The sequence below is a fragment of the Populus trichocarpa genome, chromosome 10 (assembly GCF_000002775.5).
Source record: "Populus trichocarpa isolate Nisqually-1 chromosome 10, P.trichocarpa_v4.1, whole genome shotgun sequence".
NCBI classification, from domain to species: Eukaryota; Viridiplantae; Streptophyta; class Magnoliopsida; order Malpighiales; family Salicaceae; genus Populus; species Populus trichocarpa.
The window spans coordinates 18,489,768-18,626,633 of NC_037294.2; the positions used below are offsets into that span (position 1 = coordinate 18,489,768).

The 136,866-nt window shown below is 35.3% G+C and overlaps 19 protein-coding genes across 33 annotated transcripts in view; 8 read left to right on the top strand and 11 right to left on the bottom strand.

Annotated features, from left to right (window-relative positions):
• Positions 1–758: 758 nt before the first annotated feature.
• Positions 759–4,846, top strand: LOC7490326 (uncharacterized). Its single transcript, XM_006378596.3, has 6 exons — positions 759–1,336; positions 2,568–2,696; positions 2,787–2,907; positions 3,027–3,108; positions 4,145–4,298; positions 4,390–4,846. Exons 1-6 carry the CDS (start codon positions 1,070–1,072, stop codon positions 4,519–4,521), a joined length of 885 nt encoding a protein of 294 aa, XP_006378658.1. The 5' UTR covers positions 759–1,069; the 3' UTR covers positions 4,522–4,846.
• A 5,084-nt stretch (positions 4,847–9,930) lies between these two features.
• LOC7490327 (putative serine/threonine-protein kinase-like protein CCR3) lies at positions 9,931–12,863 on the top strand. The gene has a single exon (XM_002315122.4). It carries the CDS (start codon positions 10,162–10,164, stop codon positions 12,595–12,597), a length of 2,436 nt encoding a protein of 811 aa, XP_002315158.2. The 5' UTR covers positions 9,931–10,161; the 3' UTR covers positions 12,598–12,863.
• A 2,386-nt stretch (positions 12,864–15,249) lies between these two features.
• On the bottom strand, positions 15,250–22,422 carry LOC7490328 (NF-X1-type zinc finger protein NFXL2). Of its 2 annotated transcripts, none has more exons than XM_024610913.2 (13): positions 21,032–22,422; positions 20,693–20,806; positions 20,558–20,613; positions 20,204–20,270; positions 19,681–19,773; positions 19,321–19,406; positions 19,056–19,218; positions 18,783–18,959; positions 18,388–18,578; positions 16,675–16,756; positions 16,340–16,546; positions 15,891–15,974; positions 15,250–15,814 (listed from the first exon to the last, which is right to left on the bottom strand). In XM_024610913.2, the coding sequence occupies exons 1-13, from the start codon at positions 22,214–22,216 to the stop codon at positions 15,653–15,655; spliced, it is 2,667 nt and encodes an 888-aa protein (XP_024466681.1). In that variant the 5' UTR covers positions 22,217–22,422; the 3' UTR covers positions 15,250–15,652. The 2 variants fall into 2 exon arrangements, with proteins under 2 accessions (XP_024466681.1, XP_002316211.1); XM_002316175.4 differs by having other exon boundaries at positions 15,891–15,980; positions 21,032–22,414.
• Positions 22,423–22,837: 415 nt separating this feature from the next.
• On the bottom strand, positions 22,838–27,140 carry LOC7474434 (phosphoinositide phospholipase C 2). Of its 2 annotated transcripts, none has more exons than XM_024610914.2 (9): positions 26,707–27,140; positions 25,910–26,106; positions 25,398–25,533; positions 25,086–25,322; positions 24,777–25,012; positions 24,404–24,521; positions 23,922–24,074; positions 23,700–23,786; positions 22,838–23,380 (listed from the first exon to the last, which is right to left on the bottom strand). In XM_024610914.2, exons 1-9 carry the CDS (start codon positions 27,013–27,015, stop codon positions 23,087–23,089), a joined length of 1,767 nt encoding a protein of 588 aa, XP_024466682.1. In that variant the 5' UTR covers positions 27,016–27,140; the 3' UTR covers positions 22,838–23,086. The 2 variants fall into 2 exon arrangements, with proteins under 2 accessions (XP_024466682.1, XP_002316212.1); XM_002316176.4 differs by having other exon boundaries at positions 24,777–25,009; positions 26,707–27,139.
• Positions 27,141–32,313: 5,173 nt separating this feature from the next.
• Positions 32,314–37,295, bottom strand: LOC7474435 (phosphoinositide phospholipase C 6). The gene is made up of 9 exons (XM_024610188.2): positions 36,694–37,295; positions 35,689–35,885; positions 34,956–35,091; positions 34,615–34,860; positions 34,317–34,537; positions 34,091–34,208; positions 33,649–33,801; positions 33,483–33,569; positions 32,314–33,013 (listed from the first exon to the last, which is right to left on the bottom strand). Exons 1-9 carry the CDS (start codon positions 37,084–37,086, stop codon positions 32,720–32,722), a joined length of 1,845 nt encoding a protein of 614 aa, XP_024465956.1. The 5' UTR covers positions 37,087–37,295; the 3' UTR covers positions 32,314–32,719.
• Positions 37,296–38,304: 1,009 nt separating this feature from the next.
• Positions 38,305–40,685, top strand: LOC7474436 (peptidyl-prolyl cis-trans isomerase CYP19-4). The gene is made up of 8 exons (XM_002315123.4): positions 38,305–38,483; positions 38,626–38,688; positions 38,768–38,852; positions 39,189–39,236; positions 39,344–39,367; positions 39,649–39,831; positions 39,986–40,061; positions 40,271–40,685. Exons 1-8 carry the CDS (start codon positions 38,406–38,408, stop codon positions 40,407–40,409), a joined length of 696 nt encoding a protein of 231 aa, XP_002315159.1. The 5' UTR covers positions 38,305–38,405; the 3' UTR covers positions 40,410–40,685.
• Positions 40,686–42,983: 2,298 nt separating this feature from the next.
• On the top strand, positions 42,984–46,965 carry LOC7490329 (cation/H(+) antiporter 15). Its single transcript, XM_002315124.4, has 3 exons — positions 42,984–44,109; positions 44,245–45,225; positions 45,496–46,965. The coding sequence occupies exons 1-3, from the start codon at positions 43,846–43,848 to the stop codon at positions 46,777–46,779; spliced, it is 2,529 nt and encodes an 842-aa protein (XP_002315160.3). The 5' UTR covers positions 42,984–43,845; the 3' UTR covers positions 46,780–46,965.
• On the bottom strand, positions 45,401–50,511 carry LOC7490330 (DNA replication complex GINS protein PSF3). 4 transcript variants are annotated; one of them, XR_002984069.2, is made up of 8 exons: positions 50,057–50,511; positions 49,809–49,939; positions 49,637–49,705; positions 49,417–49,517; positions 48,871–48,963; positions 47,528–47,664; positions 47,224–47,383; positions 45,401–46,731 (listed from the first exon to the last, which is right to left on the bottom strand). XR_002984069.2 is itself a non-coding variant. In XM_052456112.1 (7 exons), the coding sequence occupies exons 2-7, from the start codon at positions 49,851–49,853 to the stop codon at positions 47,274–47,276; spliced, it is 555 nt and encodes a 184-aa protein (XP_052312072.1). In that variant the 5' UTR covers positions 49,854–49,939; positions 50,202–50,511; the 3' UTR covers positions 46,923–47,273. The 4 variants fall into 4 exon arrangements, 3 of the variants coding, with proteins under 3 accessions (XP_052312072.1, XP_052312071.1, XP_002316214.1); XM_052456112.1 differs by lacking the exon at positions 45,401–46,731 and having other exon boundaries at positions 46,923–47,383; positions 50,202–50,511; XM_052456111.1 differs by lacking the exon at positions 45,401–46,731 and having other exon boundaries at positions 46,923–47,383; positions 49,809–49,935.
• A 1,872-nt stretch (positions 50,512–52,383) lies between these two features.
• Positions 52,384–58,144, bottom strand: LOC7474437 (GDSL esterase/lipase CPRD49). 4 transcript variants are annotated; one of them, XM_052456674.1, is made up of 10 exons: positions 57,805–58,144; positions 57,366–57,503; positions 56,152–57,220; positions 55,839–55,978; positions 55,560–55,760; positions 55,301–55,378; positions 54,993–55,133; positions 54,520–54,596; positions 54,283–54,432; positions 52,384–52,858 (listed from the first exon to the last, which is right to left on the bottom strand). In XM_052456674.1, the coding sequence occupies exons 4-10, from the start codon at positions 55,905–55,907 to the stop codon at positions 52,645–52,647; spliced, it is 930 nt and encodes a 309-aa protein (XP_052312634.1). In that variant the 5' UTR covers positions 55,908–55,978; positions 56,152–57,220; positions 57,366–57,503; positions 57,805–58,144; the 3' UTR covers positions 52,384–52,644. The 4 variants fall into 4 exon arrangements, with proteins under 4 accessions (XP_052312634.1, XP_052312635.1, XP_024464968.1 ...); XM_052456675.1 differs by having other exon boundaries at positions 56,152–56,544; positions 57,036–57,503; XM_024609200.2 differs by having other exon boundaries at positions 56,320–57,503.
• A 934-nt stretch (positions 58,145–59,078) lies between these two features.
• Positions 59,079–63,594, bottom strand: LOC7474439 (elongator complex protein 4). Of its 2 annotated transcripts, none has more exons than XM_024609699.2 (9): positions 63,422–63,594; positions 62,893–63,046; positions 62,548–62,774; positions 62,350–62,425; positions 61,590–61,746; positions 60,679–60,757; positions 60,268–60,427; positions 60,100–60,191; positions 59,079–59,636 (listed from the first exon to the last, which is right to left on the bottom strand). In XM_024609699.2, exons 2-9 carry the CDS (start codon positions 63,023–63,025, stop codon positions 59,469–59,471), a joined length of 1,092 nt encoding a protein of 363 aa, XP_024465467.1. In that variant the 5' UTR covers positions 63,026–63,046; positions 63,422–63,594; the 3' UTR covers positions 59,079–59,468. The 2 variants fall into 2 exon arrangements, with proteins under 2 accessions (XP_024465467.1, XP_024465466.1); XM_024609698.2 differs by having other exon boundaries at positions 62,893–63,049.
• A 4,585-nt stretch (positions 63,595–68,179) lies between these two features.
• LOC18102694 (uncharacterized) lies at positions 68,180–71,111 on the top strand. Of its 3 annotated transcripts, none has more exons than XM_024610873.2 (4): positions 68,180–68,683; positions 68,788–69,062; positions 70,027–70,157; positions 70,487–70,632. In XM_024610873.2, the coding sequence occupies exons 1-3, from the start codon at positions 68,407–68,409 to the stop codon at positions 70,069–70,071; spliced, it is 597 nt and encodes a 198-aa protein (XP_024466641.1). In that variant the 5' UTR covers positions 68,180–68,406; the 3' UTR covers positions 70,072–70,157; positions 70,487–70,632. The 3 variants fall into 3 exon arrangements, with proteins under 3 accessions (XP_024466641.1, XP_052312829.1, XP_006378661.1); XM_052456869.1 differs by lacking the exon at positions 70,027–70,157 and adding an exon at positions 70,773–71,111 and having other exon boundaries at positions 68,198–68,683; positions 70,487–70,634; XM_006378599.3 differs by lacking the exon at positions 70,027–70,157 and adding an exon at positions 70,773–71,111 and having other exon boundaries at positions 68,201–68,683; positions 70,487–70,641.
• Positions 71,112–71,686: 575 nt separating this feature from the next.
• On the top strand, positions 71,687–76,975 carry LOC18102695 (nuclear pore complex protein NUP88). Its single transcript, XM_006378600.3, has 9 exons — positions 71,687–72,202; positions 72,315–72,466; positions 72,551–72,673; positions 72,913–73,057; positions 73,301–73,362; positions 73,707–73,920; positions 74,286–75,209; positions 75,779–76,028; positions 76,287–76,975. Exons 1-9 carry the CDS (start codon positions 71,909–71,911, stop codon positions 76,544–76,546), a joined length of 2,424 nt encoding a protein of 807 aa, XP_006378662.1. The 5' UTR covers positions 71,687–71,908; the 3' UTR covers positions 76,547–76,975.
• A 1,527-nt stretch (positions 76,976–78,502) lies between these two features.
• LOC7474440 (cytochrome P450 90A1) lies at positions 78,503–83,133 on the bottom strand. Its single transcript, XM_006378602.3, has 8 exons — positions 82,070–83,133; positions 81,450–81,599; positions 81,052–81,303; positions 79,473–79,559; positions 79,284–79,362; positions 79,068–79,174; positions 78,846–78,976; positions 78,503–78,722 (listed from the first exon to the last, which is right to left on the bottom strand). Exons 1-8 carry the CDS (start codon positions 82,586–82,588, stop codon positions 78,617–78,619), a joined length of 1,431 nt encoding a protein of 476 aa, XP_006378664.1. The 5' UTR covers positions 82,589–83,133; the 3' UTR covers positions 78,503–78,616.
• Positions 83,134–93,750: 10,617 nt separating this feature from the next.
• LOC7474442 (high mobility group B protein 1) lies at positions 93,751–97,233 on the bottom strand. Of its 2 annotated transcripts, none has more exons than XM_002316184.4 (8): positions 96,888–97,233; positions 96,254–96,326; positions 95,953–96,081; positions 95,807–95,864; positions 95,653–95,697; positions 95,091–95,171; positions 94,903–95,004; positions 93,751–94,108 (listed from the first exon to the last, which is right to left on the bottom strand). In XM_002316184.4, exons 2-8 carry the CDS (start codon positions 96,322–96,324, stop codon positions 94,064–94,066), a joined length of 531 nt encoding a protein of 176 aa, XP_002316220.1. In that variant the 5' UTR covers positions 96,325–96,326; positions 96,888–97,233; the 3' UTR covers positions 93,751–94,063. The 2 variants fall into 2 exon arrangements, with proteins under 2 accessions (XP_002316220.1, XP_024464967.1); XM_024609199.2 differs by lacking the exon at positions 96,888–97,233 and adding an exon at positions 96,825–96,849.
• A 4,423-nt stretch (positions 97,234–101,656) lies between these two features.
• On the top strand, positions 101,657–105,026 carry LOC7474443 (protein yippee-like). Of its 2 annotated transcripts, none has more exons than XM_002315125.4 (6): positions 101,657–101,822; positions 101,965–102,090; positions 103,611–103,654; positions 104,337–104,445; positions 104,533–104,588; positions 104,678–105,026. In XM_002315125.4, the coding sequence occupies exons 2-6, from the start codon at positions 101,995–101,997 to the stop codon at positions 104,763–104,765; spliced, it is 393 nt and encodes a 130-aa protein (XP_002315161.1). In that variant the 5' UTR covers positions 101,657–101,822; positions 101,965–101,994; the 3' UTR covers positions 104,766–105,026. The 2 variants fall into 2 exon arrangements, with proteins under 2 accessions (XP_002315161.1, XP_024466910.1); XM_024611142.2 differs by having other exon boundaries at positions 101,686–101,822; positions 101,978–102,090.
• Positions 105,027–107,758: 2,732 nt separating this feature from the next.
• On the bottom strand, positions 107,759–113,210 carry LOC18102696 (arginyl-tRNA--protein transferase 2). 2 transcript variants are annotated; one of them, XM_052456537.1, is made up of 6 exons: positions 112,877–113,210; positions 112,291–112,329; positions 112,008–112,158; positions 110,486–111,595; positions 108,912–109,204; positions 107,759–108,107 (listed from the first exon to the last, which is right to left on the bottom strand). In XM_052456537.1, exons 1-6 carry the CDS (start codon positions 113,028–113,030, stop codon positions 108,055–108,057), a joined length of 1,800 nt encoding a protein of 599 aa, XP_052312497.1. In that variant the 5' UTR covers positions 113,031–113,210; the 3' UTR covers positions 107,759–108,054. The 2 variants fall into 2 exon arrangements, with proteins under 2 accessions (XP_052312497.1, XP_024466695.2); XM_024610927.2 differs by having other exon boundaries at positions 108,859–109,204; positions 112,877–113,206.
• Positions 113,211–123,133: 9,923 nt separating this feature from the next.
• LOC7474444 (uncharacterized) lies at positions 123,134–127,706 on the top strand. The gene is made up of 5 exons (XM_002315126.4): positions 123,134–123,858; positions 123,991–124,102; positions 125,154–125,268; positions 125,868–126,893; positions 127,224–127,706. The coding sequence occupies exons 1-5, from the start codon at positions 123,660–123,662 to the stop codon at positions 127,473–127,475; spliced, it is 1,704 nt and encodes a 567-aa protein (XP_002315162.1). The 5' UTR covers positions 123,134–123,659; the 3' UTR covers positions 127,476–127,706.
• Positions 127,707–129,332: 1,626 nt separating this feature from the next.
• Positions 129,333–132,274, bottom strand: LOC7490332 (clathrin light chain 2). Its single transcript, XM_002316186.4, has 3 exons — positions 131,866–132,274; positions 131,379–131,532; positions 129,333–129,868 (listed from the first exon to the last, which is right to left on the bottom strand). The coding sequence occupies exons 1-3, from the start codon at positions 132,123–132,125 to the stop codon at positions 129,524–129,526; spliced, it is 759 nt and encodes a 252-aa protein (XP_002316222.1). The 5' UTR covers positions 132,126–132,274; the 3' UTR covers positions 129,333–129,523.
• Positions 132,275–136,611: 4,337 nt separating this feature from the next.
• The window catches only part of LOC7490333 (anthranilate synthase alpha subunit 1, chloroplastic), a 6,050-nt gene continuing 5,795 nt past the window's right edge, over positions 136,612–136,866 (bottom strand). Inside the window, exon 11 of the mRNA XM_002316187.4 lies at positions 136,612–136,866. This exon is cut by the window's right edge and continues 264 nt beyond it. Coding sequence (XP_002316223.2) covers positions 136,804–136,866 — 63 coding nt within the window. The 3' untranslated portion in view covers positions 136,612–136,803.

The window sequence follows — 136,866 nt, forward strand, 5'->3', positions numbered from 1 at the left end:
CTTGATTAATAGTTAGCACGATAAGATTTATGTTGTTTAATTTAGCCAAATAATACCATACATTAGAAGAATGCTATGTTTTCCATAATGGACAGAATCCCACGTAAAATCAGCATCTTTTTGAAAGTTATTGTTCTTGTTTCGCAATTATAGTCTTAGTGCCAGGCATGCGTTATAGATTTAATATGCAATCTAGAAATATATTAAAGGGACAGATATTTCATGAACAGAGCCAGGGCCAACGAGAATGACGAAAAAGAGGAATTCAATCACATACAATAAAGAGTTCAAAGTGTATGGTATAAAGCATTTTCATGGATTGGCTCTTGTTTAAAGCATTTTAAATGTGCTTATTAGATATAATAGCAAAAAAAAGGGTATCAATAAGTCAAGTGTGGAGTGATAAATGTTGTTAAAAATAAAAAATAATATTTTTTTCAAAAAAATATAAGAAAAAGAAAAGGAAAAACTAAAATAATATTGCAAAAAAAATTAAGATAAAAAAATAATAAATAGGTAAAGTGTAAAATGATAAAAATATCAAATTATAGAAAAATATATATATAAAAAAACTTGTTTTCTTAAAAAATACCTAAAAATTACAAATTAATTTAAAAATAATTTAATTTAATTTTATCGATTCAACAAGTAAACTCGTGACTTCATCGTACTAATCAAATTATAATTTAACCTTTTTTTTTAATTTTTTATAAAACAACATAATTGTTCCTGATTAGGGTTAAGGGTCTGGCCAGGCAAGCATCAATAAACCCAGCTTTCCCACCCATAACAAAAAGCGCGTGAGATTTGATTCACGTCCTTCTCTTGACTTTGATCAAATCTAAGAATAATCACTCAACTCACCTCCGACCACCACACCCACATCATCTCTCCTCATCACCATCACCATAATAAAAGCACGGAATTATAGAATAATAGAATAAAACAAACACACACAGCGAGGAAAATTTTTTTGATTGGCTCTCTCTTAACAGCTTAGACTATTACCTCCACCAAGAAAAACAGATTTTAAAATTACTTGTAAAATCGAACAAGCTACTGATCATCAATGGCTGAGTTGACTCAGCCCGAGGTGGTTTACTCACCGCGTTCAATACAATTATGGAGGACACTATGGGACTGGCTAGCTTTCTTCTTCCATATCTTTCTACAGATCCTTAGAGCCGTTGGACCCCAAACTCTCTCTTCTTCTCACCCTTTCAAACCCTTGCCTCTCGTCGAGTTGCCTGATACCACCGATCCTCCTCCCGCTACCGTCGAGATCTCCGCTGGCACCGACGCCGTTTCCGCTAACGAACCTATCCAGAAACTCAAGGTATCATGATATTGAATCCCATGGGTTCATGATTCTACTGTTATTTTATTATTATCTTTTTACCGCTGTTATGTTTGCGATAGTTGCTTTTAAAAGTGGCTCCGTCTGTGTTCTGATTTATGCAAAAAAAAAAGGAGTTATTTTTTGACGAGTTTGTTAGTTTTTTTGGTTAGCTAGGTTCTATTTTATGATTTAGATAGACATGGAGAGTTTGAGGCTAAATTAAGGTGTTGGTTAGTTACTCGAATTAGGTGACAGTAATAGATTGGGAAATTCTAGTTTTAGCTTTATGACCTGTTACTACTACTATTTAGAACAGTGTTGCATGTTGGTGTAGATTTAACTATTTGAGAAATTATATTTATGAGCTAAATCTAGAAACTTTGTTTAATTTTTATGTGATATAGTAAAGTGTGCGTATATAGATGCTTTAGGTTATTTTCGCGTCTTATGTTCCATTTGACGAGATGATTATTAGCATCTTGCTCAGTTTTCCCGTTGTGTATGATATGGTTTCGTGTTCTTAAGTGTTTACATTTACCTTCTTGTATTTGTATATCATACGTGGGTTACATTTGTTATATTTATTTATGTTTTTCTTCTTTTTACACCTCCCTTTAAATCTTCAACATTCGAAGTTCTAACAGCACTACCCTTTTCTGGGTTTATAGGCTTTGATATCTGTTTAAATTTGTCACTTGGAATGTGAGTTAGGTAATTGAAGTCTATGGAATAAATACAGCACTGCTGTGAAATCTTACTATTGATTTTTCATGTGCTAGTGTGCCGAGAGGGTTTAGAATTCCGAGGGCAATGCATTGATGTGTGTTGCTGGTCTTAGGTATTTAACTTTCTAATCTGTGAAGTCATTGTGGGAAAGGTGTTAGCAGGGTTTTTCTCTTTCTTCTCTTTTGCTGCTTCTTTAAAAATAATTATTCAACATGACACCGACTCCGAAATATTTAGGATTTTTTTTGAAAAATAGCATTGTTTGCCAAAAGTTAAAATGATGTTATTCTCAATAACAATTGTGGTTAAAGAATTGAGAGGGACGTGGTTTTTAGAACAACTGTTATTCTCAATGACAATTGTGTTCAACCGCTCCTCGCTTCTCAACAACGGTTGTGTTCAAACTATGCTATTTCCCTAATACTTTTCTAACATGTGTTACTTTCCCAAAACTTTTATGAAACCGTGTTAGAATTTTAAAATACCCAGATATTTATTGCAGGTGGTTCTTGACTTGGATGAAACTTTAGTATGTGCTTATGAGACATCTAGTTTGCCAGCTGCTCTGCGCAATCAAGCAACAGAAGCTGGGTTGAAGTGGTTTGAGCTGGATTGCATATCTTCAGACAAGGTTCTTATTTGAAAATCATTTTAAGTAAAATTATCATGCAATATCTATATAAGATATACTATTTTGACTTGAGTATGTTGGGATTTGAAGGAATGCGAAGGGAAACCTAAGATCAATTATGTCACGGTCTTTGAGCGTCCAGGGTTAGATGAATTCCTAAAACAACTTAGTGAATTTGCAGAGCTTGTGCTATTTACCGCTGGACTTGAAGGTTTGATCATTACTTCACTGTTCATTTGGCTTTTACACTCTCTGTTTTGGCTATTATCTCTTCCCTCTTTATTGATAATCTCTTAGTAAGTTAGATATAAAACTTCTGAATGTTTGCAGGTTATGCCAGACCACTTGTTGACAGAATAGATACAGAAAATCGATTTAGTCTACGTCTTTATCGGCCTTCAACATCTAGCACGTAAGCACAAGTTGCTGTGCTCATATTTTTCTGGTTTTTCCCACCTTAATTCCTTTCTTCCTTGAATTTGTAATTGCTGACAGCATACCAGTTATTCAAAATTTAGGATATTTACTTCTTTAGATGAAAAGGCCTCTCACAAGGACAAGTTGAACCTGTGTTCTTGTCCTTCCAGTTTGCTGAATATACAAGCATACACCAGTTAACAGTATTCTACAATGAAGTATGCACACATCTGTTTTTGAATTGGATATGAGTTATGACTATTACTTATTTCTGTAGTGATTTTATTGGAAACGGTTAAAACTTTTAGTCTATAGGAATATTTTTTTTTGCTGCCAGTTGTGTATATTAGAGTTTCTCTATGCATCTTGTTATGATCGTGCAAAATTTACCTTTTGCATGTCAACTCAAGTTTCAAGTTACTATGTTTTCATGTTAAGTAGAAAATTTACGGAATCATCTGTAATATCTGTCAGTGGTTAATGGTAAAGTAAATTCTAGAAAATTTCTTTTAAGTTCTTACAAGATAAATCTAATATACCTCAAATAAGCTATAATTGTTATAAATACCATGTTAGAAATTTTATCTGCATTCAAAATAAATAAGGTTTTAATTATTTTGTGGAAATTAATTTCATGCTTTGCTTCCGAGGACACATCCTGCCAATCCTGACTAATTCTGGGGCTATTGGTTGGTTGGATCTTGAATTCACTTCCTTTTTTTATTAATTGTAATGGATTTGCTTGGTTTCAATAATATGTTCCATTCTTCACAAGTGCTTTATGCCACACTTTTAGTGGTTTGAACCCATCTTTCTAGTTTTGAGTGTGTGTGAAAGTTTTGATGATTAACACATGAATTCCTGATAATGAAAGAATATGATGCTGTGGGTGATTAAGTTAATCAAATGCAGATGCTCTGTATAGTTGATTTAGTTATAAATGAAGGAATTAACTTCTCTTGTATTCTTACGCTTAAGATTTACTTTTTTAGTTTGTCAAACCACTCATGCTGTATATGAACACTATACAGGGAGTATCGGGAGCATGTGAAAGATCTCTCCTGCATATCAAAGGATCCATGCCGGATTGTTATTGTTGACAACAATCCATTCAGTTTCTTGTTGCAACCACTAAATGGAATTCCATGCGTTCCATTTTCTGCAGGACAACCGCATGATACACAGGTAGAAAGGTCTAAAATTACTTAAAATTCGTAGTTATCCCCCAATCTTGTTTGTTCATTTACTTCCCCATCCATTTTTATGGGCTGTTCAGCTTCTGGATGTACTTCTTCCACTCCTCAAGCAACTCTCTCAGCAGAAAGATGTGAGACCTGTACTCTATGAAAGATTCCACATGCCTGAATGGTTTCAAAAGCAGGGAATCCCTGCTTCTGGTTGGACGTAGCTGGATAAAAGATCATCTGCAATGAAAGCAGCCCTCCTTTGTACTATCCACAGTTATTTCATTCAAAGGCAGCATCTCATTGTAGGAGCGATGGCTTTTTGTATAGCATCAATGCATTGATGGAAGCTGAAGTAACACAGCTTCAGGAATGGGATTTATCTGCTGCTTTTAGTTGTCAAATAGGTACAACATTACACTCTGATTCTTGTTGTAACTTTTTTTATATGTTCGCACCTTGCAGTCTGCATGATTTGTTTATGTATCTTTCAGACTTTTGTAAATCTGCACCTCATTAATGAAGGTTTGTAGCACCTCATTAGTCTCCGTGGCAGTGCAGCTGGTTTCTTGAGGAGTATTTACCGCTTGAATGTTCCATTTCACGTGGATTATTGCTGTTAATACTACGAGGATAGTTAAGATGAGCTTTGAAGAAATTAAATTGCTGAACATATCTTGAATAAAAAAGTCAAAAGAGTCAAAGACCGGTCCTGTTTGATGTCCACACATTAACTGCACTGACCAAACTAATTATGTTGATAATGCTATATTGTAGCCCTCTTTTTTAGCTTTCGTCAAGATGCTCCCATTTTCCTAACCTTATCCTACTTGCTGTGGACCAACCCTTTCAGAGTCTCAAATTGTCAAGAAGCATGGTTATCCCCTCCAGCTCCTTTTTTGGCACCTTGTGGCCTGGTTTATGTAGTTGCCTCCCAGCTGTGGGGTTTTTTTCGGGGCCAGTTTGGTAGAAGAATTTCTTGCCTCAACTTTGCGTCGTAGAACTCCAGCAGTCCTAGACTATTACCACAGTTCTTTAATGGCCTTCCAGTACGAACTTGTGCCATTTCCCCTTCGCCAGGTTTGATTGAGTGAGATATTGTGTGCCACTAGAAATTGTCCGGCAGTGTAATAACACAGCATAGAAGTAATACCCTGCATTGGCACATGGGCGGCGGTAGCTTTGCCAAGTCGATGATTAGGGTTTGCATGTTCCTAAAGTTTATATATGGAGTAGCACTCCGACATGATGTTAGGAACTTGACCCCTTTCACAGGCTTGCATGTTCCTAAAGTTTATATACGGAGTAGCAAAGACAACCTAGAACTCCTACATGTACATGTATACGGTGATAGAAAGCAGCCACTTTTCAATCTCAAGGGTGACCATCTTTCCACCTTTTCTTTCCCACACGTATATATTTTTTGATTGAATATTCTCTGTTCTGTAACAGATAATGTGTTTCCTTTCAAGGCAATAGTATACTTGCTGAAAAGTTGTGTATATAATTGCTTAAATTGGTGAATTGAGAGGACCTGGAGTTTAGGCAGCGATGCTAGCTTCCTTGCTTGAATCTGTCATGTTTTAGAATCAGATTAAGTATACCAGATAAGGTGGTTAAAAGGGTTTTTCCTGTTTTATGACCTCAAACATGGGTTGGCTGCTGTTATTAAATACAAGGGTGCCGTGGGGAGGAAGAACACATATCAAACCTAAAATAAATAAATAAAAATAAAAAAGAAGCAAAAAATTCCTAATAGAAATCTCTGTGCATCAGGTTGACAAAATTATGAAAGGACAAACTTCCCGGGCCTAACAGGCGGGAATTAATAGAAAACAAGTCATTCTCGAGCAATGATGATACAGATATACAATGGAGTATCTTGCATGTGAACGGCTAAATGCCATCCACTACAGAAGGCAAACTCGATAATTGGTGCTAATTGTAAGAAAGACAGAATTACAAAATTGTAAAGACCAATTATTACATCCTGGAAATAATTAAGATTTGATTGTAAAGGATGCTTTACCTTGAAAAAGTGGTTCTTTGCTTGCAATGTTACATTAGTATATTAGTCATGCTGTTCTCTCGTGTAGCAGATATGATTACACTCATTAACTACTTGGCCATGATGAATTTCTTTATATGTACTCTTTTGCAGACCGGTTTGACTCTGTGTCTTTACCTAATCTATTCTTGTGTATATTACATAAATTAGGCCCTGGGGTCACCGCCTCTCCTCATCTTCCTAGTTCCCAGAACCAGCATCAAGTTGTTGACATGTTTTTATTAATATGAGCTGTTCTTCAGATTCCCTTAATCGGAGCCAGCACTGTAGCTCCATATTATCATCAAAGTCCAATTTCCGTATTTTCTATGGAAGTAGGGAGCACGGGCCAGGCTAACTAGCAACTGTGCTTACAATTGCATCAGATTTGTTTTTTGTATAATAATTCATCAAGTACTTGCTGTATTTTTATAAGATCATTATGCAGAGAGTGAGCTGGTTCGTGACAAATGAGTTGAAGTTATACTTGTGCGATTTCTATTTATTGGGAATTGGGAAAATAGCTTGCCTACATTCAATCACCGCATTGTTATTTTAGAACTTGAATCCAGAATCTATGAAATGAATTACAGTGCTGTCCTACAGATTTTCCTGATACATCGGAATATAATTTGAATCCACAGTGCCTTCTATCCAAGAAATCATAAAATATTCAATAGGAAATTTCGGGTTTCTTCTTCTACCCAGCAAGCTTTTGATGGAGTAATAATATAACATGAGAATCGTGTCTGTGTGTGTGTTTATTATAAGGGAAAAGATTTTGCAATTGGACTTTCAGTTTATTTATCTGTACTGTGGATCCATATTGCCTCGTGTGTGTTTTTTTCGGTGGTATTGTGTTTTTTTAAAAAAATTAATTTTTTTATATTTTAATATCATTTTAATATTCTAATATTAAAAATAAATTTTACAAAATAAAAAAATATATTATTTTAATATGTTTTTAAATAAAAAATAATTTAAAAAATTAGTTTATGTTGGAATCTGTGTGTAACTTTTTCAGGAGAAGTATCAAAGTAGAAAGAGGAAAACAAATCCTTTATTGATAGATATTCTGAAATGGAGAAGGGCAGATCATGAAAGGGACGGACAATAATACTTGATCAAGTGCCACAAGGAAACGTAATTAACTGAACTGAATCATTTCCTTTTTATATCAGCAAATATTAAGAGACAGCAATATTGCTAATTAGAGATTATTTAAGGTTTATTTGTTTATCTATTGCTACAAGCATTTCAATTCGTTGTCTGAACAAGGAAGGTATTTAAATAAATAAATAAATAAAAAACAAGGCAATACAAGGTTATCAAGAAACAACTCCGGTAATTCAGGAGCACTTACCTCTCCATACCCTATATATTCAAATTAATTCATATGTAATGGTGGACAATCATATTAAAGTCTATATAATTTTTGTTCGGATATATTTTTTCAAATCATTTACATCCTATCAATATAGTTCACATATAGTTGAACTATCTTATTTAAACTAAATCGATCGAATGTTTGAGATTATAATGACGATTATTTTTCAAAGTGTTTTTTTTATTTTTTAAATTTATTTTTTATTTTAGCACATTAAAACAATCTAAAAACATATAAAAAATTAATTTAAATTTAAAAAAGAAAATATTTACAAAAACATTTTACAACCATAAAAACAAAAAAAGACCTACAATACAATGGTGTTATGATTTCTCATACCACACTCTAATACATGCATATACGGGAAAGATTCACATAACATGACTAACTCAAAAAAAAAAAAAAAAAAAAAAGTTGAGTAATATTCGGTCGTTCAAATTTGCCCAAGTCATCGCTTGAATCTTCATTTTTACGTTGCAGTGGTAATCTGTTTGTTTAGTTGCATGAAACAGACATCCCCTTTTTTAAAAGTAGAATCAAACATGTCAAGATGAAGTTGTTATCAGCGGACTAATCCATAAACTGCGTTGAACATGTCAAGAATTTGGTAGAAGATATATGGATACTGTCGAGACAACATTTAAATTATGAATTGGGCAAAAGATGGATGCTTTCTCAAAACGAGGCTCCCATCTCTTGTTCTCACGAGTCTCTATCAGACGTGTTCGATCCTTCAATAAAAAGAAAAAAGAAACCTAAAAGCAAGCTAAAAATTGACCACAGGACAAAAACCCACACCCATCTTTCCTCCTCTGCTTTCATTTTCTCTCCTCCTCTATCTCTCACGCTTCAAATGAAGCAGTCAGCCGTAAAATTCATGCTGTTCGACCCTGTTAGATTACGTTAAATCTTGAGTATAAAATTACCGATATTTCTGTCTGACAGTCAACCTTTTAAACAAAAATACTGGGATGAGTCGTATACCCTTTTAACTGTCATACAATTTCCATATAAAATACAAGTCGAAAGGATACATATATTCTTGTAGTCAAGAATCGCTACCTGTTCAATTAAAAACTTGCCTCTGCATTGCCTCCGTGATTCTTTTCTCTTCTTCTGTTTTTTTTTTTTTTTAAAAAAATAAAATTCAACTGGGCATGGTGCATGTGCTTCACTCTCTAGCCGCGTGCAAGTTGTAACAATTTTTTGGGTCGTCAAGGATGGCAAATTGCAGTTCACCTACACCGAGTATGCCACCAAAAACTATGGGGGGCGTGTTTGTTTCGCTCGTATGTTGGTTCTTGCGGCAATAATGATGGGATCATGGAGGTGCTTTTGTGTTTCCTTGAGAAGAAAGTGCCTGGTAAATCTATTCATTTAATGGCCGAAAAACAGACCAGAGATGTGGCTTCAATTGCTGGGAAACTACGGGATTTTGACCTCATTTGCATAAAAAAACTAAAATGCTGCTTCATAATTATCTTGCAATTTGATTTGATATTAGAAAATGTCGGGAAGTTGCAGGATACTGAACGTTTTCCAATCTTTTTAGCTTATCTTTCGATGAAAAAAGCCTTTCTGTTTTATTTGATCATTAAATATTTATTACAGATAGTTTGTGCACGTAACATAAAAAATTTACTTCATCTCATCAATCAAGTTAAAAGCATAACAATTCCCAACAATTATATAAAAAAAATGAAAAAAACGTATATTCATACTTGATGTTGAAGTGGGATTTGAAGTTGGGTCTAGATTTACAAGGAAATAACATGTCTACTAACTAATTAAACCAAAGCTTGGTCACTTTAAATAATATTGAGATATTTATTTTAAAAAAACAAAAGAAACTGATAATAAATATAAACCATTTTAACTTGTTATTTTCATTTAGAATTTAATTTTTTCTAACTCTTTCGTTTTGAAAATAGAAAAAGAAAGGCTCTTCAGTCCGAATTTGGTGAATTTCCATAGCAAAACCCGTCCCATATACTTACCATACATGTTTTTTTCCCAAACTTGTCTTCAATTTCCTTCCTAAAAATTAAGTTATAGCAACGAAACCCACGTGGTACATATTAAATCAAATCTTGAAAATTTCCTTCCAAAAATTCTCATTTTCCCTTAAAAAACTAACCTTCCAAACACATCTTAAAAAAAGAGAAGACGAGAGAGACCGGAAAGACTTGTGTAACCTGCACGGAAGACAGAACTAAAACCCCCTCCCTTCCTCTCTAAACCTATCCTTCTCCTTAAATTCAAAAAAGAATCTGATAAACATACAGTAGCTCAAAATTTCTCTTCCCTCTCTCTCTCTCTCTCTCTCTCTTCAGGATTCTCTTTTCTCTCTGGACCTACTAGACCAATGAAGCAAACCCATCACCAAAAAACCACCTCCTCCACCGTCACCAAAAATCTCCACTCCTTTACATGACGAAACTACCCTTCTCCTCCGTCACCCTCTTCGCTACCACCCTCACACTCCTCTCCTTTATTTTATCATCTCCATCTTTAACACATGCCTTGGGTTCCGGCTCCACCCTCGCCATCATCTCCGCCACCTCCACCGTCTGTGGCCTCGTGAGTTCCCAGCCAACCCAAAGCATCACCTGCTACAGACGAACCCCTATGGAAGGAATCATCACTGTCCAACCTAACGTCTCCTTTTCCTCCATCTCCGGCGGTTCCACCTTCTTCTGCGGCCTACGTTCCGGGGGCTACGCTTTTTTATGCTGGGACACAAGGAATTTGCCTTTTGATTCTCAAAGAGTCTATATTAACAACACTGCCTTTTTACAAAATCTTTCTGTTGGTGACGATCAAGTGTGTGCGGTTGTTAATGATACATTAAGTGTCAATAAAACAGGAACTGTTAGGTGTTGGAGAGGAGATGGTAATATAAGTAATCAATCACCAAGTGATGGTGATAAATATAAGTCAATTTCAAGTGGGTTTGGCTTCTCTTGTGGGATTTTAATGGAAAGTAATAGAATCAAGTGTTGGGGTAATGATACAATTGCAAGAGAGATTGAGTTTGGTTTCAGAGACATGGAAATGTTGAGTCTTGAAGTGGGTGGTTTGCATGCTTGTGGTGTGAATTCTAGTGGGCTTTTGGTGTGCAGAGGGGATAAGAGTTTAGGTCAATTAAATGTTCCTTCAAATAATGTATTGGAATATTCACAGCTGGCTCTTGGGGATAGCCATAGTTGCGCGATTCGAAAGAATAATGGATCAGTTGTTTGTTGGGGAGGTGATGGTGAATATAATGTGAATGAGATTCAAGGTGTTTTCTTTGAGTCTATTGTTTCCGGGTCTAATTTTACTTGTGGATTGGTTTCGTTGAATTTTTCAGTTATGTGTTGGGGACCAGGGTGGCCTAATGGTTCAAGGACTCAGCTTCCATTGGGTGAGGTTTTACCAGGGCCATGTGTGCGATCTTCTTGTAGTGAATGTGGTTTGTATCCACTATCTGAGACATTGTGTTCTGGTTCAGGGAATATTTGCAAGCCTTGTGGGTTCAATGCTTCGATGCCAACACCATTGGCTCCGCCGCCATTGCCATTAGCACCGCCCCCATCGATAGTGCCTAAGTCATCTCCGTCCAAGGAATTGACAACTGGGTTATTGGTGTTTGCTATTGTTGGATCAGTCGGGGGCTTTGCAGGGATTTGCACGATTATTTACTGTTTGTGGACTGGGGTTTGTTTTGGTAAGAAGAAAGTGCATAATTCAGTTCAGCCCACAATTACTAGAGATGGGTCCAATGGTGGCATGACTTCAAACAATAGCGGTCTAATTTCGAGATCATCAACGATAAGGCGCCAGAGCTCGAGGGCGATGAGACGACAGAGGAGTGGGACGTCATCAAAGCATGCTGATAGAGCTGAGGAGTTTAGTCTTGCTGAACTTGCTGCTGTCACCAACAATTTCTCACTAGAGAACAAGATTGGTGCAGGGAGCTTCGGTGTTGTTTATAAAGGTAAATTGAGAGATGGCCGTGAAGTGGCGATTAAGAGAGGGGAAACAGGGCAGAAGATGAAGAAGTTTCAAGAGAAAGAGAGTGCCTTTGATTCAGAATTGGCATTCTTGTCGAGGCTTCACCACAAACATCTAGTAAGGCTTGTCGGGTATTGTGAGGATGGAGATGAGAGACTTCTAGTTTATGATTACATGAAGAATGGAGCTCTTTATGACCATTTACATGACAAGAACAACATTGAAAAGATTAGTAGTGTGATAAATTCATGGAAAATGAGGATCAAGATTGCACTTGATGCTGCTAGAGGAATTGAATATCTTCACAACTATGCAGTCCCATCAATAATTCACAGAGACATCAAGTCATCTAACATATTGCTGGATGCGAATTGGACAGCAAGAGTTTCTGATTTTGGATTATCATTGATGGGTCCTGGATCAGAAGAGAATTACAATTGCAGACCAACAAAGGCAGCAGGGACAGTTGGGTACATTGATCCTGAGTACTATGGTCTAAATGTATTAACTGCGAAGAGTGACGTCTATGGCCTTGGTGTGGTATTGTTAGAACTCTTGACAGGAAAGAGAGCCATATTCAAGGGTGATGATAACGGAGGCACACCAACAAGTATAGTTGATTTTGCAGTGCCTAAGATTATGGTTAATGAATTGGGTAAGATCTTGGATCCCAGGGTAGGTCCGCCGGAGCTTAATGAAGCAGAAGCAGTGGAGCTGGTAGGATACACAGCAATGCATTGTGTGAATTTGGAAGGGAAAGATAGGCCAACTATGACTGACATTGTTGCTAATTTGGAGCGAGCTCTGTCACTCTGTGATGGTAGCCATGGCAGCATCTCAAGTGGTACAATATCAATTATTTCAGATTGAAATTTCAATTTTCAAACCCAGAAAGAAAGAAAAAAGAACTATCATTTTTTTGGACAATTTAATTGGGTACAACATTTGGGCTATTGTAAAGAATTAGGAATTCCCTTTCTTCTTCCCTTTTTTTTTTTTTTTTCATTTTTCAATTTTAGATGAGTTAGGAGTATTTATCTAACATCGAGCTGTAGTGTAGGATTTTGTGAGCACTGACAGCAAGAACAATGATTACATGATTTACGTTACGGGGAATGTTCCTTTTCCTTTCTACAGTTTAAATTGTTTAGACACAAGCACCCATTTGCTTCTTTTCCTTTTCTTGACCCTCATTACTTTACTAATATTGTATCTATGCGTGAATGACTTGGCCCAGTTTTCCTGTTGACAAATTGGATTGATTGATCCTCCATTCTCAGAAAAACTTTCAATCTCTGATGTGATGCTAGGAAAGGACATAAAGTTAAAAGAACTAGGCTTATGGGGTTGCACGAGGGCACCAAAATACACGGTGATGCTGCTTTTCATTGTTTACTTGAACCCTTCTCAGAGTTATAGACCGAGTCCTGATCGGAACTCCTTTGAAAGCAGTTTCCGGAATGGGTCCAACCCTGAAAAGGGCGCGAAGAAAGAAGGAATTGCGGTCCAATTTCTAGACATATGGGCACATAGACGTTTGGTAGTGCTGCATGAATTTGACTTTGAAAATTCAACTCACAAAAAGGAGTCAATAGGGGGGGCTTTGATTTTGGTGGTAATGAATTATTATTCCCTTGACACGTGTGTGGACCTAAATACGCATAATATACTACTTTACGAATAACAAAAATCCACGATCCTGCTTAGTTGATAAATATTTTCTCTTAGAAAAACATATCAGTGTAATCTTATATTCTGTATATTTTATCCATTATATCTTAATCTTTGAATATAAGAAAATCAATCGATATTAACTTTTAGATTATTCAAATTCTATAATATATTCATCTGTAAATCTTTTAATTTTCTCGTTAGAAATATCTATCTGTTTCTTTTTACACATCCTTGAAAGTGCATTTAAGTCGATTAACAAGGAAGCTATCATATACAATGCATGTAAAAAAAAAAATCAACGTACCTCAGAGTGTGTTGCAGAATATGGTCAAACTAAAAGTTAAAATTGATTGATTTTTTATAAAAAAAATTACTATTGAGAACATATATTGTAAAAGGGTATTTCAATAGCTTACTCCTCTCTTTTTTTTTTTTTTCTCATTTTATAATTTGAATTTGACTAATGATTGCAGGAAATGATTTTTTATAAATGCAATATAAATGGCTTATTTAAAATATGAATCAAAGAGATTTAGTTTGAAAATAAGGTATAATTTCCATCAAAGTCATGCTGAGGATGCATGCTTGATGATTTTTTTAAGAGAAAAACTCATTGAATAACGCGGCAAGGGCAAGGATCTGTTCTTGATGGTTAAAGAAAAACAAAAGAAACAAAATCCAATGAACAATATTGCGGTGCCTCTCGCATTTAATGCCTAAAGGGAGTATATAATAGTGAGACTAAATGTTGTGGGGGCAGAGGTGGGTTCTTATCGGTGGTGGCCGGTTAACCACTTCCTCGCATACATTTGCGACCTTCTTACGTGCATTTATATGTTTTAGCATAGCATTGCTTGACAATGTGCAGTCCTAAAGGTTTAGATGTTTTTATAGTATCTATAACTATTAATTTATTTATTGTAATAAATCATTTTGCAGCAAGAGGACATATAAATTGAGAGAAATCAATACAACGAGATCAAGCTTTGCCGTAATTTATGCACAGCCTCCTAACTACAACATATGTTTTCTTCGTGTAAACAACGTTTAGCTCTATGATCAGACCAATACAATGTCTGGTGCTCGCAGACAGATACCATTTGTCACGGCTCACGGGAAACGACTACAGGCAAGGGATGGATGCATTAACAGTTCCTAGAGGTGGCAAGCATGAGATGCAAACAAGTCACATGTGCCTATGATGCATATGACTCCAGCACCTCATGACCATTCGCCCACGCTCATCAATGCTTATAGCTTGTGTCAATCACCACTTGAAATTGCCGTGCCCTGACCGTTCTCTAATTTATTTTGCAATTAATTTTTGAGACCCGTTAGGGTTTACCAGAGCTCGCCCTGATTCTACCTACTGAAAACACAAGGGAGGAGGATTTGATATGATCATGTCACAAACTTATTAACATCTAGTATTCGCGCTCGGAGTTCCCTTTTCTACCTTTCAACCAATACTTTAGTCTTCTGGGCTGATCCAATCATACCATATTCAATATGCTATAGCTGCTATTGACCGGAATTCAGGCCCAACTTCTGTTGATTTCATGCACTTGCGGACGATTTACCTGGATGTGTCTGTCATTGGAGGAAAGAAAGACTGAAAGAAAGAAAAGAGATAGCAGATCAGACACGTGTTGGTGCCACGACATAGAAAGCCACTGAGACTTCTCCACGTGTCCTCTTGGTAAATAAAGTCCAAAGTAAGCCCTAGAGCGACCCAACTTCTTGGAAAAACACGAGAAGGCCTAATGGCATTATGGCAGATTCTTCAATTAGTTTGGAGGATGCTACGATGTTCTTTTTTCTTGGATGTACGTACCGAATAGAAAATGATTTGCATCAACATCAATTAAATCATTCAGTCCATGTAATCGGCCTAATCTGGGCAAATCATATACAGTCCATCTCATCATGTTCATACAGTCATATCAGAATCATGTCTTGCTGCGTTAATCAAAGTGATATTTGACGGTCATTTCCATTCCTGCATCCACATCCCAAATACATGCCTAAAAAATCACGTTGTCTGCCCAAATCAGGTGATGCCCACCGCTTTGGTATGTCAGGCAGAAGACTACCAAACGAAAACAAAATCCCCAGCAAGTTTACTAGACAACAATTATTTTATTGTAAGAAAAATAAAAAAAGAATTTAGGTAAAACCAGTAAATGCCTATCAGAGTTCAAGCAAGCAATGTAACTCGATCAAGACTCTCAATTGACAGCGTTGCCAATGGTTAGATTCGTGGATGTCTTCTTCTGTGTCTTTGTTGCTCTTCAACTTCATTCATCCAATCGGAGAGCCAAATGAGACCTTTGTAACCGAAATATGCAGCTGCCACCATAGTCACCATAAGGGTGACTATTACAAGAAGCCACTTCATGGTGGCAGCAATTTTCTGCTTCAAAACAAGTCTTCATTACAGCAAAGTAGTAATTAACAAAACCTGTTCTTACTTCAGAAGAGTAACATACCTGCAGTTGTGAGGTCTTCTTTGTTTCTTGTAAATGTTCACGCCGTTTTCGGCGCTTCGGTGGATGAATTTCAGTGGCTGGAACCTTCTCCTTCAATAAATATCATAAAATGCAATCAGATTTCAGGTTGAGGGAATCATGCCCCAAAAAATAGTTTGTGCTTGTGCACCAGAAAAAGTGAATTCATTTCTGTTACTGTATATATCCATGGTGGTGGTTTACTAGGCATTCCATAATAGAAAGGTGAAGCCATGTCCTTTAAATGCCACACGTAATAAGAAGGTACACATTAGTTGACCAAGCTAAAGCTTACTGTGATAGCAATTAAATCGATTGACATTTTAAATTTGTATCTGTAAAGCTATCAATGTTACTATCGGGAACCATAAGCTCAAGCATAAAGAGTTGCCAAGAATGAATTGCATGATTCTAGTTGGAATAAAGAGTACCTCCAGGTCTTTGGATTTACGCAAATGCAATTCCTGATCCACAACCTGTGCTTTACTCTTGCAACCAGAATTGCAAGGAAGAAGTCCAAGTCCAAAATGACTTTTAGATATATCTTTGGGATCGGAACCTGCTTTGTGATAGGCTGCTTGAACCTCTTGACATGGCATCTCCTTTTTCAAGGTTTGGCATTGACAACGAACAGTGACCTTGCAAAAGAGTTGGCATGACAAATCAAGTTAATGACTAGTAGCTGAAATAACATTGGTGTTTTACGCATTAACAAAACATCCTTTTCACTGATCATTTTTTATGATGAGATAACTTAAGTCAGTACCTTTTTGGCGCACTTGTCAGGTGATGGGCATTGACCTGGATGACATGTCTTGGGACATAAATGTGTACAATTAGGCAATTTCCTGCATTAATCAATCACGTCATATCATTTTTGAAGATTCTCACAGCAATTCAAGGCAGCAAGCCATTCAGAGGTCATGCCATTTTCACTTCTCCAAAAATCATCATAATACGTTCCAAGACCATCAAGATTATTCTAAAAATTACAAAACTTTGAAGGTTTCAGATTTCAGCCTAAAGCACTTGAGGGATCCTCAAAATCATTTACTCCAAAAATCCCCATGTAGAACCATTATCAAAATCCAACTACATACAAGTTTCCAAAGTAAATCTATACAATCATATAGCAATCAAGAGAACAATTTAAGGAACAGAAGGAAAACTCAATTTCAGCAGCTTCCACACAAGCATGGAATAGCTGAATATCAAAAGGAAAAATAAACAGTAGTGTCAGTACTGTATATTAACACTTCACAACTGCATGAGTGTTGTCAAGAGGTGCTGAGGCTCTTGCCTAGGCGAGGCGAGGCTAGGCCCCGGTGCCTTTATTAGCCTCAGGCATTGGATTTCAATGAGGCACCGCCTAGGCTAGCGCCTTGTGAGTGGGTGCAAGGCGCTAAGGCTGGTGCTTGCTTGAAGTTCTTCCTTTTCTGTTGGATTTTTCTTTTTTTTGAATGATTTATGTTTTGACCTATTTGTTTAATTTTTTAATTTACCACAAGAAACAACTTAGGGTTATTTTGTAAAAAACAAAAATTAGGGTAAAAAAATTAAAATAAATCATTAAAGAGGGAGACAAACAGACAATGAAGGACGCTTAGAAGAGAAACACCAGCCACACTTTCTATTTTCAACAGTGGGAGTCGGAGAACAACACATGTACACGTAATACTTTATTTTTTTCTAAACAAGTGCAGTATGGTTTGATAGATGAGGATTTCAATTATAATTATGAAATGGAGGAAATGGAGGGTTCAGGTGAAGGAGAGGAAAGCATGGATGAAGATGTTTTTGAAGATTAATGAATAATGATGATGATATTTAATTTTGCTTTTTAATCTATTTGGCTACTTACTACTTTAAATTATCTTATTTTGTTTTAAAGGTGAAAAATATAACTTTATATGGTATTTTATATTTTCTTTTGATTTTCTAACGATCTAATCTTAACTAGAAAGATATATATTTTAGATTTATATAATATAATATAATATAATATTACTTTTTTTTTTAATTTATAGCATATTGCCATTATTCATTCGGGTGAGCGCCTAGACGTGAACCTAGCGCCTCGGGCATTTTACGGGCTTGGTGCCTTTTAGCACCTTTCACCTTTGATAACACTGTCCACGTCACATTTTTGCATTCAATTTCTTCATCTGCCATGAGACAGAATAGAGTTCATATTATCATGAAACTTAGCATAGAATATTCAAGAGATTGCAACTGTGTCAGTAAAAAAAATATGCAGGTCACTCACACATGCAACGCTTATCTTTACAGCTTTGTCTTGGTTTGACTTCTCACAAAGAAAATGAAAAGCAAAAACAAACTGAAGCGCACAATCAACAACAGAAATCATATGCAAAGTCAAAATAAAAGGTTCCTTGAGTTGAACCAGGGATTAAAATCATTAAAAAAAAAGTTTTGCAGAAAATATTAACAAGATAAAAGTGCATAATCCATTTATTACCTATGGCAAGATCCACCACATGAACGAGCAGCCATTTGCTCCTTTTCTGACAAGTTATTGTAATATATGCACTCAAAAACGTGGACCATAGAACCACAATAACAAGATCGTTTCACAAGAACTTTGCAAGGAGGGCAGTCCCCAGGATGACATGGTAGAGGGCAAGAATGTCGACAAGCAGGTTTCCGTTCCTGAACAAATGAGGTAAAACATCAAAAAACATACAACGATGCTAAGATGAAACAGCTCTGGTGCACCAACAAATAATAAAATTACACCCTGTTTACATCATCTTCTAAACCCAAGACAAGAAAAAATTTAAAATGAATAAAAAATATTGGTAATAAGAAAAATCAAATGGAAAACAACAGAATGGCATCGCAATAATTTATCACCTTTTCACAAGGAAGATGACACTCTTCACAAGACTCGCTTCTTTTATGTTGAACCAATGAAGTTGAAGACTGGCTCTTCAGTGCATGGCAAGTTTTTGTACAATAATGATTGCCACAAGAAAGAGGGCTCCCACACAGATTTTCACAGGAAAATTGGGTTCTGTTTGAGCAGACCATCTGATATGAGGAGCAACCAAAATAGGTCAGCCACCCAACATAGAGAAAGGAAAAAAAGAAGAAAATTTATTGAGCCACTAGATAATTGAAACAAACCATTCTCTCTGCTCCAATGTGCTGGCCAAGACATGGCCTCCAAACAAGTTCAGGGCAAGGAGGGCATGGGGTTCCTGGTGTACTTTCACTCTGATGATTTGGTTTCTTTTTCTTTGGCCTCAATGTGAAATCTGGATTAGGAGGTGGTCTGGGGCCGTGGCACCTGAACCACAACAGAAAAAAATACAAGGATAGAATGATTTCATGAATTACCAACCAAAGGAAAATCTTGAGAAAACATTCGCTAATTTGAAATTCCATGAACCTTAATTTGCACTTATGGCTGCATGGGTATTCTTCATCACAAAGCAATCGACAAGGAGGGCATGCCCCATAATGGCATTTGTGTGGCTGGACAAAATGACAGATAAGAATTTCTTAAATAATCTCCAGCAGAGCATGCTAAGGATCGTGAAATAGCAACAGCATCTGTCTCTCTTAAATCAGAATTACAAGTAGATGTACAGAATTATTAAAGAGAAGTCAAAATTTAGACCAATGAACAGCCAAGTATAAAGGATGCCACTATTAGCATCAGCTGTTCAATTTCCACAGCAACTTCACATGTTTTCGATAAAACAAAGCACCACCACAGCATCAACCGGAAATACACACCTATTCTTACCTTAGAATCTGATCCATGTCGGCATAAAGGAGATATTCCACATGATTTACGACATTTTGGAGGCTTTTGGTCTTTCTCAGTGCCACAGGGAACCTGAAGGAAAATCCATAATGAAATACTGATTAATGTGGAGGTGTTCACATTTTCTTTTGGTTTCTTACAATGGTGAAGGCAAGGATTGAGCCCAAGTCCTACTCCCTGCCATTGCTTTGAAACAGAGAGTACTGTTGGGCTAAACACAACTGGTTAAGTATTAATAAACTGAAAGGGTTAAATGAAGCAAGAAAAGGAAAGGAAATTCAATATACGAAGGGTTTGTCAAATCTATCAAGGCTCTATTCTACTTATATTAAAACAGAAAGAAGTTAATTCCTAGACAGGGTTCTATATATAAGCTTACGACTTTGCCAGAATATAAATTGCTATAGATTGATTCAGAGATCTGTAAATTGCGCATTCAGATAATCTAAATGCCAGTCCTGATTAGAAATTAAAAAAGATATCCATTAAGCAAAACACTTACCTCAAAATGAGTCTCTCCACAAGCACATGAAATTGTAAACATTACAGGACAAGGAGAACAGGCACCTCTACAAGAACAAAACCAACCATCAAGTCATTGCCTAGATACAGAAATATCCATAAAACATAACATCTCATTAGCTAACTGGGAACAATACCACAGTCTACAGTATATTGTGAGACTGATCCACAATTTCAGAAGCTCAATCAAAGACATTTCAAACTAATGAATTGTGCCTGAAGAATTCTTAAATGCAGTGGCATAGCAAAACTACTTTGCATCTCATCTTTTCTATTTTAAATCATCCTCTTGTATATAAGAAATGCAAGTGAACCAAGATGAGGACAAGCATACCGATGACACGGGGCAGGACACTTGTGATTCTTACACCGAAGCCTCTTGCCGCAAATCTGAAATTTCAAACATTTATTGAATTTCAGAATTAAAAAAAGTAAGGTGTACTAAGCAACCAGGTACTACAAATTGCACCTCTCCACATGGCGGACAGTCCCCATCACAGCAGCGACGTTTACAAGCATGTCGTCCACAATCTCTCATTCTTTGACACTTCCTCTCACATGCCAAATCTTGATAGCAAGGAACCTAATCTAAATTCAGTTAAATCTCCCCAATTTTGAACTTGCACAATGAATAAATGGAAAAATAACAGTAAAATTTTCAATTCACCACAAATGACTGAACTAATACGTATTACATTACATCCAATTATCCAGTATCTCCATTGCAATACTGAATACAATTTAACTGTAATCATTGATAAAGCACTAAATTGGATTATAAAGCAAGGGACAAAAATGAAGTTTTTACCTCTTTCTTCATCCCCCCACACCTACACAACTTGGTGACAACAATTCGACAAGTCTCAATGCAAGGCCCTCGATGACATCTCTCGTGGCACCTATGGAAACCACAACTCAACATTTTATCACAGGTACCACCACAAAGCGGCACAACAATATCACAAGCCATTCCTTCATAGAGTCTCTTCCCGCATGGACATGCTCTCTTCCCTTGAAGAGGACAATCTCCACACTCCCCAAAATGGCACCCCCTCTCACACACATGTTTTCCGCAGGCTAACAATTTCTCACAGGGATTCTCACATCTAAATTCTCTCTCACAACACTCCCTCTCCTCAACTTTCCTTCCACATGAACATTTATAAACCCCGCGGGCATTACACGGCGGGCAGGGTCCATCGTGACAAATTTGTTTACAGCTATGAATCCCGCAATCTAATGATTTTTTACAAATATTGTTACAAGAAAATAATTTGTAACCGCAACGCTTAACATCCGTCGTTTTGCCGCAAAAACATGTCGCTTTGACAAGTTTCGGGCAAGATGGGCAGGGACCGGGATGGCAAAGTAACAAACAGCAATGACCGCAGTTATTCTTCAACTGACGGTTACAGATTTCACCGCAAGAATGGGATAAAATCCAAGGATCATTTGGTGGATTTTCGACTTTGCCACAGAAACAGAGGTAATTTCTGGGGATTTTAGATCTAGAATAATCAGAGCGGCATTTAGGGCAATTCCAGGTGGAGGATTCAGCGGCTTTATCAGAGGAGATAGGGAGGCGCGTGGAGGCTCGAAGAGCGGAGAGATCGGAGGCTTGGCGAGCCCAGGATTGGATACAGATAAGGTGGAAAACGGCGTAGCAGAGAGAAGTGCAAGACCAGGTCGGATCGGAGGTTTTGATGCGTTCGAGACAGATGAGACATGATAGAGCGCCAGAGGAGGAGGAGGTTAGGAAGGATTTGATTTTGGTTAGGTCGTGTTGCGTTGGTTGTAAGGATTGGTGGTTGGCGTGTTCGAAGTAGGATTTGAAGATTGAGTTTGTGAGATCTGCGGAGTGTTGGTTTTGGCTGTTGGTGGTGTCGGAGTCGGAGTCGGAGTAGGAATCGGAGTCGGAGAAGGGTTTCTGTTGTTGTTGTTGTTGTTCTTGTTGTAGGTGGTGGTGATGGTGGTAGCCAAGGGCGGAGGACATTTTCCGATTTCGGGGGTGGTGGGTTTGATTTGGCTGGAGATGGAAGAACAAATTGAGGGCGGGTAATGAAGTCACTCACGTGAAAAAGGTTCCAGGTTTTGGAATGTTGGGCTCAGGACTGGACTGTTTGTTGGACCGCTTACTTCCCTACGGCTAGAACTCAGATCCAATGGACAGGTATGGTTATCATAATGGGTTTCATTTCTGGTGACAAGCCCTAATTTGTTTTGTGAAGTATCTGGTGTCTGCTTCCTTACACAAGTATGATGGAAACAGTATCACACTACACCACACTATTGTTGGGGCTAGGCTGACCCTTATAGGGTACCTCTTTCTAAATTTTAGTCTTACTTTCCCTATTGATTTTATTGCAAATTTGATTGACTATCTCTTCTCTAATGTGTTTAGGGCTGACCTCATATGCGCCTTCGGTACAAAGCCATGCATGCTGTCGCTTGTAACAATTCTTTTATTGAAGAAGTGGTGAAAACTTATGGTCAAATCGATGACCACTTGGAAAACAGACTGGAAATAGGAAACAAGATTGACTTGGAATTTATTTTTTTTAGCATCAACGGGAACTGATGACAAGAAACAAGATGGCTGTCTTGGGATTCAATGTTGCCCAAATCACAGTTTAACGATCTTATTGTCTTGAGGCAACTACAAAAATACTTGCTAGCTGTCACATATTTCACAAGATTATAGTACATCAAAACGAACAGCCAATGGAAAGCAGCAGGCAGATGTTATTATGTTCACACGGCAACAAAAATCACATAATCACACCAGCTCACAACAACAAATGGACTTCACAGATTTTTACATCGCTCCAGTGGTTTTATACTTGGCATGGAACTGCCATTGGTATCAAACAAATTCGAGACGCACAAGGAGCTTTACAGAATTGTATTTCTCTCCCTTGCGGTCATGGAGTGGAACTGCTCGAATCCCTTCTCTCAACTCCCGCACAGGAAGGCATGTTTGACCACCAAAGTCATCCTTTTCTGACATGTCATACTCATGAACTTCAATCCGGAGCAGAGCTAGATCTGGAACAGTTAATGGAAACTCAAACCCCTCATCCCAAACAGGTATCCAATTGTCCTCCAGAGTCCTTGTTTTCTTCATCCCAGTATCTGCAGGGACCCCAGCAATCCCAACCTGCACAAAATAAAGTTGAATTGCACTAGATTATCCATTATTTTCATGGTCTGGTTCAGATAGCTCTCGGAAAAGAGGGAGGTGGGCAAAAAGAACTGAGCAAAATGGAACCAGAAGCACACTGCAAAAATCCAGGGAACACGTAACAGCTAAGACAAACACGGTGTCATGGTAAAGCCTTGGGTTACAACAAATCTCAACGAGGATAATGCCATGGACACAACCAGAACAAGAGGTTTTTGGCGATAAGACAAAAATATTTTGGATATGGTCACTTATGAAGAGAAGAAAATGAGACCAGAAGATTGTATCCACTTACCCTCACATAGAAATCTGGTGGGGAATATGCATCAAAATGTGTGTGATGGAAATCATAATACCATCCTTCACCCATGTATATTTTCACCTATTCAGCAATAAGAAGATTACAATTACTAATCAACGCAAAAGCAAATACACAAGTGGACATTATATGGGCGTTTTAAATGGAAATCCAGGAAAAATCCATTCCAATCAAAGTGAATGACAACAAAGCACTCACCTTCAAAGTTTTTTGCACAGGTAACTTGGCTTTGGGATCAAATACCTCGCCATGTGGACCAGACTTCAGAAGAAAATCCGGTTTCTTCACAAAACCACACCCACCATTGGCTCTGAACATTCCTTGCATCATCCAGAGTGATCTTCCATATCCCTGGAATGAAAGACCTGCTTTTAGTATTTGGTGGAGGCACATACTTGTACAAATTTGAAAGAACAATAATATATCTAACGCACCAGTCAGCTAGTGTTGTATAAGATAAGTATACTCAAGAAAGCCTCCATCACAATTCTCTTCTATCAGTCTAGTACTTTTTAAACACAATTTTGAATAAAATTATTCAATTAAGCAAATCCATTTACAAACAAAAGGCCAAAACTCTTAAAAACTACAATGATGTAACACCAAATCCACACAGCTTCACTTTCTGCCCTCAAAGTTTATGCATGGGGAACTCAATCCTTAGATTTTGGAGCACAAACCTGCATATTAAAAGCAACCATTTGAGCACCATGCATCCATCCAATTAGTGGGTTGTAGTTGGATGAGTTCACACGAATACCCTTTGGATACACCCTGAGTATATTCCGCTGGGTAAACCTGTATAGCAAGTCATTCATTAGACATTATGGAACTTGGTTTTCTAATGATCCAAGTACAAAGTGTGCATAGGAGATAGTTCTGAAGCACATCAGCTTATTACTGGCATAATAATGGAATAGATAATGCCTGCAAAGGAGTCAAAAATAAGAAGCCAGGACTAAATAAACGCCACCACATAAAATACTAAAAGTCATTTTTTTAAGTCATTCAAATAGAGTTCTTTCAACAGAATGCTTTAGGGCTTGTTGATACCTGACAATTTCTTTTCCATGGGTCTCTGCAGCATTTTCAAGTTGTTGCTCGCTTAAGCTAAGACGCCTCGCTTTATCAGGATCCACTTTCAAACATTCTTCTAATCCACCTTTAGGCTTCCCAGCAGGAATAGCAATTAAACGTTTATATTCTGGTGCTATATCATGCGGCAACTTGTGGTCTCCTTCACCAGGATCTTCCTCGGCATCATTATCATCTTCGTCCAATTCATTCTGCTTCGAGAAGATTGGTCAGGAATGAGATTAGAAAAAACTGGCGAGCTAAAAACTAATATGCGTCTTCACATACCTTGTCATCAGCGCCTTTAAGATTAAGGATTTCTTTCCCCCAAGCTTCTTCATCGGGAGCAGCATTACCCTTCTGGGAATCACTCTCTTTATCCTTAATTTCCTTTGCCTCAAGGTACTCCTTCGGTGGTTTTGTTGATATGATAATACGTCTCTTCAATGACTCAGGGGAAGGGAATTCCTTCAAGCATTCTGAGCCAGGAGAAAACAGTGTGTCTCCAAATGTTTGAGTGACCATCTAGAAATCATTGAAAGAATAGTAAATCATTAGCCCGTGAGAGTTGCACATCCCTACAAAATAACAAAGACTCACCTTAGACACTTTAGACTGGAGATCTGGAGTAAGGTGATCTTCTAGAGTTATAACAACAGGGAATTCAGAGGCAGTAAAAGCATGCTCCTTGATTGACCTCAAACATTTGATAAGTTGCACCGGGGTTGTCAAAGTCCTAAACAAAGTAAAATGTACCACTGGTTAAGGGAAGGATGCTTCAAAAGTATTTTGAAGTTAATAGAAATTTCTGATACCCGATTAAAAGTCAATTAAGGCAAAGTTTATGCGTTAAAGGATACTGCATTATGTAAAAGAATTTAACAAATTAGCTCATATGGATCCTCCGTCAAGAAATAAAAAAACACAACAAGGCTTCTTTATGATTCAAATCACCTACTCAAGATCAAGCTCAAAACTTTAAGAAAAAATATCGCGTTTAAGTTGCTGTATCAATAATTTTAGTTCCTGCTTCATTTTCATTTTGCAGTAACAATTAAACATCATTTAGTACCCACATTAGAGATTCCAGCATTAGCACAATAACAGCATACCTCCCATGAAGTACCTCCACATCATCCTTGTCGGAATTTGGCCATATATCCAATTCAATTACTCTCACACCTTTCTTCAGTGCATTTATGATGGGAACATCGCTGCAATCGCTACTGAGCTGATTCCCAGTTAGATATGAATTGTGGCCGGTATAAATGAAATAGTGTGAAATGGGAGCTGTCATATCATGGTGCGCCTGAAACCAGAGAATGCAATAGAACAGCAAATACAAAAGAACGCAGATATCTAAGTGAGATTGAAACAAAGCAGTGATTCCACGAAAAAAAAACAGATAAATCAGTTAAAAAATAAACCATGACAAAGAGGCAATAGTTGAAAACTTTTATTTTTACATTCCTGATCGTTTCTTGGGGAAAATGAAAGACGTTCCACTCATAAAGAAATGTTAAATAACAAAAGTCAAAAGCCAAATGGACACTTTCAGGCATCCCATGGATCTTTCTGCATCTAATCATATGTTTCAAAGAGAATTAACCAATAGCACTAATTGAATCATGAATTACTTTGATCAATGCAGCTAATTACTACCCATCTAGTCAAAAGTCAAAATCTTGAGTTTTTCCCAATATAGAACCAAAAAACCCGACAAACTTCCTATTTTAGTCACTAGAGCAAAAACTAGAGGGGCAAAAAAAGAGTCTGTCTAGCTATTTCAAGTGATTCCAGCATTTATGATAAGTACCGGATTTAAGCAAAAAGAAATAGTCATTTAACATAAGTCATTAAAGAACCAGAACTTAGCCTCAACAAAGAAAGGTAAGAAAACAAAAATTACCCCAAGTTTAAGATCAAGAGGAGGGTTATTATCACCAAAAAGATACTTAAAAAAGGCCTCAAGATTGAGCCCTTTACGGTGAAAAATGGCCAAATGTTTGAGGCTTTCAATGATGGCTTGTGCTTCCTCAAGAGTAGCCTTTTCTTGTTTTTGAACCTCGATCAAGAACCTGTGGAGATGATTGTCGGTCATGATGCCATTATCCGAGTATTGATTAAACAAGGCCCTGATCTCCTCCGGTGCCTCTGCCACTGCAAGCTTGAACCTCCTGCTAAAGCACAAGCAAACTCTGTAGGTCTGTTTAGACATTGGAGAAATTTTTTTCACTTCTTGGAGTTTTGAGGATTACAGTTTGTGTTATTTTTTCTTGTATGTAAGAGGAGAGAGTGTTGTTCGTGTCTTGTCTGTATACGTAGAGTATTGATGTGTGAATGGTTTCCATATAAATTAGTTGGTGATGGTCCAGATTGACCCTTTTGTTTTTCTGATGGGGTCAGTTTAGACAGGTGGCTTTGGCGTATTGGGTTTGGTTTTGGCTGTGATGAGAATCCATTACTCCCTCTACACTCTTATCCCTTCGCTAGATAAATGGTTAGGTTACTTGACGCTTGATAGGTAGCTTCCGATGATGATGACGACGACGATGATGATGATGATAAATAAAATAAAAATCGAGATATATTACTATTTTCTTTCGTTTTTTACTTAGATTCTGACAATTGTCGAGATATTTTTAATCAGTTTTAATAATGTATCGTTTAATTTTTCACCATGGAAATTTTTTTTTTAATGATATATTGTTGAGACGATCAAACGAACCTCAATCAAGGAGAAAAATTAAAGAAACCCAATTTTCTTTCTGTAGTGAAGAAAACCTCAACTGTTTTTGTTATACACTATGCCTCACTGTTATATACAAATAAGATGAGGTGGATTATACCTGTTTTTTGATCGTGTACAAGAGGCTTCTTTGCGCGGTGATTGGGCAGTGTTTTTTAAAAATTAATTTTTTTTGTTTTAAATTATTTTTTTATATTTTTTATTACTTTAATACGTAGATATAAAAATAAATTTAAAAAATATATTATTTTAATATATTTTAAAATAAAAAACACTCTGTAAAGCAGTTTTTTCCGCTGTCTCACATACCCCAAAATGTTAAACATGTGCCTCACGTTGTCCTTTTAAAAAAAAAATCTTAAAGTTCTGCAGGTGGAAAATAGACAGACTAGTATACCGGTTTTGCTGAGAGAGTATACAGAGGAGACCTTAATATTTTTGTCGTTATTAGTTATTACTGTAATTTAATAAGCAGATAAGAATAAGAGGGTTAAAGTGAGACACTGGTTTGACGCGTCGTACATGCCCGGGAAATTATTAGGAATAACGCGCTACGTAAGTCGACTACTTTAATTTATTTATTTTTTGACGGCAAGTTAACCGGTGTATTTTTTAAGATATTTTTTTTGAAGTTTTTCAAAGTATATTAAAATTAAAAATTAAATTAAAAGAAAAAAACTAAACCTATTTGTGAAATTATTGTACACTCTGTTTCTTTCTACTTTCTTTCCTTCAGTATTTTATGTTTTGGTGTTTTTTTAGAAAACATTTGGCCCATTAACATTGCAACGATGTTGATCCAGGCTTTGTGTGTTGTTTTTTTCGTTTGTAAATAGGGACCTTGAGATACTACGGAATATTTTGTTAGTTAGTTGGTACTTGATTTTCTAAAATATATTTTTATTTTATTATTTTATAGTAGTTAAAGTTTTGTGGCTTGAATTTGAGACTCTTGAAAATATCGAGTCCTTTTAATCTTGTAACATTAGGAACTCGGTTGGATACTTTTTTTTTTTTTACTGTTCTTTTTTCTTTTTTAAAAAACTTGATCGTTTTTTTTTTTGGAATTGACTTTATATTTTGTTGTGGTTTCCTTTGTATAGGGTTTTTGCAATGTCCATAAAACAGTTAGATGCTTGATTAATGCTTGGTTAGTTGAAATATATTTGTAATTCTTCTAATTTAGAACAACTGGGGATTTGGGGACCAGATTTGATACTGGAACGGATAAGGGGGTATCATTAACGAGCAATGTAAGATTGGTTAGTGCATGCAACGCATATGTTAAGGAGTGAGGGACGCAACAGTGCTTCGACAACGAGGACAGCTACCTCTAGTAGCCAAACTTTACCTTCTATAGTGGTTTTAGAGGAATCATGTTATTCTCTTCTATATGGAGGGGTGCATGGTTATTGTCATGGTAGGTTGCTATTTAATGTTTGATTCTTATTTTTATTTATTATTAAATTTGTGTTATGAGCTCTTTTATAAAAAATAAATGTATTTCTAATTTCACCTTTCAATCAAAACATTGAAGGTTGTTCTCTTGTTTTTATTTTTCAAATTTAATCATTATTGTTTTAATTGCTATTTTTTTAATCTTGGATCTTTTTGTAAAATTTAATTTAATTTTTTAATTTCATCATTCGATCATAAAATATAAGTTGTCCTTTGATTTTTTTTCCATTTCGAATTTGATTTTCATCTTTTCATTGCTGTTTTTTTGTTGTAGGTCATTTTACAAGGTTGATTTTTTTTTCATCCTTCCACATAAAGGCTGGTTGAAAATCTAGCTCCATGTTTTCTCTCGATGGGGTGGTACCGGTTTCACGACCCGGGTCATGAGTTTAAAAGCTTAGCCCAGGTTAATATTGATATTTTTCAACAATATTTTTCCTTTTCAATCCCATTCTTCCATGTATTTTTTTTTCCTTAATTTGGGTTTTGTGATTTTCTTTGATTTATTTTCTATTTTTTTACCCCGATCCCGTTATTCGGACTTTGAGTTTGATGGGTTATATCAAGTTTTTTTTTTATATATTTTTAATTTGATACTTTTTCTCGGTCTTGTCCTTTAGCATCAAGTTGTCTTGATATTGAGTTTTGTAATCTTCTCTAATATGTTTTTTATTTGATTATCTCTTTCGCATGATTCAGGTTGTGGAGTTTGGTATGCTTGCCCAGTTTGCTTTTCTAGGTCATTTTTTTAATTATTTTTTTTCAATTTCATCATTTTACATTATATTTATTAGGAATTGAGTCTCGTTATTTTTTTATTGGCTTATCTCGTTCTCATGACTCGAGCTCCATATTTGACATGCTCACTCAACTTGGCTTTTTTTTTTAATCATGTTATTTCAGACTAGGTTGGTTGAGATTTGAGTTTTGTCATTTTATTTATTTATTTTGATAGTCGTTCTTTTTGTTTAGGTTCTCATGAAAACTTTTTTTTATTTAAATCGGTTCATTTACCGTTGTTGTTTGTTTTTTTATTATCTAATTAAATTATACCAACCTGTTTGGCTCGAGCGGGTCTATATCCTGATTCCTGGACTTTTTTACTTCTTTAAAATAAACTTGCGTCATCTGAGTATTTTTTTCACTAATAATTTTATTTTTTGTCTTAGCCCGCGGTGTGACGCGGACTTATAAATTTAGTTTTTATAAGTATTTGGTGTGTACAGGAAAAAAAATCAAACTCATAAAATATTAAAAAGCAATAAATTTATTTACCATCAAACTTATTTTTCAAGTTTAATATTTTTGTAGATAAACTTGCATAAATCTAGTAACAGGATCATAAGAAAAGAAATATCTTTATGCTAAAAGAATATTCCTTTGAAGCAAGACTGGACCCCAGTGTAAAGGTTTTCTTTCTCACGGATTACCTGACAAGATATTATAGCTTTAAAAGTGACTAGCTAAGCGGGTTCCCCACCGGTTCCCGGAGGGTGAGGATCTATCATCATCTGATGACCCCAGTAAAGAGCTCCGGGCACTATCATCCACCTTCATTGCACGTTTTTCCATTTTTGGACCAGTTTTCCACACACCGGATATTTTTTTTGAGGGGCTTCTAACAAGGTTAAAGAACTCGTGGAAATTTGAGTTTGATAGCCTGACTTGAGATTTCAAGAGTAGCTGAATTAAGAGCCTGTTTTGCTGGGCTGTGTTTACACGAAGTATAAAAGATTATATTTTTTCATTTGAATCATAGTTTTTATAGCATACATAGAGAAACTTTAAGAATTTATTTGAAAGTACGATTTTTGTTGTTTTTAAAATGTTTTTTATTAAGAAATATATTAAAATAATATTTTTTAATTTTTAAAAATTATTTTTAATATTAGCGTATCATTTAAAAATATAAAAAATATATTAATTTGAAATATAAAAAATAAAGAAATTTGATTTTTTTTAAAATATAAAAATAAATAGGGTTTAAAAAGAAGGCGTGCCTTCAACGATCAAGCCATCCCATCATTTTTAATTATTGCGCACTTTTAGAGCTGCAATTAAAGACGATGATGAATTTTAAGCTGGAAGGATGATAAAACGAAACCATGATAGTGCTATTCTTTATTGGCTAATAAAAATGCAGGTGGGGTGGGAGGTGGGGGGTGGGGGGCATTTATGTCGACGGACCGCGTGACCCAACAAAATTACTGCTTGTCGGTCCGTTCCTAATCTGCACCCTTGACTTTTCAACCAGGTTTTGATTTATATAGTTCCCTCCATGACTGGAAGGGGAAGTGGTTGGTAAACTGAATAAAGAAAGACTGTACATGATAAATTTTCTGTGAAGTTATTACGTGTATTTTTGAATAGTATAAAAATTATTTATTATTATATTAAAGGTTGTTCTAGTGGAGAAATTTTTGTTTTAATAAATAAATAAGACAACTTGTCCAATTATTTGCACAAGAATTAACGTGTATTGTTTCGGTTAATGTAAAAGAAAAATAACAATTATTATAATTTTAAATCCTGATTAGATGGTAGATCTATGATAAGGTATCAATTATGGGCTGGGCATACCATTGACCAGGGTTAAATCAAGAATAAAAATAATCATTATCATAATTTTAAAATTCAACCAAGGGTCAATGCAAAGTAATGCCCAAGTCATGAGCCAAGTTGAACTTTAACCGACTCATCACAAGGATAAAACTGATTATTATCATGTTTTAAAACTCGATTTGGGAGTCGACTTGAGACCAGGCTTGAGTAACGAGTCAACCCGGGATACCCCAAGTCAACATATAGATAAAATTGATTATATTATATTATATTATATTTTAAAAATTTGACTCAAAAATCAACCCAGGACAAGGTTTGGGTCGCATGTCAGGAGAATCAACCCTATTTGATCCAAATTCAAAAAGATAGAATCGAAGTAGCCTTGTTTTGACAAAAAAAATTCAAAATAAATCAATAAATTTTTTACTAGTGTTTTATCTCAGGTGAATTCATTTGACTGGATCAGGTCAGATCAATTATTCTTTTATTTTTTAAAAAATCTTAAATGATCTAGGCCCAATCAACCATGTCTCATCTAGTATCTATCGAATACAAAATAAAACAAATTATTCAGTCCAATCAAATACACACCAAACATAAAATATAACAATTACCTACAATCCAATGCTATCCAATCAATATTATATATCCAGTATACCAAACCCCACCTTATAATAAAAACACAAGAACAAGGAGGCTCAGACAAGCGACTGGTCCCACAACTTAATCCAGATTAAATTCAGTGGGGGAAATAACAAATATAGTTTTTTTTTTTTTAACTAAAATTTCATAAACTGTAGTATATGAATCAACATTTTCAAATCTATAATTAAAACACCACACTATATCACATGAATAAACGGAATCACAGAGTCTAATGTGAAAGCACCTAAAGAACGAAAGATTAAACATTTGACATCTCAACAGTGAAGAAAGGACCTTCTTACCATGATTTAACTGCCAAGGGCCAAAAAACTTGATTGTAACATTGCCTATCCTAGCGTCCGTCCGAAGCAAAACTGAAGGATGAGCATTCAGGGCCAGATTCAATCTTTTCAACTAATTACAACGCCTGTGTGTACGCCTACTCTTGGACAAACTGTTGTTATAGGCCCTTGCATATGCCCTCGGTGAACAATTAATACTCTAGAGGTTATACAAACTGAAACCCCACTAGAAGCCTTACATTCTTGAGTTTCTCTCCTTTCTTATCGTGGAGAGGGACTGATCGGATTCCTGGTCTCAGATCCGAGACAGGCAAGCACGTTTGACCACCGAAGTCATCCTTCTCTGACATGTCATACTCTCGCACTTCAATCCGAAGCAAAGCCAATTCGGGAACAGTTAGGGGGAAGGTGAATTCTTGATTCCAAGCTGGAGACCAGTTGTCCTCGATTATCTTTGTTTTTTTCTTTGCAGCATCAGCTGGTGCCCCAACAATGTAAACCTGCAGCGTGGATTATTTAGTTCATTAGTAGGAAGGAACGCGTGAGATAGTTCTTTCAGAAACATAATACAGATGCCAGGAATGTAACAGAACAAGGCAGGTCTGGAACCTCAAAGCCCACAGATACCAACTTCCAAAGCCAGTGATTCGAACTTACTCGCAAAATTTAGAAGTTTCCTTGATGAGAACAAGTTGAATGTCCATTTACTGTCATCACACATCATTTTCTTAAGCTAGAGGAAATAAAATATGCTTTGCTCATTAATGGCTTTTAATCACTTCAGAGAATCAAAAGCTTATATTTTCCACTACTAATGAATGTACTACAAATTGAGAAAAAGGCAGGTTCACAAAAACATATTGAGAAGTCCTTTTCCCATTCGGGGTTGGGAAAACGATGCTCTAGTATTACAAGCCTTAATGACAAAATTCACATTAACATGTGAGCAAGATACTTAATCCAACCGACCTTTGTGTAGAAGTCTGGTGGTGAGTATGAATCAAAGTGCGTGTGGCTAAAATCAAGGCGCCATCCATCGCCCAAGTATACTTTCACCTGTTACTCGATAGAAAGAGTTTGAGAAGAGATTGTCAGACGAATGAAATTCATTTTCAAGCTAAACAAATACGCTCACCTTTAATGTCTTTGTTACTGCTAACTTTATTTTAGGATCAAACACCTCGTTATTTGGACCTTTCTCCATTAGAAAATCTGGTTTCTTAAGGTAACCACACCCTCCATTGGCCCTAAACATCCCGTGCATCAACCAAAGTGATTTTCCGTATCCCTGTTAAAGGAAAACTCACATGTTATTAGGACTTTATTTGGTTGGCATTCTGTGATCACCATACGTGCAAGAACATAAACTTCATATTGCTTGACAGGTCATGAATAAAATTCATTAAAACCAGATCAATAACTACTAATTGGAACATCCAGGTAACCTAACAAAGAAAATTCAAGGCCCAGTGAAATACTAAGCCACTCTTGGTTCCCAAAGAATATACTCTTTTAACTCTTGAATTCCTTCTTAATGAAAGGAAGTTGCTTGATATGAAATGCTTTATGAACCAAACCTGCATATTAAACGCAATCATCTGAGCTCCATGCATCCATCCAACAAGAGGTTTGTAATTAGAGGAGGTGATCCGAGTTCCCTTAGGGTATATTCTCAGAATATTATTCTGTGTAAATCTGGGAAGGTCAACGGCATATATTAGCACTAGTGATCTGATTTTAACATGGACAGTAGCAATAGAAACTTCTTTCAAGCATCTGTCATCAGGAATGTTTGATAGATACCTCACTACATCAGTTCCATTTGTGGTGGCAGCCTTTTCAAGTTCCTGTTCACTCAAACTAAGACGTCTAACTTTATCAACTGCAACTTTCAATGCATCCTTTAATTGACCCTTTGGCTTCCCAGCATGTATTGTGATTAGACGTTTATATGCAGGTGCCCCTAGCTGGCCTGATTTATTGTCACAATCAGTTAGGTCTGCATCATCTTGATCACTGTTGCTCTGCCATTTGTAAAAAAGTTCAAGAAACGTGTTAAAAAATCTAACTTTGACTAGGCAATATTCACCTCTATGCTCACCCTATCATCAGCTTCTAGTTCAGCTGTATGGTCTGGTATCCCTGATGCTTCTTCATCTTCTTCGGATGAATTCCTTCCACCTGGTGATAATGCTCCCTTTTGCTTGATGCCATTAGATTCAAGATACTCTTTTGGTGGTTTGGTTGAAATGATTATGCGATGTTTCAATGATTCTGGAGAAGGGAACTGTACCAAGGAATCTGACTCAGGATAGTACAGCATTCCGCCAAATGTCTGAGTAACCATCTACAAGCAATGGTATTGGAGATTATACTTAAGAAGGAAGCAGATCAGACGTTTCAAGAAAAACTCAAGTCCTTGAAATTGAATTGAAAGCTAACCTCTGCAACTTTAGACTGAAGGTCTGGCCTAAGGTGATCTTCTAAAGTTATAATGACTGGATATGGAGAACTAGAGAAAGCATAGTCTCTTATGGACTTCAGACATTTAATGAGTGGCACTGGAGTGGTCAGGGTCCTACAATTATTCAGGATGTAACCCAGTAAGAGGAACAATGATTCAGAATCATAACATTTATGTATGTCTTTCATACAATGCATGTTCTTTCGTTAACTCACAAACTTTTCAAGTTAATTCACTCGTTTGTGAGTTTCCTCATTTAAGACAACCAACTTTTAGGTACATCATTCAAAGATGATCATGAAAGCTTCTACTTTCCAAATTGTAATATAATGTTATTCCCTGCGGATGATTTTTCTCACACCCTCACTATCAAGAAACTCCAATTTCTTTTGCATCAAATCCATTCAGTGATATCAGTAGGTTTTCTTTTTATTTACAGAAAAAAAAAGTTAAAATTATTCAGTATGCTCCCTGAAAAGGGAAAGATAAATTATTCAGAACAATCAAATATTATGCCGCTAAAAGCTGCTTCATTCTGTTTTGTACTAGCAAGTACACATTTTTTTAAGTGTTACTTGCAATTGAACAAACGTTTCTGATGCACAAATACTACCATCCATGTATAAAAGTAGTTCCACAAATACTTAAAGGCGAGAGAAAGGAATCAGTAATCACATTTGCAAAAATTGTAAGTTTGCGATCAGAACATACCTTCCATGAAGAACAAGAATCTCATCTTTTGAGGAACCAGGCCACAAATCTAGTTCAATTACTCTTACACCTCTTTGCAAAGCTTTTACGATTGGGACCTCGCTGCAATCACTGCTCAGTTGATTCCCAGTTAGGTAGGAATTATGCCCTGTATATATGAAATAGTGTGACAATGGAGCAGTCATATCATGGTGTACCTGGAATGACATAATTTGTCAAGGGCAGACTTAACATGGCCCCTTACAAAACTGTTCGAAGCATCCCCACATAAAACATACATTTCCCGGGAAGGAAGCAAAACTAGCAAAGATGCAGAGAAGTGTTGCTCCAGAGATCGTGTTCCTAAGAAGTAAGTGTAAAAATCTTTTCTTAATTTTCAAATGAGAAGTATTTATTATGGTTCTTGACCATAACCAATTTTTTTAAAAAAACCTTCTAATCTGCAAATCACCCAATTTATAGGGCTCATGCACCTCATCTCAATGAATAATTCTAAATGTTGTGGTCACGAGTTCAAGTATATTCAAGTTTAAAGATTTATATAATTATTAATTTCAAGAACTAACTTCAAGAACGTGATTTATATAATCATTAATTTCAAGAACGTTGAAATTAATGAAGGCATGCTTGCGGAAAACCCACGTTAATAAAAATAATAATTCTAAATGCTGACAAAATCAGCAAAGAAACTATTACCAAAAGGTGGCAGTACCATAACCAAATTAAAAAAAGAAAACCTTACAATCTCCATCATTTGCTGTAAAAAATTACAAACTTCATCCAACCCCATTTTCCAGGCTTCTCTAAAGTTCAAATTATAATGTGAAACAATTAAAACAGAAATGCATTAGCATCAACTGTACAAGATTTTGCTTTCTTTACCCTGTCCACTATCAGAAAATATCCATAATTTAAAAGAATAAACCACAATTGTGATACTCTAAAATTCATAAACGCGCCAAATGTATTTACAGAGGGAGAGGGTGGGGGGGGGGGGGGGTTAACCTGAGAGGTGATGGGCCCATTGAGATCATCATAAAGCAGGAAATGGAAAAAATCATCAAGATTAAGTGAATGTCTACTGTATCTCGTCAAATGATGCCTCCTATTGATAACTTCCTCCATGATCTTCTTTGCCTCCGCCAGCGTGCAGTGAAGCTCGTCCTGGTGCAAAACCAGGAATCGCCGGAGCTGATCGGCCATCATGTGGGACCCACCATCCGAGAACTTGGAAAAAACTTGTTTCACGTCTTTGGGTGGCTCAGCCTCCGTGATCTTGAACTTTCTGTTAAAAAGATTAAACATCTTGTAATTATAGCTCCCCATTTCATCTTTGTTGCTGTTGCTAGGTTCTGGTGACGAAAATGATCTACGCTGGTCTTTCTTGTAGCTCCCCATTGTTTAGTTATCTCTGTCACGCTATCTGGTTTTTGTTTTCTTTTTGGCTGGAAGATTTGGGGGAGAGAGGGAGAGAGAGAGAGACTGGGGAGAGCCTATAAAACAGGAGAATTTGAAGCTCTATCTCTCGTTGGAGAAGGGAGACTATGAAAGCAAACGTACCAAATGGTGGTCTGGCTTCTTCTTCTTCTTCTTCTTCACTAAAAATTAAACAAATAAATTTCGTTATTATCTTTCCCTCGTGCTAGGTTGGTAGCCTTTGTAATAAAACAAGCATTGCACTGTGTCATTTTTTTTTAACAAAAACAATTTCCAGTGAATTCAGATTAGATAAATAAAATTTTAAATCAAACACACGGAATTCTTAGAAATATATTTCCGACGTAATATTTATGCTTCGGAATATTTATGTCAAATGAATATTTTAAATAGTATATTTATTATCGATGGGATGTATTGCATTGATGAGTTTCACAAAGACTAATGATAATCTCACCCCATTAATTTCCTGGAAAATTTTATTCATGGAATTCATAAGCAACAATTACTTATTCAATGTATGAAATAATCATTCAATGTTCGGGATTTTTAATTACATATCAAGAGTATTAATAATAAACCTATTATAATAACAATAAAAATTAAAGAGGTTTTGTACGTTAAAATATTATTAAACCACATAAAATATCTATTTGTAATAATAAATTAATAGAACATGAAACAAATCTTAATATCGTAGCAGATATTTAAATCTCAAGTGTTCTTAAAGCATGAAACGAGTTAATAATTATTTTCAGTCAATGATATAAATGTGATTTTTCAATATTTAATATCAAAACATTATTTTCGATTTAGTTGTCATAAGTATCATTAATTATGTACCAAGTATAATGGAAAGGAAAGGAAAGATTGTTTTTTTTAGAAATGGAATAAATAAACAAATAGATAAATTTCATAAAATAAATAGATAATCTTATTACACTTGTGGTTCTTGAAAAGGAATAAATGTGAATGCACGTACCAATTTGTCATTGTTTGACAAAAGAGAGATTTTTTAGAACGAAGGAAAACCAAGGACAGACAGAAGAGATCCAAAGAACAATAGTAAACTATTCTTTAGTCACTTTATTTTGATGTTGACTAAAACTTAGTCCTTTATATTTGAAACATTATATTTTAATCCCTCAACTCCCGGTGACTGTTGCCTTGTTTAAACATACCAATTAATTTGTCTAAATCAAACATCGAAACACCTCCGGATCTCACAGAGGAGTTTGATTTCATTGCATTAGACCAAACTGTTTGGTTGGAGTGGAGAGATGTCCACCACAACAAGACTGGTGTCCATCGCTCTTTTATGGATTCTTGTTCTCTTTGGAACTCTAGCTTTTATCCAGGTTAGGTTTCTCTCTCTCTCTCTCTCTTTCATTTTTTTCCAAACAAAAGAAAGTTTTTTCTTAATTGTTGGGTTATGTTACGGAATGGGTGTATATTTGTGATTCCTGCTGCCTTAATTTCTTCTTCTTCTTTTTAAATCAGAATCGATTAAGCGATGCTGCGGTCTCATCAGATCCTAAACTTGTTAATAACGAACTCGGTCAGGTAAATCGAAGAAAGAGATATACTTTGATTGCTCTCTTTGGTTTGTGTAGTAACAAAAGTGTGAATTTATGATGGACAGGAAAACAAGTCAGAGGGGGATTTGGATTTGGAAGGAGTTACTCACAGAGTTTACTTCGATGTTGAGATTGCTGGAAAACCCATGGGTATGTATGTGCATATCCAAAAAAATTAAAATTATTTGCTTATGGAATTAAATTCTAAATTGGAATTGCCGTGTTTCTCATTCTATCTTATGATGATATTATTTAGACAACAGCATATGAATCTTGGATCATTTAAGTAATGATCGAGTCACTAAAATCTTTAAGCTTGTTATCTTCCCGTTCTTTAGATGCATCATCGGACCAACCAATGTAACTATTCAGTTTCTTTTATGTCATTGATTATGAAGATGCTGAGCAAAAATGTTATCGCTGTAGTTGCATTTGTTTACACTCTTTAGATGGGATTTATTTATATCTATGACTTTCGACATTCAGGTCGTGTTGTTATGGGCCTCTTTGGAAAAACAGTTCCTAAGACCGCAGGTATGGAGCCTAAGTGCAACAGCGATGTTAATTGTTATCTCATGTGTTCCTTGAGATTTGTTATTTTGTAAACTATGCACTTACTAATTTACATGCTTGTTGTGCAGAAAACTTTCGAGCACTTTGCACGGGTAGCCAAGTAACTTCACCTACTGATTTTTTTTTTTCTAATTTCATTTTGCTACTTTATTGACCTTTTATATGCTGTGGATTACGGGATGATTGCTACTGTGGAATAGGAATTGGAAGAGTACTTAGTTGGGAGAGGAGTAATACATAGTTGGACATTTTTTATTTCACCAATCTTTATCCTGTAGGAATTATACCCTGACCTCAATTTAACTGATAATCGTTTAAAATAGGCTTCAAACTTTATAATTGTTTATTTTGTATGTGGTGAACCTCATTGAAGGAGAGAAAGGAATGGGAAAGAGTGGGAAGCCTCTCCATTTCAAAGGGAGTACGTTCCATAGGATTATTCCCAGCTTTATGATCCAGGGTGGTGATTTTACTCAAGGTGATGGACGAGGTGGAGAGTCGATCTATGGTGAGAAGTTTGCCGATGAGAACTTCAAGCTGAAGCACACTGGACCTGGTAAGCTGGCGCTCTATTACTGCATATTATTAGTTCTAGCCATGACAGTATCTAAAATAGTCTGTAGCAGTTGGTTTCTAGAATGAACAAGAGAGCTGCAATCTTCAAGATGCACCATAGAATTCTAACAATCTAAATTCTACTTTGCAAACAGGAATGCTGTCAATGGCAAATGCAGGACCAGACACCAATGGATCACAATTTTTCATCACCACTGTAGTGACTAGCTGGTAAGTATGCCTGTCTTTGATGAGGCCTGTCTCACCATGTTCCGAGACTATAATTGCATTGCTTAAGGTTTTCAATATCCTATTCTGCTGTTGTCAAATGTAATTAAAAGGTGTTCTTGGGAGACATGAATTTGTGCCAAAGACTGTCCTGTTTAATTGACCTAATGAGGTTTCTAAACTCACATGCAAGCATTTATTTTTCTTGAAAGGTTGGATGGCCACCATGTTGTGTTTGGCAAGGTGCTTTCTGGCATGGATATTATATACAAGATTGAAGCTGAAGGCAAACAGAATGGAGTGCCCAGACATAAAGTTGTGGTTTTAGACTCTGGTGAAATGCCTTTGTGACTTGCCCTCGTTGCAGTTGATCAGTTCTCTTGTTCCCCTATGCAAACTCATCAATGGTGATAGATTTTGTACTCCTGTTATGTCTTAATTAATTTCAAGTTTGTGTGTTTTAAAGCTTACACGTTCACGGTTTTATTGTCACCGTGAGCACATTGATGTGTTTAGGCGATTAACATTAAGGTTACAGCACTAATATTATGTCTCCGTGGGTTTACGAGTTCTGCCTTGGATGGTCGGACATCATTTATAAGACATGTTGAAGAGTTCCCTTTGTCAGTAGGATGTTGCTTGACAGTTTAGATTCTTCCTTATAATCGACAACCTTGCAAGTTGCGACAGATCGTTGACTGATCAAAGCGTCCATTCCATTTTCATCCATATTTGGGTGCAGCTCACCCCAAAAGGCCCAAATGCTTATTTTCATAGACCTCTCTACGCGCCACCCTAGTTTAAAACAGCCGATTAAAGGCTTTATTATTATTATTATTATCGAAAGTTCACCTAATAACCTAAAGAATATATCAAGACAAGCTTTCTCGGAACAGTTCAAAGCACCAGCTCTTCAGTTGCATATACTAGAAAAGAAGTTAAGGTAACAGGAAATCTTTCCCAAAATTTTAAGAAATAATATTTTTTTTATTTTTTAAAGTTTATTTTTGATTTCATAACATAAAAAGATCTAAAAATATTTTAAAAAATTAATTTGAAGCAAAATAAAAATTAAATTTTTGAAAAGGTGTTTTCTAACCACAAAAATAAAATGGACAAATTAGCACATACCCATTCCTTTCAGACCAAGATCTTATTGCATATACGTAGATAAGTGCTCGTCACGGATCATGTAAAAATTTTTCTAACATAAAAAAAAAATGTTTAGGTAACATCAATGTTTTTAAAAAAGTAAAAAAAATGTAACATTTGGATTACTGATTTAACATGGTTCAATAAACCTAGTTAATTTAACAATATAATTAAAAAAAAAACACTGTAAATAACACGAACAAAAAAAAAAGATAAAAATTAATCATAAAAATTATCATGTCAATATCATTCTTGGGGAGAGAAGAAAGAGAAACTTGTTGGAGACTTATTGTCACTCCGTCATGGACACTGCTCAATCATCATAAAGAGTTTAATGAGATAGTTAAAATGTCATTGTTAAAGGCTCCATGTTGGCACCAAAAGAGGTTGCACATGCTGTTAAAATAACGATCCAAAAGGCAAACTAAACAAAATATGAGTATCTTATGCTTATATTTAACCAATTAATTTAATATTAAATTTCTAAAAAAAACTGATTTAACAGAAAACGATAAAATAAAAAGACTCAAGATAACTTGGGTCATTATCAAAATTAGTAAAAAATCCTATAGAAAACAAATAAAAAATAACATAATCCAATTCCTATTAAATAAAATATCGAGGGATGAAACTGAAAAAACACGAGTTTAAAAAAAAAAAGGAAACCAAGCAAGCCCCCGCAAATTTTTTAAATTTGAGTTAGTTTTTTAAATTTGCAAGCCGTGAAATCTTAGACTTGAGCTCAATCAATAAATTCAGTTTTCAACAAATTCAATGCTGAAGCACGAAATCGGGGGAAAAAACAATTTTAAAAATTTTCAATGAAAAAAATAGTAATTAAAATAATAAAGATCAAATTGGTAGAAAAAAACTTAAAAAGAATGAAATTGCAAATAAAAAAATAAACTTTTGAAAAATCACCTCATATAAAACAGATATCAATTAAAGAAATGATGACAAAATCTTAAAGATAAAAGAATTGAAAAAGATTGAAATTAAAAAGAAAATTCAAATTTATAAATCATTTTAAATAAATAAAAAAAACACCAACTAAATATAAAGATATAACAAATTAAAGGGCTTTTTAAAAATTTTACAAGGCCAGCGCAGAAATCAAGGAGCAAAGAAGTAAAAAGAAAAAAAAAAAGGATTGCTTGCGCTCAACCAAAGATTCATTTGGAGAACACGTCGCGCCAAGACATATTAGAAGTCGAGACGAATCAAACATCGTCCTGAAAGCCATCGAATGGCCACTGCACAACATCTCACATACCGCCCAAAAGACGTGAAGACAATCAACAAGCGCTAACCAAGTATTTTTTTAAATAATATTTATATTAAATCAATTATCATATATCCCTCGACAAACTAGATTGTTATAAAAATAAAATAAAATCATTCACTGTTTAAAAAATTAAAAAAACGTAAAGCACATAGAGCTAGATTTTAAAAAAAATTGCTTTTATAGATGATTAAATAATTTTACTGTAAAAACAAAAAAATAGTATGTAAAAACCTTCTTTGCCGCCTCACATGTCATAATGCACACACTAAGTAAAAACCTCTCATCGTCTTTTATTCATTAAAATAAAAATGCCTTCACTGATAAATCATTTGATATGTATTTGGGTGGTGTTGATTCAAATTCCAGTTTCATTACCAGTTCATCATAAAAAAAACTAACACTCAAGAATGTTGCAAATCTTACAAGGATGCTGTATATCTTTTCTTCATTGAAAAGGTAGTGAAACTTTCTCAGTCTTTAAATTTTAGTTTTTTCAAATGAAATCGAATCCTTTTGTTATTAGATTAAAAATGAATATGAATACTGTTAAGAATTGTGTGGGTTATGATTTTAGGCTCCTATAAATGCTAACATGATAGCCACGGCCTCTTTGTGCACGCCTCTGTGCAAAGCCACCAGCAACTAACGAAACCACCATCCATGGCAGCCAACGAACTTTCCCTTCTCCACCAGACCACACCAGCAGCTCTCTCTCTCTCTCTCTCTCTCTCTCTCCTGTCGGCAGCCTTTTCTTGCATCAGTTTTTAAAGAGAAAGAAAGGGTTTCCTTTTCTCCTGTCGGCCCACAGTCCTTTTCTAATCTTTAAATTTTCTCTTAATTTCCTATAGAATTCAAATCTCAATCTCCACCTTTTTCAAACGGATTCACGAAAGCTTCTGTTGTTTTGTTGTTCGAATTGAAAATACAATAGAATTTGGTAAGAAAAAAATTGCTGTCAAAGGGACTGGGTCAAGGGATTTAGAGATTGATATCCCATAAGTTCAGCCATAATAAAGGCAGACACAAAAATGTCCCCAAGAAACTCAAAGAAGCCAGGTAAGCAGATAACAATTTTGGGTTTGGATCGTAACGTCTAACACCATATAAGCTGTGTTCTTGAGATGGCACATTAACTGTAATTTTTATGGTTATAACTAACTCTATCATCTATATTAAGCCCTGCACGCAGCAGCAACAGAGAGCACTTTGTACAGAAAAAGAAGAAACAACATTCATATAGAAAAATTCTTTTTATTTCCTCTCTTATTTATTCCCCTCTGAATTTTTACAAGAGAGACCGTAGCCGAGGTTGCCATATTGTTGCCTTGATTGCCGACCGAGAGGGCAAGGATGCAAGGCAGTGACAAAGCAGAACTAAAATATACAGCTACGGAAATATATTTTAATGGTTATACAATAACCGCAAACCTGTCTTCAGGTGCACTTAATGTATGTAGTTATGAGGCCGTGAGCAATTCAACTACCCTTCGGAAATTTTCGAACCCCTTTCTAGATGCTACCCCATTCGTCACAAACCTATGCTCAGCGATACTGCTGATTCAATTGCTCTTCCTTCTCTTCCATCGTTTGCCTCGTTTCTTCTCCGAGTTGATTGTAAGCATCCTGTACACTAATTGATCTTGGATATTCTTTCCTTTTTCTTATGCTTTACAATTACTTGAATCTTGTTAATTTATGTACTGCACGAGATGAACAAATAGAGTAATTTTGTGTTGTTTTGGATGTTAGACTGGTCTACTAATGGGTCCTATGGTGCTCGGAGCAAACGCGCTTTTTTCAGAATACACTCATCCTGTGAGACAAACTGGAGCGACAGAGACTTTAACAAATTTGGGAGTCATTTACTACATGTTTCTCGTGGGTTTACAGATGGACCTAACCACAATAAGAAGAATCAGTAAAGGTGCATGGGGCAATGCTTTGTTTGGAATTCTATTACCCTTAGGCATGGGAGCAGGTTTATTTCACCTACTACCTGGAAAAACCCACTTTGAGAATCCTCTTGGTGCCTGGTTTTGGTCTGTTGCCCTCACAGTCACAAGCTTCCCGGATCTTGCTCAGATCCTTTCAGACCTGAAGCTTCTACGAACAGAAGTTGGACAAATGGCCATATCCTCAGCTTTTGTTAGTGACATCGCATCTTGGAGTTTTCTTGTTGTGACAATAACAGTTAGTAATGGGAAAACCCGTGCCTTCATCCTCCCGACCGTTGCCTTCATATTATTTTGTTGGTTTGTGTTACGTCCGGTTCTTTCGCAGATTATTGACAAAGATTCCTCAAAAGGAGGCAACTACAGTGACCTTTGTATATACTCTATTCTTACTGGGGTGGTCGTTTGTGGATTCATCACAGACGCTTGTGGTTCTCACTCTATGATCGGAGCTTTTATGTTTGGACTTATTATACCTGATGGAGAGCTTGGAATGATGATTATGGAGAAACTTGAAGACTTTGTGCCAGGAATCATGCTTCCTGCCTTTTTTGTGCTTACTGGGACTAGATGCAATATTCTTGCTATGTTTTACAACATTAATCCTTTCGCGGTTCTGGGAATTCTAGTCTTAGCTTGCTTAGCCAAGATTATAAGCGGTTTCTTGGTTGCCATGTACTATGGCATGCCAGTTCGTGAAGGTGTCGCCCTTGGAGTTCTTATGAACGCCAAAGGGGTTTTGGCTTTGATTATTCTTAATGTTGGTAGAGACATAAAGGTACAATCACTACTTCATCAACTTGAGTTCGTGTTGAATCACCATCACCATGTAAGATAGCATGTCATGTCACTGACAATTAAAAATTAAAAATAGAAGCCTGCCTTGATATCCTGACGTTGGCTTCCAACGTGATTAGTTCTTAGGTATCAAATATCTGTGTAACAAATAATAATGAAAAAGAATAGGAAACTTTAATTCACCCTCAACTTGAATAGTTCGATTTTTATTTTATCCTCTAATTTTCTTGCAACTTGTTTTTACATGCAGGCTGTGGATAACCAACCGTTTACTATAATGGTGATGACAATTTTACTCATGACGATTCTTGTAAAACCGATCCCCCTTTGGGCTTGTAAGACTACCAAGCATTTCAGGAAATACAAACTCCGGACCTTGCAAGAAAGCAAACCTAACTCAGAACTACGAATACTTGCATGCATTCATACTACTCGCAACCTATCAGGAATACTCAACCTCCTTGAACTGTCTAATTCAACCGAGAAATCACCAATTTGTGTATTTGCTGCGTGTCTAGTAGGTCTGAGTGGACGGACTAATGCCATGCTAATCGTTCACGATGAGAATCGTAATTCCAGTGGCCAAAACTACCCCCCCGCCCGTGGGAGATCAGATGCCGACCAAATCATCAGCACCTTGGAGAACTACGAAAGAAGAAACCAGTCAATGTCCTTTCTGCCACTGACAGTTGTATCTCCTTACACCTCCATGCACGAGGATATCCATAACCTTGCTGAGGACAAACGCGTGACTTTCATCCTAATTCCATTTCACAAACAATCTGGTGCAGAAGGGATGCAACAAGAGAACTCTTCTATCAGACTAGTAACCCAAAATCTACTAACAAAAGCTCCATGCTCTGTGGGGATATTTATTGATCGAGGCCTCAGTTTGAAGATTTATAACGAGGGTAGCCATCGCAGAGAAAAGCTAAATTTTGCCATGTTTTATACTGGGGGACATGACGATCGTGAGGCCTTAACTTATGCTTGCAGGATGGCAGGGTCTCTGAATGTGAGTTTAAAAGTTGTACGATTTCTTCCAGGTAAAGAAGCAATAGAAATGATGGATATGGAAGAGGAAGTGGAGGGTGAAAATCAAAGATTTGTTGATGATATGTACCTGAATGAGTTACGATTTATGACAATGTGCAATCCATCTGCAACTTGGGTGGATAAGTCGGTAAATAGCGGGGATGAAATTATCATCGCAGCAAAAGATCTAGCTGATGAATATGATCTATATATTGTGGGGAGGGGTCAGGGAATGATAAAGCCATTTGCTTTGGGGCTATCGGAGTGGAGTAACTGTGAAGAGCTTGGGCCACTAGGAGATGCATTATCAACATCTGACTTCGCACAACACGCATCGATTCTTGTAGTCCAACAACATTCTGTTTCAACCATGAAAAACAAGGGCATGCCGCAGCATCAAGAGAAAGCTGGACTTGAAACTTGGAAATCTCCTTTGAGTAGTCGTGACCTTCTGAACATTGTAAATCACAGAAAGAAGACAGATGAAGAGGATGATTAAATGGGAGGCTTATAGCATATCATGTAGCCAAATTCAAATGGTATAAGATCTTATGTAGAAGTTCTGCCTACATCGATCACATTAAGTTTTTGGTTGATTGTTTTGGGCTAAAAAGAAATGGATGTACAGTTGAGCATGGATAATTTTTCTAAATCATGCAATTAAAGATAGAATGTATTGCATCAACTCAATTACCATGGCAACACGCAAACAATCAGTTTCCATGTTTAATTAATTGCTACTGTGCAATTGCATCAACACCCCAAACAGCCTTGGCCCCAATTTCCTCTAGGGCTTAATATCAAGCTAAAATTATCAGGAGGAAAGTGAAACTGAAGAACGAACTATAATAGTACCCGGACATGTTTTTTTTTTTTTAATATATTTCTTGTGCTAGAATGCACACATCATGCATAAATCTCAAGGCAAGGACCGAGACATAACTGCAGCTTGGTTGTTTGAATTGAGAGTGTTGGCAGGGTAGCAATGAGCAACTACTCAGCTGGTTTTCTCTTCCTCCCGAGAATTGAAGCTCTCTGCAATCTGGGGCCACCCATCCGCCATTTCTTAAAGGCTGCCATGGATGATTGAGCTGCTTCATACACTAAGCATGTAGAGAAATAAATGAAGGTTAATGCAACATAAATGTAAGGTTGCTTTCATGAAGAGAAATAAAAGAATGTTATTGCAACATAAATGTGAGGCATGAAAGCAGAAATATATGCTTAAACAAGTAAGAGAATCTCACAAGAAGTTTCTTCTCTAGTTAGGTGCGTCAGAAATTTGGAAGCTGTGGCAAATGCTGTGGTGTGTGCCTTGTGTAGGATTTCCTTATACCTGATTCGAAATGCATATGGGAGCAACAATCCAATGGTTTTATCACACCTGAGGATCATTATGAATAACCAAATAAGTCCTTATAAAGAGAAGGTAAAAAGCTTAGTGAGAATCAATTTGTCAGCCAAAGGAAGGATTGCTGGTGTAGGTGCAAATTTAATGTTAATAGGTACGAATGACAGCATCACTTATCAATTGTGCAGGCTTGCCACTAACAAGACAAAAACACACAATCTAATTTCATTGTAGCAGACAAAATCACAGCAATTATGCAAAGGTAAATTTGGATGTAGCATTGATAAAGAGTGCCAAGCACAACCTTCACAACTTATAAACTCAACAACAGTACAGTTTATGTCTAAGCCTTGAGGTTCGACCAAAAAGTAAAAGGGCCCATGATAGATTGTGAAGCACCCTTTCACAACATACAAACTTCTCAAAGCTAAAAAGGAAATCAGAACACATGGAACGAAGTTATTCATTTTCACATTTTACTTCTCCCATTGTTTTCTTTCTATGGCAAGATAAGGGCCTTTAATTGATCCCTTGACTTGAGAATGAAAACTTGATAGGATTTGCTTTTAGATTTCAGGTGCACTGACATCTGCCATCAAACGAAACCTAGATAGAACTTGGCAACCTAGAACTACTAACAGAAAACATGTATAAGGCTGAAAAAGAATGTCATACTCGTACAAATATTTTCTTTAAATGGGGCTAATGAAGTGGACAAGATAAACATTATTCAATCCATGACTGGTTCAGGTGGGTGGTAAAATGATATTCTCCTGTTACAGTACTGAAGATATCCTAATTCTTTTTCGAAGATATCCTAAAGTTAAAAGATTTTCATAATTCTTCTGGTTGTTTGCCAAACTTCTTGATCTGACATAGAAGATGCCCAAATTTGATTTTTTATACTTAAAACCACCAATCCAATTTTGGATTTCATGATGTGTTAGTTTGTATCTAACAAATAATTGGATTGATTTGGAATTGTCAATGTAATAAAAAGACTGACAAAGTCAAAAGGTTAAGGTGTCACACAGTCAAGGTCATCAAATATTGAATGCATTGAGCTGCCTATTTCCCGCTCCAAATTGAGAAAGCACCACTCAGTGACAATGCTTCACAGGTTGGATACCATTTTAGGCAGGTAGTCTTGTGTGGCAGTCCAACAAAAGGCACTCAAAGAACACATCGCAATGACTGTTATATACACACATGAACGGATGGGCAGGCAAAGAGACTCACAGTGGGGCTAGCTTGCATCCGAATTCATAAAAGTAAGGGCAGCGGGATCTCAGGTCCACACATGCAGCATCTGCCTGGATTTCCAGCCTTGTTCTGGTGAGGACAACAACAACAAAAAAAACTAGCTATGAGACATAAAAGAACCACACAAGTAAATGGCTGTTGGATGACAGCATAAATGAACGATTCTCTATACTTGTACACATTTGATGATTCTTTGGGGACTCAACTATCATACCAAGCAATTAATTTGACTAACTCCTAGAAGTGAAATCAACTCTCTAAAATCAAGGAGGGGAAAGCCATCCATAGAGGACTTGAGCAGAGTTTCTTGAGATATGACTCTATGGAACTACATTTACATTCAAGCTGCAACAACAGTAACATACATAATTTCAAAAAGAAAATTACCAGCCTTAAGAGATACAACCAGACCTCTCAACTACAAATAGAAAGCAGCCTGTATGAAAAATGGATCTCCCACTAACTTACTTGATAATGTGAAATAAAAAAAAGATTCAGTTTGAGCAAGTAAGCTATCATTACTTCTGATTAAAACAGGCTGGGACACTTATCGATACTGCTTGCCTCATGTGCAATTCACGAGCAAGCCAGAAAGGTAGCTCTGTCTTTGAACCTTGTTCAACCTGAGTTTTAATTAACACATGGAAAACAAAGTGTGAGTATCTCAAAGAAAAAGAAAAAGAAAAAACAGTAATTTGACTCATTAGTTCTCTTTCCGATGCTATTTTTACTTAAATCTTACATGTCCTTTTTCGGTGCTTTCATCGATTTTCACTCCATTTATAGCCTTTTGAAACACAACCGGGACAAACTGCAAGCCATAACACACATGCGCGGCACAGAAAATTAGTTATGTTAGAATTGGGAAATTCAGGCGTTAAAATGTAAGATCAAGATTAAATGATATTTCTCACCTCTTCCTCCGCGAGAATATCATCGATTTCATTGTAATTTGCCATTCAGTTTATCGGTTTTGTATCTTCTCTATGATTTCTCCAATACAGAAATAATTTCCGAGTATTTACACGATGCAATTACTTCCTGGCTACAAATTAAACGACGAGCAATATAATTAAAAAAAATACTCCATAAATAACAAGAAACTTTTTTTTCAATCAGCAAATAATCCTGCTTGTCAGTAACCAAAGAAAATAGAGTTGACCTCATAATTAATATTTGGAGGAGCCGTACATTCCACGTGCCATCAAAATCTAAGCAGTTGCCCGGACAATTTCTTGCTTTGTTTCCGGTCAGATTAAGAAAACGAATGGAAAAAACTTCCTAGAAAAAATAAAAAAAAAGAATACCTGAATTTTATTCCGGTTTGAAAAAGCTCCAATCTGTAAATAGAAGAAAACCTAGTTTGAGAAAATGCCTAATTCTACGGAGTGATATGTTTGCTTCAAAGGAGAAAGGTAGAGTTATGAAGAAAATAAAATAGTAAAGAAATTCGGGGCCAGAAAAAAGATTTTAAGAGAAATTGCCTAGGAGATTTCTGCTTTCGGCTTTTATTTTCTCTTGAGAGCGCGAAGGATACGATGTTCAGAGAGGAGGGAAACTTGAAAACGTTAAAATTAGGTAGGGTTTCTATGTAAACAGGTGTAGGATATTACGGTGTTTGTCAATCAGAGGCCGTTCTAGTTTTGGATCAGAGATCCACTGAAATTAATGGGTGTTGAATTTTAATGGCCGTGGATACCCCCACGGTTCGAGAAATTCGTCATTTTTAAACTCTACCGTTTAAAAATTATAATTGGCCGCTTTAACTAAACATAGAGTGTGTTTAATGTTGCGGTAGCTATTGTAGTTGTGGTTTGAAAAAAGTTGTTTTATAAAATGTATTTTTAGTTGAGGTTGATTTGAAAAAATAGGTGTTTGGTTAAAACTGTGGTTGAAATTGAGGTTAAAAAAAAAGTAGTTTAATGTGTTTGGTTAAGAATGCTTTTGAAATTGAGGTTATAAAATAATTTTAAATATATATATATATTAATATTAATAATTTTTAATTTAAATATTATATATTTAACTACTGCTATTACATTATGAAATGAATAATACTTAATATAAAATATTTTTTATTGTTTTATTAAATTATCTACAATTCCATCACGTATGAAATACATCCGACAACATCACGTATGAAAGACTACAGTTGCATTGGTTTCGTAAGTACACAACATCAGGTAAAATATTATCATAAATAAAATTGGGATTGCGATCAAATTCTACAAATATTACATCATCAAGCGATCTCATTCTAATTTATATAGTGTTATTGAATAATGTGAAACACTAGTTTTTCGAATAAAATACAATTAAAAATAAATATTTTTTTTTACTGGATCGGACCTGGTTCAATGTATTTTTATAGCTTTGAACCGGGTCCAATATCTACTGTTCACGTGAACAGTGGATAGTTTACTCTCCACAGGAGAAGAACACAGGAGAAGAATGCGGGAGAAGCAGATAAAACTTGCTTCTCATAAACTGAGTTTCGACCTCAGTTTTTAGATGGGATCTATATAAAAAAAAGTCTGGTTCACAATAACCAAACACTAATTTTTAATATTTGCTTTCAACTGCTGCCACTGCCACATTACCAAACAGGGATGATGCCAGAAAAAGCGGGTTTGCTATGGTTATTGAAGCCATTACTGTGATTATAATGCCTTGGAAATTAAAAAATAATAAAATAGTATTTAGGACGTAATAAATGTAAATATTTATTAATTTGCAGTCGTTTATAATTTACTGTGATTATAATGCCTTGGAAATTAAAAAATAATAAAACCATTACTGTGATTATAATGCCTTGGAAATTAAAAAATAATAAAATAGTATTTAGGACGTAATAAATGTAAATATTTATTAATTTGCAGTCGTTTATAATTTACTTTTTATTATTTAAGCAATATCTTTTTTATCTTCTAGAGTGACAATTGTTTTATAATAAAATTATATTTAATTATTCGTAACCATCATTATTATAAAGTAATTAGTTAAAATACAAAAAGATAAAATAATTTTCTTTAAAATTCATCTTATGTATCTATTTAACAGCTCGAATGATTTACTTGTCACGGGATGATTAATTAAGTTATTGAGTAATAAAATAAGTTATTACGTTATAATAAATAAGAATGTTTAATAGTTTATAATTTGAAGACGGGGAGATTACAGTGCCTTGAAGTGACCATACCAAGTCAAGGTGATAAGCATCTCTATAGTTTTGAAACCCGATCCAGCTTGATAAATTAATCAAAACCTGACTGACCCGGATCTAGAACCAAACTAAGTTGATAAAAAAATAAAACAAGTCATGATCCAGTGTAACCCAATAACCCGACAAAACCCGGTTGCAACCCGTTGACTTTTGTTTTTTTACTAAAACGACGCCGTTTTGAATTTTTTTTAAAATAGAGGTTGACCCGATAACCTGGTCAAAACCCAGAACCCGGGCCTTGGACCGGACCGGGTTTAAAAACTATAAGCATCATTAATTCTATCCTTCAGATTAATTAGGATTTTGGATAGGATTATATGTTGCTACCAGAACCTATGGCTATACAAGGAACAATTCGATTAAAAATAAATGGAGTTCAACAACATCAGTTGACAAGAGTGAGCTGTACTATAATTATCTCACTCTAGGCTAATTATTTTTTGCACGGGCTCTGGTAGGAGAAGCTTGTTTTCTTCGATTTGTAGTTGCGGCTCTGGCATTTAAAAGAGTGAAGATAGCTTTGCAACCTAGTCCCACTGAACCTCCCTGTGAAAAGTCCACTCAGAGGGGTTTAGAGTTCGTTTCCCATCAGCAGTAACAAGATAGTAAGGTGAATCCTCTGAAAATTCAGTGGGCATGGACTTCCAATGAAGAGATGGAACCCACTCAGCTTCCCTCAGCACCTTCAAGATCTCCTCCACAACTATTTTGCTTCCCTCTGCAGATAAATGAACGCCATCTCTGGAAAAAAGTGAAGGGAAGAACTTTAAAATTGAAGGTCGAAATGTATGTTACTTTCAGTTTAAGTCAACCACTGACATTCAATTCACATTTTTTATGATTGCTGTCGTAGTAAAAGGAGAAGACAACACGGCAATCTTAAATCATTCGGATACATACTTCCCCAATGGAACCTAACATTAGCCAGTAAAAATTGTGACAGAGGAAACATCTAGTGATTTACGAGCTGAATTAACCAACACAGCCTGCCTGCCGTGGAGATTGAAGGGGAGAGAGCATATATGCATCGTAGATTAATTAATCCACGTAGACCTGAGTCCACAGAGCAGATTCTGGGTTGTGCACAAAGAAAGACAAATGCTAAAAATACAACTAAACTGTAAAAATACCCCTGAATTATTGATCGTTTTGATTGACACCCCTATCATTCTTTTTTTCTTTTGATTTTAATTTATGAACTAGGAAGTGTTTGGATTAGGATCACCGTTCACCGCCAAAACTCCACTGTTCTGACCACCAAATCAACCACCAGAATGACTATTTCAAACTCCCAAACAAAATTTCAATATCAAAAACCATTTTTAAAACCAAATAAAAAAAACTTTGAACCCTTATAAAACTAGAATTTGGTGATGGTTGGGTTTAATATTTGCATGTATGAACTTGCATCAACTGAAACTTTCATTTGATGGTGGTCTGGTCTCGCTGCCAGTAGCAGTCGGAACCTAACAGGAGGGGGTGCTTATAATCAAAGGAAAAAACTATAGGGGTTCTCAATAAGCAGTTCAAGGGGTCTTGACATGTTTTAGCCCAAAAAAGACCATCTGATATAGCAGCATAAACTAACCCACCAAAGCTGGCTAAGGATATCTTTCTATCATGGGAAAGAAAACACATTGATGGCCTAACTTATCCTGGCAATGCAAAAACTGAAAGTGGGGATCATCCATCTGGTTTTTGCAGATTAAATAAGAAAGGAGTCTCTAAATTGCACAAGTATGAAAAGTAAAAATGCATATCTGCAACCCATGAGTTCGTGTAGTCAAATGATACCGTACCCTACTGCAATTCTGTGCAGACAAGTAATTGAAATTTCAGCTTGATGTCTTTACTCTTATCCTAAGATAAGAGCAATTATCCTTATAACCACAAAAATCAACAATCAAAAGAGTTGTATCCAAATAAAACAAAAAAAGCAAACTACCAATGGTTTGGAAGCTTTTCTACCTGCACGTACAAAATTAAGAGAAAAGGAAACTAAGGCTTATCAATAATTGCGTGTGAGAAAAATACGTTCACATCTAAGTATCATGCAGAAAATACAGACATGATGATACACGAGGGAGACCACGAAAAAATACATAAGACAACATACACTTGTGAACCTCGATCATGTTTGCAAAAGCAAGATACAGAAAACTTACGTAAAGCAAGCTTTTGTCCAATCATCTCTTTTTTGAAAGGCAGAGAAAAGATCAACAACCTCCACGCCCATTTCCTGGCATAGTTTTATGCAAGCATTGGAATAATTTTGGCACAGCTCATTTGTTCGTATCAATTCACTGAAAATTCCACTGAATTTAGAAAAACATGTGGTTCAGAATTTCTATGATCAGAAAGAGAGAAGAAAAGAAGAAGATAGAAGTGATGTATCAGAGCACCTTAAGCCTGAACCAACTCTGGTCTCATCAACAGGAGGACAACTCAGAAAAATGATGCGTGTTGTATCTGAAAGGCTCTGATTTTCAAATATATTGCGTTAGAATAGACATCAAACCTCATTCTCTGAAGAGCTCAGGGTCAGAATACAAGATATACAAGATGAAAGAAAATTGAACATAGTCCAGCAATCAGGAATTGAATAAAAAAAAGTACTCGAGCTTTTGAAGGCATTCAGGAGCAGCATAAGAACAACATTTTCCATCTGAATCCTCATCGCAACCATAAAAACCTCCCAGTTTTTTGTTCCCCTCAAAAACTAAAGTTTACCATAATTCTTATCTAACGACTCAAGGAGAAAGAATGTTTTAATTTCCTTACATCTAATTAGGGTTGTTTCATTCATATAACGGATGTGCATCAACCATGATCTATTTGTGTAGTGAGATTGTATATTTAAGAATCAGGAGAAGACCTTGAGATGAATTGCAATCTTTCTCATGTTCTCGATGTATTCATTAAGTGGTACATGAGGGCCCAGGCCAGACGAGTGAGGCCCCATCGAATCATTACCACCAAAATAAACTATCACCAGAGATGGTTGCACAGGAGCTTCCTACAATACATGAAAAATAATCAATGTCACTAGCACAGAGACGCGTTTCCTCAAATAGATCTTACAGTGAGCCCATTTAAAATGATGAAACTTTCACTAGCTTCCTCTGTAATGATCAGTTTTCATGTGTGATCTGCTCCTAAAAAATTAGCACATTGATATAATACCTTTGGAAAAACTTGATCGAGAACCTGGATAGCACGCCGCGAGTTCCATCCATAGTACCCTCGCAACAATATGTCTGCCTGCAACACAATAAGATTAACCTAATCAGACGCCGAGAATGGCAATTTGATTCACTTGACGGCCAAAACAGTGACATAAATATCAACTAGGGCAAATCTTTTCACTTCAATCTCTATGTAATTTAGAAACAAGTCAAGCAACATTTAAAAGAGCATGTTAAATCAAGAGAGTAATAAATACTTTGCGAGAGTAGATATCGGAGAGGACGGAACCCCAACCGCCATGGCTGAAGCAGAGTTGTACAATGGACGATCCAAAGAAAACGAATTGCGGTCTACTCGGTCCCACCATTTTCTCTGGCGTGAAAAATCTGTTTTTCGTTTTCTTTTTTCTTTGAACACAAAACTCTTTTTTCTCTCTCTCTCTGCTTGGCTGTGAGTACTGAAATGGTAGCAGCTCGACACTACATTATCATCGAAGGAGGGAGGATAGAGAAAAGCGTGAGAATCGAGGACTTACGGCTTTTATTGCCCAATTGCATGAACCCTCCTCTGCCTCCTCCTCATTAAAATAGGTGTACAGGTCCATCACGTACTTGTTCCGTAACAGTGGCAAGTGTCTCTCTCTTCATTGATTTCTTCCCTCCAATTTTGCGAGTTCTGTTCATTCCCTTCCCCCCACAAATTAAAACTCGAAATATAAAATAACCCTATACGATATTTCCACTGAAATAATTACCTGTCTTTGTAAAGAAAACAACAGTAATAAACAAGAAATAAAAAAATAATAATATATTTATTGTGAAATAAAAAGAATATTAAAAACTTCATACCTTTACTGTCAAAATAAAATCATTGATGATGAGTTCATGATGATAGGATTTTCATCGATGAATCCCAGACTATATTCTTGTATTAATTAACTACCCACGAAAACTTACAACTACATAATATATAGTTGCTGTTTACTATAAAATGGCAAAAGGCGAGTATATTCCCACCTACTCGCGAGAAATTAGACGAGAAACATTTATGTGCGCCGAAGAAGTAACGGGTGTGAATAGCCCAGCACCAAACAACACCAACCATTTATGTCTTCCCCATTAATGAAATGCAATAGTTGCTACTGCAACTTGGACAGCCCACCATCCCCACCACGATGCCCATCCGGATGTTGACTCTACTTGCCTTGGGCAAACTTTCACTAATTTCATCAACCAACCCATCTGCACATGCAATCCATGGAAATTTCAATTAACAATAGCTCTTCAAGACCATGAACAGCCACTTACAACAGATAGAAGAAAGGGATGCCTGCACACTTGAAAAGGAAAAAAAATGCACATCTCATATAAAACCAAATTTCGAGTGCACATGGTCATTTATCATGCATAATTAATAAGCTGGATCTCCGAAAAGTGATCTTAGTATCAAATACATGAACAAATATCTGAACAAGTACATGGTTAACCATCTATCCACGATGCTACCTGTAAGCAAAAAAGAAGGGAAAACCCTATGTAGGGTATTCACAAATCAATTCCACAGTGGGACGATCTGCAGTGGCAGTATCTGTCATGAACAATGTGCTGATAAAATTAAATAGAGGTTAAAAGACAAACCCCACAAGTTATTTCCTGCATGTACGTATATGAAAACTTAATTCCACCAAACACGTACAAAACTTGTTTTCAGTTAAAGGGACAGCAATGAATACCCTCACAGACAACTTTTGGCCATCATGTGTTCGAGCTACATGAACAATAAACTTATCAATGGTGGCCACAAGGTGTCTCTTCAAGCTCTTTCTTGAAAACCTCACACGCTTGATCATACGAAGAAATTTGTTCTCAGCATTGACTCCCTCATTGTCTGAACGGACTCACCAGGTACTAAATATTCCTGTATGGACAATAAACTTATCATCTAATACCACTCAACTGATTAATTACTCAACGGCCAAATAACCCATCTCACACATTGACTTGACAGAACAGATATAGAATTTGATTTCATGCATGCTTAAGGAAGCAGACTGAAAGCACACCGGCTGCCCAGGGTGTTGTTACCCAAGCTTAATATATACTCCACAGTTTTTGAAGTTTTCCAGTGGACCTTGAGTGAACTACATGTTTAACTTTCTCCCCTCAACACTTCCTCCGGACAACCAGCGAGTATTCAAAACCTATCAACAAAACAAAATACAGACACCATTATAAATTCACCTCAACAATTCTCAATATTCAACACATAAATGTTTCACAAATTTAAAATTTCCTAAGATATCTAAAAAATGCTCATGTATATCACTGCTTATAATATTTACAATTATAAATTATCCAAACAAAAGCTTCACCGATCACAAATATAAAAAGTCTAGCGCTAAGTGCAAAATCTAAGCCAAAAATTGAGAATTTAAAGAGTGAATCGTGTTTCTGTGGATCGGCGATGAAGGAAAGAGAATTTTAGTTTGAAGACATGCATACCAAAGGCAATAGAGGGGGTTTGGGCAGTGACGGTGTCTAGATAGAGGCGGACAGGAACGGCGGTGCAGAGCTTCAGAGCAGTCTCTGGGTCCTCGGAAGAGGCCACGGTGGCTGCCACCGCGAGCTTCCCTCGGGTGCGCCACAAGGATCTCGTGGCCATACTCCCTAAGTTTTTGTAGGTTCGAGAGAAAATGGAATTACTAATAGAACACAAGGTCCCGGCAACCAACGACTCTCATGGTACAGCTAGATAAAAATGTAAAAAAAAGAAGAAGCTAAACAAGCCCCCTCTTACGGTCACCTGAACAGAATCTTAACCATTGACTAGCAACTTCGGAAATATCCTCCTCCATTTTTTTTGTTTCCTTCAAACTAACAAAATTAGACAGGTCACCTGAACTTGTAATAAAACCACTAATTATGTTTTATTTTATATTTTTAATTAACTTGATTATCATATTTTATCAATAAAATATGTTTCTAATATGTGAAAAAATGCTAAATTCTGGATAGAATTCAGTAAAGAGATCGACTGAGCACTTCGCAGCCCAAAACACAAGATCACCGATGCATGTTCCAGAGAACCCGTTAACTAGTATCATATAAAAAGGTATATTTTGCTTTGGTGGCAGAAGAGTTTTTCATCGAAGTTACATGATAATACAAGGAGGGTACGTGTTCAGAAAAAAAGAAAAGACGACGATGTAAACTTTGCCATAAGCAATTATGACCGGCACAAACAGCAAGGAGCTAACCTATAATATTGTTCCCGCTTCTGTTTTTTATCTAACTATAAAAATAAAAATAAAAAATAAAAATAAAAATAAAAATCCCTTTTTAACAAAATATTTTTTTATTTTTTACATTGAACCTATATATATAATTGCATCAAATCTTGATTTTATTTTTTTAACAAAGGGTTTTAATTAAACAAATTTTTAAAACCATGATTAAAAATATTTTTTTAAAATTTATTCTTTAAAATCACACACAGTTAGATTGATATGTTCACGTTCAGTTTTCATTTTATAGATGAACAAAAACAGAGTAACCTCTCCAAACTCGTGAAGGTGTGAAAGCATGCAACTGCGTAACTAGAATTAGCTTATTCTATAACCCCAAATATCGTTAAATACCGTAGAAATATCTATTTGAATTCGGACTGTTCGACCGTCATTAATCATCTTAAAAAAAAACCAAGTTTTACTGCAATATAAGTGCTCGCGGTTAGATAGTTCCACCAAAAAAAAAGAGGTTAGCTAATCGACAAGCTATGATGTCAACTGTCAAGCAATTTCTCGTATTCTCCAACGACCTATGAATCGCTCTGTTTTGAAATACAAACCAAACCAGTACTAATAACACAAACAAAGCTACAAGATCAATTTACAGTTGTTCTGTCATTGCCAACATTTTGGATAATTCAATCAGCAAAACAGATCATTGAAATCCGAAGGGGATAATCAGAAGAGACTGACCCACTTTCTTGCATTCAAGGCTGGTTTACTGTTCAAGACAGTGGATTCGATGATTGTACTGCTAAGCAGACAAGAGAACCCTCGAGTGTTCTGCCTCCAACGACCAACAATTTTTCTGTTTCATTCCTGGTCAACTCTCAGTGTTGCTTTGACAAGCACTTGCCAGTTGGTCTACATGCAATGCCGCTAAAAATCAAGGGCACCGCTTCTGGAGGACCCAGAACAGCCACCAGATGTGCCATATGAAGTCCCACTTGAACCATCAATGGGGGCTTGATTTAGACATTCTAAAACTAAAAACCGTCGCTTATGCAATTTTATTGAGAAAGTCGTTGCCTCAAGAATCATGGGAACCTGTGGAAAATTTGAAACAGCAGAACTGTGTAACCCTGAAGTCATGATGATAAACAAAATGGTACAAGGTCTTTGGAAAGACCTGAGTTCCCAGTCAGAACAAAAAACTGCAAATTTGAGCTGCTATTCTATAAGGAACTTTCAAGGGAAGAAAAGATTGTTCTGAAATAATATGCATGGCAGGTAAACATAGCACATTCAATTGAACCTGCATATTTAGGTGAAAAATAGTATATATGGCGATGTTTTAATAGGAATTAAACTATTTCAAGGCCAACGATTGAATCCAACATGCCTTAAGCTCGACATGTCATAGGGTTAGGTGAATAGGATGCCTCTCTTAATGTGTATCTGTGCATGCAATCGTGCATGCATGTCTACTTGCTTATTTTGGAAGCCCATGCATGGCAAAGTAGAGAATACACGTGGCATATGATTACAGCAAAGTACCCTGATTTTGTACCTGAGTATTGATACGTGCTATTTTGTGCACATTAAGGAAGCCAACCATGTCTTGGTAACCAGTTAGGAGTTTTCCCAATTCCTTGTCCTCATCTGGGAAAAAGCACTTGTTCAGAAGTTTTGAAAGCTAAAATAAACACCACAAAAGCACATGTGAATATCAATAAACCTGGGATTGCTTTGACAGACAGTAACACATCTGCCATGTGCTGCCATCTTTTACAGAAGGATGGTGAAAGAAGGGAAGATGGAAATGTAATAATAGCAACTGCATTTGCAGACCGTAGCATGCTTTTGAGAGATCTAATGAAGGAAAGCATATCCCAGTCCTGCAATGTAACATTTGTTAACAAAAGTCCTGTACGAATCACAAAAATGAATCGTAATGGGTTTCAATATAAAAAGAAGATAAATGGCAATCAAGATTCTTTGACATGTTAAAAGAGGCCAAGGAAAAGATTTTTACAATTTAGAAAACCTTACCAAAGAGGAAAGGCACTGGAACAGTCTAAATTAATGCAAATCATAAACCAAAGTTGTGAGGAGATAGGGTTCAAGTGCAAATGTATTTGCCACTGACCATTTTGGAAAGTTCACATTGTGGAGCACATAATGACTGAATAGCAATACGACCCATGCAAGAAAAGCTTCCATCATTTCTGGAGAAAATAACCAGCAGATGGTAAGAATAATGTGTGAAAAACTAGAAAAGTAGCTAAATCAACAAGAAACCCAAAACAGATAGTCAAAGATCAATTCTATAGCAGTCCAGACACTATCATCCAAGCAAGCCTAAAAACAGGAAATAGCTTGAGAAGCTTTCCAACCTCTTTGTGGAGAAATAAGCAAAGGAAATATAACAAATAAATGAAGAAATATGAAATTAATTATCATGCCAAAGCTGTTTTAACACACACACACTTAAGCACAAGCATGTATGGTCTTTTCCGATTCTATTTGCAGAGAAATGTGTATGATGAAGTTTAACAAAAAATGAAGAAACATGAAACAAAATTAGCAGCATGCTAAACTATTTCTTAAAACTCACCCACACATCTGGATAGACAAGCTTATGTGATCATGCAAACATTTATAATGTCACCACTCAAGATGATTCTAGTTGCAGAGAAATATGAAATTAATTATCATGCCAAAGCTGTTTTAACACACACACACTTAAGCACAAGCATGTATGGTCTTTTCCGATTCTATTTGCAGAGAAATGTGTATGATGAAGTTTAACAAAAAATGAAGAAACATGAAACAAAATTAGCAGCATGCTAAACTATTTCACATAGAACTATTTCTTAAAACGCACCCACACATCTGGATAGACAAGCTTATGTGATCATGCAAACATTTATAATGTCACCACTCAAGATGGTTCAGCTAACAAGATATCTTGCAGACCTTGTTCAGATGTTTGACATTTTGTTAAAACCCAAAATGTATTTGCCTAAGATATCTGATTAAGGAAGCATACAGCATTACCTTGGAAATTGAGCTAAAAATGTGGCACAACGGTCATGAAGAGTGGCCAGGTTAGGAGAATCTTTGATGCTGACACAGTCTACACGCTGCCCACTGTAAAAATGCTTCTCCAATGGTTTCCGCAAGTCAAAATCATTGCAAAACTCTTGATTACTATCTGCAATATAATGTAAGGATGCCAGACTTATCTCCATTCATTCCCACCACTGAACAGACATGATATTTACTAAAAGAATCTCAAACAGAAGCTGAATGCAAGATCAAATTAAATAACTCGTCATCTGAGGTCAATCATTCAATAACAGCTTCATATCTAGATTCCTTATTGGATCAGCATGGCAAGGACAACAAAGTTGCACCCTTTTTTTACGATGTCATATTTTGTCTTTATACTTGACCTAAATGTTCAATTTCTCCATTATTGTGTTCATAATCAATTCTTTTGAATCCATGAAAGTGTAAGAGAAGCTTTAAATATACGTGTATTGCACCTCTTGTTTACCCTTTAAGCATTATTGCATAAATACCTGAAACTGCTGATAACAAAAAATAACGGTACCCTTTTTATCAAAGCTATGAAGTGCAGGCTAGTGAATTTGCACGCTCAGAAAACATGTTTATTCTGGACAGGCTTGCTTGAAAATTATTCCAAGTGATCAACTTCTGACAATTTATCTCATAACATCAATTCTATGCAAAGATGCAAATCATGATTAGTGTATTAAATCTACAAAAGAAATGGCTAGCCCAAAAAGCTCACCTTTATGATCATCAATATTTTTCTGATTTTCACTGAAATACTTTTTATACTGCCAAGCAATTCTCAGTCCCTTTTCCTGCAATCAGTTAGATATGCGGTACAAACTCATGTCACCCAAAAAAAAAAGAAAAAATCAAACAAGTACAGAAAAACGAAATAAAAACTGCATGGTAGAAATCAGTATGAAAACGAGAGCACCTGTTCTGTATCATGATTACGGGATTTATCATCTTTAGATGATGAGGGGCAAGGCAAAGTACCCAAAAACCCTCTAGGGTCTTTAGCTGGACTGGCATAAAGAAGAGGTTGGTTTTGAACAAGTCCTTGAGACATGAAATTCCTCAATAACAGCATGTGATGAGGAGCTTCCGCATCTTCCATTATCATAACTAAGCTTCCCAAAGGAAACCCACCACCCAGTATCTCTACATCAGATAAAAGAAAGAAAAACTCAAAACAATAACAATTCATTTGATTGTTGTTAACCGAACCCTGCCTCCAGTAAGTGCAAGAAACTAGAGAAAAGTAATGTAGAGAGGTTACTGTCAAGGTCAGGTATCCCAGATGAAACAAAGAATGTGCCATTAGGACCGCACTTTATTCCAGGCAACTGAGGAGCAGACACAGCTGATATATTGCGAGAGAAGCTGCTTATTCGGGTCTTAGTCGCCGCCATTGCAAGCGTCACCGAGTTAAACTTCTCTAAACAGAATAGCACAATGCAGCTCTATTAGGATTACAATGCTGGCATTTCTTTTACAAGCCATGAACAGTTGGTAACAGAACCAAGAACAATAATAATAATTGACATGCGCTTTTCATCGAACAACTGGAGTGCATCACAAAGAGTTTCATAAGTCAGCAGATTCCAATTAAACTGCCCAAGAAAGGATAGCTCAAAGTCCGAGAATTATGGTTTTTTGAACAGCCGGTGTAGTTTTATAGCTGGTAAAATCTATGCATTAAAAAAAAAGACTAAAAAGAAACAGCGAAAACTAAAGCGAAACAGAGAAGTGTACTAAACAGCGCAAGACAACAGTGATGAAACCAGATCACAGTGCAACTTTCTTACTTCTTTCCCTGTCTTTCTGAGCAACCAAACAGAGGCTTCCTATTGCGTGCGTTCAACGCTTCACCTCGACTTGGCTATCTCGACGTGCCGAGTTCGCTGTATACAAGCAGTCTTTTCCTTCTTCAAATTCTTTCGGCCTTCGGCGAGCCGTTTTTCTATTGGCGTCTGAACTCTGATTATTTATTAAACCTGACCCGGGGTTCACCCGGGTCAATCCAATAAATTAAAAAATATATATTTAGAATTTTAATATTTTATATTAAAAAATTAAAAACTAATTTATATACATGTAAATTATATATAATTATCTCATATATAAAAGTTAAAAAACAATACTTATAGATATAAATTTTATATATATATAAAATTAGTTCTCATCATCCAACTTATATCGAGTCATTTAAATTTTAATTTAACTTGACAAATTATTTAAATTTAACCCGGTCAATTATAAGATCAGATTTTACCTATTTAAAAAATGGCTAAGACCCCTAGTCACCCGGGTCTTGAGTAAACTCGCGGGTTTCATATACAATGATGAACGCATTGCGCAAAAATACTATTGAAGCTAGGCCCGTGTAAAAATTATTTTTCAAGTAAAATGGGCTTTTTATGATGGGCCATGGGAACGATATCATACAATATGAGATTTTTTTTATAGGGTTTTGACTTTTGTGTATTTTGAACCAGATTTGAAGCCCATGTCCTGGGATGTGAAAGTTCTGGTGAAGAATTTAGATTCTCTTCAAACATTACGCAGGATTTTGTGCTGGCGAAAAACCATATGGAATCCTATTCAGGACCCAGATTAAAAATATGGTTCTCTGCACGGCATGCCATCCTCAGTGTATTTCGTTTAATAGTAAAATAAGAATCACTAAATCACGGATTGTGTAAATGTAAATCAGAAAATCGAGGGAAAAATCAACAAAGCAAAAATGAGCATCACGGATCGTCCCGGCACACGAGAGAGTTATAATTCCTCCTTTTCAAAATTTCAAATAGGTCTCATCATCGGCATGACTCGGAAGTGAGTCGGTAGCCTAATTATTTGTTAAACAGTTCTGCTCGCAAGTGCAGTGAGATACGCCCCTCAATCAAACATGATAAATATTTTTTAAAAACATTTAATGAAATAAATAAATAAATAGTGGATAATGGGTGTGAAATGTAATATATATACGTGATGTGCAAAGCCAAACAGCATATAATAGCAAGACCATCGTATTCATCTGTCCCGATTTCTCCGAGCGTAGTGCACGCGGCAGGGGTCACATTTTTTAGTGTTTTTTTTTTTTTTTTCCCCTGCAGCGGCATACTTCTGTTTTGGTTCTGAACATAATCCCATCTTTTTTTCCTGTTACGTGGCGCATAAGAACTTGAATAGCTTAAAGAACAATCCAAATGGCTAGTCTATTGCCCTAAAAACGATCATTCCCTTCCCACCCTCCTTGGAAGCTTCCTCGTAATTTCTTATCTTGTGACAAATGTGAAATATCGTTGGCGTATTCTATTTGTTTCTTGCAAATGGTTCCTTATTTTTGTTGTAATGAATAGTTTATTCCAAAAGACTGCTTAATTAAGAAGGGTAAGAAGGAAACTTGTACATCACTAAGCTGCCACCGAAGCCAGATTCGCAACTTGAAAAGTAAGTATCGATCGAGTATATGCTTTCTCCGTGTGTTGGTATTTGAATTTAATATTTTATTTATTTTTGTGTTTTAAAAATGTTTTTTTTAATTTTTTTTACTTCAAAATAATTTTTATAGTGTTTTCATATTATTTTAATGTTATAAATTAAAAAAAATTATATTTTAATATATTTTTAAATAAAAAATATTTTAAAAAATAATTACTACTACACTTTTAAAAACCCGAGTATGCAGCCAGCGTCGCATATAATAATTTGTTCACAGTTTGCAAGAGTTGGTGCTTTGGTGAGAAAAAAAGATTGCTATCCTCGAGGAATTTGGTGTAGGTAAATAAATCATTGACTCGGATTGGTGAATTTAACAAATTAATTATAAAAACAGAGGTCATGAATGAGCCTATAACGCCACCCAACTGTTAGGATTGAAAATACTGCAAATTTTCCTTGCAATTTTGTAACTCTCTCACTCTCCATTGGCAATGGTCGCTTCTGACAAAGAAACATGACGACTTACACGTAAGCCTCGTGAACCATGCTTGTAAAATGTCTGCTCTAGAAATCTAGAATTGGTCACGGTATATGCAAGATTTGACTCGTAACCCCGCTAAGGCGGCTCCAGATGCATGTAGCCACATGGTTCTTACTCGACTGCCTGGCATGATATCTTCACGAGAAAATCAAGTATAATTAAATTAGTTAGGTTTTGAATTTTTATTTTAAAAAATTTTTATTTTTAATTTAGAGGTCATTAATTTAATTTTTATAAATATTAGAATTACTAGAGATTTATATAATCATTAATTTTAAAATTTATAAGATTAATCAAGGTACATACAAGTTAACCCGGACATCGTATTAATCAAAAAAAAATTTTATCTTAATAAGACAGTCGAAAATAATGTGAATCGGACCTCTGCGGGCTTTGACAAATGAATCGAGTATAATAAAGGATGCTTGGCAACTCCATCAAGAAAATGTTTTCCAGTTTTTTAAGTAAGCGATTACGCAAGACAGAGGTGGTTTTATTCTATAATTCACAACTGAATTTTCCTGAGCTGTACTGTTTATCCCCACCTATTGCTCTGTCTCTCTCTAGATAGGTGTCCTGTTTTATTGCCTTGGTCCGTAAGCAATGATATAATAAAGGGATTTGTAAAAAAAAAATAAAAAATTGATACAATAAAGAGAACTATATACTGACGTGTTATATATATTAATTAGTTACGTTTCTTCACGGGGTTAGATATTTTTATTTTTTATAAAAAGAATTATATATACAGGTTTTTGTTAAATTAATCGATAAAAAATATAAAAACAATAAGCATTGCAGCATGATCACAAAACCGTGCAAAGAAACATCACCATAATTAGATGTATTGGAATCCCCTGATTTTAACGCACCTTTTTTTTTTTTGTAGAATTAACTTAATCTCACATTTTTACTGGATTTTATAATATTTTGTGATAAACTAGCTGCAATCGAGCTATTTGTCAAGCTTATCTCGATGCAGTATTTAGAATAAAATGAAGCTTTTCATTACTAAAAAAACACAAGAAGAAGAAAACGAGGTAAGTTTTCTGGAACAAATAGTTAAAAAATTCCGGGCAGACATCAGCCATTCACCAACCCCCAGCTGCCCACCCATGAGATGATGTATATTCATGTGCTTTCGAGAGAAACATACTCCTGCACTTAACATTTTGTCTGGTCAGATTAATCCATTCAATTGAAAAACACTGGCTAGTTCGTTCAAATCCCTAACTTAATGAGATTTAAACAATATTCGATCAAACTTTTCCATTGGGATTCTGATGGTATACTGCTAATGTATTTTCACCAGTCATTTATCTCGACTTCTCTCGTTTGACTTGATAGATTTTTCAGCATGGACCTAATTAAAGCATCGACATCTGCCCCTTGACCTTTTCCAGTCAAGGGATTCGGTGGGGGTGAAGTTGGTCTACTTGCATGGCTTCCAGGCTATTGAAATGTAATTTCTGATACAGTACTAAAGAGACAACGCGATGCCGTAGAACGTTTTCAACTGTGCTGAGGATCTTAAGAGAATGCATTGAACGGAGATGGATAAAAGGCCATCACCATCTCTCCTGCACAGGCTAGCTTACAACTGCATTAAAGGCATATAATCTCTGGTTTTGGATAATGTCACAGCATACGACAGATTGAATCTGGTATTTGTTGTTAACTACCAAGGAATTAATTAAATCACAAGAATTGTTTATTTTTTACTTTTCGTCTGCACTCAACTACTCGTGAGTTTAAAGAAAGGAAAATCAATTGAAATAAGAGAAAAGCCAAGACTCCTATAAAGAAAAACCCTAAAGATTCGCAAAGATGAACTGTTGCATGCATGTGCCCACATGATCCCAGCCAGTCGGTTCCACCATGCCCGCTTGATTGGTATGGGTTATTATATTTATCGATTACACCAAGCAGTCATGGACTGTTATTGTGGTCGTTGAGCATGATTCATTTCTAGTTTTAAATAAAAAAAGAAAGAATAATCAACACAGGATATCTGTCTATAAGCAACGATGGTGGCTAAAAAAAAAAGGAAAGGAGATTGTTTCTCAATTCATCGGGGGAGCCTCGAACATATTGATTCCTGGTCCTATCTGTTTAGTATTATTGTAACGAATTTGAAAAAAAGTCAGAATAAATGGTTTGATCCTCTTATTTTTCTTTCTCGAACCGAGAGATTCATGAATTAGAATCCTACATACGAAACAGCATTTTGTGACTGCTAGAATTTTCCGCTCTATTTTCATTAATATCTTGCACGTGAAATTGAATTAGATGTCAAGCTCTGTATTTTCCTCGCCAAACCAAAAGGCCACAAACAAAGCAAGGATAAAATACAACAGAGACTTCTACCTCTACTGTATGCAATAAATAAGAAAACCTATAAACTGTCGTTAATTGTCTCTTAATATATTTGTAGTTATTGTCGTTAACAACTTCTTTTTGTGTGTGTTTTTCCTTCAGAATGCTATATTTGACTATTAAATTCCGCGTCCAAAGTTCCAAAGTCTTTGTCATCCTTGTCCCAGTGGACAAGTCCAGTCAAAATAATAACCTTTTGGCCTGCTGCAGCACCTTCCTTCCATGGCAATTATTTTTTCATTTCAAGTTCTCCCTTAAAATATTCTTTAAATTCATATAACTCAACCATCCCCTTTTAAGCCCCTTCCCTCCCATGACTTTAGCGAAGTCCTCAAGTATCTCTCTTTTCAGTTCTTCTGTCTACAAGCACAACCTGGTAGATCCTTCACAAATTTGAAGCAGAAGCAACAAAAACTCAAAAAAGAAGAGATGGGTTTCGCAAAAGAAGAGAAATCAAAAAAGGTTTTGAGAGGAGTAAAGACTGTATTCTTCTTGATCACCATGTTAATTTCTTTCCTTCTTTTCTCTGCTCCTATTCTTCTTGTTATAGCCGATACTCTCCTTCCTTTTTCTCTCCTCTCTGCCTCTCTCTCTCCTTCTTCTTTATCATCAGAGACACTCTCTTCTCATTTCAATAACTATGATTTTCGTTACTCCCTCATTGACATACCCCTCATATCCATTATAAGATCAGTTGTCATCATCTGTAAGTATCATAAACCAGTCAATTTCATTCTTTGTTCTATATGTCTCCCCTGTTATTAATGTTTTTATGGGAAGATTAGTAAAAATTTTTTGTCGTTGTTATAGGTGTTTATAGTTTGTGTGATGGACCAAGGCTCTCAACAGGACCATACCTGGGGATTACAACGATCTGTTCTGTGTCATCACTAATTTATGTTTCCTTCAAGGCACCACGCGTGTTTAGAGTTTCAAGTACGGGCCGAGGAGAATATGTTAGAGCCATGGAAATTGCCTTGTTTATTTGCTCTCTACTTCTAGCAATTGGTCATGTTGTTGTGGCGTATAGAACAAGCTGCAGAGAAAGAAGAAAGCTTTGGGTCTACAAAATTGACATTGAAGCTGTAAGTCCCTCCCTCCCTCCTTTGTCTCCCTAACTGGATCGTGACGATTTTGATGAATCTCATATTGCAAATTACTAAAAATTTAGACGTTATAGCCAAGCTGCTCCAGCAATTAATTGACGGGAAGTATGAACAGATTACAAAGATGAATTATGCTTACAAGTTACAACTGTACATAACAGCGAAATTAAGATAAGAATCCGGAGTTGTCACATCGCGCACTATTTTAAAAACCTCATTAGTCAATTTATCAGCACCTAATTCAACTGTACAACAGTTGAATATTTTACCTTCTGGAAGGTCAGAAAAACGCCTTGAATTGGTACTTCTTACGGTTTTTTTTCATCACTGACTAATTCTGCAAGGTTTTGGTTAATAGATTCATAGGATTCCTCTGAAAAATCCTCTCCCAGGGCACCATAGAGCTGACTGGTGTAAATGAGTTTAGTATGTTGGGGGGGGGGGGGGGGGGGGGGGGGAAGGCATGTCACCTTTGACCAAATTTAATTGTTTTTTTAGGAAGCATGTGATCATAATGTCGCTATTTCGTTTATATGTTTTAATGTTTCTCGAGCCATGTCCTCCACTTGGATCCAGCCTCCATATCCCCTGGTCAAAAAACAACCATTGGACCTCGTATCCAGAGAAACCGGTCATGTGGCTTAGATGGACAATTTTTTATTTTATTTTTTCGAATTTACTATTGTGGTCACATATTTGTTAGTATCAGAATACGAGACGTTTACCATCTTTTGTGAAGTATCTTTACTCCATTCACAGATGTTCGTTTTTTTTCTCCATAGAAACTTTATCCACCGAAATCTCTTTTCTCTATTCCTTTCACACCCAGATAAAGATTAGTTTTGAAACGAGATAAGAGGCTTTTGGGATGCTTATTGAGTTAAAAAGGTGATTAACTACAGATATACACAGTTTCACACTTCTTTTTTTGGTCTCATATCAGATAGCCTTAGCGATTGTTGAGCGTGATAAAAACTACAACAAGTAGGTCTCCAGTTTAGACTTGGTCCTTGAGAATTATCAAAACAATAACATGTGACAAGTACCATCCCTTCAGAAGCTGCTTGTCGGCAGGTCAATTTTTCCCTGCTTTTAATTACTTGAGTCACAAACAGCTCTTTCTAGTTTATGTGGTCTTAGTCATTTCAGTTATCATGAGGCTTTGTGACACAGCTTAGCCGAAAAAAAGGCAACAGCAATCAATGCTTGGCATCAAGCACCCGCGCAAGGCACACGCACTGATCCAAGTTTCCCACACGGCCAAACTGCCAAAAGAATTGTCGACCACAAAAATTAGAAGAGTTTTTTTTTCCACGTTGAATGAATAGAAATGCCTTGACAAAGAAGTAGTAGTTGATGCTGGATTAAAGTAAGCTCTAATACGAGTGTGCCATGTGCTACAGGTTTCAGCTTGCAAGAATGTGGTGTTTCCAAGGTATCAAAAGATTCTGCTGGAAGAAAGAGTGAAATGATTCATTCTAACATTTGAAGGACTAACAACAACTGGAGACTTTTATTCTCGTTTTGGCTAATCAAACTCTTCAGCGTCACGTTGCAGGTAATATTTAAATCTTCCATTGTTTATATATCAGGTCATTTTGTCTGCTTACTAGCCGATTCCCATCATCACCCAATCCGGTGAACTTGAGCAACCAACTCAGTTTCTGACCTCTGGCCCTTTTTGGACAGGTTTATTCGACAAAATCTGCAGCTTGGAGACTGCTGAAGAAACACCACTAACATGGCGACTAGGGACCTGTAAAAAGTAAAACAACCATTTTTAGATATGCCATAGATCACTGTGTATGTTATGGCTTGAACATGTACACACACACACACACACACATATATATGTATATATATGACTAAAGGATGGAATCTACCATGGCTTATTGTTTTCAGTTAACAATGTATGGTTTGTGTATTTACAAAAGAATGGTGAATGCATTTAGCTAGAGACTAGCCAAACCACCTGTAATCCAACAAAGTATGAGCATATATATATGATCGAGGTCTGTTTGGCTTGTATTACTGTATTGTACTTGACTACTTGTTACAAATCCCCCAAGGTTCTCATTGCTCTATCAATCGCATGGAAACTTAAAGTAAAAAATAAAAAATCTTCAACAGATTATGCAAAAGAGATTCCTGTTCCTTTTTGGTTCCTCTTCGATGCTATCACTCGGAAATACAAATAATTTATCCTTCTCATTTCGCGATAATTTGAAGAAGATTACCATTCCCGATACAAGGGGACTTGCATGAACATTATTAATTTTGATTTTCTGGTTAAGGACAGAATTTCAACTGGAATTTTTAAAATTTTAATTTATTTATATTATTTCAATATACAAATATAAATAAATTTTAAAAAATATAATAAAATATTATTTTAATATATCTCTAAATAAAATATATTTTAAAAAACCACAACCAACCACCTTCAATATGCAATCTATTCGGAATAAATTACACGTTAATCAAAGATAAAATTTGATCGCAGCTGTTTCTCATTTTCTTGGTCCTTCTGGACCTCTTCCTATGCATGATGGGCCATTTATGGGCTAAGCCCATATATTATGTTTCTTTTTAGTCCTACAGTCTCCTTAGTCCGTAAGGAGGCAGGAAAAAAATACAGAAAAACCTCCTCCATGAAGCGGCATCGTTTGGCATTTCATCTTTCCCAAACTAGAGACAGGGTTGCTTCCGCCAGCTCCATATCGCTCTCTCCTCAGTCCTCAGTCCTCACCAGCAAAAGCAAGGAAACGTGAAACACAAGAAGAGACCGCAGCCTACAGTAGTGAGTAGTGAGCAACTGAAACAAAATGAGATTCAACTTCGAGTTGACAGAACCAGACCCAGACTCTTCTTCTCGAAAATCTCTTACTCCCAAAGAAGATATCCTATGGGTCCCACTCCAAAACCACCCGCTCTTCACTTCCTCCGCCTCCACCTCACTCGAAGGTGACGCTGCACCGCAACCACCATCCAATCTACTAGCTTGGGATGGCGCTTCTAGATTATATTACTGGGATTCAAACCTCCGCTGCCTCCATCGAATTTCAATTGGCCTCGGCGATCCCGACCCTTCTTCTGTCCTCGCTGCTTCTCCCTCTAAGGTAATTATACTTTACTCGCTTCAATAGTTAGCCTAATTTTGACCGTGATAGCCTATCCAATTTTAAAGTGTGTAATTGCTGTTTTCTTATATATATACGTGTTTGTAATTAGGTATTACAAACAGATGTGGAGATTAATTTTGAGGTTAACAAAATTTCTATCAATAGAAATGGCTCTGCTTTGCTTCTTTCCGGTGCCTATGGTTTATGTGTTATGTACCTTTATGGACGCTCTTCTAGTAAAGATGACTCCATCATTTGCAGGTACGTTTGTAGAATTTGATTTTTTGAATTTAAATTTAATTTTCAAGTTTTTTTGTTAATGACTAGAATTTCGTTGGTGTACAGGACTGTTTCCATTGGTTCGCAAATTTATTTTAATGAGAGAAATGTAATACACATGCGAAAAGTTTCGTGGCATCCTTACAGTGATACGCATTTAGGAATTCTTTCTTCTGATTCGGTTTTCAGGTATCACGAATTTCTGTTTCAAATCATATAATGTTGAGTGTTTCGGTTTAGGATTGAAGTATTGTTATTTGTTAGTTAAAGTGTAAATACATGCTGAATTTCATGATTAAGTTAAATTATTTCAATTGATGTTAAAAGTATGAATATTATTGTCAACCATGCCTTTTCTTGCCTTTATGTTTTAATAGGACTTGTGTTGTGTTGTTTTTAATTTTTTTTCATATGTTTTCTTTGGCTAGACTGTTTGATTTGTCCTCAGATGTCCTGCAGCCAGAGCAGGAATATTATCTACAGCCTGTTGAACCAGGTAGATCCAGGAATGCTGCATCAATCTGTCCAGTTGATTTTTCTTTTGGGGGCGACCACTTGTGGGACAGGTTTAGTGTAAGTTCAGTTGGGGGTTAATGCATGTGCCTAATTATAGTATTGCTAGTAGTCTTAATTCTGTTCTGTGATGCTTTCTATGTGATATATTTTGATTACCATGGTAGTTACCTTTGAAAATAGCAACTTTTGTGTGATATCGCATCTTTCATGATGTTTCATGTTTAGGTTTGAAGACTGGTATTTTACGCCATGCAGTAGTTCCATCTCTTGTTTATTCCTCCATTTATGTCCATTCTGCAGGTTTTCGTGTTATTCAGCGATGGTTCAGTTTACATCCTTTGCCCAATTGTTCCATTCAAAAGGTATTTCTTTTACCTGATATCTTATAACCTGCTCGAATTTTTCTTTGGATACCATGATAGGTCGGCACTGTAGTCCTTTCAATTCTCATTATTTTACGAAGCCACATGCTCGAAAAATGACCATGAAGATCTACACATTTATTCTTTCCTATGCTTCACATTGTTTGATTAGTTATTTTGATATTTTTTTCTTACTGTTCTTACATGTACTTGTGGTATGATATAGCCATGGCATGTATAGATTTTCTATTATACATCAAAGAGTATATATTAAACTGCTTCCGTATATCAAGATGATTTTTAATTTGATGTTAACTAAAATTGAGTGCTTTTTTTTGGAGCAGTGTCTACAAATGGGAATCTGTTTTGGAGATATATAGTGATGCTGAAATGTTTGGACTGAAATCAGCAAATCCAGTTGCTGTTAACAACTCAAATCTGGCAATCTTTTGGCTGGAAGCTACATTTCCTGAGTTAGCCCATGAATCAAAGGAGGGGGAACTATCAACACTAAAAGCTCACCCTTATGCTGTATTTGATGCATCACTTTGTTTGCAGGTAATATTCATTCTATTTCTTACATTACATATCCCATACATTGCCTGTTGTATAGATTTTTAGAACATCCAAAGTACTCCTGTAAACTGGATTTCTTCCAGACAGCCAACTAATAGGAAAATTTAGGAATTTCCTATCTGCTAGTGTTTCACCAGAATGCTTTCTTAATCAATTAATGTTAAACATACGAACATTATATTGCTTTTCATGTGAGAATTCATCTCTGCATATGCCACATCAAGTAGCATCTTCATTCTGGCTGAACATGTTACAATTTTTCTGTGAAGATGTCAAGTCTTTGCTTGGAACTTGTACTGTTACTGTAACATCTTCAAGAAACTAACAAGTTTGTTTTGGTGTTCCAGGGCCCTTTACGCAAAGTATGTCATGGTGTGGAAGATGAAGACTTAGCAGTTAGGGGTGCAGAATGCGAAGGTCATGCAGTCAGTTTTCTTTATGATTTAGCCAGCAAAGACTCAATTCTGGTGACTGCCTGGAGTGGTGGGCAATTGCAAATAGATGCCCTATCCGATGAAATCCAGCCAGTCTGGACAGTTGGTAGTCCACCTCGTCTTCGTCTTAATTCCCACAACCATATTCTTGGTCTTGCAATGCTTTGTGAATCAATCTCGGGTGAGCTTCCTGTTGTGAAGCTTGATCAACCGCATGATTATACTGTCTGGTTAGGTCATCCACCACCTTTGTTGAGACTTGCAATTGTGGATTTGGCCTTACCAAGGAAAACAGAAAGCGGGTCTCATATTTCAATGTTTGCTGATCCCCTTATGCCTGAAAGAATCTATTCTGTTCATGATGGAGGGATAGATTCAATTGTTTTGCATTTTCTTCCATTTACCAGTCAGTCCAGTGGCAAGGATGAGACAGTCCGGTCTCCCTCAGTGCATCCTGTCCTTAGCACATGCCAGGTGGAGAACTCCACGCCTTCTCCCCTATATGGCTTTATAGCGTTGTCAGATTCATTTGGGTACTCATGGATTGCAGTGATTACCTCCAACAAAGAATGTGTTGTGCTAGAAATGAAAACATTAAATTTATTGGTGCCTGTACATGTTGATATGGAGAAGGAATCTGCAAGTTCTGAAGAATGGACAAATAGAAATCCTCCAGACATCATAAGCAAAGAACTACTTAGTGGTCCTAAGGTGGTTCTTGTTCCTCAGGGTTCACCAAATCTTCGATCTGTTGCTGCTGATTCTATTGAAGGGCGGTCAACTCTTCACCAGTACTTGAACCTTTTCCATGAAAACTATGTTGAGTATGCACATAAGGTGAGAATCCCCTATGGGATATACAGGTTACTACTACCTTTCACTCGATTAGATCTCTTTGGTTGCTGCCTCTTCTCTCTGAACCATCTGCTCATTCTAGTTTGAAATGGAATTTATTGTCATTTACAACCATCAATAGCAAACTATTAGGCAAGTTATAGTTGAAAAAGTTGAGGTTAAAAGCCTTGTCTGGTGAGCAAAAATATTAGGGGTTGACCCATAGGTATATAGTAGTTTTTGTTTCGGGAGAAAAACTACTTTTAGGATATCTATATCGTTTTGCATTCTGAATTGCTGTCTATAAAGGGCCATGTGCACTGGAGATCCAATGATTCTTTCTGCTGGCATGCTGCCAAGGTTTATCATTTAAGTTTTCAGGAGTGCAATCATTATTATAATGATTATTTTCTGGGCCTTTGGCAATTAAGCGACTTTTCAGTTTGCTTATATTTGAACTACTTAGAGGTATATAGGCTAGACATTTGACTAAGCTTTATTAAGATGCTGCTGTCAGATCAGCACTGGGTTTTTAATCAGTTGTATGAAGATGTTATCCTTCATGACTTCAGGTCTACTTTGAACTCAAGCATCATGGCCCCCAGTTGAAGAGGATCATTGATGATCAGCATGCTCGATTAGGCGAGGCTCAGGAGAAGCTTTCAAAAGTGGTGAATAAGCAGTCAGGATTGGTGAACAGGACTAATCATGCAATGCACAGACACAATCTTCTGGAACAGCGCTTGCATTGCCTGAGGAACTTGCCTGGAGCTCATAAGAAGCCTTTGTCTAAAGCAGAACGTGAATTCAAGTCCGAGCTTGGTAATCAATTTTATGCTTACAGCAATTATTTTAATGAAATTATGCAAATTTCTGTACATATTTCTGATTTTGCTCATCCATTACCATTTCATGAAGGAAATAAAAAATTTCCTTTCTGTGGTCAAATGCTTTTCCTTTACCTTTATCACACGACAGTTCTTATAGGATTTTGAAGTCAGTTCACTTTTTTGTCTTTTGGTTGTAGAAAGGCTAGCCACGACCTTACAAACTTTTCTGTATTGTTTGGTTATTCTGCAGACCAATTTACCAGAGTTGAATTGGATGCTTTGCGTGCTTCCATTGACACACTAAGAGCAAGGCTGGGAAGGTTCACACAATCTTTGAAAGGTGATGTACCAAATCAGCAAAGGAAAATAGTGGGAAGGAACAATGTCCTAGATGCCCAGATATCGCAGCTGAAATCCTCAATTACAAAACTCTCCCTTGTCAATAGTGAGAATACAAAGAAAGTTAAGCTTGTTGAATCCGCGTTAAAAAATCAGGAAAGCAGTAGATGATGGATTCCACAGCCTCATATGAAGCCCACTCCGTTTTGGTTCTGTCTTGGGTATTGGAGCAACGATACTAGTTTTAGGTCCACAATGCAAGACGTATTCCATTGCTATTAGGGGCTTTCAAATTTATACTGGAGACATGGGTACACAAACTAAAGTTGGCCATCTTTTTTTAGCACACTTAATGGACAGATGCTTTGGTCAAAGAGCTTTTGCATTCTACAGTAAATCATATTCAGGTCAGGGCCTTCTTTGTGCTAGTATTATCAATGTTTCCATGTTCACTTGACTGCTCTGTGATGAAGTTTTAGTTTGTACATATGATTGAGCTCTATGATGCATGCAGGAAAAGTAATTTCAACTTTTGACTTCTTGTGTTTGAGAAGAAACACAACTTGATTTTATGACATTTCATGATACTGATACTGTTTACATGTCACTTTAAATGTAGTTATAAGATGTCTGTGTGATTGTATGTTGTTTTCCACGGTGGTTAAGCAAACAAGACACAAATCTTTAACTGCCCATCAAAGTTATTCTGGTTCTAATTTGAGACTGATGAAACTCACGTTGATGGCAATGTGGAGGGAACCTTGTACTTCTATCTATGAATTGAATTTAGCTGTACCTGGTTATGCCAAAAATCATAGGATTTTCTCGATGGGTTCCTCGTATTCAGCCTAAAGTAATCGTATCGTTTGCCCATTGTCCTCGTTCAAGTCGAATAATATTTTCTGCCAATAGACTCGTTTTCCGCCAGCCAGTGAGTAGATGATTGAGTTCCATTATTTGGGCCCAACATGGAGTGAAATCATTACTTGATGGCCTCGAGGAGAAAAAGTTACCTCTAAAAACTGCTTAACTTGTTCGATCATTAGATTTAGTAGGCTTTAATCTTATTTTGTACGTTGACCGAATCGATGATAAGTAAATTTAAATAATATTTGCTTGAACAATCCAATTTCTATTTTATTTTACTTTAGGCTCCAGGTGAAGGTGAAGTCTATATGTTTTTGTAATCAGATAATTTTTTATTTTAACTTGACCTGCTGCAAATAAGTGAGTGATTGCAACAGGTTTGCATTTGATGATTTAGGTCCCCACGTGGCCAGGGAGCCGAAAACTCTTTCCTTTTTTATACTGCCTCGTGAGAAGAGAATGATTGTTGCACGCTTCAATGATGCCCGCTACAGCAGGTGATAACCACACCCCTCTTCTCTTACAAGCTGACAAGTATACCGTCTCACCGACGAGCTTGTAACTCAACAAATACTAGTGTCCCCCCTCCTCTCTGATAGGTCTCTTTTTTTTCAGGAAAAAAATAGAAGAAAAAACTTTGTCCTCTAAATCTGTTTAGTCTCTCCTCTTTTTCCCTTCTAAAGTCCAGACCACCACCAAACCCAAAAACGGCCCCGTCCCATTGTAGCTTCAGTTACACCTTGCAAGCATTGCCTTCCAGGAAACAGTAACGTTGAGATGTTGATTACCATGGCATCTGACTTTAAAATCTTGCCCAAGACCTCTTAATGCTCTAGGATTTTAGTTTCACCACGATTCCTAAGTCCAGAAGAAAGAGAGACGGCGAATTCTAGAGCATGATGTTTCTTTAGAAAACTGTAAAAACAAGTTTTACTCTTTTTAATGCCACTTCGTGTATTGCAAGGAAAGATCTCTGTGCCTAAGCTAAAACAATAGATGTAATCGCTTGCGGGTTGCTGCATGCAAATAAGAAAACTCTTACTGACGCAGAGAATAGTGATGGTTAGGCCTTAGGGTGGTGTGGGTTAGAAGGGAAGAGAGAGGAATAGTCTGATCGATAGAGTTAGACTGAGAGAAGGGTTTGATTCAAGGGTGTATTCGTCGGTTTATAAGAAAAGTGAGTTAGTGGGGGCGTGGTTATAACAGGGAGGAGGGTGGATATCATCACCCGCCCACAACCTCTACTAATGGAATACTCAATAATCCAGAACTTAACATCTGCTTTTATCTTGTTACTTTTAGCTTTTATTGGATCCAACACTAAAAGGATTACATCTCTCCCACTATGCTCTCTCTTTTGCTCTAATTAATAATTTACATGGCTTGGACACGATCTCGACGCTGCACATTGATGGGATATCGCTTCTGTGTCCGTGTAGTTGGAAAGAAAACCAGCTTATCTTCTCCAGCTGGAGTCCAACTGGTGCGAAATACAAGATCACAGACAAAAATTAGTTTCAAATCAGCATGTGCATTGCCAAGTATATTTATAGGCACAACACGTGTGCAAGGGGAAGATCGACACCCCGATTGTAGGAGATACCTGAAACGGGTGACTAGGTGGTGAAGGAAAACAGAGAGTTCTACTCTAGCAAGCTCATATCCTGGGCATAGCCGTTGCCCTCCTCCAAATGGAGTGAACACATTTGCTGGGCATGTTGCCCCCGAGTTGTTCTGTTCAGTTTTAATTTTTTCGAAGACGCTCATTAGTGATTATTTGAAGTAATCAAGACGAGGGACACCCGAGCCAGCAAAAGATAATTACCTGCCATCTCCATGGATTGAAAGTCCGAGCATCTTTAAAGTATTCGTGGTCTAAATGCACACCACGAAAGGATGCAAAAACCTTCCATCCTTTAGGAATTGTATAGCCTGGAAAGATTAAAGGGTAGAGATATTATAAGTTGATAAAAGATATTATAAAGATAAACATGTCCTTCTTCAGCAGAGCCACCTATTAAGCATCAAACAATTTTCCTACCTTTTACATTGATATCTGTCATCGTTCGTCTAAATATCCCACCTATAATGTTCGCGATTCTCAGCGTCTCATTAACAACCTGAAAAAATAGTATAAAAAGGTGAAAATGGAGTTTAAGGAAAGCTACATGAAAATCAAGTCCCTAAAGTCCTACTAGCGAGTCTAATTAGTCATATAAATGTATCTTACGCATTGAGTGAAGGTCATTGACTTGTAATCACTCCACTCAAGAGCTTCCCCCTCACCCTTCTTTGCTCTAATCTGTTCATGCTCCTCCTGCCGCATCAAACACAGTAATAACATTAACGACAAAAAGAATTATTTAAGTGTGGCCCATGGGCTTGTGTGGGCGCCTTAAGCTACAGGCAAGTCTTATCCAAATTGCTCAAAAACTTTTATGAGCCCAATTTAATACAGTTGAACCAAAAAGTTGCAAGTAACATGAACGGGAGGACCCCGCGACAAGGGACCATAATCATGTGGGTATCCTCACGAGCCCTGCAAACCTATCTGGTCCCAGACCACACTGCTTCAAAGACAATCCAACGGCTGTGATTTAGCCATCACATCGAACCCACCAAGGGAACAGAGAAATCCTAGGAATCAAGTTTGCAAGACAAGGGGTAGCCTGTAGAGCAACATGTATAGGACACCACCACCGATTGGTTGCTCTTTTTTTTTTTTTCTTGAAATCAGAGCAGAACGATTCCCGATGATCCCCCCAGGGCTACACCCTGCCGTGGAAGTGCCTACCTAGTTACCAAATACCCCACGCTTTAGAGAGCCCTTGGAGAAGGGTGTTTTAGGTCATTTCGGGAAAGACAAATTGGTCAAAAGGGAAGAAAACTCAGAGCAGGGAGTCAGGTTTCAAGCAGGGAGCATAAATATAAGGCGTGCAGTTAGGGGGGAGGGTATCATTTTGTCCGGTTAGACGAACGCTGGGTTCTACTTTGACTTTTACGTTCATGTACTTTTGCCTCTACTTTTGACCGACATTATAAGAACGTAACAGTATAACTTTAGTGAGAAGAAGAAAAATGGGGTATATTTCCGTCTCCAAAAAGTAACACCAAAACAAATCCCTTCAGACAAAAGTCTAGAATTTTTTTTCCTTTTCGTGCCTCGAACATTTGTCTAAGAAACAAAGCCCAAGCGAGGCTGAATGGTAGAGAGAAGTATCCGTAAGTTTTTTTTTTAAGTTCAGCTCTTACTCTTTGCCTGATAAAAACATCTGCCCTTGTTATTTACCAGCCATATAATTGAATCTTTCTAGGGTTGCTACAATGCTAATATTACCTATAGTATTATCTCGTTTGATATTAATTATATTTTAATAAATAGTTAAATCAAATCTAATGATATATATGATGCTGTAGCAATTGCATTGCTACAGACACCTTATCTATCCACAACGGTGACATGGTTAAGCATATCACCGTAACCTATGAACTCGTGTGGTGCAGGTTTTAGGTCCTATTACACATAGTTTTTGCATAAATAAATGATGTGCGAGACAATGAAACAACCCATTTGGTCTTTTTTGTTCTCTCTTTATCCTACCACTCAATGGGAATGGTTGAGAATTGACATCATGTAAAAAAAAAGAGGTTTCGATGGGCCAACAAGATGATTATAGGAATTTGGGTCCCCAAGAAAAATGGAGGAAGGAACAGAGAGAGAGAGAGAGAGAGAGAGAGAGGAAAATAGGTTTAAGCTAGTTAGGATTGATAATAAAGAGTGAATGGAGGGGAAAAAAATCAACACTTACCGTGATCTGAGCCAAAGCGAGAGGTGTCTCAGTGAGGAACTTAACAGCAAGAGTCATGCTAGTAGATGTAGTTTCATAGCCTGCGACAAGCAAAGCTACCAAGAAATCCACTATTTCCTCGTCCGAGAAGCTGCCATGATCATCTGAAGCTACAAGAGCTGCCAGCATGTCCTTCCTTTTCTCTCCTGACTCACTCTCTATCCTCCTTTGCTTCACTACCAAGCTCAAAGCCTCTGCCACCTTAGTCCTAGCCTACAAGTTTTCAACAAAATAGATTGTTTTGATCAGGCGATAGCTTATGAGAACAAGGAAAGAACAGAAAGCCATTTTCCATTCATTACACAACTGCGATTTGATTCCAAATTAAGTATCAAATGGAAAAACAGGAGAATCTTTACTTTGATAGCTCTGCGGTAAGTGGGGGAAAAGATGGGTAGTGGCACACTGAAAAAGCCTTCAATAACAAGCACGTACTCTTTTCTTAGACTCTCGGTCCATTCACATGGATCAAAGCTCATTAGCTGCTTCATTGTCAACTCAAATGTAATCTGAAAATATCACAACAAAAAAAAAAACCAGAAGAAAATATTAGACGTCATGCATGACCCAAATAAGATTAGCATAGTGCTAATCAATGTTGTGCGGTTTATAATTCAAGGGAACCTTCTGATTACATCAAAAAAAAAACAAGTCCACGACAACAAAAAGAAATTAATAATAACAAGAAGCATAAGTAAAGGAATAACACTTCATATTTGTATGTGACACCAGCTAGCTAGAGAGGGACATTGCAAGTACTCTGATATAATTTCAATGTGCTAACAAGCTCTCGGAGTGTTTGTAACCCGCCATTTTAATTCCCTATAACGTGAATCACAAGACTAACCCTTAAAAACAACAATAATCATAATAACATCATTCGAGTAAAAATCGGACGATCCACCACCGAGTCAACTCAATGGCATCATTAGGAACATGCACCCTGAGTAGATTCTTTAGAAGAAACAGAGGTTATTACCTTCTTGGCCTCCTCCATGAGAAGAACCCGGTCAGACCAGGAATCTAAATTGAGACGGATCAACCGGTCTATATCAACCAGAAGATGGTCTCTAATGATTGAAGAGTTAGCAAAACTCATGGTCAAAGAGTGCATTCTTTTGTGAAGACTGCCCTTCATCAACAACAAGGAGTGTTTTCCCAGCAAGTTGCTTATCGAACCCGGGTAACTACACTCAAACAACTTCCCTTCATTTTGCATGATGAACCGGTTCGTTTCCGGATCAACAGAAAAAACAGTGGGTTCACCGAAAACATGGGTCGTAAACAACGAACCGAACCGGCTCACCCGCTCATCTATAAACGGTTCAGGGTTCTCGGTCTTGTATGCAGATATCAACTGTAGAGTCTCCCCAACAAAGGGCAGACCCAAACTCCCCGGCGGCAACCGGAGCCGTCGGCACCGCGAACTCCGGTGAGCGATAAGGACTATCGCCGGGAGAACCACAAAGAAAACCAAATAAAGAGAAATAACCGCCATGAGGTATTTAACTATGTGATGGATATCTTAGTGACAAGGCGAACGCATCTATTAGCGTGGTACTCATACAAGTAGTTTGGGCATGTAAGTATATAGAGAGGACTTGTTTTTGAGAGAAACGAGAGGGTGGGTAGAGCATTAATGGAAGGGAGACAGAGCACACGAGGGGAGGGTATCAGATAAGAATCTAAGAGGCCCGTGGAAAGGAAATATATGTTTTGATATTACCGTATCTGACAGCTTTTCTTTCTTTTTAGAAACCTTTCAAGGTAGGAGTAGGAAAGAGGCCTTAATCTTATGTAAACATTTCCTAAGTAAAAATGGAATTACTTTTCTTTTGCATGTGTTGGGATTAGGTTGATCTTTTCTACGAGCACTCTGTATTTTGGAAGGGGGAGAAATGGGAGCAAAGAAAATGGAGGAGAATTCTAAGATATTTTTCTCGTTTAGGAAGACGATGGATCAAAACAAAGAGTACTGGGGAATGGAAATGGAAATTTTCTTTTGGGCCCACACTTGTAGAATTGTTCAAGCGTAAGAGAACATTTGTGGACACCTCTCTCTCCATATAATTTTAACACAATGAAAGAAACTTATCAGTAAAAAATCAAAGACATCATTGTTTCTCTCTCATGATAGAAAACCATGTTTTTAATCTGGATTTTATGCACAGTCGCTCTCCTTTTTCTTTAATTTTTTTTTAAGGCTTGTCATCCCGTAACGTATGCGGGACTCTCGTGAATTAATTAAAGAGAAAAATAAAAATAATGGATTCATGATTATCTAGTAGTTAAAAACATCTATAAATTATAAAATTAAAATTGGTTTTAAAAATTCAGATATTAGACGCTCGGAGAAAAAACAATATCATCACTGTCACATCCTTTAAAACAAAAACTTACCTTTTCTTCGAGCTTTTCTAAATTTATTATTAGGATGCTATTGATTTCCTAAATCTATTTCTGAGGTTATTTTTATAATTTTATTTTATAATATTTTTTTTAAAGAAGGTTGAAAACTCTTCTAGAAATTTGATAATAACCACTAAAAAATAAGATTTTATATCAATACCAGAAGAGAGAATAAGTAAGAGAGCATTTGGAAACGCGGGTCAATCTGTATTTCTAAAAAATTCAATTTTTTTATTAAAAATTAATTTTTTTATGTTTTGTATCGTTTTGATGTGCTGATCTCAAAAATAATTTTTCAAAAACAAAATAATATATATTTTTTAATACATTTCAGAATAAAAAACACTTTAAAAAACAACCGTAACCATACTTCCAAACAAACTTTTAAATCTACTTTCATACATCAATACGAGGTTTCTTCATGGTTAGATTTTAAACAAGTTATAAACGATTGAAATTATTGACTAATAAGGATGGATTAATTTATTTTTTTTATGGTTTCAACCTCTAATTAACCAATGTCATGGTTTATTTATTTTTATTACTTGATATTGTTTTGGGAAGTAAGATAACTGAACACAAAACAAAACTAAGAGCTAGCAAAAAGATCATACGATACATATCACACCTAATTATCAACGCATACCTACGTTAATTGTTTCCTCGTGCAACCGTCACTTCTCTTTATTCGTTGTCTTTTGCTCGTAGAAAGTCCCAGACATTCCTTCATTTTTATTTTTGCTTAATTCTTTCTTTTTCGAAAAGGTTTAAATAGAGAGAGCTAGATAGTGCACGGCAACATACTTTACCAAGTTCCTTTTCCGTTTGGCAACAATAATCTCCTCCAAGCACGTGGACAATTGGACACCCCATTAAACAAGCAAGAAGAGAGATTTCTGTCACTGTAAACAGATAATCCACTTAGCTAAGACTCTCTAGCTCTCTCTCTCTTTTGGATTTGACACTCTATACTCTACTGGGTCGTGCATATTTCGATTTTATGAAATTTAAAATAAAGCGACAAATATTTCTTAAAGGAACAAAGAAGGGTACGTAATGGGTGTTAATTTAAGGTTTAGAGCCGATATATATAGAATGTCTATATATTGGCGCTGCCCGATTGTTCCACCCAACTGCATCTGTAGGCTACCTCTAATTGTCTTTGTGGAAAGAGGGGTGCCCTAAACCCACCAAAGCCCTTCCTTTTTGTTTCCATTATTAACTGAAATGATCATCGGCAGAGAAACTAAGTTCACTCTGCTTCTCATCCAGCTAGCCCAGATGGGTGTGAGCTCCCACAAATGAAGCTTCTATGAAGATAATGTAATGCAAGCTTATCAATCAGCCACGTGGCCAAGAATAATGGAGAGTATGGTGCAGTTATAGGGTTTGATTTTAAAAATATGAGGTTATGATACCATCTTCATCCACATGGTCCCCAGAAGGGGCAGTAAGCTCTCCACCCACTCGACAACCCATAGAATAATGATCCATATGGGCAAGTACCGACATCAACTTTTCATTTAGTTCTATGTGAAGTTATTGAGGGGAGAATCATGTCATGTGATTCTGCCTCTTCTCATTGCCTTTTTTTCAGTTAACCATTCTTAATCCCCACGATTAAATGACATTAAAACAAACATTCTCTCTAAATAGATCAAACCTTGTCATCATCCATTAACGCAAAAGGGATTTGATGGAGGTATTTATTAGTAGGTTCTGAGGTAGGTTAGCTGTTTTGAGACAGACGAGGACCTTGATTTGCGGGATTTTAGACAGAATTTAGCTTTGTATTAAGATAATGTAGTTTGATTAACATGTTTGTCCTGCATCGTCCATCGCACCTGGGTCTTTCGAGTTGTGATTATCCTATGGCTTCTTGACACCTGTACTGCTACGTGCTGATAATTATACGAGGATGCAAATTCACGCAACTTGATTCAAGTGATGGTGATGATGTGTACTAATTAGTTCGCTCTTCAGATCATTTCCCAGTTACTAATCAGTCAGCGTTCCGTGAAATCGATTATTAAGTTTTCTTAAAACTCACAACAGACATAAAAGTTTTTCCTTCACTTCTTTAATTAGGCAGCAGAGATTTTACACACACATGCGCTTATCGTCAGGGAGAATACACAAATTAGAGATGCATAATAGAGTTGAAAAGACACCAATTCTGATGGTGACTGAAACAGAAATTGGAGTCTATGATAAATCAATAACCAGCCCCACCTTTGATGTGACCATGTCCATGTGCATACGACATGAACAGGAGGAGACATACACTCGTTTTTTTATTGCGAACAGTATAGTTGATACATTCTAATTTCCAGAATAAAAGACAGCCGCGCCGGAGGCAGAGATGTCCGCTGAAGTGTGGGGGATCATTTCCGAGATCCTTCGTAATGGCCCATTCATGTATAACTTGATTTCTCGGCAGAAATCGTCACCGTAACGACCAAGTTTTGCACTGACCAAGGAGGAGATGAGGGAGCCACGCCAATAATTACAACTGTGTTATCTAGCTAAATATCTGGTCCGTCCATCAAAACTAATCGTCCCATCAATAATGTAGCGAATCCAGGGTGGTACAAAGTTTGTACCATAGTTTTTAAACTACAAACAGTGCATGCTCCTTGATGTGTCAATTAAGTCTTTTTTGTTATAATTGAATGGTACTAGCTGTTACAGAAAAAAGCAAGGGTGAGATCGAATATTTCTAGATCCAAGAGTGGAGGATTCGCTCATTTTACTCCTCTCCTCGGAGAACACCGTCGATTAGCTTTTAGCGTGTGCTATCCTGCTATGCATTTCCCTGCCGACATTTTATTTTTAAAAAAGTTTTAGGGGCATTACGTCTTTTTTTTCCACTAGTCAACTGCAACTTCGAACTAATTGAGAAAATTTTGAACATGTAACATCCAGAAAAAATATTTTTTTAACAATGATCTCGATATTTAGATTTAAAAAATAGCAAAAATAAATAGTAATTGTTTGGTGTTGTTGTATTTTAAAACACATTAGCCTATTTAAAAATATAATTGCGGTTGCTTTTAACTCATGATATATCAAAATAATATTTTTTTTATTTTTTAAAAATTATTTTTGATATCAACGCATTAAAATGATCTAAAAATACCAAAAAAAATATTCATTTGAAGCAAAGAAAAAAAATAAAAAAATTCATTTAAAAAAAATAATTTTAAAACAAAAAAAAAAAAACATGCCTAATCTTAATCTATTTTAGTATAAAAACAATGTTTTGTTAATACTTAAATTAAAAAAAAAATACTACTTTAGAGATAAGTACAGATGATTTTCTTTACGTTAAGGATTGCCAGTACTACCATATATTTCTTAACCAAGACCCATTAAATCCAGTTTTAATGTCTAAGAAATATAGAAGTTTTTAGAGTAGAAAAAATTATAAAATTTTTATTTGTATAGTTCATGGAGTACTTATAACACATTCTTTCAAGTAAAAATCTTTTTAAACTTAAAATTTGTACAAACTCGTATTATCTTGTGTTTAATTTTTATTAAATAGAATGAGGATAATGAGATTCAAATTCATAACCGTTTGGTCAATAATACTTTGAAATCATGTTAAATAATTATCTCAACCTAAAAGGTTAAGCTTCTAGGTGAGACCTTAAGATATAATTTATATAATTCTCTAACACTAACGAATGAATATTATATTTAAAAAATATATTATTTAATTGAAAAACATGCCAAAGTAATAATTTATTTGATTTTTTTATTTTATTTGATATCAGCACATTAAAACCAATTAAAACATCTAAAAAGTTATCAATATAATATTTTTCTAGATAAAAAAAATAAATTACAGAACCGGTAGATGCAAATACAATCCCTCACTGCACATGAGGTTGTGGCCTAGCGGTGGAAGGGACTTGTTTCCTTCCTCTGCACCAGGGTTCAAGCCTCATTGTGCACGTCTGTCACCCCCGCGGTACCTTACATGCTCACTGGGCTTGCAGGATGTTCAGTGGGTTCCGGGATTAGTTGTGGTGCGCGTAAGCTGGCCGGGACACCTCGGGTTTTAAAAAAAAAAACAATCCCTCACTAAATTAATAAATATATTGGTGTACCTTCATGGAATATAAAAACAGGACCGCGCGATCTCATGAAATCTTCCTGGAAAGGGGAGCAAATTATTTATTAATTTCGCTTGATTTCAGGCTTACCATTCAAAACATGTTTTACTTCTTACGTGTATCATGTTCGTGGTGATAATTTATTCAATAAACAAGGTATTTGATTTTCTTTTTGGTGAAACGAGAAAATCAATAAAAATATCGAACCCTGATAAATAAATAAAACTAACAACAGGGATAATGTTAATAGAAATTCTTATTATATATATATATATATATGAATAATTAAAATAATTTTCAAATCAGCAACTAAAACTAATAAATTAAGATTTTACATCTTAACACCATGTTTTTTTGTTTCTTTCCTTTAAACACTCCGTTCCACCTATCATTCGCTGTGAATAAATATAATATAATATAGTTTTCATGATTTTATTTACCATCTGATCCGATCGAGGTCCCCTTTCATTTCATTTTGAATACAGATTGAACCTGAAATTCTTGAAAGGTACCTAACAATATAGCTTTCAGTCGAGTGTAGACCGAGATTTGACAACACAATTAATTTCTAAGTTTTGTTTTTCTATCCTGGGTTGAACGATACTCCGCCAAGGATACATGGATCGATCCAGTGCATGGCACGTCTACCTCACTATTCTATTGACAACTGTGGAATATTGACTTTCAAGCTCCTGTCTTTTTAATGCATTTAATTTCTCGAGTAGACATGAAGTGATTTTTATTCTAGTGTTTTCTTTTAATATTAAAATAAAATTTATTTTTAATATCAAAATAATATAAAACTTAGAAAACAATTAATTTTTTTAAAAAAATTTAAAACTATCTTTTTACTGCAAAAACTTCCAAGCTCCGTAGATAACCATTACTGTTATGTGGTTGATAAAAATACTGAACTGTCCAAAAAAGTCTTCTAGATTTTCGATAAATTAATCCAGCAAAGGTGATTAGATTTGTATGGTCAATATTATTCAACAAGGACATGTATACTGAATGCATGGATCAGTCAATAAGAAGGGACAAATCTGTCTGCATTGCATGATTTCGAAGTTATTTTTAAAAATATTTTTTATTTTAAAATGTATCAATTTTTTTTTTAATCTTTAAAAAATTATTTTTAAAATCAACTCATTAAAATGATTCAAAACATAAAAAATAATTAATTTTATAATAAAAAAATTAATTTTTTTAAAAATACAAGTTGCACTATATTTTCAAACGATGTTACCGAGAGAGATTTAAATCGTCATATTACTTAAACCTACGAATTTGGAAGAGTTAAAAAAAAAAAAAAAACTTTCACTGTCCTGGCTCAGTCGGCATTCATATAAGAAATTGACCTGGCACTAGATCAATAAATTCTTATTTTCAAAATTTTATCACTTAAACACTAGAAATTAACTAAGATATTTTAACTGGAGACTAGATCAATAAATTCTTAAAATTTCAACAACTCAACTAAAAATACAGATCTTTAAATAATAAATTAAAAAACTAAAAAAACCCATGCATACTCGACGACCTTGTCAATATGCTATGTATCAATTTAAAGATTATATCGGCATATAACAAAATTTAACATAATTTTTTGAATAATTTTTTTTTAAAAAAATTAATACTCAGATGAGCAAAAGTAAGGAAGTATTACACTGAGATAGAAAACCTTAAAAAACCTTACTGGCCATGTAGCAAAACCATCTCACGTAGTTGACGGGTTTGGGTTGAATGTGAAACCATCGAAGAAAGAGAGAGGGTGGGCTTCCACGAGACACGAGGTCTGGGTCACACGTGTGCACTGTTGAGATGTAATTTTGTAACAGAAGGTACTGCGACACTACTTTCTTGAGAAGTGTTACTAATGTGTACACTTTCCAATGTATTTTTCTGCTCTGCTTTTCTTTCTTTCCGCTCTCCTCGCAGTCCACACGAATGGGGGTGGGGGTCGATTTTGTCAGAGATTGCACGTGTGGTAGCAGTTAATGTCAAGACATTTGACTGTCTGAAGAAAAGAGAGGTAGGCGAGGGGAGAGGTAGCTAATTCATAATTAAGAGAGGGAAAAACAGGGGGCGGCGGCTGATACGGCACAGCAGGGAGCCCATCTTGGCATGTATTTTTGGTGGTTTGGCTATGGTAGCCTTTGTGAGTTTTGTCATGTACTCATGTGGTGGTGGATAGATGGCCTTTTCTGTATTTTATGGCCCTCTTACTCTAGAAAAGTGATTGAAGCCGATGGTGTAACAACCACCAGACACCATCTAGCTCCTTCCGTTGTCAAAAGACTCAAAACTAGCTATCATATGATGATTCTTGATTCTTTTTTAAAAAACACACCGAGCCAAAGATCAGATCAGTTGTCGTATAAATAAGGCTTCGCCTCAATTTGTTTTCGATAAGATGCATGATAACATGCTAGTTGACTCCTAAATAGTTTATATATATATATATTGATTAGTACGTTAAAAGTGCTCTAAAGGGTCCAGTTAATCTCGACCCCGGGTTTTTTAGGTACTAATTACATCGATTATTTTTTGTTTATAGATTACTTACGCTTTGAGCAGGAGCTTGGAACTATAAATTTAGGATTGGGAGGAAGAATAAGAAAAATAATTGATTCTTGAGAGAGCAAAACATGTAAAGTTAAAAAATACATTTAAAAATTTAGAACTAAAATACAAAATATTTCAAATTTTGACGGTGCCATGACACCCCCCTAACCAACGTAGTATTCCACCCCTGGGATTTGAACATTAGCTATTGGAGTTGAGAACCTTTTAATCTCAAAAAATAAAAAAAAATAAAAATAATCAGCTATACATTTAGCAAATCAATCGTAGTAGTTCAAGAAGGGCATGAATAGAGCCCAATGAAGCAACACGTGTTGCTTAAAATTGGCAAGGCAAACTGATCACACGTGCCAGATTTTTTTTTATCTGGTACTTGATCAACCAATTTTTTTATTTGGATTCTAATTCTTTAATGAATTTTTTTAGCCCCTTGTTAATAAATGAGTCTCAAATTAGTCCCAGGTTTCATCCCACACAAATCTAAAAAAACCCAACATGGGAGAAAGGATTGACAGAGAAATGAATAGGAAGAATTGTCATACCGAGTTAACTTATCTTGATCATATCATGATCTAGATTGTATATTATGATCTAGGTTACGAATAAAAAATTAATTTGGGTCGATTATGATTGATTTGATATGATGCTCTCTTTTCTTTTGATATTTAATTTTTTTTTTTTTTTTTATCTTTTAGCATTTTCTTGTTTCACAGTTGAGCAAGGTTTAAACGGAGGATATCGGGCTATAGTATGATGAGTAATAATCTATATGACCGGAAAAAAAAAATCCCGTGTAAAGGAAGCGGAAACTGGAAGTGAATAAAATCAGAACTGGAAATAATCTGCAAGAGTTGATGGTATATCTAGCAAGCTGAAGAGAAACTTTAGCAGCCCCGCTAGTTTTTTTTTTTTTTTTTTAACATCTCTCGGTTGCGCACGTATGTTTTTTTCCGGGGTATGGTGAGATGGTACTCCCAGATTGATACCATCATGATTGGAGGCTTTGTTATTGGTGTTAAGTTACAGCCAAATCCTACCAAACTACTGAATAAAATATCAAGAAAAGCAGTGATTAATCTTGACTGATACTGCCGGCCAAATTCCCCGATTCTTTTACAGTTTGCTTACTTTGTCTGTAATCAAGCTGCGATACACATAACCCCACTTTGCTGTTGTCTTTTAATCTTTATATCTTGGCTTAAAGCAGTACTGCAGCATTTTTAGACTTTCTCCTCCCCCACCAATCATTTCGCTAATCGACCTCCTCATCTTGTGAATAAGCTTGACTGCCTGAGTTCATCAACTTGATTTTCTCTTCGAAACAGCGAAAGCATATCTCCATTTCTCACGATCTCCTGTTTCTCTTTTGATTTAGGGGGTGTCTCTTCCTTGCTGCTTATAGAATAGGGGACATCTAGCTAACTACTTATCCAGAGTAGACCTTTCACGTTTCATCTATGCTGGCTTTTCAGCTTTGGTTATTATTATTATTATTATTTTCAAAATGTTTTCGTTGTTATCTACTGAGTAAAAAAATAGTAGCTTATGGGTGCCCTAGCCCCTAACAATTGCTGTGCATGGTTTGGAAATTGCTCTCATTCTCCCCGCCTAGTAAATATTGAAACAGTCAACCAGTGATTCAGCTTCCTTTTCAATTAATTATATAATTCCGCCTGAAAAGGATAAATTAAGGAATGATTTATAACACGAAGACAAATTAGAAGCAACTGAGTTTATATAAATAAATTTAAAACATAAAGATAAATTGAACAAATTAACTAGCATACGTACGGTACGTGTATGCATGAATCACTGCGACCAAGTTCTGACATCATCAAGAACAAAAGGGTATTTCGTTACGTATCAACAACTCGAGGCCTTAAATTCCTCTTGAACTGGCATCATAACATGATCACTAGTGCTGGAGATCATGCAATACAAACCGTGAACAAGAAGATTTGAGTTATGTATATAACGTGCTAAACCATGATTAACAGAAAAACAAAAGCTAATTAAAGCATGGCATGATTAAAATCATGCACCAAAACACAAAAACGACATCTAATTGGCTTCATGTAGGAATTGTGGGCACCTATACCTTAATTTTTTGTGCTTTCCTTTTCTAATATTCAACTTGTTGCTTTTTAGTGTTGATAATGATAATGATGGGCAATTGTACATAGTCCACTTGGGCGTGTCCCTCGCGAACATGTGACCATCACATTTCTTTAACTTTCCTGTGACATGTTCCGACATGACAAGTATAAATCATGCTTCCATCTCAATTTCTTTTTCTTTACAGCCCATGAAAACTACATGGCTTTGACAGATAGAACTGGACACTGCTATAAAATAAAGCTCTGGGAGATGGGCAGATTGCTATTTTAATTAGTGACAGGTGTGGGTAGTGAAAATGGCATCGTTGCGCAATTGAACCCATACAAATACATTGATAGATTTTTAAATCAGTTTCATATTGAAAAGGAGAGGAGAATAATTAAAGGAATGGCTTGGATCCAAGAATTTTTCAGAGATTAAATTGCATGTACTATTAATCCCACATAAATGGCTACAGCAATGTACTGATGAGAGAAGGAATCTGTGCTTTCTTTTTTACGATCAACTACAGCAATTCTTTTTCCTTTTCTTTTTTGTGAAGTCTCGTTATTACATAAAATTTTATAGTAATATAAAAACTTCTCCATCTAAGAAAATAACATTGTGCTCTTGCTCCTGGATTGGTGGTTTAGATCTGGTCCACTTAAATCTGCCCAGAGGGCTTCTTTCGGAGCCCAAAACTAAACACGCCCTCCACAGTCCCATTGGAAATTCAGATAATTTCTCACTTCTGCAATTGATACAAATTAATACAGAATTTCTAGTTTTCAAACCAAAATCGCTATAAATTCTTGATATGATTCTAGCTTCAATCAGCTTGGCGGGCTTGAAAACAAGAAATTCTGTATCATTGCGCGTCCTAACCAACAGCAGAAGTGAGCAAAAACCCTACTTGTCATGATAGGCACTAAAGGTCAGAAAGAAGTCCTAGAGTTGAAACCCGAAAGAGAGATGTAATAAGCAGCATTTTGTCCCATTTTTTGAACAAGACAGTTTGATTAAATTTAATGCCCGATTATCTGCAATGATTAGAGACAAATAAATCGCAATTTAACCTACACATCAAAGCTTGCGGTTCGATTCTGATTCAGTCAAGCAATTGCATATTAGTTGTAGAGATGAGCTGCTCGATCTGGATCAATGGTAGAAGTTTCCACAGGAGACAACGGGTAAACTACTTTTCCTGGCATTGTTGGCCACTTGAGATACTTCGGCAAATAGGACACGGACAGCCACAACATCAGTCCTAAAACTACCAAGTACAAAGATGGTAGGGAACTGGTACTTGCGTTGCAGTAAATTGCAGGAAAAAAAAATCATTTATGTACTTATAGCTGGTGGTAAATATGATAGTTTACCATGGACTGCATTTAAGAAATCCAAAAAAAGAAAACCCCTAGCAGAAGCAGTGATGCCCGTAGCCCACATATTTACAAAACATAAATTCTATTGATTGCTATTCTTCTTCAAACATTACTGAATTCCCAGATAGCATACAAAAGCATGACGCATTTAGTTCTCAGAATCCATTAATGATTCAACTGAGATAGTTAGATACACGCGTGGTAAATATACGAGTAAACCTTACATGACTGCTTGGCAGCACCAAGAGCAGAGAAACTTCGGCCCCTTTCAGAAAACCACCACCACAGACATGACATAACCTGAACGTATCACTTACAAAGTCTAGGATTTTTGGCCTGGATCAATCACAAGCCTAATCAGCCCACATGCCAACTTGATCAGTCATCTTCATCATCATCGTCGCCGTCGTCATCTTCATCCTCCTGAAGAAGGAAAAATCAACTTATTTAGGACTGGTTAAGGAAAAACATGATAAGTAGGAATGAATGAAAATACAATCATTCGATCAGAAATCGAAGACTAATAGTCAGCAGGGAGGACAGGTCGGTCACTATCAGCAGGAGCAAAGAAAAAATGAAGTAATGAACTAAAAACAAGCGAGATAAATTCCCAAACTCATGAGAACAAGGAAGATAAAACCATCCCAAAATCATCAACCACTCTATCATGGGCTCAGAGGCATCTATCTGTGATTCTCTTAAGTGAAACTAATCATATGAAGATTTGACAAATTCAGGGAAATCTAAAACGAATAATCCAATCCTAAGAGCCTAAAGAATATTAGCACATGGAACAATGAGGTCCTCGATCTAGCTTGTCCAGTTGTTGACAGGAATGCTAGTGCACGAACATTCTCGTGTAAAAAGAATCAACAATTAGTTCTCTTGGACTGGAAAAAACCTTTGTAATTTTAATGGGGACTTGGGCCCCGCTGCACTACCGAACACTCTTAGAGCAAAGGTCTAGCCTCTTTGACTCGGAGGCATCTAAAGTAACAATGAACTTGGACAATGGATTGAACTGGTGTATAACAACGAATGTAGATGTCTGGATTATGGTGCGAGTGAGCATGCTCAAGGCACTGGCTAATCCAATGGAAAGCATTCTCGTGGGTAAATTCTTCACTACGGGGATGGAAACCCAGTGCATGTGCAAGAGTTGCAAAATATTCCACACATTAGTTAGTATGAGACATCAGAGGCTGACAAAAGATTACCTCATCACTCTCGTCATTTTGGCCATTGACTTCAGATTTGGACTTGTGAGATTGTTCGATGTTGTCATCATCATTATCGTCATCATCACCATCATCCGTATCCTGAGAGGAGCATAATGTAGTCCTGAGGCCGGGGAAATAATGCAAGTCCATTTGATTCTGAAGAAAACAATGCAAAAATATTTCACCTGTTTTTTATTGTAAGCTGTCATTAGCTTTTCATAGTCTGATTTCCGTTTTGCTGCTTTAGCTTCATATGGAGCTTTCTCCTGCCAAATCCCAGTCCAATAGAGGAACAGGTAAGAATGCAATCGGCATGGCAATTGTACAGCTAGGAAGCAATCAGCAGACAGAGATTTGAACTTAATAAAAACTGAAAATACCCTTTGGACACTAGTTATTTTGACCAATTCAAACAATCATGTATGTATGTGCACATGCCCAACTTGCAACATCAGTCAAGGGAAGCACATCTGAATCCCACCTCAGCCCTTTTAAATCTTCAGGCCCTAGCAGTACTGACATCTAGGGGCCCTGCAGTCTACACCACACTGGAATTGGCGTGGCCATGCTAACAAAGCTCCAGATTCATCGAACATGTGCTTGGTGCACGGCCAGTTCCAGTGGGAACCACAGTGCCAGGTTTAATGCAGCACCTCAACAAACAGAATCGACAGGATTGTTCGAGTAAAAGTATTCTATTCAGGCAAGGGCAGCACAATTCATTCAAAGAAAGATTTTAGGACTTACTGCAGCAGACAAGGATTTCCACTTCTCTCCTCCAGCTTTCCCCACCTTCAAACACATGATCCAGCAATCAAAATTTCAGTCAACATAAATCTATCAAAGCAACTAAAAAACAATTCACGATCTAAGAAACACGTTGTGTTCATGAGCTGCTTACAGCTGACACAGCCTTCACATTGGGGTGCTCTTGTTTGTATACCTTCCTGAACTCTTCTCTGCAGTGTGTTACATTGCATAACCATGAGGTAATTTTCAAATTTGATATCATAATTACTAAACCATCTCAAATTAGGAGTGTCTTACAGAAAAACAAAGAAAGCACTAGGAGGCCTTTTGGGTTTGTTAGGGTCCTTCTTGGTGATTTTTTCTTTCTTGACTCGTTTCTTGCTACTCTCATTAGCCTTTAGTGCTGCCTTTCGCTTTCCAATCTTCCTGAAAGAAGAAATGCATACACGACAAAAACACTCACTCAGAATCCATACCACATAACCCAGTTAATGAATGAAAAAAACGGATAACAGCCGCGTGATTTATCTATCAGGTTGTTTAAGGAAAGCAAGGAATGGATTAGTTATAAATCTCAGGGGAAAAAAAAACAGATTACCTGTCCTCAACCGGGAGTAATACTTCCTTCTTTTCCGTCCTTGCTGTCCCCTTGCCCTTGGCAATTTTCATGGCTATTACCAACATTTAAAAGTCATATTATTTAACTAAAAATCATTCTACTTTACTCAAACCTCACTAACCTAGTTGGCAGATTAAGAAAACGGCTACAACAGTTCAAATCAAGTTTCAAAAATTGTAAGCCTTTTTTCTCTCTCTCTTTGCCATAAAGAAGTAACTTGTTTTAACAAAGCATGCCCACTTTGGCAACAAGAAAGCTTCTGGTTGATGCTTACAAAATTTAAGATATTAATTTAAGGACCAACAAAGCTTAATTCCATTTTCTAGGAAACTAAAGCATAAGCTATAAAGTTCCAAGCTTTGTTTTCTTCACCCATATGCAAACACAAAGGATAATACGGTACACGAATTAAGACACGAGCTAACAAAAAATCAACTAGCAAAAATCAATACTTTAAATGATCATGAAAGGAAAAAAAAACTCATCTGGGAAACGAAAAACTGAATAAAAAACCAATCAACAACTAATGAACCAGAATCAGAAATTATACCAGAACTGTTGTTCAAACAAAAAAAAAAAGGAAACTAAGAACAAGCTAGAGAGGAACGCATACCTCTTTAATTAGTGGAAGAGAAACGAACGACAACGAAGGAGTACGAATAACAAAAGCAGAGCCAGAAAAACAGTCCTAAAAAGTAAGGAGAGAGATGCCAAGAAGATATTTGTACCGAGGACCAATGAGTGAACACGTGGAAACTTTCTGACAGAACTTGAAAATGACTGAAATGTTTTCGGGCTATGATCCAGTTCCAGGGGAGGATCCGAAGTGGCTCGCTTATTGGGTTTTGATTGGTTAAGGTGATGTCTAGTCTCTAAGTCAGAGTTTTGAACAGTAGAATCTACTTTCAGGTTTGTTCATCACAACAAAAATCTACTTCAGGTTTTGTTTATTTATTTATTTGTGGTGTCTATCAGGTAAGAATAGCTCTCCGGTATTTGTTTGTCTTATGCTCCTTGGGAGTTATGGGCCTTGAGGCCTGCTTCCATTTGAGGCAGTGAAGAACTTGGAGGTCTTGAAAGTTGAAACTTTTTCCATTTTCCCATCAGGCCGTTCACGGACACTTTTATTTTAAAATACACCCATTGATTAATGCTGTATTAATATATCTAATGATGAGCTGGGAACTTATTCTTCTTTTTTTAGATTCCATGTGTATTTATACTTTTGATGAGAATTCCATGCATACAAGAAAAAGAAATACATATTAAAAAACTAAAATGTACAAGCTTGTTCACTTTTTAGGGAATGGTTATATAAAAAAGCGAGGAACTTTTATGAAGAGCATATAAAAAGTGGGAGCTTTTTCAATCTTCCAATCTTAGGTCACGGCCCCTTCAACCTCCTTGGCTCGCCCCTCAGAATATCAACTCTTACAATTATAGAATCCATTCAAGCCAGAAAAGACTTCTGGTTAAAAAGAGGAGGCGGCCTTGATTATCGTGATTGCATGATATATATATATTAGGTTCAAAGGCTTGTTGGATATTTAACGGATTTTTTTGAATTCAAAATCGAATTAAGAGCATAAAGATGAATGAAGTTCACCTAGCTAGGTCACCTCATAAAACTGCGCGCAGTGTGGGAGGACGCCCCTTAATTTTTATTCCAATTTATCCCCATAGCTAGCTTCGAGTAAGGTTGTCGAAGCCAGCAACGATTTTCAACCATCCAGCATATATCACACACTAGAAGAGGCCCATCAATTCTTGTTCACACTCGTCATATGACAAAGAAAACTATAAAACCTTCGCTGTAATTTAATTTCAAAAACAAATAATCCATTATAAGGACAGGGACACTTCCATTGGGACCCTCTCCTTGCTGCACCCATCCATGCTGCTACGATTGCTGTTGCCATGTCCTCTTTTCTTGGGATCCCTAGTGATAAGGAGAGGATAAATATGGGAGGATGAGAGAGCATTTGAGCAGGCCGAGTCTAGCCATCTGGGCCTGGGATAAAAAAAAATATGGGATTTTTTTAAGAAAACACACTTAGGATAAATATGGGAGTTTTTTTTTAACCATGCACCATCATCAGCCATACGCTGAGGTTTTTGAACTGCGGAGGTTTAGAGAATTCAAACTTATCCATGGAATGTAGTTAATGTTGGAGGCTCCTGTGCCGTTGCTCTCGAGGCTCTGGCGGCTGTTCCATGACAAGACACAACAAAAATACATACAATTAGATACTAACTTAAATATATGACAATTCTCAAATCCTCTCAAATAAGACTTTTTTTTTTAAAGATATCAAGAGATCATTCTCCCTTATCATGGAGAGTGAATTTAATTGAAAGAATGCTTAATTAACTCGTAATCTGAAAAATTATATTTCTAAACATTTTAGATTTTAAAATATCATTATATAGAAAGTGAATTTAATTAAATAAACACCTTATTAAACCATAATTCAATCATAAAAAATCATATTTCAAAGTATTTTGAATCTTGTAACATCATCAAATATATAATGTATTTAGATGCTATCATGTTTTCTTCTTTCTTGTTTGAATACGTATGTTTTTTATATTTAAATTATTAAATTTAAGTTAAATAGATATAATTTTAGTATATTTTATTAACTAATATTTTTTTTCTCTCGTCAAACTTAAACCATCAAATTCTTCATAACAACAACAGCAACAACACAAAACTAATTTTCTTCTTATTAGTGTCTTCTTGCTATCCAAGCAAAAAAAAAAATGACAGTATTGATCATGATAACAACAGTTAATTTACTGACGTTGACTACAATAGTGTCAGTAACTATATAATAATTCATTAAACAGATGGATTTTCTTTCTGGTAATTTTTCCAGGTGGAGTTAATTGAGGGGTCATTGTACCTTGGCCAGCCACTTCCTTTCTCCTTCACCACATTGATATGGATTGAGCTAGGTGATAGTAATTGAGTGCATTGAGTTCCAAAGGAATGCCGAACTTGACCCGGAGAAAAGGCTATATCCTGGTGGCTACTTTGATCCTCTTGGCTTGCCATCTGATCCTGAGAAGAAAGAACCTTCAACTGGCAGAGATTAAGCATGCTAGGCTAGCTATGGTGTGGCCGTCAATATTATATTTGGCGTTCAAGCTGCTCTAAACGTAAAAGATCCATTCAGCTATACAATATTATATTTAGCAATTGATCTCTATAGTTCTATACAACCTCGTTCCATCAGCTTCTTGGCTGCCTTCAATTAACAATTGATCTCTAGAATTCATCACAGTTAATGAGACATTGTTCCTTTTCGAATCCTGCTTGGACATGCTACAAATTCATGTTTCGTTGCTCGAAAAAGAAGAGGAATAATGATAAGTTTTATGTTTCGTGTTACACTGTTACGTACTTGGCGATCCTTTGTAATGGTCAGTGCCTGGTAATTACTAATCATCGTTTCGCTGCTGCTGCACAGTACCACAACAAATCAATAGACCTCACTGCTGACCATTTTCTGCTGCGGTTGATGGAGTATTTGAAATGCGTAGATGCAACAATATTTGGTAATAAAAAAAATATAAATTACTGTTCATGAATCTCATGAAATTTTGCGTCTCAAACGCATGAAAAAAAAAAGCAGGGAGGAGCTGCTTCTTGCGGCTGCATCATGCTGCACTGTTCACTGAACAATATAACATGTTTTTACTGTCGCACTGTTCACGTGAATATTTTTTTAAAAAAAAAAACAGTGCAGTTAATTGATTTCACTCGCACTGTTCACGTGAATGTGAACAATAATTTTTTTTTTGTTTTTTTAAAGAATTAGTTTAAGGTGAATTAAATTTATTCGTACTGTAATCTCAATTTTATTTCTGATAATATTTTACTTAATTTTATTACACGTTCAAAAAATCATGGAAATTGTAGTTCTTGTCGGATGCATTTTGTATATAATAGAATTGTAGATAGTTTAATAGAACAATAAAAAAATATATATATATAAAATATGATTTATTTCATGATGTAATAGCAATAGTTAAATCTACAATATTTAAATTAAAAACCATAAATATTAATATTTATTTTTAAAAATTATTTTATAATCTCAATTTCAAAAGCATTCTTAACCAAACTCAATAAACTACTTTTTGTTCGATCTCAATTTCAACCAAACATATATTTTTCCAAACCAACCTCAATTAAAAGTATTTTTTATAAAATATTTTTTTTCAAACCACAACCACGAGAATGATTTCATGAGCTGGTCTCACTATAAATTCCATTTGCATTTATCATCTGAGATCTCTCTTAAAACGATGAGTTGTTCTGTTCATGATAAGGGTTAAGAATTTTGTTTATTTCTTCTCCCAGATTCGGAGGTTCAGCTTAGTTTAGATCGTACAAGCAACCGAATCCAGTGTTTGACTTGTTCGTGTCCAAATTGGCAAGCGAGACCGCATTTAAGGGCCCGGGGTGGGCTAGCTTTTTGAGATAGGCCTGGCCTGGACTACCTAGCGGCTAGCAGTTTTTATCCGCACGGCCATCTCAACTGCGAAAAGGAAGAACAGGATTTTGTGATTTTTTGTCTCGTCGTATTCAAAACTCAAGTCAAGATTTTGGCTCACAAACCATTTTTTCGACAAAAAAACTTTCCTAGCGGCGAGCACCTGGAAAAGGCTCTTTTTAGCTCGAGATAAAAACCAAAATTGATTTGAGATAAGCCTAATTAGCACTGTCATGATTTATGAAATCAAAGGCCGGCATTTAATTAAGTGATTTTATTCCGATTTAAACAATCTTAAATACCACTTGTTGGAAGCTAGTTCTTGTTAAGTTTTTATTTTTTTCTCAAGTTTATGTTATTTTAATTTTAATAGATTTTGTTTTTAAGAAAAAAAATCAATGAAAAACGAGAAATTATATATATATATATAAAGTAAGAAATTATTGCTGAGCGCCTCCTTAATATTTGATAATGGGGGATCAATCATATTTACCATTCAAATTAGGTTCTAGGAATTTTTCACACCTGGCTCTATTGTTATATTGCTTAACTTCTTGAAAGCGCAGTGCTAATTTTACTGTATGCATTTCTTTTCAAATCACCCTTTAAATTAAATGAGTGAATTTCCCCTAGATTTTTCTTAAATGTTTTTAAAAAATAAAATTTAAACCAAAATTAGCGTTATCCACGTGGAAGTCTTTTAAAGTACATCGATCCCAGTCACCTGATTAATATTTGGAGAAGTGGAAATGTACTAAACTATAAATTAGCTAGAGTTTTATTCAAGTATTTCTTTCCAATTTAATATTTACCGATAGTTAATGAATCATAATAAAGAAAATAAATAAATAAAATAATTAAGCATTTGCAGTATTTGTTTTAAAAAAGGAAAAGAACCGTAGAATACACGTCTTGTCAGCTTTCCACTTTTAGCAGAAAAGGGTAATGTAACGGTGGATGGCTTCTCCTCTCCTCTCCTACCGGTCTACGTTTCTTATATAGCATGCAATAACAACAACTCTATTTCGAAGCAAACACTGAAAGAGGTAGCCAATCCAATCTATCAAGCTCGAAACATTAATTTTAACGATTCTGTCTCCTTTTGTTTTCTCTATTAAGGAAAAAAAAGTCTTCTTCTACTCTCAATCTAGATTTTGAATTCTCTCAACTGACGCTATAAATCTAAAGATTTTTGTTGAAGGATCTGTTTGTGAGGACATGGGCAGGCTGTTTGTAGAGAGTCTTGAAGGGAGGATCTATAGTTGCAAGCACTGCAGGACTCATCTTGCTCTTTATGATGATATTGTTTCAAAGGTTGCTTCTTCTTTTTACCTTTCATTGCTTGAATTCTATCTGTTTCGTGGAATTCTTATCTGGGTTTTCGTGAATTCGATTTGTTTTTGTGAGAACTATGGGTGCTTCTTTGATGATCGCCTGTGTTGAAGTTATGGTGATCCTAATTCATCTTATCGTAAGAGGGTTTGTTTGTTTGTTAGACATGAAGAATGGGTTGGATTAAGCGAGGAGGTTTTGGATTGGTCATTTTATTGACATCCAGTTTTCCATCCATCAGGAATGTATTAAAAAAATTTAAAGATTATTAAGCAGTATTGGTGCATTTGAGTTTATTTCGATCAAACTGATGCTTAATCGGTGAACTCCTTTTGCCTCAACTTGATAAATGAGGAGTAGATGATGCTGCAAGTGGAGAAATCCTTACCTTTCGATTTTTAAAACTGTCAAATAAGCACCAAACTGTACTATTTAGGATCTTAAGTCGGTTAGGCTGTGACTATACGTTGTTTTGGAAGCTTGGTAATGCTTCACTTCTTGCGCCGTTTAGATTTCTGCACTTGATGCCATATCTGGATTTTAAGAGAATTTCACTTTTGTGTGATCTATTTATGGCAAATATAATTCGTTTCACAGTTGTTTTTGGTTTGTCATTGAAATTGTTTCTTAATGTGGTGGGTGTATGCATATCTTTTTGTTTTGCACTCTGTGATGATTATATATTGCAGGCATTCTCAATGATTTTTTTGTTGTTTCTGGTTTGTGATTGAATTTGTTGCTTAAAGTGTTTTTTTCCTCTTCATGATATTTGAGCTTCACTAAACGTCTAGCTGCTTAGATGTTATATCCTCTTAGGTATTGACAAAATTTATAAGGCATACAACTGAAATGGTATATATTCCATTTTGTTTATAAATGGTTCTAACTATTTATCTGCTTGGCTTAAAACCTCTCTCCTATGAAGTAACCAGCCATGTGTGGAGTTTGGCAACTTCATGCTTGGATGGCATATTATGTGTATTAAAAACATTTTTAGTAAATGGCGAGGTTATCTCTCCAAGCCATTTGCAGAAGGAACATCCTATAAGTTTCATGAATGATGTTCTCATGTAGCATGTAAACTTGGAAGGGCATCCTTGTCCATGAAAAGTGACTGATTTGTGGATGCTTTGATCGATCAAGTAGCTCATGTGGTCTGTATCATCAAGGTTATTACTGTACCACTACCTTTGGACTCAGATATCGTCATTCTGCACACGGACACTAACACTGTATATTTGCATGTCTATAAGTTGTCTCAAGGATTATAATATGACTGTAGGTAAGCCCTTAAGTGAGATCACATATAGCAGTTTTCAATGTTTTCTTAAATGTCAAGATGAAGTTTGGATAGTAATATGCTTTACATATTTCTTGAAGATAACTCAGCATTTTGGGCTGCATTTTCCTGTCATTTTTTTCATTCTGTCCAAATGTCGTTTGTAGTTTTCATGGGACGCAAATGTTCTGACTACATGTTTTGCCTCTGCTCTTTTATTCAGTCTTTCCACTGCAGGCATGGGAAAGCTTATCTCTTCAAGAAGGTGTAAGTTTTTCTTGATTTTGGGATTGGGGCACCTTTTATACATGTTAAATCTGGAGCTAATTCCATGTTGGACCAACCTTAAATTTTGTCAAAACCACAAGACGCTGTTTGAACATGTTGTACAAGTGCCTTATTTGTCTTTGTGAGTGATGCTGTTTGAAGGTAACATCTGAACTAGGTTTTGATATATATGTGGCCCATCTGGTCCTCTGTTGGTAGATATGCACTTGGCAGAGCATGGGCTTCTAATGGGGGCGGGGTGGAAGGGGAGTGGAGAGCTAAGATCGTGGCAAACTTAAATGGTAAAATACTAGATGGCGTCTTTAGTCTAGGCGGGCTATGCTAAACAACTTAGAAATTAATCTAAAATTTGCATTCAAATGCATGTTTATCAACTGAGAAGTGAATCATAATCACGCTTCAGGCATCAAACTGTTTGTTATCAATATGCTATTATATTCTGAGTATCACTGAACAGGGCAAGAGAGATGTATGTCATGATGGGCTGCCTGCAGGTATCATATTTAATCGTTTGAGTTTGCTGAATGGTAAACTAGATTGATTATGGATGATCTTCAGAGCATCCTGAGAATGATTGTTTCTTGCTACAATGAGTCAGAAGACATTATATCTTCACACTTTTTTACCTTTCAGATTTAAATCATCTTAATTTGTATGGCAGAGTGAACGTCTTTGTGGGAGAGAAGGAAGAGAGAATCATGATTACCGGGCTGCATACTGTTGCTGACATTTTCTGTGTTGGGTGTGGATCAATTGTGGGCTGGAAATATGTAAGATTAGATGGCAGAGATTTGGAAAGAATCCAATGTTTTTGAATGTTTCTTGTTGTGACTATTTATTTGGACGGTTTCTTTCAGGAGACTGCACATGAAAAGAGCCAGAAGTACAAGGAAGGAAAATCTGTCCTTGAGCGGTTAGTAGAAAACTATAGTAGGAGAAAGTTATGATTCTGGATTGAAATGATCCTGTAAATTAAGGTTTCGTTGATTTGTTGTTGAGCAGGTTTAAGGTGTCTGGTCCCGACGGAAGCCATTATTGGGTGAATCATGAACACCACCACATTGGTGGAAGCGATGCAGATGATGTTTGATTATCCATCTTGTCGTTTCGAGTTGTACATACTTCTCTCTTCTGATGTTCCTGGTTTAGCTATGAAAAACTGAAACCATCATTTGGACAGCTCTTTCAACTAGCTTTCAATAATTGATTCCAAACTTGGAATGTTGATTCTGATGAATCCATTCCCAGTTTCATATGCCAGTTCATGTGCGTGACAGTTGTTGAATCTCTCATTGCAATTACAAGGGTGATTTGCTGGTATAAATCAACCCTGTGATTGTTCATTGCATAAGCAAGATGTTGTCTTCTTCTTTCCTTTGTTTTTTTTTTTTTTTTTTTGTGTTTGTTGGCCAAGTACATTATCTGTGAGAATAAATTAATCGAATGGGTCCGGTAAAAAAAACAATTGAATGTCTCGCAGCTGTCCGTAGCACATTGCAACTTATGTGGTTAGATAGGACCCAGCGTGTTTTGAAGCGGAGGTGTTGTTATGGTTAATTTTTAAAATATTTTTTATTTAAAAATATATTAAAATAATATTTTTATTTTTAAAATTATTTTTGATATTAGTATATTAAAATGATGTATAAACACTAAAAAATTATTAATTTAAAATAAATAAAAAATTAAATTTTTTTCAAAAATACTTCTAAACGCAAAAATAAACAAAAAATATATATATAAAAAATAAAATTATACTCTATTAAATAAAATAAAATAGTTATATTTTAATTATACTAGAAAAAATAATGACAGCAGATGGATTATATTAAAAAAAAAATGATGTAACTTAATTTCTAACATATAACCTTGTTTGGAATTGTGATAGTGATTGCGGTTCAAAGTGTTTTTCGTTTAAAAATACATCAAAATTATTTTATTTTAAAAAAAATTATTTTTGAGATCAACACATCAAAATGATCTAAAAATATTTTTAAAAAATTAGCAAAAATATAAAATAAAATTTGAGGGAACACCGTTTGCACCCCATTCCCAAATGGACTCTAAATATAAAAGGATGGAATGAGTAAAAAAAGAACCTAAAAATATCAATTTGATTCAACCCAAGTTATCGTGATAAAAATAATAAAAATTATACAAACTCGCAATCTAAGTCATAGATTCGAGATGACCTTATACAAAAAAAAAATCACAATGCAACCTAATAATGTGGTTAGTTATGACTAGTGGACCCGCGGTACGCCACATGCTAGTATTTTTTTTATAACAAATGATATTTAGTTGTTGCAAACACGTTTTAAAGAAGGAAAAAAAATCGTGACTCGGGTCATAGATCTGGCTAGATCAAATAAATTAATTTTATTTTAATTAGACTATATATATATATATATATATAAAATAACAACATATGGATTACATTTAAAAAATAATAATCATAATAACCTAGGACAAAAACATTTTCTAAAATAGAATAAACAATGTAGCTCGATTTCTGATACATTAAACATGAAAGGACAAAATTGGGTAAAAAAATATATAAAAAAATCAATTCAAGTCAACTCGAGTTAACATGAAAAATTTGTAACTCTGGTAATCAAAGTCAAGCCAACTTAATTTATCCCACCAAATCCATGGTCAAGATCATGAGATTGAGATAATCTCAAAGAAAAAAATTGTTGAAAATCATAAAGCTAATTTATATATATATATTAGCCTACATTAATTTTTCTAACTCATGACTCGAGTCATTTGACCGAAAGCATCCTATTTAAAAAAACCATGAAACTCAATTCCTAATAATAAAATGTTAAAGGATGAAATTGAAAAAATAATTTCAATTGTAGAAAAGAATTTAAAACAAAAATAGCAATTAAAAGAATGAGGTTCAAAATTGAAATACAAAATAAATTTGACCTTTGATTGAAAGGTGAAGTTGAAAAAAAATCAATTTAGAAAAAAAATCAATATAAAAAAAAGATGATCAAAATTGAAATAAAAAATACAAACAATTTTTTTTTTGAAGGGTGAAATTGAAAAGAAAAATCAATTCAACAAAAGCCTGAAAAAAAAATCAAAAAAATAAAGACCGAATTAAAAATAATAATATATGACAGATTAGAATTGAAGAATAAAATTAAAAAACAATTACAAAGGAACCAAGAACAAAAGTTAGAAATAAAAAAATTAAAGTTGAAATAACAATAACAAATAGGACCAAGTTGTAATTTTTAAGAGAAAAAAAAATAAAAAAAAGATTCACTAGTACCAAACCGCAACACTAATTCCGACATCCATCACAACAACAAGAAGAGGTAGAATTAAAATACCCCCGGAAAAGTATTTTTGGTTACTGAAAACCGTTGTATGCACCGCTCAAAATATGCAAACCCCTCTCACATACATTCGAGTGCATTACACGCTCCTACTCCTTCTCATTAAAATAATATTAAAATATGCAAAAAAAAAACCAAATTGCATTGATAACAACAAAAAAATCAATGTAAAAGAATAAAAAACTCATAATCGCATGTTTTATTTATTTTTATTTAAAGAGTAAAATTATCATTTTAAAAAATATGAAAATATATAAATATCTACTTGTCAATTTTAAAATTTTAAAATTAGAGAAAAAAATACATATATACCTCGGTTAATTTTTAATAACTAAAAAATCCTAAAAAACAGACATAAATATCCATAACAAGCATTTGATTTTTTTGGGAAGGACAATGACGTTATTATATTGTTTTAGTAAACAGCACAAATAGATCTATGTACACATCGTTTTCCAATGCACAATTAGCTTTTGTTAATACCTAACAATATGTAGAAGATTGTAGAATTAAAATCCGACATATTTCCTTGTCCAAAAAAAAAACAAAGAAACCTGTGCCAACTTATTTCATGTGGGATGGAGTGCTGTTTTTTTTTTTTTTTAGTTCGACAAAATGCTATGATGATAATCCCCCTCGGAAGAGAACTAGATGGGGTTCATCTCCTGACATTGGCAGAGCAAAGTGGGGCAGTGCAGAGGGAAAGAACTGAATTGAGAGAGAGAGAGTCTTGAAAAAACAAAACCCTCCATTTATTGTAGCGTTTCTCATTATTTAAGGCAAATAAATATCACAAACCTTTCATTCACCACAAGGACTATACTGCCGGAGAACACAAGACAGTAATTTAAACCACAGAACAATGATCTGGGTGGGGAGGTGGTCATCATGCTGAACCCAGCTCTCGCAGTAAGATATCCATCTCTCATTGTTATGAGATGCAACAAATCCCTAGTGGAAGAACAGAATCATCCAAGTGAATAGACCATTCGTTCTGCCAGCTTTTCACCCACAACCCTCTTATATCTACGCAACTGGGACTCCAATCTCTCTCCCGGGCCAATAGCTCGTTGTAGATCCTGCAAGAATTATCACATGAAAATGGCTTGAAATGAAACACCAATTTTAAAGAATAATATCCCAAACTGCTTGTTCAACTTAATCAACATACCCCTAATTGCAGGACATGGCGACATTTATTCTGTTATCTTTTGTCAAGTTGATGTAAGAATCCTAATCATCTACTCCACAGCTAAATACAGCTCAGATTTATGACTTAATTGTGAAAGCTTTCCATTCTAAATTGGCATAACTGAAACTAAGGAAAGAACACCATCATCTAATAAAAAAGTGAATAAACTTGCCTATGCCCTCTCCTCGAATTCATTCTATTTTAGTTATCTATATCATTTGCAGCAACAGTCAAAGGACCCAAGAAGTGTCTTAAATAGCATTGATTCAAAATTATCCTTACGAATGAAATAGCAATATTGTTTCAGACAACTGATGCATCAATTACTTGTTTAATAAAACACATCTTTTGAAGAGCAAATTTGTTAACAAAGGCATCTTATAGTCTATCACATTGACAATTTGATGAAATAGTATTTGAGTCGCACCCATACAAGAGGAATATTGGAAATGGTACTGAGATTTAAAAATAAAAAGAAAATGTCAGGTCATGCTAATTTTATTTCTCTGCATAACAGTGACGGGGATAAAGCTTCAAATAAAAAGTGAGCTAGCATATACAGATTACGCCATAAAACATTCCCAAATTTAAGAGTTATGTTCCAGATCTTAAATCATACAGAGAATTAAATTACATACCTTGTATCTCAATCTAGATCCCTTTAACCCAATTAAAATGTCACTGACATTACCATTTTCTATTTCAACTGATGTCTGACCAAAGCTATCTGGACCTGAATCATCATCATCGCTTTCAAATTCATCATCATCCTCCTCATCATCATCACCATCCTCCTCCTCATCATCACCATCTATCAGAACATCATTAGAGTCTTCATTGTGGTTCTCATCACCCTGTACTTCCATCACATTCTCAGGGACAAGAGGTTGTGATGACTCTCCATTTTGTAATAGCACAAAATCTGACAAGACAACATATGGCTTTCTATCCAGCAAAGGTTGGGCTATATCAAATGGAACCCACCTGGATATAAGATATCAGCTCATCAGACCAAGAATAACCGGCAGACTAACAATCCAGTTCTATAATGCAAGACAAATATATATTTAAAGGATAGAAATGCAGGAAACCAAAAGTCTAGCCTCATAAATGAAACGGAAACTTGCAGTTTAAGCGTAGTATATGAGTTGAACACCCATAGATGTATTGGGGAGATCTGCACTGGGGAGTTACTTGGACGTACCTAGGCCTGCATGCATGCACACATAAGGTTGAACACCACTTTAGGCCAAAAGCCTTCTTATAAATAAGCACCTCAAACTTCTTATTCCTAACCGATGTGGAATTCCTCATTCACACGTGGAACTCAACAACTCTCCCCCTCACATGTGAGTCTCTCTTCCACATCAAACACTACTCTTCCCATGGAAGCATCTTCACAATCCGAGTGTGGTGTCACTAATTTCTTACTCAACCATGTAAGGTGGAGGAAACCATGGGAGTGCACACTTGCTCAACATTGGATGACAACAATGGGAGCTCAACTAACCACGCCACACTTGTCCCAATTGAACCATCAACTCTGATACCACTAGTAAGGGAGATCTACACTAGGCCATCACTTGGCCCTGTGTCTGGGCATGCATGAGTGAGGTTTTATACACAAGGTGGACACCACTTTTAACTCAAAAGCCAAGAATAATGGGTTTTGGGTTCATCTTATATATATGCACCTTAAATTTCTTATTCCTAGGCGATGTGACCTCACTCACATGTGGAACTCAACACAATGGACTGAATTTGTTGAGCTCGAAAATATTGTGTATAATTTGTCAACAATCTTTTTGGCTATCTAACTTTTCTTTCTTTCTCTGATATGAACCATTTTCAAGCATGTTCCCAGGCAGCCCAGGAGATTCTTTTTATGAACAGGTTCTAGATCATAAATGATAGGAGATAAATCGGGTGCCCTCGCTTATTTGAAAGCTTAAAATTTACCATAATACAACAACTTCTCAGACCACGGAACAAGCATCTTTGTTAAAAAGCAATGAGTTTCAGTTGATGTCAAAACAAATATTATGAAAAAATGTTCTTAAATGATGACTTTAGGAAACTATTGAACCTTAATGCTCAAAGCTATGCAACACATGTGGATACCAAAAAAAACTCAGTGCATAAAGTAAAGGATATCGATTTAGATTAAGAGATCTGATATCATCTCACTAAAAGGAATCGATATATTCTGGAATCCAAGTCCAAATAACAGTGACAGTAGTTTTCAGATTCAGGGGAGAGACTTACTGGTAACGAAGGGGACAGAGAAGTTCAGATGGGCAATATGCTGCTTTATATCTCATCTTACTGCAGGAATGAATATAATAGCCAAGATAATAATACTGAAGACTGGGACAGTGCACTTCATTCTCTTTCACCCAACCTATTTCTTGCAAGGCTGAATACTTGCCTAGTGAAAGAAAGGCAAAATCTGGATCCCAAAACAAATATTTACTTGACAAACATTTAGGAAGGATATCTATCACCCCAACAGCAACTAGCCGGCCATCAATTACATATTGCTGATGAAAGGAACCAAAACCACAAAGGGGGACTCTGCTATCACCAGTTGGTTGGACAGGTACCAAGGGAGTATCGACCAGAAACCTTCTATATGAGCTTTCAGAGACAAGATCCAGAGTATCATTATGCACATTTATCTGATATCGTCTATACAATGCAAACTCCTCCGGATCGAAGCTGGACCTTTTCAAACGGATCTCAAGCCTCCGTCTTTTTCCCTGAGGATGCACAGAGCTCTTCCTCAAAGAGAAGTCTTTCCTCTCTGTTGCAGATTCTTGGGCACCCAAAGCAATATGGCTATCTTCGTTGGAAGAAACTTGAGTTGTTGCAGTATAAAAATTAATGTGCCCATTACAAGCTCTAATTGCCAGACCATTAGTGTTTGCTAATTGATCTAAAGAAGCAGCCAGTTTTTCAGCAATAATTTTCGGAGACAGAGGGTTATCTTCTGCACTTCGACTTGCATCCTTAGCAATTGATTGTGCCTGCCTTATAGTGGCTGCTATTTGAAATGCAATGTTGCTAGAGTACATGAGATCTTCTGCTCCTTCCACCAGTAGTTTTCTTTTGGCTTGTGAAACCTTCTTTACAGAAGCTTTTGGTAATTGAACACTGCAAGGAAATTGCCCACTTTCACTGCATGTCCGAATCACATTGTCAACTTGTTCTGACAAATAATTAGTAATGTGATCTCCCACATTTTTCTCCTTGTTTTTGTTGGACAAGGATTCCTTTGTTCCTGAGCTTGAAGCTTCACTACAGGCACTAGCAGAAATACTGGGGTCCTTCGTAGCTTCCACTGATTTTTTCACTTCCAATGTACCATCCACAAACCTAGGCACGTAGCATTGTTACTACTCAATATGGAACTAAGATTTATGAACCAAAAGTACTTTCAACATAATTTAACCTGGGGATATCATACAAACAGATTAAAGCCTATGAAAAGGTCGATCTTTATAAGCCATTTCACAAAATCTCAACACCTAGCAACTTTGGAAATCCACTAGATCAGTAACTCTAACGAAGGGCATCATAAACCTGATGCTTTCTGTGGACAACCATTACTCTGGACTCTGGAGAATGATTTGCTCAAATTTCTTAACAGCTTTTAATATTGACAGTGAAATTGTCTTCAACCTAACTGACAAATTGAAAGTCTATTTTTCATCTCTTGTACGAAGAAAAGATTGTTCAATAACAAACTGAGGATATCCATAGCTGAATTAAGACATAGAAGGCATACCTCTGAATTCTTTTAGACACTCGCTGTTGCTCTTTTGACGGAACAAAATCACTTGCCCTCAGACGGATGGTATAAGACGGGCAACAGGTTTTTTCCATCTCAGGTTTGTAAAGGAAAGAACCAGATCTTCTCCATCCTCTGTCAAGAAGGTCTGTCAAGGAAGCATTGGATTAAAAGAGGCAAATGAAATAAAGCTAGCACCATTAAATTTAATAGTTATCACGTTGAAAAACAAAATACTATGAATAATGAGAGAAACTAGAAAGAAGCGTATCTTACTAACCTTGGTAGTCATCAACCGTTATGCTGTGTGCCCACAAACCTACAACAATATGGAAAATACAGGAAGAAAATTGTAAGTTTGATTTTCCATCAATTATATTCAGATGCAAAAAGTAAAAATAATAATAATAAATTAAACATGGAACTGCTCTGGTTTATATACATATAGCAAATCCATTTGTCACTTTTATAAATACGAATTAGAGCTATCATTACACGAATTCAAAACAGAAATCCATAATTCTGCGTAATGTAGCCTCTCTTTTTCCCCACACGCAAAAGAATATAGCAAAATCACAACTTTTAACCATAAGCCTAAATTAGTTAACAAACAGTCCTTTCTAGTTCCAAGTTTGACCTCCTCGTCGCTGTAATCTGAACTGAGCTAGTATTTGCTCAGCTGTAAAGCAAAACAGAAACATTGATCAACGAATTAGTTGATTAACTATATCCAGAAAAAGATTAAAAATATGAAAACAACCTGAATTAATCACAATAATAATGAAAATTAGAATCCAGGCAATGCAAGAGAATCAATAATTCGCCGATCGATTGTTTGAAAAAAGAAGAAGAAAGAAAGCACAAACCGTGAGAGACGCTAGTGCTAGAAGTGGATTTGCAATAACCACAGGAGCTTCTACGGCGGCCACAGTCAGAAACGACGGTTTCTCCACGATTGTTGTTATTATCACCGCTGCTGCTGCTAGTGCTCGCTTCGCTTTTCCTTGTCTTCCCTGCCATTCTCCCTTACCAATTTCACGGCCAGCAACTCTGAAACGACCACGTTTATCTCTCTAGCTCGATCATGTTTATCTTTTTCTTCGTCAATTTCAATTCTCAAAGATTCTTCCCTTTTTACTGGGTTTTTGTTTTTTCCGGGGATAAATAAACGAATACAGAAGTGAAAGAAGGTACACGTCAATGCAGCAACTTTGGTATCCAACTTGTATGGTTTTTTTTTTGGTCCCTTTTGTTTTGAAATTTTATATATTTTGGCTACCTAGCTTGCCTTTCAAGTTTCAGGGTCAGATATTCTGAGAATAATCCCGAGAGTGGCGTCTGATTTTTACGAACGTTTGGTATTGCGTTTGTACGTGTGTTTTGTTTAAATTTGAATTTTTTTTTTTTTTGTTAAAATTGAGTACGGTTTGTACTTTTTGGATCGTTTTGATGTGCTGATGTCAAAAATGATTTTTAAAAAATAAAAAAACATCATTGGCATGCATTTCGGCACGAAAAGCTATTTGAAAAGCACCCGCAACCACACTGCCAAACACGCTCTAATTCACACCTCCATGTTTTCCCTTTTCCTTTTTCTTTTATTTTTTCCAGCTTTTTCACTTGTAAAATGAGATCGACAGTGATTGTCTGGTTGCTGTTATTTTTTACAGTATTTTTTACTTGAAAATATATTAAAATAATATTTTTTTATTTTTTAAAAATTATATTTGACATCAACACATCAAAATAATTTGAAATTACCAAAAAAAATATTAATTTGAAGTAAAAAAAAATAAAAAAATAATTTAAAAGCATTTTTAAAACGCAAAAATAAACTATTATGAATCGTATTACATTCCAAACATGATCAGGTAAAATCTCAAAAACAATAGTTTAAATTTTTATTATTATTTGAATCGTTTTTATATTTTAATATTAAAATAATATTTTAAAAATAAAACAAATATTATTTTAAATATTTTTAAATAAAAAATAATTATTATGACACTTCATATACACCCAAATAACACCTGTAAATAGATTTTGTTAGTAAAACAATTATTATTCATCTCCCCCTCCCTTTAATTTTTTCTATATTCATCATTCCTTGCAAGCAACTCCCTTGTGTTACAACAAATAATAAACCTCTCTAATATATTAAGCAATGATTGATTTTCACCGTTTTTTTTACTTAAAAATATATTAAAAATATATTTTTTTATTTTTTAAAAATTATATTTGATATCAATACATTAAAATAATTTAAAAATACCAAAAAATATTAATTTGAAAAAAATAAAAAAATAAAAAAATTATTTTTTTAAAAGCGTTTTTAAAACGCAAAAATAAACAGTTATGAACTGTATTACATTCCAAACAGGATCAGGTAAAATCTCAAAAACAATAGTTTAAATTTTTATTATTATTTGGATCGTTTTGATATGTTAATATTAAAAATAATATTTTAAAAATAAAACAAATATTATTTTAAATATTTTTAAATAAAAAATAATTTAAAAAAATTATTATTATCACACTTCATATACACCCAATTAACACCTGTAAATAGATTTTGTTAGTAAAACAATTAATATCCATCTCCCCCTCTCTTCAATTTTTTCTATATTCATCATTCCTTGCAAGCAACTCCCTTGTGTTACAACAAATAATAAACCTCTCTAATATATTAGGCAATGATTGAAATTGTGATGTTAAATGCTTGTTAAAATATATTTTTTATTTAAAAATTGATATATTTTTTAATATTGAAAATTTAATATTTTTATAAGTCAAAACCACTCTTGAAACTAACTTAAAAGCAAAAGCAGATGCTATGTCAAATATTTTCTAGATATCTAATGTAGTGTATAATGTTTTTTAAAAGTTTTTTTAATTGAAAATGCATTAAAATAATGTTTTTTTATATATTTTTTATTAACAGTCAAGATTATAAAAAAAAATATTTTAAAAACATTAATTATATAAAAAATAATTTAAAACGTACTCTGAAAAGCAAAAGGCATGGTCACCAATTTACTTTGGTATTCTGTCCTGGGAAATATGATGTTTATCTATTGTTAAACCGAAAAATATTTTGTGCTGGTAATATTTTTTCCATGTGACTTTTCTATTTACATGGGCTTACTTTTAGCATTTTGTTGTCGTGCTCAATGCTGGTTGGATGTTTATGCCGTGACAAAAATCGATGCAGCATTTCGATGTATTTGAAAAGTTCCCGTACAAGCTGCGTTTAGGATTTTTACTCTGGAATGTAATTGGGCATGCTTGTGGTCACGGACAGGGTGCTGGTATTTAAGAGTTGATTTGAAATCTTGGTGTCATTTTAATGGTGTTTTCTAATACAGGGAAAATTACATATTCTATAGTTTAGTATAAATTGTACTTGGGATTAAAATATAAAAAATTACACTATATATTCTGAATTTTATACATATATTAACACTTAATATACTCGTAAAAAAATCAACAAGAAATGTTTTCCCTTATACTGAACATTACAAACCAAAATGCACCGAGTAAATTTTGCAATTTTCCCTCGTAACCTTACCAAATCCCCCCTAAGGGGCATCTCTGATGTTTTTTTACTTTAAAATAAATTTTTTTTATTTTTTAAATTTTTTTTAAAAAAATTCAAAATTCAAAATATTATTTTAATTCAGCCCCAGCTGACCAGAACACGAAAGCAAGTTCTGGGAATTTTGCTTGGATAAAATAACTACGAGGTGAATGTCCTCCTAAATTCAAACTTTTCGAACATAAATTTGAGTTGTACGCCAGTGACGGTTAGCTCCTGCAATGGATTCATCGGTTCTCTCCCCGCAAGTGAGATTGAGCTTTCTGAGGATGATACAAGTGTAATTTCACACGGTCCCAACCCCAAAATAACTCGTATTGACTCGTATCTATTAATAATAATTGTTTTTTAAACATACTCGATTTTTTTATTGATCAAGATTTGTCAGTAAAACATTTCACTGCCTATTGGAACGAGAGGTTCATCCACCACTAACCAACTAAACGACAAGCATATCCGTGTGCTAAAACCATGATTTTAGGCATTGAGTCGAAGAAAACTTCGAAACCCATGTGAGCATGTCATGAATAAATAATGACCCTATAATTTCATATCCTTAAAAGATTTTGTGTTTGATTTGATAATTTGTGTTTAGAAAATAGAAAAAATGATGTGTGAAAAGAAAACAATCTTTTACTTTAAGAAAGAGGATATTAATTATATTGTTTGGTTGATTTTTCAACCTAATATATATCAATTTAATTTTGTTATTTTATTATATTTGAAAATTTTAGTTGGTCCATAATGTTAAATGTTATTTTTTAAAACTTGATAGGCAAGTATAATTTCAATCAAACTATAGTATATAAGAGTAATTTGTCCTTCAATATATATAACCAAGTGTGATCCCATTTGAAATTAAGGTTGAGCCTGCTTTTCATCAAAAATTAAATATTTTTTTTTAATTTAGTGTTTTGAGATATTTAGATGTATTGATATCATAAATAAATTTATATATATATATATTATTTTGATATATTTTCAGATGAAAAGTACTTTGAAAAAACAACTGTACCATAATTCCAAACACCAAGTACCTCGATCACGTTTTAATGCAATATCTTGAGCTTTTAAACTCTAGGATGATGTTCTATTATATTTTGTGTCTGTTTATAAATATGGTAGAGGTTACGTTTTAGATATTTTTATCTTGAAAATACATCAAAATAATATTTTTTTTATTTTTAAAATTCTATTTTTAACACAAACACATCAAAACAATTTAAATATACTAAAAAATAATTTTCAAACAAACCTTTTATTTTACGATAGCCATAAAATAATGCTTGAAAGCATGGATGAAGATGTCGTGAAAAAAATATACTGTTAGTAACAAAATCCTTGTATAGCAGTTGAAAATAACACTCGTGACCGTGAGAAGAGGACACGAGTCAACGAACACCTCGAGTGGATTTTGTAAAAATACGATCAGGGTAAGGGTAATTTAGGGTTTAAATAACAAGACAACAATAACTACAAAAGCTTTTCTAATAACTACAAAACTTTTATTTTTAAATTCATTAAAGTAATATTTTTTTAATTTTTAAAAATTATTTTAAACATAAAAAAATTAACTTTTTTAAAAATATTTTTAAAACAAAAAACAAACATATCCTTAATCCTCTAAAGGTCAGAATATGCTCGAGCGGTGACATATAACACTTCTTCCCGAACAATGTATGCATAGACCTCACGCATACACGAGCACGTCCTGTGAGATGATTTGAAAAAAACTCGGTCCCGAGTTTTTGAGCATGTTTGGCAGTGTGGTTGTGGATGCTTTTCAAATAACTTTTCGTGTTAAAATACATGCCAATGATATTTTTTCATTTTTTAAAAATTATTTTTGACATCAGTATATCAAAACAATCCAAAACATACAAATCATATTAAATTTTAATAAAAAAAATTAAATTTTTAAAAACACAGCCACAGCCGCATTGCCAAACATAGCCTTTATGGTTATGCAGCAACGACAGTCACAGGAGTAGATTTAATTTGCCATAAATGACAGGCCCGTCAAATTTTAGGAGTTCATTTATATAACAAAACTTGACAATCGCAACTCTCCGAATGTTTAGCAGCCTAACGACCCGTGATTATATAACGACAGCGTTAATCAGGGACAGCAAGGTGAGTATAAAAAAGTGCTTTGATTGACAAGACAATCAATAGACTTTAAAAACACAACGGCGTCTGGTACCTGAACACTTGCTGTATTGTAAAAAATATATATCTACATTGAAAATTTATTTCTTTTTATATTTTAAAAGTATTTTTGAAAATTTAAATTTTTTTTAAAAAATAATTTATTTTATATTTTTATATTATTTTAATATATTAATATCAAAAATAATTTTTAAAAAATTAAAAAAAATATTTTAGTATATTTTTAAATAAAATAATTTTAAAAAATAATCATTATTACAATTATAAACCCTCAAGATAAAGCATCTATCAAACCACCCATCATTAACACGCTGCGTGTGATAGCTAGTATCTGCTACGATGAAATTTGCTTTTAAAATCTCATTTGAACATAAAATATACATTTGAATTGAGGAATTTATAAGATATTAAAAATTAGAACTTAAAAATTGTCCTCGTACTATATTGATTTGGTTTGGGCTATTCCCATGTTCTTCAATTATATTTTGCTGGCTCAATATGTCATTCGGTTAAACAAATAAGAAACCATGGTTATTTAGAACAAATTTAGCAGCATATTTTTTTTTTCAAAACTGTTGATTTACTTGAAAAAATATTTTTACTCGTGGATTGTTTTTTTTTTATTGAGAAGGTTTTTTTGCCTCCAAGTTGAATTTTAAATGCGTGTCACCTTACAGGCATGTCATGTGTCCAAACCATGTCTTGTTACTTGCTTGCCCAGTAAATATAATAAAATATAATTAATGAATATAATAAACTAGTATAGGGAAATTAAACCAAATTAATTAATGTTATTGAGAAAAAAGTTAAACTAAAAAAAGTGTTACATCAACTCACAAAACACTTTCATTAAAAAAAATTTTATGTGATTTTATTATTTTCAAGTTTTATTTATTAAATATTGAGCTTTATAATTTATTGTGATTAGTTTTCTTTATAGTTATCCCAGTTTCATGACCTATATAGTGAGTTTGATGGGTTAGCCGGGTTGACTATAGTTTTTTTTTTAATTGGTATTTTTTTCAGTTTAACCTTTAAATATTAGGTTGATTATGAATTAAACTTCATAATCTGTTTCAATTTGTTTTTCATGAGATTGTTATGATCTCGTGACTCAGGTCACATGTTTTGCAGGTTAACCTAATAGACTCGTTTCATTTTACTATGTATTTTTTTCTCAATTTTATCCATCAACATTTGATTGATTGATAATTAAGTTTCACAGTGCGTTTCGACTTGCTTTTCACGGGGTTATCTCAGTCTGATCATTTGGGTAATAGGTTTGGATTAATGAACCGAGTTAACTCGAGTCATTTTTTATTTTTTTTAATTGATTTTTTTAAAATTTCACTAGTCAATATTGGGTTGATTGAAAATTAGACTTTATGATTTATTTTGATTTACTATCTATAAGGTTATTTTGCTTTCATGAAATGGGTATTGGGTTTGGCAGGCTGACTCAAGTCTTATCTATTTATTTATTTGATTTTATAACTCAATAATGTTGGTTTGAGAATTGAATTTCATAATTTTTTCAAATTAATTTATGTGGAGTTATCATAATTTCATTACCCGTGTCATGAATTTGGTACGTCAACCTGAGTTAATCCAATATGTTATTGTTTTGATAATTTTTTAAAATATATCATCTTATTTTTTTTTTTGTAAAATTACATTTTTAATAGTCTCCAAGGGTTGCATTTAAAATCACTAAGTCGACATGTAATATTAGTTCAACCTCTCTAAGATTTGATTTCTCTATACTAGAAAAAATGCCAACAAAACTTGAATATTTTGTTTATATTAAAAAAAAAATATTTAAATTGCAGCTTAGCTCAATTAACTATTTAAATGCCACTTTAAAGCGCGGCCGGATCACACTCTTTCAAAAAATTTATTTTTTAATTTTAAATTAATATTTTTTGAGTTTTTTATTTTAATATATTGAAATAAAAAATAAAATAAATAATATTACTTTAATATATCTTCATCGCTTTACTATTTAAATGGTGCCCAGTACGTGGCATTTAAACCTCAATAAAGCGTAGCCTGATAAGCAAGGTGGTTCTCAACAGTTTATCTTGCTCGCCACTCCATTGCTAGCCACGGGTCCTGTACCAGCTTGCACTTTTTCTGATTGATTGAAAGTTCAAGTGTCAGTAAACAAGGCCTAAGTTGAAGTAGCCCACTCCCTCACATGGCATAGCTCTAATTTTTTTTACTGTAGTGCTGCTCAAGGGGTCGATGGAAGTGGGCCAACTTTAATATATCTTCATCCGCTATTTTTTAAGTTGCTGCGATCCAGTGCCTCGAAGGAAAAGGATTGAAGAGTAAAGTACTCCTTACCTGGACATGTGACATCACTCCACGCCGGATATTTTACTTAGAATCAGTTTTCTTAAATCACTGTTTTTTTCCTTCGATTTTTTTTTTGTGTTTTTTATTTAATATTTAAAATAATTTTTTTAAATAAAAAATATTATTTTAATATATTTTTTAGATAAAAAATATTTAAAAAAACAATATCTATAATAATCTCAAACACTACCTTAATATCCACAATTAATCGATTTTGTTAGAGTTTGTTTATTAATATAATACGATGTATTTTTAAAAGTTTTTTTTAATTAAAAATATATTAAATTTTTTTATATATTCTCAACGTTAACATATTAAAATTATTAAAATGTATATAAAAAAATATCAATTTAATATTATTTAAACAAAAAGCAATTTAAAATACAAAAGCTACCATGGTACCAGATCAGCACTTAAGAGGTTTGATATTGTGGCACATAATATTTTTCAAAATATTTTTTTACTTGAACACTGCTGTTCAACAATTTTTTTTAGTTTTTTATTTTTAATATTAACATGTCAAAACAATAAAATAAACATTAATTTAACATATTTTCAAGCCAGTAGTATTTTTTTAAAAATTATCTAAAAAAATAAGTAAAAGTTGTGCCAAACACCCTGTAACTCACAAAACAACAACTCTAGTAACTCATACAGATTCCTTTTAAGTAAGAAGTTTAATTTCGTAGCTTGGCCCGTGTTTTTTAGCAATTAGAATCGATTTTTTTTTGTAACTTGAAAAAACAATGTTCAAGCACTGACAGCGTGTTTAAAAGCAAAAACAAAATCCCCGCAACTCGAGCTTTAGATCATACCAAACCCAACAAGATCATTTAATTTAATTATATGAAATCAAAAGCAACAACAATAAATATTTAATCTAGAGAAAAAAAGTGAATAACAGGTAAAAAAACATACACCAAGAGAAAAAAAAACTATAAAGTTGAATTTCAATATAACAAGTTAAATAATAAAATTAAAAAAAAAACTTATATTAATTTGAGGTAACATGACAAACTTATTATTCAGGTCGTGAAGTCGAGCCATCCTCGTAGAAGGGATAAAAAAATAAAGAAGCTTAATCTTAATATTTAACAAACTTAATGTTGAACGATGAGATTGAAAAAAAATATTGGTGTAATAAAATAAAATAAAAAAAATCGATGTCAATCCAGGTTAACATTTCATACCCATAAACCGAGTTATGAAACCGAGATCACCCCATCGGAAAAAAATTACAAAGTTCAAATTCAAACCAATTCAACATTAAAGGATATAATCAAAAACATAAAACCAATGTCATAAAAGGAAACGAAGAAAAAAAATAATTAAAAAAATAAAAATTAAATTTGATATAAAAATAAAATAAAATTACGATGAATGAAATTAAAAAACAAATTTAATTAAGAAAATGATATAGAAAAATAACAATAAAAAAACTATAGATAAAAATAAAATAGGATCACATGCTGAGGCATAGAATTAAAAAATAAAATAATAAAAAAGGATTCAAATCATGTAAAGAGTAATAAAAAAAATAAAGAACGAAATTAAAATAAAAACAAAATATAAGAATAACTTTTAATTTTAGCCAGGCTACCACAATCCTCAATAGGAGGGCAGAGAACAGGGGGGAATTCAACCGCCGCCGAACAACTGTATACATACCGCCCCATAAATGCATGGCCTCTTGATGCTTCGAATGACATAACAATTAGCTTTTTTGATTGTTAAGAGGCGCCACATAAACTATCCAAAGAACATGGGTCTCCCACACATGTTAATAATATTTTATATATTAATTTTATATTCATTAAAATATCTAATTACCCACGAATCTACTTAATAATTACAAAAAAAAACATGATGAAATGGAAAAATAGCCCCTGAACACAAGCTTATGAAAACTTGATTTTAACACGCCCTTTCCGTGCAGTCACTGGTACTTAACACGTCTAACTTTTCTTTTTACATCTCACGCCCGCTGGAAATTCAAATCTGGCCAGTGCAACTAATTGCAAAAATTTCGTTTCATTTTCTTGTTATACTTTTCAAGGTAATGTTCGTTATTGAATTAGTGATTATTTTTAAAGTATTTTTTATTTAAATATATATATATAAATTTATTTTTAATATCAGTATATCAACACATTAAAAAAAATTTTTAAAAAAATTCAAAGATATTTTTTAGCAGTAAAAATAAACACACTGTGAGCCTCACGGGATATGTAAGAAAAGTTCACTTCTATAATCATTTATAGGTACTTAGCTTGTTATGATGTAAATAGTCGTCTCATGTTTTCTAACACGATATTGTATTAAAGCAAGGGAAGGTTATGTATTATTTATGATTTTTGTTTTCAATTTTTTTATAAAAAACAAAAAAAAATATTTTGATTTTTTTGGTTGATAAAAAAGCAAAACCATCCACAACTGATATAATTTTTGAAACCCATCATTTGTTGAATTTTTATATTTTAAAAAGCAAAAAAAGAAAAAGAAAAAAAAAAGGTTTTCTCGTTTCAAATTTAGTTTTTAAAAGTAACAACAAAAAAACATAAAATGGAAATGATAATAATGAATGAACACTGCAAGTAAATACATTCAGTAATTCTTATAAAAAGAAAATACAGCTAGCAATAACTAATTTTTTTTATTAATACGGGTATTCGAGTTAGCTTGCGTGCAGTTCGATTAATCTCACGAACTTTAAAATTAACAACCATGTAAATATCCCGTAATTATAATATTAAATCTAATAATAACTACTTTATATTGCGTGTCCAGGTAGGAGCAAAAGGAAAAAGTTCCCAAACAAAGGAGAAGAACAAGAACAATAAAAGAAGTGAAGGGCACAACTGCAAAACAACCTCACAAATCCGAAAATCCAAAAGCAACAACATTAAAGGAATAACAAAAAAGGGTAATATCGTGATAATTCATCCACCTAAAAAAGGATTTCAAAAGAAGAAGAAAATCTAAAAACGTAGGCTTTAAGTGAGAGAAAAGAAAACAACCACCAGCAAGACTCTCTCTCTTGAATTGTCTCTATTATAGTTACAGTTGTCCTCTCCTACAAGAAATCCCACCACACTACACCACTCCCCATTATCACTCAAAAACCGCTTCCTTTTCTCTTCCATTTCCCTGACAATTTTACCCTCCACTCTTCCTCATAATCACACTTTAAACCTGCCACTCACCTCGTCCTCTCTACATTGAACATTCTCTTCCAAATGTCATTCTAGAATTTGTGTTTCTCCCCTCTGCTTTTGTGGCCACCAACGGAACTTGCTTTGGCTTTCTCTCTTAGTGCTTTGACTTAGCAATGGAGCTCTCTTGAAGCCGTGCTCTGACTCTGTAGCTCTCAGCTTTGTAAAGCGAAGCAGCCACGGAATGCTGCGTTTTGAGTGCATTTTTAGATCTAAGAGGCGTGAGTGAGAAGCGAAGCTTGGTTTCAGCTTTCGATCTGTGAAATTTTGAGTGTATTTTGGTTGGGGATTTTTTTTCCCTTCAGATTTGAAAAAATGAATCGTAGTTTTAGGGCACAGGACTCGCAAATGCAAATGCAAGCAGCAGTGGTGAAGCAAAGGCAGCAATTAAGAGCTACAATGATGAAAGAAAAAGAAGAAGAGCTTGCTTTATTTTTAGAAATGAAGAAGCGTGAGAAGGAGCAGAATAATTTGCTTTTAATTAATAACACTGAAGAATTTGATGCACCATTAGGTAACAATGTTTTTTTTTTTAAAAAAAAAGTTATTGTAGATTACTTGTTACTAATCTTTTAGGTTTATGGTCCGGCGAAGATGATTATTTGGTTTAAATTCTTAAGTAATTTTGTTTTTCCAAAAATTGCAGGGTCAAAGCATGGAACTTTGCCTATATTTAATATTTCTTCTTCTACGCCTGTGAGGAAAACAGGAGCTGATGATTTTCTCAACTCCGAGAATGATAAAAACGACTATGACTGGTAACTAGAAGCTTATTCTTTTCCCCTCTTCTTGGTTTGATGTTTTTTAATAAAGTTTTTGATTAGCTCGATGTTTGGTTCGTCAAGGTTCAAGAGTCATTATCAGTTTATTAAGTAAATCGAATTGAATAAACCCGTTGGAGACTGAAATTTAAGAAAATTGTTCTTTTTAATCATGCTTAAGAACAATGACCTCCCTTTTTTTTTTTTGGTTGCTTTATCTTGGCTTTTCGAACTTGCTTTTCTTTCTGTAGATTTACTTGGTCTTTGTTTAGCTTGGATCTATCTTAAAGAAAAGACTTGAACGAAAGGGACCACCTGTTGAGAAAAAAGAGATGGAGAAGTGGCTTATAGTCATCAATTATTTGTGCTTTTGCTCGAAGTGGATGCACTTTGTAGATGTGACTGATGATAACATTGCAATACCTTGTATTGTTCGACAAATTTCTGTCATCCTCAAGCAGTTTGTACAATGCATGCTCTCCCTTTTATTCCTGTTTCTTGATTGGAAAAAGAGAAATCTATAGATTTTGTTGGAAGTAACGTGACAATTCGATTTCTATTATAGAATCTGTAGTTTCCATAAACAATGCAAAAGTTCTGCTGCTGGAGTCATGGCAATCCAAGCCACTGTCTTTCATATGAATAAACTGGATGGACATCAAAATGTGATTCCTAGAGAAGGTTAGGCCTGGACTGTTTTCTTGTTCGGAGGCTAGGCTTCTGTAAGGTGGAAAGAGCTGACAGTTTCTCCTCATATATAGAAAGTAAAACTCGAGATCTCGAGTTGTATTGTCATGTTTTGATCATATTTCTATGGAATAGGCAAACTATCAATCTTCTCCAGTGTCATTTTCTGAGTTTGATCATATTTCCACAGCTTGTGGATATTGTATAATCAGTAGATAGACATGACCTGTTGCCTAAGAACACAAAATAAATTCCATAGATGGAGCTTGCATGTGTATATTGTTTCACATGGATGTAATGAGCTGAGAGCAGTGCCACTAAACTGATGTTGTTAATGATGAGAGTTACCATCTGTTTTCAGGCTCCTAACGCCTCCCGGTACCCCTCTTTTTCCTTCTTTGGAGATGGAATCACAAAAGACCATTATGAGTCAGATCGGTACTCCAAAGGCCCGCCCAACTGCTCTGAAATCTAGAGTAAGAGCGCTATTTTACAATTTTAAGCCCTCTTTCTTCAGTGCTTTCTTGTTCATATTGTTGCATTTTACTAAAGTTGATTTATGCAATCCATTTTGTTTAAAGTGCAAACAGACACAGTGCATTGTGGTCCTGGTTTTAGTTAAAAGAAAAGATTGTGTTTGGAAGCATCTCAATTGCATATGATTTATTGCCCCATATCTGTTTTTATTATCAATAAATCAAACTATGTGAGTTTGTTATGGAACACTTGAAGCTTCTGATAGTCATTTATTGATCTGGTTCCCTGATGAGCACCAAACTTGAATTGAATTCTTGGATCCTCAATTTCACAAGATTGTATTGCCTTAAACATTCAATTTTGAAACAAAACAAAGAGTTTAAAACATTTGATACCATTTCTCAAATTTCTCCTCAAGCATCTATGGTAATTGTTAAAGAGTTCTGAAGCCTATGCTTGCCGCTTCTTCTCATGTAGTAAAAGTTCCTCAAATATCATGAAGGTGGTCTTCATTTTTATCTTCTTTTCAGAATTTTCTAGGTCTTTTGATGAGTTCACAACTAATGTGTCAAGCGAATTCTGTTCATTGTGATCATAGCTAGCTAACTCTCAGCAAGAGCCTGTTGCAAGGGGCAACTTGGTATCTAAACAATCAGCTTCTTCTCCTGGGTTGAACTCTTCAGGTGCAGCAATGCGCAGGCCTTCATCATCAGGTGGTCCAGGATCTAGGCCTTCAACACCAACCGGACGCCCCACAGTGACTACAGGTCCTAAGCCTTCAAGATCATCAACACCAACCTCTAGGGCCACCCTGTCCTCATCTAAGCCCACAATTTCTGCAGCTAAGCTGACTGTCTCTGCAGCTAAATCAACTACTTCTACAATGAAGTCCACAGTTCCTGCAAGATCCTCAACGCCATCAAGGTCTACAGCACGATCTTCAACCCCTACTGCAAGGCCCTCTATACCTCCATCCAAGTCTACATCAAGGGCAGCAACCCCCACTCGACGACCATCCACTCCAACAAGGTCACCTAGCTTGTCTGCTGCTCCTGTTAAGTCATCATCTTCAGTTACCAGGTCAGCTCCTACTGTTACCAAGTCAGCTCCCACAGCTGCTAGGAATCCCGTGATGGCACGTGGCTCTTCTCCAACAGTGAAATCTAGGCCATGGAAGCCATCAGAGATGCCTGGTTTTTCACTTGATGCTCCACCAAATTTAAGAACTTCAGCACCTGAACGGCCACTTTCAGCTACTAGGGGTAGGCCTGGAGCACCCAGTGCCCGATCTTCCTCTGTTGAGCCTACTCCTAATGGACGACCAAGACGTCAATCTTGCTCCCCATCAAGAGGACGAGCTCCCAATGGCATTATGCACCCCAGTGGGAGCTCTGTTCCTGCATTTAGTCGTGGGCATTCAAAAATTAATGACAATGTTAGCCCTGTCATTATTGGAACCAAAATGGTCGAGAGAGTGATAAATATGCGAAAACTGGCACCTCCCAAGCAAGATGGCAAACACTCTCCTAGTGGTAATCTGACTGGGAAGTCATCATCTCCAGACAGCTCTGGCTTTGGAAGAACACTCTCAAAGAAATCTTTGGATATGGCCATAAGGCACATGGTATGTATATTCCAATTAGTTAGTTTTTTTTTTTTTTTGAATTCAGGACAAGAACCCTTGGTAATTGAACGCGACACACCAGATAGTGTTTCAAGCTGATAATTTCAGATCCTTTTATTCCATCAATTCACAAGTACTATCTTCCACTTCTATATGTTGATTTGCGCCTGAGTTTTCTCGAAGTCAAACAAAATATGACTCGTTTTCTTATTTTATTACTCTCTTTCAGTTCCTTGGCAAGGATACTCATCTAAAGTGATGGAGAAGTTGAGTCAAGCAATCCAGTGCTTTATTCTGTTATTTATTCTGATTTTGTTTTGTATCGAGCAGGACATAAGGCGCACCATTCCTGGTAATTTACGGCCTTTGATGACTAATATCCCAGCATCTTCGATGTACAGTGTGAGATCAGGGCCTGCAAGAAGCAGGACAGTTAGTGTTTCAGACTCCCCTCTTGCAACGAGCAGTAATGCTAGTTCAGAAGTGAGTATCAACAACAATGGTCTTTGTTTGGATGGGATTGAACTAGAAGATGATATTGGCAGTGAGAGAGGTGGCCGGTCACCTCTACGAGGCAGATGATGCTCAGAATCAAACATTCCAGTTATGAACTCCATTTCTAAATCTAATCTGTGTGTCTTCTTGTGGGTCCTCATCCAGCCTGACAATTGAAAGAGGAAACAATTTCCAGGAAAAAGAAACTGACCAAAATCTTCCCTCCATGTTTGATGTAAAGCTTGATAGATTGATTGGCGATTAAGTTTTATGTAATTCACGGTTCTATGATTAGGAAAATCAGTTATTAGCAGAACAGTCTTTATGGCCCATTTCTACAGGTGGGGTGTTCTGTACTGGCATTAAGGAGTTGACACCCTCATTATCGAAAACCATGGACCACTCCCCCCATCCCACGGCCTTGCATAATCCCAATTTCTTTTCTGTCGCTCATCTGGCATCCCAATATGAAAAGAATCGGGTACATAAAAATTGCAGCGGCTTACTCCTTTTGGATTTCAGGCCCTGTCAAGGGAAGGAAACACAGAGAAGCAGATTTTCTGGGCTCACATTTATGTTTTACCTACCTAGTTTGTGACGAACACAAAGTGGGATATATTGCAGTATCATTATTGACGCTTGATGCCAGCGGTTAATGTATTGAGCTGTTCAGATGGTGAAATTCTCAAAGAACTAGTTGTCTCCCTGAGGCATTAGTTCCAATGCAAAACTGTTATAAAGGGAAGGTCAGGGGTCTGAAATTCATTACTCCTGGCGTCCTGGTACACTACTGAAAATGAAGAAAATGGAAAAGACTTCATACAACAATGGAAGCAGCGTCCATCAACGCAGCAGCTAGCTCAAGGATGAATTGAAGCCTAGCTTAACCAGTAATTTTTACAAGCTAGAGTCTGATTGTCTTTGCGAGAACACTAGAAGTTTTTTTTAATTTTTTTTAAAAAATAAAAAATATATCATTTTAATATATTTCTAGACAGCTACCCAATGTAAAATATTATTTAATTTCTAAATGTTTTTTTTTTTTTTTTTGAGGGTAGGGATTCACCCTCTGTGTGTAATTACGTACAAATCCATTCCTCCAATTAAAACCCCAAAAGGCGCACGCAAGGGCATGTTAATTTTGAAGGAGGGGAAAAAACCCACAGTGTGGAGTAGGGGATTAAACCCATGAAAGTGTGAGAGATCGGACCAACATAAAATTCCTAATCTTAGATCTAGGGTATGCAAAGCAGGCAAATAAAACTCTTTTGAGCTGCACAAAAAAGAGACTACGACAGGAGGATAAAGGGATCAAGCTTTGCAAGCAGCATCATTTCCAACACCAGCTATTTGAAGCTGGGCCACCATGCGAGTACCCATTTGCCATGAGATATTAGTTAAGATCCATTCCCAAAGAAACATGTCTTTTGAAGATACTCTCTTATTTTTCCAGATAAAGTCATTCACTAACAGGACCACATACCTCAACTGAAAATTTAAATAATTGAATCAACACATTAAATTCTGTTAGTTTAAATGTTGATTTTTTTAAAAAAATCTATATTTTTAATATTTTTAGACCGTTTTGAGGTATTATATTAAAAATAAATTTTTAAAAAATAAAAAATATTATAATAATATATTTTAAAATTTAAAAAATAACGAAACAGAAAAACCTATTCTCATGAATCGTCAGCTGCTTTAAAAGATTCTTGAGCTTGCCTACATCCATCCATTCGGTAAAAACAAGATAGCACTGCCCCCAAGCAGCTTTCCAAGCTCAAACACACATCCACGGACCACCATGAATGACAACACGACGAGCTGGATTGTTGGAAGCATGAAATCACGGAACTTCGTGCTCCTGGGGCACCAAGCTTTACGGGTGGCAGCCTCAGAATAACAGCATATTTATTGCGGGTTCAAAAAAAAGCAGCAGTGAAATTTGACAAGCAATTTATCTAGTTATAAACCTGCTTGAATGGCCTAGTTTTGTACACATTGAAGACAAAAAAACAGCAGTGTAATAAGCCTGTGAACCATATTTAAAACGGTTATAGTTAAACCAACCAAATTCTAATGAGCTCTTCAACTTCTTTCAATACATGTGGACAAAGAATGCAAAAACAAAATTATCAAGCAACAGCTACAGTCTCAGGAGCCGTCACCACAGTATTAGCCTTGAGGGATGTGGTTGCCACTGTAGCATCAATAGAAGTGGCTGCTTCTGCTGGGGAATACTTCAGGTGAGGAGGTGCACTGTGCTTCAATTTCAAGAGTATTTGCCGCATCCTTGAGAGTTCAGTTGGTTTCCCAGACTTGGGGCCTTGAATCACAACAATAGCAGGCTTCTTCTCCAGATCTTTCTTCCCTGTCCTCTTCTCTATAGCTGCAACTTCATTAGGAATGAGCTCTGCAATTGACTTCCAGTAATTCTTATCAACTTCAGCATGGAATTTTTCTCGGTTGACCAGAAATAACTGACAAAGAAGAAGATGCAAGCCAAAAAAAAAAGACTCATCATTCCATTACTATTTAGATGTCAGAAACCAAACTTGCTATTTAAATACTAACTTCACGGGCAGTGCAGTGTTTCCTAACAATAGCAAATTTTACTGCTCGATTTTCATCCAAAGGAAATAATGATTAAGTTCATTAGCATGCCAAGAAGTACATAGCCAACTAGTCATGGAAATAACATCCAGTTAGCTAATTAGATTGTGCATGTAAAATTCCAAGTTCTACCATACTAATTTAAATCATTTTCCTTACCCAGTTTGCAGTCGATCAGCGCCCTTCTAAATTCATGGACATAAAATTTAAGCTATAAAATCAAAAACAGGTAACCAGCTATTCATGACAAGAAGTTTGTACAAATGCAACATACGCAGCTTTGGTAGTCAAGCTACAAAGGGATTTGTAGACTCAGAAAATGCCAAACACAATCTTCAAAAGTAAAAGCTGTACATAGACCACACATGGAAAAAAATTTAATGAGAAAAAAATCAAATTTGATCACTTCAAAGATCATATCATGTCCATGCTACGTGCATGTGCATAGTTTCTACATTGTGCTAGAAGCTTTCTGCTTACAAACACGACCTTTTTCCTTTCAAGTTTCAAATTGCCTGAAATGGTTGCACATGTAAAAATCACTTAACAATAATGAACTAACATATATTATTCTGAATTTGGAACCCAAGAGGAAAAATATACGTGATCAGATGGATCAAGTGCGAAAGAAAATATCAGCATCAAAACAAGTAACATCTACTTATGTGATGGTAACTTGGACTACTTCCGTGATGACTGAATGGAACTATATGCCCCCACTCCCTTCCTTCTTCTTCTTCTCCTTGTTTTTTTTTTTTTTTGAGAAATACCATACATGAATTAAATTAAAAACCATCCAGAATCAAATATCTAGTACTATTATTCTTGACCAGGAGATCCTAGTTTGCTTAGCCCTTCAAAATTCCAGTCGGGTTGCAACAAGAGAATCTTGGCTGAGAGTCTATTGATTTCTTATCCCATTCTAATTCACATTGTCAAAGTAGGAAGCAACTCTGTGATTATCCTCTACAAGGACATTATCGAAATAATTCAAAACCTGAATGCATCTAATGCAACAACTCCAGGCTTCTAACTCTTCCCATTGATCATATTAAAGTACTAGCCACATAGAAGTTACAGAAGCACTGAAAAAAACATACCCTATCACTCTTTTAGGCGTATATTCCTTACAAATAGCTTAACCAAGCCCTTTCTTGCACATGCTATACCAAAAAAGAATACCTATATGGTGGACTTAAAGAACATTTCAACATGCCTAGAAATATACAGCTTGCTCAAATGAAAACTTAAATAACAACAAAAATAACATTTGCTCTAATCTATAGCCCAAGTCAGTAGACTGAGATACCAATGTTATCAAACAAAGAACAAACAAAACGGCAACATCAGCTAAGAAAATACAAAATGCAATCTGACCTTCTCTTTTTCCCTGTTAGTGATTTTATTATTCTCGCAAGCGATCTCCCTCTTCTTGTAAGATTCAACTTTATAATCTTCAGCTTCCTTGATTATTTGGCTCAGTGCCTCCTTTTCCCTCTTCTCCTTATCCTCCAACAGTATGGCGTTTTGCCTTGGTATCAAAAACCGGCAAACATAATTAATCATGATCATTTTATGTAATAAAAACTAATACTTTCATCAAATTGAACCAATCAAGACCACAATCACATATATAAACATAAATTACAGATTGGTTCTTGATCCATGCAAATCAAATAAAATAAAGTTTCATTGATTCAAACAAGTCTTAAATTTGTTTCATTGATCAAAACTCCTAATTATATATTAACTCTCAAATTTCACTACTCACGAAGAGTTCAAACAGAAATACAGTTTTAATCAAATTATCTTTTAAGCACACAGAAAATATCAATCAAACGCCAATTTTTTTTATCAGATCTACCTTCTCCATTCTCTGAGAGCAAATCCCTGCTCAGCGTCCTTCTCCGACGGTGGAGGAAAAATAGGACCCTCCGGTCCACCAGACCCTCCGTTTTCAAGAGGAGAGAACTCGCCGTAGATCGGTAGCTGAGACTCGAAAACATCATTGCCGGCGGCGAATGAGTCATCGAATGGCTGCGAATCGTAGCCTACGTAGGAATCATCTTCATCAAACATGCGAGTGGACTCGTTTTGTTCGCCTGGGTTGGCAAATGTTGACATTGTTATTGCCTGTTATCTACGAACAAGGAAATGGTTTCACTCTCTTTGGATTTCGGGCAGTTAAAAGGAGAGCTTGGTTGGAGCGTGAGCGTTTCGGTTATGAGGAATTATTCGGAGAGTTTAGGCTTTGATGTGTCCATGGGCCGAATAGGATGCTTCTAATGGCGTCTTTTTTCTAGTCGTTATCTAATTTCTAGGGTTTTTAGTAATTTGATTACTGTGTTTTGTCGTGAGGTGTATATTTTTTTAAAAAAATCAAGTATATATTTTTATATATAAAAAAATTAAAATATAAATTGAAAAATACATACAAGTAATATAAAATAAGATATGTTTACTAAACTTTTTTATTTAAATAAATAAAAAATAAATTCACACCTTAAAAAACTTATGACTTAAAAGATAAACACAAATAAAATTGATTGAATAAATTCACATTATAACAAATATTATGCAAGGCCGAACATATCAACAATGTGATTTAAAAATGAATTAAAATAATACCTTGAAAAATGAAATAGAAAAAAAACAACTAAAAAAACTTATATTAAAAACAAACATGTAAAAATCACGACTTGTGTCATGAGATTATGATAAATTAATAAAAAAAATTTGAAGATAATCAAAAAATTAATACTAAAAAAAAACAATGAAGAACAATAATATCTTATAAAGTCGAATTCCAACAAATTAAATGCTAGAAGATGAAATCATGAAAAAAAAAAATTAACTACATAAGAGGAACCAAAAAAATAAAGGTGAGAAACAAATTTGACTAGAGGGATAAAAAATTTCAATTGGAGGGTTTAAGTTAATTGAAAAATTAGATTTAATAAAAAAAAAATCAAAAGAATAAGTATGTAACTAAAAAAAAATAAAACAACAGAAAATTTAATTGAAAGATGAAATTGAAAGAAAAGAAACTTCAACAAAAGTGTTAAGGATAAAAATAAAAATTTTAAAAAATAAGGACCAAAATGAAAAACAAAGCATGCGAGAGATTGTAATTGAATGACTAAATTAAAAATAATAAAAACTTCTATAAATAGAAAATGAATGAAATAAAAAATTAATAGAACGAGGACTTAAATTGAAAAGTAAGAAACAAAAAGGACAATAATATACATCGCTAATATGAGAGAGGAAAAAAGAAAAAAAAATCAAACAATCACCAGCGACAATCTGACCATCGTAAGTTGTCTCGTGCACTCCAAATAAAAGAGGACACAATGACGCATTCAAGGAGACAACGGATGACCAGTAATGTCTTCGCGGATGCCACCCACATGCTGGGGCTTGTCAAATACACTCCACCAGTTTTGAGCATAAAAAATTCAAAAAATATGAAAATACTAAAATGCCCCACATGACCCCGACAATTACACAAAATACCCATATTAAACTACAAAAATACCCTTAAATGTTAAGCTTATGTTTTGTCTTCTCTGAGATTAAAGATGTACTGATGTTGTACACTAAAATTTTAAAACCCCAAGACACTCTTATACAACAACATAATACTTTTTTGACCTTAAGGGCAAATTCATATTTTTACTGTTAAGAAGTTTATGCAAAATCAAAAAAGTTTTTGGTCAACAATTTTATATTTTGTTGATTTTAAATGAAAAAATTTATTTTAATTGTGCAAAAAAAGACAAAAAAACATCTATACCATCACTCAAGAGGCTTCATTTTTTTGGGCCAAAAGACACAGATAATTTTACTATAACTGAAAATATATTTTATTGTAGATTGGATTACAGTAAAATACTCATGCTATTTAATTTCTTGGGTAATATAAGAAAGGAGAAAAAATATATTTTGTAGGAATATACTATTTTTTTATTTATGTATTTTTTTAATGTTTTCATAAAAATATATATTTTTTACAGGTAACAGACACCATCTTCTCCCTTCTTTTTTTTCCCTCTTCGGTCATCATCAACGAAGAATATCACCAGTGCCAAATCCTTTACCAAAAAAAAAAAAAAACGAGAGACTTATCTGTAATCTTTAACATAATCAGTTGCACTTTCCTCAATTATAAATGATACACTGCTATCTGTGTGAATGATTTTTTCATCTCCATATATTCACCGGCTTCTTTTTAATAGGCTTTTTAAATGTTTTTTAGGATTTTTATTTTATTTTATTTTCTTAACTGGTCTTAATGCTCCGCGGGACTCTATGCATGCCATGCAAGTATTTAACAGAAAAAATTGACAGATATCCAAAAACACACTTAATTATTACACTTTAAATACTTGAAACACTTCTGTGAAAACAATTGAAGTCAAAGGACTCAATTGTAAGAATCATGAAAATCTAGACACTTGGATGGCTATTATAGATAGGCTGTTCCAATTGCCTTTCCCATGCGTTACTGAAAAATAATTATTATCCAAATTTTAATCAGCTTGTAATCTGAACCATACAGATATGCTTCTTTCTTCATCATGCTATCAACATTTTACTACCATTTTGTTTTGTGCTACAATCTGAACATTCTACGTTGACTATGGCCCGGGAAGTGAGGTGGTGTTGGAAATGACAACAGGAAGAGACCCATCAACAACATGTTTGATTAAGGTCAGTTTGCGATAGCTCTTGCTGTGACTTTGTGTTGTTAATCATGATTGTGTAAAACTGTCAGTAAAATATGATGTTAAAAATAATAATCATAAAATCAAATCAAAACAAAGCAAAAGAATCTTGCCACTCTACGGCCAGATATGAGAGAAGGGAGAAAAAGAAAACAAGTGAAGAAAACCATCCCTTCCCTTCTCTCCCACCTCGATTTCATCAATACCCGAAATCCAAACCCCACAACCTAACTCTCTAACTCCATGGTATCTCTCTGGCGGGCCGCGACGGCCCTAACCCAAACCCAATCAACCCAAACGGACGGGGTGGAGTTCTGGTCGAGCCCAGAGCGAACCGGGTGGCTAATGAAACAAGGAGAGCACATCAAAACATGGAGACGCCGGTGGTTCGTTTTGAAACAAGGGAAGCTCTTCTGGTTCAAAGACTCCACCGTGACACGTGTGTCTAAGCCACGTGGCGCTATCCCGGTTGCCTCTTGCTTGACAGTTAAAGGAGCCGAGGATGTGCTTCATAGACAGTACGCTTTTGAGTTTTCTACGAGGAACGACACCATGTATTTTATTGCAGATTCTGAGAAGGAAAAGGAGGATTGGATTAATTCGATCGGACGGTCTATAGTTCAGCACTCGAGATCCGTCACCGATTCTGAGATCGTTGATTACGATGGTAAAACATGGTTATGGTTATGATTATATACACATATATGCTTACGTGTTATAATTTGTTATAATTTTGATTTTTTTTTGGTATGTAAGAATTCTTGATCAAGGGGTGATAATCATATCTTTATTAATTGGTTGATTGCATAATTTATGGTAAGTGTTAATTAAGTTTGGGATTTTAAAGTTGTGAGGAATTCTAGTTGGTAAACGATGATTTTGGTAGAAAAACAGATTGCCCTGGTTGAAGTTACGGTTTGCACTAGTGCACAAGTAACCATTTAAACCTACTGATCCGCCCATGCTCTAGAGGAGGAGGTTCGCTAGATTTGGAGCAGATTGTGATGTTGGAACGTCTTTCTAGTTTTTAAATGCAAAAGGCTCGATGGATTTAATTGCTTTGAACACGGATTGCTGGCCCTTCAATATGATACTATCTTCTCTGGGGCTTCAGATGTGGCCTTTCCAAGTTTGCAATAAAAATATCCTCCTCTACTGATCCTCCAATATTAGTAATATTATGGATGGAAGAGGAAATTATTTTCCGCAGAACCTTGTTCAACAATGTACGATAAAGAAGCATGTAACTAACGTTAAGCACAGGGGAGTGATTGCTGGTATTGTGAGGCGGAAGAACACTGGTTTTCTTCCTGCATGCATTCATGCTCTGAAGAACTTGAAGAAAAGGCGCATCATCACACTCCTGTTTTGATCTATTTTCTGCTCAACCACATGGGAAACGCTACTGTTACTTTGCCAATGCTGGGACCTCCTCCCCATCCAAATATGAAACACTGACATGTTGGAAATATGGAAAAAAAAAAAAATCGATCAGGAAAGGAACGCAAACACCATTAAGGTATCATTTTATGAATTTCATTCCTGCATTCAAGCACATAAATAAAGTAATCAATACTCAATACCAAGTTCAGTGGGAAAACGTAACTTAAATCCCACCTGCCTTGGTTTTAATTCCTGCTCTGCTTGTCCCAGTGCTTGGATTTTGTTTATGCTCTAAATTCAACACAATTAAATGGGGCCTCGTTCAGCATAAAAGTTAGACCGCACTATACCCTGGATCAGTTGAGGAAAGTTATCTTTGAAGTGAATAGATATTGGATCAGTTTACTTAAAAAAATTATCATTAAAGCTAATAGTTTTCCCCTTTTCAGTTCCTATTAATTGGTATTCCTACTCAGAATCTTGAGATCCTCAACGGCAAGTAATGAGAAAAGGAACACTATTTCCATGAAAAACTGACTTTGCTCTAAAACAAGCAGAAGTTTGACATACAACTGGTTAACATTCTTTTCTTACTCTGCCTCTCAGGCAACTCTAGCTTGCTTCCAAAGCAGGTTGCTACCTACAAAACTTCAGCTGGTATTGAAATCTATATTTGCATCTGTTGCTAAAACTCATGGTTTGTTAACAAAAGTTGATTCTGCCAAGTCGATGGCACGAGCAAGTCCAGCAGCTTT

Excerpts from the sequence above, each read along its gene's own strand:
- LOC7490329 (XM_002315124.4), top strand. The coding sequence starts at position 43,846 with ATGCAAGGCAGTGACAAAGCAGAACTAAAATATACAGCTACGGAAATA. Across the intron at positions 44,110-44,244 it reads GTTTCTTCTCCGAGTTGATT|ACTGGTCTACTAATGGGTCC; the intron begins GTAAGCATCCTG and ends TTTGGATGTTAG. Across the intron at positions 45,226-45,495 it reads ATGTTGGTAGAGACATAAAG|GCTGTGGATAACCAACCGTT; the intron begins GTACAATCACTA and ends TTTTACATGCAG.
- LOC7490328 (XM_002316175.4), bottom strand. The coding sequence starts at position 22,216 with ATGTCCTCCGCCCTTGGCTACCACCATCACCACCACCTACAACAAGAA. Across the intron at positions 20,614-20,692 it reads ACTGTCCGCCATGTGGAGAG|ATTTGCGGCAAGAGGCTTCG; the intron begins GTGCAATTTGTA and ends TTGAAATTTCAG. Across the intron at positions 19,407-19,680 it reads GACATGGATCAGATTCTAAG|CCACACAAATGCCATTATGG; the intron begins GTAAGAATAGGT and ends CATTTTGTCCAG.
- LOC7474437 (XM_052456674.1), bottom strand. The coding sequence starts at position 55,907 with ATGGACCTGTACACCTATTTTAATGAGGAGGAGGCAGAGGAGGGTTCA. Across the intron at positions 55,761-55,838 it reads GCAATTGGGCAATAAAAGCC|TACTCACAGCCAAGCAGAGA; the intron begins GTAAGTCCTCGA and ends CTACCATTTCAG. Across the intron at positions 54,597-54,992 it reads AGATTGCAATTCATCTCAAG|AGCCTTTCAGATACAACACG; the intron begins GTCTTCTCCTGA and ends TTTGAAAATCAG.
- LOC18102696 (XM_024610927.2), bottom strand. The coding sequence starts at position 113,030 with ATGGCAGGGAAGACAAGGAAAAGCGAAGCGAGCACTAGCAGCAGCAGC. Across the intron at positions 111,596-112,007 it reads GTGTCTAAAAGAATTCAGAG|GTTTGTGGATGGTACATTGG; the intron begins GTATGCCTTCTA and ends CTACGTGCCTAG. Across the intron at positions 108,108-108,858 it reads GATCTAGATTGAGATACAAG|GATCTACAACGAGCTATTGG; the intron begins GTATGTAATTTA and ends TAATTCTTGCAG.
- LOC7474435 (XM_024610188.2), bottom strand. The coding sequence starts at position 37,086 with ATGGGGAGCTACAAGAAAGACCAGCGTAGATCATTTTCGTCACCAGAA. Across the intron at positions 34,538-34,614 it reads AACTAGAAGCTGATGATAGG|AGCAACAGTGATCAAGATGA; the intron begins GTGAGCATAGAG and ends TACAAATGGCAG. Across the intron at positions 33,570-33,648 it reads CAGTAACAAAGACATTAAAG|GTGAAAGTATACTTGGGCGA; the intron begins GTGAGCGTATTT and ends ATCGAGTAACAG.
- LOC7474443 (XM_002315125.4), top strand. The coding sequence starts at position 101,995 with ATGGGCAGGCTGTTTGTAGAGAGTCTTGAAGGGAGGATCTATAGTTGC. Across the intron at positions 102,091-103,610 it reads ATGATGATATTGTTTCAAAG|TCTTTCCACTGCAGGCATGG; the intron begins GTTGCTTCTTCT and ends TCTTTTATTCAG. Across the intron at positions 104,446-104,532 it reads CAATTGTGGGCTGGAAATAT|GAGACTGCACATGAAAAGAG; the intron begins GTAAGATTAGAT and ends GGTTTCTTTCAG.
- LOC7490326 (XM_006378596.3), top strand. The coding sequence starts at position 1,070 with ATGGCTGAGTTGACTCAGCCCGAGGTGGTTTACTCACCGCGTTCAATA. Across the intron at positions 1,337-2,567 it reads AACCTATCCAGAAACTCAAG|GTGGTTCTTGACTTGGATGA; the intron begins GTATCATGATAT and ends TATTTATTGCAG. Across the intron at positions 4,299-4,389 it reads GACAACCGCATGATACACAG|CTTCTGGATGTACTTCTTCC; the intron begins GTAGAAAGGTCT and ends TGGGCTGTTCAG.
- LOC7490332 (XM_002316186.4), bottom strand. The coding sequence starts at position 132,125 with ATGTCAACATTTGCCAACCCAGGCGAACAAAACGAGTCCACTCGCATG. Across the intron at positions 131,533-131,865 it reads GCTCTCAGAGAATGGAGAAG|GCAAAACGCCATACTGTTGG; the intron begins GTAGATCTGATA and ends TTTGATACCAAG. Across the intron at positions 129,869-131,378 it reads CTAACAGGGAAAAAGAGAAG|TTATTTCTGGTCAACCGAGA; the intron begins GTCAGATTGCAT and ends CTTCTTTGTCAG.
- LOC7474442 (XM_002316184.4), bottom strand. The coding sequence starts at position 96,324 with ATGAAAATTGCCAAGGGCAAGGGGACAGCAAGGACGGAAAAGAAGGAA. Across the intron at positions 96,082-96,253 it reads TTACTCCCGGTTGAGGACAG|GAAGATTGGAAAGCGAAAGG; the intron begins GTAATCTGTTTT and ends TTCTTCTTTCAG. Across the intron at positions 95,005-95,090 it reads CAGCTTACAATAAAAAACAG|GATACGGATGATGGTGATGA; the intron begins GTGAAATATTTT and ends TGCTCCTCTCAG.
- LOC7474440 (XM_006378602.3), bottom strand. The coding sequence starts at position 82,588 with ATGGCGGTTATTTCTCTTTATTTGGTTTTCTTTGTGGTTCTCCCGGCG. Across the intron at positions 79,560-81,051 it reads TCGCTTTGGCTCAGATCACG|GAGGAGCATGAACAGATTAG; the intron begins GTAAGTGTTGAT and ends TTGATGCGGCAG. Across the intron at positions 79,175-79,283 it reads GACAGATATCAATGTAAAAG|GCTATACAATTCCTAAAGGA; the intron begins GTAGGAAAATTG and ends TAATCTTTCCAG.
- LOC7474439 (XM_024609699.2), bottom strand. The coding sequence starts at position 63,025 with ATGGCGGCGACTAAGACCCGAATAAGCAGCTTCTCTCGCAATATATCA. Across the intron at positions 60,428-60,678 it reads AATGTGAACTTTCCAAAATG|GACTGGGATATGCTTTCCTT; the intron begins GTCAGTGGCAAA and ends GTTACATTGCAG. Across the intron at positions 60,192-60,267 it reads GTCTGTCAAAGCAATCCCAG|ATGAGGACAAGGAATTGGGA; the intron begins GTTTATTGATAT and ends GCTTTTTCCCAG.
- LOC7490330 (XM_052456112.1), bottom strand. The coding sequence starts at position 49,853 with ATGGCAAATTACAATGAAATCGATGATATTCTCGCGGAGGAAGAG. Across the intron at positions 49,706-49,808 it reads ATATTCTCGCGGAGGAAGAG|TTTGTCCCGGTTGTGTTTCA; the intron begins GTGAGAAATATC and ends TATGGCTTGCAG. Across the intron at positions 47,384-47,527 it reads AACTAGAGAAGAAACTTCTT|TGTATGAAGCAGCTCAATCA; the intron begins GTGAGATTCTCT and ends CTACATGCTTAG.
- LOC18102694 (XM_052456869.1), top strand. The coding sequence starts at position 68,407 with ATGGGTTTCGCAAAAGAAGAGAAATCAAAAAAGGTTTTGAGAGGAGTA. Across the intron at positions 68,684-68,787 it reads AAGATCAGTTGTCATCATCT|GTGTTTATAGTTTGTGTGAT; the intron begins GTAAGTATCATA and ends TCGTTGTTATAG. Across the intron at positions 69,063-70,486 it reads ACAAAATTGACATTGAAGCT|GTTTCAGCTTGCAAGAATGT; the intron begins GTAAGTCCCTCC and ends CATGTGCTACAG.
- LOC7490327 (XM_002315122.4), top strand. The coding sequence starts at position 10,162 with ATGACGAAACTACCCTTCTCCTCCGTCACCCTCTTCGCTACCACCCTC.
- LOC7474444 (XM_002315126.4), top strand. The coding sequence starts at position 123,660 with ATGAATCGTAGTTTTAGGGCACAGGACTCGCAAATGCAAATGCAAGCA. Across the intron at positions 123,859-123,990 it reads AGAATTTGATGCACCATTAG|GGTCAAAGCATGGAACTTTG; the intron begins GTAACAATGTTT and ends CAAAAATTGCAG. Across the intron at positions 124,103-125,153 it reads GATAAAAACGACTATGACTG|GCTCCTAACGCCTCCCGGTA; the intron begins GTAACTAGAAGC and ends ATCTGTTTTCAG.
- LOC7474436 (XM_002315123.4), top strand. The coding sequence starts at position 38,406 with ATGTCCACCACAACAAGACTGGTGTCCATCGCTCTTTTATGGATTCTT. Across the intron at positions 38,689-38,767 it reads TTAATAACGAACTCGGTCAG|GAAAACAAGTCAGAGGGGGA; the intron begins GTAAATCGAAGA and ends TATGATGGACAG. Across the intron at positions 38,853-39,188 it reads GATTGCTGGAAAACCCATGG|GTCGTGTTGTTATGGGCCTC; the intron begins GTATGTATGTGC and ends TTCGACATTCAG.
- LOC7474434 (XM_024610914.2), bottom strand. The coding sequence starts at position 27,015 with ATGTCTAAACAGACCTACAGAGTTTGCTTGTGCTTTAGCAGGAGGTTC. Across the intron at positions 25,534-25,909 it reads GTGGAGGTACTTCATGGGAG|GACTTTGACAACCCCGGTGC; the intron begins GTATGCTGTTAT and ends TACTTTGTTTAG. Across the intron at positions 23,381-23,699 it reads CACCAGATTTCTATGTGAGG|GTTGGGATTGCTGGGGTCCC; the intron begins GTAAGTGGATAC and ends TATTTTGTGCAG.
- LOC18102695 (XM_006378600.3), top strand. The coding sequence starts at position 71,909 with ATGAGATTCAACTTCGAGTTGACAGAACCAGACCCAGACTCTTCTTCT. Across the intron at positions 73,363-73,706 it reads CCAATTGTTCCATTCAAAAG|TGTCTACAAATGGGAATCTG; the intron begins GTATTTCTTTTA and ends TTTTTGGAGCAG. Across the intron at positions 75,210-75,778 it reads ATGTTGAGTATGCACATAAG|GTCTACTTTGAACTCAAGCA; the intron begins GTGAGAATCCCC and ends TCATGACTTCAG.